Source organism: Suncus etruscus, chromosome 3 (genome assembly GCF_024139225.1).
Source record: "Suncus etruscus isolate mSunEtr1 chromosome 3, mSunEtr1.pri.cur, whole genome shotgun sequence".
Classification (NCBI taxonomy): Eukaryota; Metazoa; Chordata; class Mammalia; order Eulipotyphla; family Soricidae; genus Suncus; species Suncus etruscus.
Genome location: NC_064850.1, coordinates 13,099,439 through 13,221,334, shown reverse-complemented (window position 1 = coordinate 13,221,334; position 121,896 = coordinate 13,099,439). Strand labels below are relative to the sequence as shown.

Sequence of the window (121,896 nt, the reverse complement as noted above, 5' to 3'; positions counted from 1 at the left end):
GTCCGCCCCGTTCCAGCCCCGGTGCGCACCGCCCGGGCGCGCTGACGGATGCCAGGAATTCCCAATGAGCGGCGCCGGGGGCGAAGTTTGGGCAGCTGGGCCCGGCCAATGGGGAGGGCACCTCGGGAGGAGCTCTGCCTCCTCGCCCGCCTCTGCCTCGGCGCCCGCAGCGCGCGCGCGTGTGTGCGCCTGGCTCAGTGTGCTTGGAGACGGGGTTCGGGGCGGCCGCGCACAGCCGAACCGAGCCGGGGAGGAACCGGGGCGCAGCGGAGCCAGGGAGCCAGCTTTCCCCGCTAGGTCGGGGCGACCCTCTCCGCCTGCCGATCGCCGCTGCCACTGCCACAGCCACCTCAACTGCAACTGCAACTGCAGCCAGCCCGGGGAGAGAAGGTGGAGGGAGGACGGCGTCCAGCTCCATCATGGACCATTATGACTCCTCGCAAACCAACGACTACATGCAGCCCGAAGAGGACTGGGACCGGGACCTGCTGCTGGACCCGGCGTGGGAGAAGCAGCAGAGAAAGGTTAGCGGCCACTTGCAAGTCCCCAGCAGCTAAACCCTTTTGGGGCCCTCTCCAGGGCTTCCCCCCATTTCCCCGATCCCCGGTTCCAGGCGCTCCAGGAGCGGGGGCGGGGATGCGCGGCCCCTGGGAGACGGGGTGTTGGGTTACAAGCGCCCGGTGGAAAGGAGGGGAGCGCCCCTGCTCTCCCCCCAAGCCCAGCCCTGGAGCTTGGGGAGGTGAGGTAGGGCGCACGGTGGGCAGGCAGGTTTGTCCCTGGGATTTGGGATTCCTCCCCAGGGGTTGCAGGGCGCGAGGGTGGTTTGCTTTGGGAGCTGGAGATGAACCCCCTTTTGCTCCCCCACATTTATTTTTTTTTTCTTCCCTTCGCCTTCCCCGCTTTCCAGATGGCGAGAGGTAGGTAGCCACCGGCTTCCAGAGCTGGGCGGCTCCGGGTTTGGCCCCTGGATGGGGTGCGCGTCTGTCCATCTGTCCGTCCGTGCGTCCGGGGACACTGCGCCCTAGCAGGGTTGTTGGGGGGAAAGCGGGTTGGAAGCTACCTCGGGGTCTGTCTGGACGGGAGACCTGCCGGGTTTGGTCTCTAGGGGTCGGGGGGCAGAGGATCGCCTCCCATTTCCCGGGTACCGACTTCGGGGGGGCGTCCCCCAGTGAACCTTGTGGAGATGGGGTCGTGCCGGCGAACAGTTTTCCTTGCCTCTCCGGGTGTCATTGGAGCAGGGCTGAAGGGCCACATTCTTATCCTGCCCCTTCGACCCTCTTCTATTTCTGGAGGGGCTGCATTTGGGCCACTTGATCCGAGTTTGGGGGTGCTCTCCGGGATATCTAGGGACAGTTTCTTGGAATCCCGCTGCTCCTCCGGATTGATTGCATCCCCGGAGAGTGCTCAGGGGTGAGCGTTGGTTTCACCCCGAGGCTGAGACCCGACACCCCTATACAGACACAGGCGCAGGCACAACGGCCAGTGGCTAGAAGAGGTCAGGAAGCATTCTTGGGGTTGGGGTTGTGGGGAGAACTCCCCAAACTCTGCCTCCCCGCTTCCTGCCAGAAGCAAGTGAGCTCTGGCCCCAGGCGGCCACGTACCCTGGACGCCCCCTTCCCCCCTCTCCCGAGCTGCCCGCGTCCATCCGGTCCCTCCCCACCGTGCCCCCTTCCCCCCCAGCGCCCCGCTGATCTGGGAATGGGGGGGACAGGATGGCGCGTCCCTCTGGATAGTGTGGTTAGGGCTGGGCTTGAGGGAGAATGCTCATGTCCAAAAATGGTAACGTTCATTCCCGTTTTTAAACTTAAAAGTGGGGGGAGTTTAGGGAGCTGACTGAAGTTTTTTTTTTTCTTCAGCCAAAGGCATCCTGTATTAGCTCACTCAGGAATCCTCAGGCCTGAATCGGAGGCCTTTTACTCACTTCATCAGTCCACCGCGGGGGGAATTTAAAACAGCTCACAAAAGGTTTCAGTAGCTCCAGGCGACTTAAGGCGGCAGGCCTTCTGCCGGGCCCAGCCCTGTGGGTCCCTCTGTGCAGTTAGATCCTTTCCCCCCTCTTCCTGTCAGCCCCCTCTGGGACTGGTAAGAGAGGTGACAGCCCCCCTCTGAGTATTCAGCTCCCTGGGACAACTGGGCAGTGTAGCTGAGTACATACTTAAGCTATGGGGGGATTGGGCTGCAAAACTCAGGGACCTCTGTGGCTGCCAGGGATCCAGGCCTGGGCAGAGGCACACCTCCAAGGCTGGTGGTGCCTCACTCACCCCTCCTTGTGCTCTCTCTCCCACCCCTCTGAGCTGAGTGCTTAGCAGGCAACCATGGCAGCACTGCTGTGCGCTGTTATTTTATTTCCAGGTGTAATCTTTTTCTTCTCTCTCTCTCTCTCTTTCTTTTTTTTTTTTTTTTGGTTTTTGGGCCATACCCAGTGATGCTTAGGGGTTACTCCTGGCTATGCGCTCAGAAATCGCTCCTGGCTTGGGGGACCATATGGGACGCCCGGGGATTGAATTCTGGTCCTTCCTAGGTCAGCCGCGTGCAAGGCAAATGCCCTACTGCTTGCGCCAAAGCGCTGTTCCCTCCAGGTGAAATCTTAATTCCACCGGAGAGGTGTGATGAAGGTGTTGGATGTCCTGGGAAAGTCCTTGGGCAGAAGAGGAACCACCTTAGTTTCCTGAGCCCGGAGCCTGAGCTGGCAGGAGCAGGAGTGGCAGAGCTGCTCAAGCATGAGTAATCACATCCTTTTAAGGACTTCGGGGCTTGCTTGGTTACCTGGAGCAGAGGCTCCCTCTCCCCAACACTGAACCAACTCAGGGCACTCGGTGTTACCTGCCGGCTACATGAATGACCAGATTGAGTGTCCATGGATAGAACATATACACAGTCTCTGCCCGTCCTCTGGACATTGGCCTGCTTGTGCATCCGTACAGGCCAGTGGGCAGGCAGCAAGAGGAGCAGTTTGGTGGGAAGTTTGGTTACCTAGGGGGGCAACCTCAACTCGGCCAAGACCTGGCATTGGCTGATGTATGCCAGGCACTGTTTTGAATCTATTTGGAGTCAGTATCTTTGTTTAGGAAATATGGGGGTGGGAGAGAAGTAGAAGGAATAAAACATTCCCTCCAACGGGGATGCGGGCAACTCTAGTATGGAGTGTACCCCAAGCCCTGATGTTGTTTTTATGTCAGGAAATCTATCTGAAATGATTTAAATTGTAGCGCTGTCCGGGAACACTGTTAGCCAGACACAATGGGGAAGAGGGGTAGAGGTGTAGAGTTGTTCCAGTAACCAGGGAGGGAGAGAGAGAGGGAGGGAGGGAGAGAGAGAGGGAGGGAGGGAGAGGAGGAGAGAGAGAGAGAGAGAGGAGGGAGAGAGAGAGGAGAGGGAGAGAGGAGAGGAGAGAGAGAGAAGAGAGAGAGAGAGAGAGAGAGAGAGAGGAGAGAGAGAGAGAGAGAGAGAGAGAGAGACTGCTAAGCATCTCAAGTGGACTTCAACCCACTATGGTTCTGGGTACCATTGAGAGAATGAATTCTGTGCTGAATTCTACTGTGCATTTTCTGTGTCTGCTGTGGCTTGCCCTGGTCTTGGTTTCCTCTTGCTCTAGAGGAGCAAGTCCTCCACTTGCAGGGATCAGACAAAGTCACTTTCTGCTGCTGCTGCTGCTGCCACTACCTCCCTGCTGACAGATAATTGAGGTCCTGAGCCTACAAAGCATCAGGAGGTCCCCACTTCTAGAAAGGCAAAGCGAAGGAGAGGTGGAGGTAGTGGTTGTAATGTCCCCGGTTTGGAGGCCGATGAGTTTAGCTCTGGGACAGCTGTGGTTCTTGGTAAACTTTGGGCAAGTTCTATCACTTCTCAGAGCATTTATTCAACAATAAAAGATTTATTTTTCCAGTGCTAGAGATTGAACTCAGGTCTCCTGCACTTCATCAATGGGTCGTAGCCTTAGTCCTTTCTTTTTTTTGTCTTCTTGGTTCTTGGGCTACACCTGGTGGTATTGAGAGCTCATTCCTGGTTTTGTGCTTAGGGATCACTTCTAGCGGGGCTCTGGGGGGCTGGTGATTAAACATGGATTAGTTGCATACAAGACAAACACTATAAACACTGTTCTGTTGCTGCAGCCTTGGTCCTAAGTTTGTGGTTTCTTTTTTTTTTTTTTAGGTGGGGAAGTGGTGTTTGGGCCACACTTCACAGTCATCAGGGGTTATTTATAGCTCTTTGCTCAGAGACCCTTCAGGTGGGCTTGGGGAACCAGATGGGATTGAACCCAGTTTATTGTTGGTGTTGTGCATGACAAATACCCTAACCACTGTACTGTTGCTCTGGACCCCTGGTAGTGTTTGGGTTTTTTGTTTGTTTGTTTGTTTGTTTGGGGGCCACACCTGGTGATGCTTAATGAAGGGCTGACTCCTTCCTGACTTTTGTACTCAGGAATCAGTCTTGGCAGTGCTCAGGCTATCATATGGGATACCAGGGATTGAACCTGTTGAAGTTGGCCGTGTGCAAGGCAAGCTCCCTCCCTCTCCTCTGTACTATATTTCAGCCCTGGTCCTAAGTTTTTGAGGCCTCACCAGTACCATGCCATCATTGCAGGTCCTGAGGGGCAGCATGGGAAGAGGTTCAGGCACTGGTTTTGTGTTTCTAGAACTTTCCTCTCTCAGTAGACCCAGCCTTGCACTCACAGGCCCAGGTTAAAGAAACGGGTCAGAGCACTTCATTAGTGAGTGGAAGGCAAGTAGGAGGCAGGGCTCAGCGCCTGCATCAAGCTGGCCAATCTCGTTCCTTCCAAGAATGCTTTGGCAGAGTGAGTGCATTAAGCCTGGCCCTATTCCCGACATAGGGTAGAAGAGAGAGGAGTTTCCTGGGCCCCGCATCTCCCTGACCTGTAATACTGAGCTCTAAAGTCATTTCTTGGAGGTGGGGGTTAAGTGTGAGGCTTTTAAAAAATGTTTCTCTTTTTTTTTTTTGGGGGGGGGAGGAGTTACACTCGGCAGCAGTCAGGGGTTACTCCTGGCTCCATGCTCAGAAATCGTTCCTGGCAGGTTCGGGGGACCATATGGGATGCCGGGATTCTAACTAATGACCTTCTGCATGAAAGGCAAACGCCTTACCTCCATGCTATCTCTCTGGCCCCTAAAATGTTTCTCATTTTAGAGCCATGCCTTGTTATGCTGCTGAGCTGGTCCTGGATGTGTTCTAGGGGGGTGCTGGGCATGGAACCTACATATGCAAGGCATGGAGTCTGCCACTGAATCCCATTTAAGGATCTTTTTTTTTTGTCTGTTTGGGACCACACTCAACAATGCTTAAGCGTCATTTCTGGTGGTACTTGGAAGACATGGGGTGTTGGGGATTGAAACCATGAGGTGTCAGGCATTGAAACTGCGCCTACATGCAAAGTTCCAGCCCTTTGAGTTATCTCACCAGTCCCCACAAAACCCATTTTCCTGGATTTTCTATTGTCCCCCATGTTATTTCCAGTGGCTCTTTTCCACACTTGTGTATGTATCTGGCTCTCAGGCAGGCTGGAAACTTCTTAAGACTTTGAGTTGCATCTTGGCTCTTTGCTTTCAGCCTTGTCACCCTTCTTCATCCTTCCAGTGCCTTATTTATAAACCCCAATCCCTGCCCTCCCCTGCAGGGGGGAGAAGGAAGATAAATAAACACTCAACGTCTGTGGGTACGTTTTTATTCTCTCTGTCTCCGGGTGTATCTCTGCAGGCACAGGTGCCAGCCTCCCTCCCCCCAACCTTCCCCCACAAAGGAGCTTATCAATATTTGTTGAGCGCATACATGTTGAAACAGAGGCAGTGCTGGGAGAGGAGGGACATAGGTTATGAGGAGGCCCAACCTCACCTCAAGCCAGAAGGGTGGAAAACAGGCCTCCCTCCTCTTTAACATAAAATTTGGGGGCACACCTAGCAGTGCTCAAAAAACCCAGGCTTACTCCTGGTTCTGTGCTTGGGGATCACTTATGTCAAGGCTTAGGGACCATTAGTGGTATTGTGGATTGAATCTAGGATCAACTGTGTATAAGGCAAGAACCTTACCCTCTACAGTATCTCTTGGATGCTGGGTCCCCTGTTTAGAATTGCTGCTTCTACAAGACTCTCAGGAGTCAAAATAGGCTAATGTCAGCATACAGGACAGTCCTGTTGGGGTTTGGTTCAAAGGGCTATAGCTTTATATGACATGCACGGATTCATCCTTGGCTCCACTGGCTGTATGTAGCCCTGACTTTCAGCACTGCGAGGAGGCCTGCAGACAAAACAAACCAGACAGGACTGCAAAGTGGGGTAGACAAAAGTAGGAGGGTTTACCTGGTGAGGGAATTAATTGTTCTGTCTGCCCAGGGTTCTGGCCTCCTGAAACTAGAGATGCCTGATGGAACTTTCCCTGATATAGGACATATCACTCCCTTTCACTTTTCTTCCCCCTTACTGTTAACCTTCCTGCCTGCTTCGTCCCATGCAGAGTCCTTGGGCCCAGCCCAAGCCCAGCTTCACCTGCTCTGTGCTGAATCTCTTGTGCCTGTGGCAGGTGTTCAGAAATGATGCTGAATAGTTGGGTAACTGGCATCACTGAGAGGTGCTTAGAAGCCCTTTCAGTGTTAGGGCCTTTCAGTTAGGGCCTTGCATCAGCTATGAGTGGCCAGTATCTCCCACCAGCCCACTTTCTCCCATGTGCACTATTAGGAGGAACACAATGTTTCTGCAATTAGCTTTGAGATAAGTTCTCGTGTATGAACCCACCTTCCATTGAAGGTGGTAAGAATCCAGCTTCATGGGGCCGGAGAGATAGCATGGAGGTAAGGCGTTTGCCTTTCATGCAGGAGGTCATCGGTTCGAATCCCGGCGCCCCATATGGTCCCCTGTGCCTGCCAGGAGCAATTTCTGAGCCTGGAGCCAGGAATAACCCCTGAGCACTGCCAGGTGTGACCCAAAAACCAAAAAAAAAAAAAAAAAAAAAAAAAAAAAAAAAAAAAAAAAAAAAAAAAGAATCCAGCTTCATAAACATGTCTCACATGGGTCCGGAGAGATAGCATGGAGGCAATGCATTTGCCTTTCATGTAGAAAGTCATTGGTTCAAATCCTGGCATTCCATATGGTGCCCGAGCCTTCCAGGAGCGATATCTGAGCATGGAGCCAGGAGTGACCCCTGAGTGCTGCTGGGTGTGACCCCCCAAAAAAAGACAAACAACAACAACAACAACAAAAGTGGCTCATATAACTCATTGTGGGGGTTCACAAAAGCTTTGCAATAGTGAAAGATTTTTGAATGCCCAAAGACCCCAACATTAATTTAGAATCAATGGTGTGATGGCCACACAGTGTTTCTGGCGGTGTTTGCCCACTGAAGAGTTCCAGAGTAGAAAAGTCGAAGAAGCCCTGGGCTTGAAAATGGCAATTTTATAGTCCCTGACCATTGGCTCCTTCAGATGGCCCTGGACCTTTCTCCTCCTCCTCCTCCTCCTCTTCTCCTTCTCCTTCTCCTTCTCCTTCTCCTTCTCCTTCTCCTTCTCCTTCTCCTTCTCCTTCTCCTTCTCCTTCTCCTTCTCCTTCTCCTTCTCCTTCTCCTTCTCCTTCTCCTTCTCCTTCTCCTTCTCCTTCTCCTTCTCCTTCTTCTTCTTCTTCTTCTTCTTCCTTCTTCCTTCTTCTTCTTCCTTCTTCTTCTTCTTCTTCTTCTTCTTCTTCTTCTTCTTTTTCTTCTTCTTCTTCTTCTTCTTCTTCTTCTTCTTCTTCTTCTTCTTCTTCTTCTTCTTCTTCTTCTTCTTCTTCTTCTTCTACTTCTTCTTCTTCTTCTTCCTTCTTCCTTCTTCTTCTTCCTTCTTCTTCTTCTTCTTCTTCTTCTTCTTCTTCTTCTTCTTCTTCTTCTTCTTCTTCTTCTTCTTCTTCTTCTTCTTCTTCTTCTTCTTCTTCTTCTTCTTCTCCTCCTCCTCCTTCTTCTCCTCCTCCTTCTTCTTCTTCCTCCTCCTCTTCCTCTTCCTCTTCTTTTTTTTTTGTTATTTTTTGGGCCATACCCGGTGATGCTCAGGGGTTACTCCTGGCTTGGGGTACCATATGAGAGATCGAGCCGCAGTCCATTCTAGATCAATGCGTGCAAACACCCCACAGCTTGCTCCACTGCTCTGACCCTGGCCCTCCTTCACTTTGAGGCTGGGTCTGTCACAGACACTTTCTCTGTTTCTGAGCATTTCAGACTTGCTCAGAACCTTAGTTCTGTGAGACCGGCTGGCGGGCCTGCAGCCCCCTATGAACTGACTGATGGTTACTCCCTGTGTATCTCCCATCCTGCTTCCTCTCCCAGTCCTGCCCATGTAGAGCCAAGAACAGGTGTGCTGTGTTGGGGAGGTGTCTGACCACACCCAGGGGAGGGATGGCAGGGTGAAAGCTTTTGGAGGACGCTGCCCCAGCTCAGGCCAGCTGTGCAGGACATGGACCTTCCATGCCTGAGGAACAGTGTGACCTTAGAGTTGAGCCACCGAGATAGGAGTAGGACCAAGCACGCCCTCGAGGTTCTGCCTTCAGGCCTTTTTAAAAGGGAGAGGAGCGAGGCACAGACCTAGGACAGCAGGTAGGGCACTTTGCACATGGCTGACCCAGGTTTTATCCTGACACCACATAAGATATCTTGAACACTCAGGAGTGTTTAGGAGCCAGAACTGAACCTTGAGTAGAGCTGATTGTGTTACCCCTTTCCCACCCCCAAAAAATAGCCCACAAAAATACCTTACACAAACTAAAGGAAGTGGAACAAATTTACTTTCTCCAATCTGCCTTCTTGGGGCCCTTCCTTGTGAAGTGGTCATCAGTGTGACGAGGACAGACCATGGGCATCCTATATGTTTGGGGCTTTTTGGTTCAGGTTGGGGCCTCCTTTTCCATCTCCAGAGGAAAGCCTAGCGCAGGGTACCTAGTCTGGGAACACAGATTATAAACATTTCTGTAAGATTTTTTCATAAGGCCCCATGCTTCTGGGCTGTGGGGCTAGAACTGAAGTATGGCAGCCCATACCTGGTTGGACGTGGGTGATCTGCATGCCTCTGCCCCCCTCCTCACCTGGGTACTATCCATGGAAGAAATGGGGTCCATTTCATGCCAGGAATTCAGGCCATAAATGCTGGCTGCACCCTATCAGTGTGGAACTCCTTGACTCTGATGCGGGAAGTTGTGGAAATCATGGTATATATAAGTGGATAGGGAACGAGGAAAGAACATCATCCCAGGTCTGGCCTAGTGAAGGCCGGAGGCATGACCAAGCCCATGTCATGGTCACTGTGGGCTGGAGCCTGCTTTGTAGCCAGCTTTGTGGTTGGATGGAAAATGGGGCTGGAGCATCTGAGCTGTAGCAGGAAAGAAGGATATGAAGGGTCTACTGTGAAACCTTCTCTTTCACAAATGGGGGTTGGGGGGAGAGGGAAGGGAGAAAGAGCTGAGGGCAGGAATGTTGGGGGGAGAATCTGGCAGTGATGACCCCCACAGGCACACCCACACTGTCCTTTCTCACTTATGACCCTGCTCCCTGCCTCTGCAGCAATACTGTAACCCAGATATCTGAGCCGCCTCCATGCTGTAGTCCAAGATGCGCCTGTGAACTGGGGTACAGCCTTGAGAGGGTCAGCAATAGGGTTTAACTTCCCCCACAGGGCCCACTTCTGTGTCCTCTGAGTGAGGCAGGGCCACACCCCTTTCAGTCCCCTGCACCCCACAGCTCAGAGGCCACCAGCCGTGGTCACCCCCTGAGCCTACTTTCTTCCTTCTGCTCACATTAGGTCAGTCCCCAATGGACTCCTGATTTAGTGCAGGCCGAGGCGCTGGTGTCCTGCTAAGTACCATGGTTAGTCTGTGGCTGGCATGTTGGGGGAGTGGTGAGCACAGGAGCTATTGATCTGTATGGGGCCATGCAGGCCACGACACAGTTACGTGGGCATCAATTATGACCCCATCCTCTTCCTCCCCTGGCCCCATGTCACCTGCCCAGGTGGCAGCATTGGTTGTTAAGAGCTGGGGGACAGCAGCATGGCAAAGCCCAGTCCAGCCAGCCCCTCCTGGATAAAGGAGCAAGAGAACAAAATGGAAAGAAAAATGGACATTTCCATTTCTGGCAGCCAACGTAGGGTCCTCTCCCTGGGCCAGAGTCAGCAGCAGGACAAGATTAGGTTTTTTTTTGGGGGGGTTACTCCTGGCTCTATGCTTAGAAATCGCTCCTGGCAGTCTCGGGGGACCACATGGGATGCCGGGATTTGAACCACCATCCTTCTGCATGCAAGGCAAATGCCCTACCTCCATGTCATCTCTTCTGGCCCCATGGATTAGGTTTTGATGTTGCAAGACCTCACAATCACTCTCGTGGCTTCCCCTTTCTGAACCAGGGGTCTAAGGTTTCTGGCAACCCGATGGCATCACATCCTGTGAGTGATACCCTGTCCTGGCTCACAGGGAAGAAACTAGCTCAGAACATCTGTGTAACTTTTCCAAGATCACACAGCCAGCAAGGAGGGTGTAAGGTGGTATGCGAAGGGTTGTGGTATGCGAAGCTAGCAGCGAGCCTGGACTTTGCACTCCTTCCATTTAGCTCTGCAGCTTAGAGATTGAATGTTTGCATGTCTTAGAAATTTCACCAAAGACCTAACTCAGTGTAGGAGACTTTCTGGCATTAAATCGAGGGGCTGGTTACACAACCCTGTTATCAGCCTGAAAACCCCCAAGTGGTCTGCTTTAGGCTTTATTTCATTTTGTTTTTGTGCCACACCTGGCGGTACTTAGGGCTTACTCCTAGTTCTGCATTCAGGAATTATTTCTGGCGGTGCTTAATGGACCATCTGGGAAGTTGGAGATGGAGCCAGGGTCAGCTGTGTTCAAGGCAAGTGCCTTAGTCACTGTATTATCACTCCAGTCCCTCCACTTTAGAATTTTATGGTCCAAGGATGATGTTTTGTTGAAAAGAAATGACTCAAAGAATAATAAGAAAATGATTCACTTGTCTGTCCCTCACCTTCTAGAAAGAAGCATCCCTGCGGGTGTGCGATGCTCCTGGCTGCCCAGTGTCTGTTGATTCTGGGGTTCAGGGACCCAGGTTCATGGGAGTTTCCAAGGGGAAAAGGATTGAGGTGGCTTATTTTTTGGGAAACTGTCTTGGCAGACATGGCTCTGATAGGGCCAAGGACAGCCCCCCCTCAATTCCCCAAGTCCCCCTCTGACTCCCACTGGCTCTCCATCCCTAAGCCCCAGTGGCTTCTCACCTCCAGGGCCTGTGGCATGGAGAGGGGAGTCTAGGGGGGGGCATGGGCCTCCCCCAGGAGGTGCTGCATACTCTCAGAGGTTGCCTAGCAATAGTAGGAAAGGTGACTTAGCCCACGAAGACAGAGCAGGAGGAGGAAAAAAAAAAGGCAGCGGGATGGAACTGGGGAGTGGATGCAGAGGATGCCGTTACCCTGGAAACTGCCGCGGGGTCCTTGGCTACCATGGGCTACTTCTGGGCTGGGATCTGCGCCTCGTGGAGAGTTTGCTTTGCGGGGTGCTCTGCCTTTCTGGTGGGCGACAGAGAGAAACCCCGCAGGCGCATGCTCTGTGGGGGAGATATGTGCTGGCGGCCTCACTTAACATGCACAGCAGCCTTGGGGAGGTGTGTGGGACGGGGCCATGGAGAGAAGAGAGGAAGAGCCCGAGTGTGGAGATGAAATAGCAGGTTCCCAGTGGCTTGGCAGAAAGGCTGGGCCAGGGCACTGCAGGGCCCTGAGTCTCTGAAGAGAGCCTTGCATTTGGTTTCAGGCATTTTCACAAGCCCCAGAGCTGGGAGGTAACATAAACAGTGTCCCTCTTGGGAAAAGAGAGACTAGGAGAGGAGAAGAGGCTGCAAAGGAACGGTATCTGCTTTTCATCAAATGAGAATGACTTACAAGTTCCCCAGAAAGAAGGCAAATGAGGGGGCCGGAGAGATAGTACAGTGGTAGGGCATTTGCCTTGCACACAGCTGATTTGAACAGAAGGTGGTTCAATTCCGACATCCCATATGCTCCTCTGAGCCTGCCAGGGGTGATTTCTGAGCACAGAGCCTGGAGCAACCCCTGAGCGTTGTCCGGTGTGGTCCCAAATCCAATACGTTAATAAATAAATAAATAAAAAAGTACAAATGAGCTCACACTGATTAAAGGTTGGCATGACTGGCATGACATACCTTAGAATCTTATCCTATTGAGGAAGGTTCTATAATTTTCCTAGACAGTGAAATTGGAGCTCAGAAAGGTTCATGAACTTGCTCAAAATAGACTCACAGAGGGTCTAGACTAGAGCGATAGCACAGCGGTACGGTGTTTGCCTTGCACACGGCAATACAGGATGGACTCCAATTCGAATCCCAGCATCCCAGATGGTCCCTTGAGCCTGCCAGGAGAGACTTCCGAGCAGAGTCAGGAGTAACTCCTGAGCACTGCTAGTGTGACCCAGAAAACAAAACAAACCCCAAGAAATGGACTCACAGATAAGCCAGGTCCTGCATGAACCTGACATCAGGAGCCTCAGAACTTAACTTGCTTTTAGTTTTTTGGGCTCACTGTGCTCAAGGCTCACTCCTGGGGGTGGTCTGGAGCCAGATGGAGTGCGGGAGGTCAAAGCTGGGTCACCTTGTGCAAGGTAAGCAAGCGCCCTACCCACTGGACTATCTCTCCAGCCCCAGATCTTTACTTTTAACCAGTCAGGACATATCCTTTGCTAATATAGATTTATGTTTTAATTGAGACAAGAGTTATATAAATGAAATAATAAGGGACAACTGGCGATAGCGTATAATCAAGCACTCATTATGTGATTCATGATTGTAACATGTATGCATTCACTTGTGGTTTTTCTACCCATTAATCATGGTAAGAGTATGTGGGTGGGCGTGTCCCCATTTTACAGATAGAGGAAAGTGAGGCTTGGGAAAGTGAACTGATTTCATCAAGATCTCCCAGTCAGCGGAAAAGGATAGCTGAGTTTTTGCTTTTAATTTTGGGACCACACTCAGCTGTGCTCAGGGCTTACTCCTGGCTCTGCACTTAGGGTCCACGCCTAGTGGAACTCAGAGGACCATAAGAGGTGCCAGGGATTGAACCTGGATCAGGGTGTGTATGTGTGTAAATGTCCCACCCACTATACTATCCCTTCACCCCTTATATAAGAGGTGCCAGGGAGGACCCGGAGAGATAGCACAGCGGCGTTTGCCTTGCAAGCAGCCAATCCAGGACCAAAAGTGTCTGGTTCGAATCCTGGTGTCCCATATGGTCCCCCGTGCCTGCCAGGAGCTATTTCTGAGCAGACAGCCAGGAGTAACCTCTGAGCATCGCCGGGTGTGGCCCCCCAAAAAATAAAATAAAATAAGAGGTGCCAGGGATTGAACCTGGATTAGCTGTGTGTATGTGTATGTATGTGTGTGTGTGTGTGTGTGTGTGTGTGTGTGTGTGTGTGTGTGTGTGTGTGTGTGTGAATGCCCCATTCACTATACTATCTCTCCACCCCCTAGAGGTGATTTTGAATCCAGGTATTTGCTTGGAAGGTTTGGCTAGGCCAAGGGGGATGGGCCTAGCCATGTTCCTAAAGTTTTTTACTTGGTGGCAAAGAGTGCAGATTTTTTGTTGTAGTTCTTTATGTTGGGGGCCACACCTAGCAGTACTGAGGGACTGCTCCTCACTCTGCTCAGGCATTGCTCCCAGTGGCTCATGCAGCCGGGGGTGGAACCCTGGCCTCCCACATGCCAAGCACATGCTCTGCATTTTGAATCATCTTTCTGACCCTGAATTGTATTTCTGTATCCTCTCAGTAGGAGAAACTGTGTGGCCTAGAAGTAGATCCCAGGAATCTGGCAAGCACTACCTACCTGCCTCCCTCCCTTTCTCTACCCCCAGTCTCTCCGGAGCCATTCTGGCCCTGAGTTTCTAGAAACCCATGTGCCCGCTCGAAGACTGCCCTGTCCTCCCCTCCCTCCCCTCTCTGCCCATTGTTTGGTAACCTGAGGAACCTCCTGGGCTTTGCTCCAGGTAGCTGACCCTCCATGTTTATTTTCATTCTGAAAGCCTTTGCAGGGGTCAGAGTGATAGCACTGCTGGTAAGACTGCTACTTTGCACGTGGCCAACCGGGTTATGCCCCCAGCACCCCATGTGGTCCCCTGAGCCCCATCAGGAGGGAAGCCTTAGCACACACAGCCAGGAGTAAGATCCAAGCCGGTTGTGGGTGTATGGTGCCACCCTCTTCCCTAAACAAATCCAGAAAGCCTGAGCTGTTTGAGCCTGTTAAAAAGTTGAGAAGGGAAACTTTGGGGGAGACTGAATTTGAAGTTAGGGGAAGCAGTTCTAGCTTCTAGCCTGTGACCCCGGGACAGCAGAGGGTTGTGGGTGGGGGAGGAAATGCCCTTTCTGACCCAAAGCTTTGAACCTCTCTGGCCCAGGGTTAGAATCAAAGGCTCCACATGGCTCAGCTGAGGGCAGAGAATGATTGGGGGGTGGGGAGGGCTCCTCCCTGCCTTGTCTTTCCTGTTTTGCAGTGCTTGTAGCAGGCCTCTGGTCACAGGCCTGCGATTTGAGGCCAGGCCAGGGCTTGCAGGGACGTATTTTTATGGGTCTGAGGATTTATTGTTGAAAAGCCATCTGTGAACGATTCTAGCCCATGGAGTGAAGTCCAGTGAGCCTGGCCCAGCCCCACTCCCAGCTCTCCATGTGGGTGCTGTTCCAGGCGGGCTGCAAGGTGGGTGGGCCCCTTCCAGTGCGCCCCCTAATGGAACTCACTGTCCTTTTAGAAAGGGGCTGGCCGGCCTGTGGGAGGGAAGGGCTTGTTCCTGGGAAGTGCCTGCCCTGCCCCTCCTCACCTCACCCCTGTTCCCCATAGCCTGTGGTGGGGGCTGGTTGCTGGAGAGAGGGGTGCAGAGAGTTGGTACAGAGAGTCCTGCGTGGGTGTGGGTGAGTGTCTGAGTGTGCAGGGGTGCATTAATGTGCACGGGGTGTCTTGTTAGCATGCAGCATATGTGTATACTTGTGTTCTGTGAGCATGCATGGGATATGTGTGTATGTGTCTATGAGTGTTGCAGGGGGGTATGTCTCTGAATATGTGGGATGTGTTTGTGCTGTGTGGGTTTGTGTGTTTTGTCTTGAGTGTGCAGTGTGTGTTAGTGTGTGGTATATATGTGGGTCTGGATATGTCTGTGTTGTGTGCGGTGTGTGGGTGTGTGTGTCTCCCAGAACCCCCTCTGTTGTTGTTGGCCGGGGGCCTTGTTTGCTGCCCAGGAGTGACTCCTTTCAAAGGCCACAGACATCCTCCAGATAAGACATAATGGCACTTTCCAAAGAAGTTCCCGATACCTCGGAAGGGACTTTCTTTCCAGGAACCAGTAGTGCTTTTCCAGATGTGGCCCTGGGTTTCTGGGACAGGAGGAGGCGGTGGTTCTGGCACCCAGCTTTCCCGGAGCAGGGGAAGTGGGGCTGGGCCAGACCCCTGGTTTCCTCCTTGTGTCCTGGTGACTGGCTGGAACTGCTGGGGGGTGGGGAGGGGAGGTCTCAGCAGGCAAAAAAACATGCACCCTCTTTTATGAACTAGGAATGATTTTAAAAACCTTGGCCCCAGTAAGCATCACCCTTTCTTTGTTTTGTTTTGTTTTGGGGTCATATCCGGCAGTGCTCAGGGGTTACTCCTGGCTTTGCGCTCAGAAATTGCTCCTGGTAGGCTCGGGGAACTATATGGGATGCTGGGATTTGAAGTACCATCCATCCTAGGTCTGCTGCATGCAAGGCAAATGCCTTACTGCTGTGCTAGCACTCAGCTAATATCACCCTTTTTTTTTTTTTTTTTTTTTTTTTTGGTTTTTGGGCCATACCCGGCAGTGCTCAGGGGTTATTCCTGGCTGTGTGCTCAAAAATAGCTCCTGGCAGGCACGGGGGACCATATGGGACACCTGGATTCGAACCAACCGCCTTTGGTCCTGGATCGGCTGCTTGCAAGGCAAACACCACTGTACTATCTCTCCAGGCCCAGCTAATATCACCTTTAAAAAAGAAACAAAACAATAGTAAACAAGGAGGTTCACGGTCTATCATTAACTTTCAGGAGGGCCAATTGTAGCCTGTGTGAGACAGCCGATGTTCAGCTGAGGGCTGAGGGCTGCCATGGAGCAGCACGGTCTATGGAGCAGCAGTTATGACCAAGGAGGCAGACAGTGGTTTCAGCCCTTCTGCACTCACAGCCTGGCATCAGGTTGAAGAACTTACTGTGGAGGAGAATTTCCTGGCACAGCGAGTCAGCACCCGAGGCCCCAAGTGTCCCGATGGGGGATCTGCCCTTAAGTCCCTCTTAGTGGCATGAGCTGTGGGTGCCTGGAGCCTAGAGCCCTCCATTCTGAGTCTGCCTGACTCATGAAACAGAAATGTGTTTCTCCATTTCTCAGCTCACACATGAATTCATTGGTACATGATCAGAACATTCGGAAGTTCCTTCAAAGGCATAGGTAGTCACTGTCATTATTTCTAGAATTCCTGTGTGCAAAGGCCATGTACATTCCAGAGAGGGGACGTCAGGCCTTCTCCCCAGTTACTGGTGGGAAGTCCAGAGTCTGGCATTTGGGGGGTGGGGTAGGAGAAGTCAGTCTCAAGTTCTTTTCTTCCCATAAGTGAGCGTGAGCACAAACATGCATGTTCCTCCTGCCTCCCACTTCCCAGGCCTCTGACAAACCACGTGCCCTTTGACCCCTCATGCACAGTGTCTTCTGGGTACTTCTTTTTTTTTTTTTTTTTTGTGGTTTTTGGGTCACACCCGGCAGTGCTCAGGGGTTACTCCTGGCTCCATGCTCAGAAATTGCTCCTGGCAGGCACGGGGGACCATATGGGACGCTGGGATTCGAACCGATGACCTCTTGCATGAAAGGCAAACGCCTTACCTCCATGCTATCTCTCCAGCCCCTTCTGGGTACTTCTTATGAAGCTGAGATGTAAGGAGAATGATCAGTACTTCTGAAGGAGTTTGTGTTTTCTTTTTCTTTTTTCAGTTCTTGGTTTTTGGGCCACACCCGGTGAAGCTCAGTGGTTACTTATTCCCGGCTATGCGCTCAAAAATTGCTCCTGGCTTGTGGGACCATATGGGATGCCAGGGGATTGAACCAGGATTTGTCCTAGGTCAGCATGTGCAAGGCAAATGCTCTACTGCTGCGCCACCACTTCAGTTTGTGCTTTCTGAAGAAGTTTGTGTTGAGTATGGCGGCTGCTTGGAAATTGATTCCTGCTTTGCAAGATAGGCTTGGGCTGCGTGTAACATGGAAGAGGCCAGAAGTGAGGCACCCTGGCCCGAATCCTACTTGGCTGGGTCCTCAGAAGAATGAGTGGTGGGGGACTTGTTTCTCTGGGCCCTCTGCCTACTCCCCTGAGCTTCCATCCTTCGGCTCATTCAGCCATGGCCTTGTTCTCTTGGCTCCTGGGGAGAGTCGGATCTGGATAGCTGGAAGGGATAGACGTGTTGGCAGCCTCTTGGCAGTCCTTGTCCCACTTGCTTTGGGTGCTGTTGTGAAATTGTTGGCACCAAGGACATTTGAAGGGTTCTTGGAAGATGGCACTGGTCTCTGAGGACTCACATGAGGCTCCTTTGGGGAGGGGTTGTGGGGTCTCCCGGGGATCCTGAGTGAGTGCTCCATTACCTGAAGGCTGTGCTGATGATGCCCAGACACTCTCAGGTCCTCTTTTCCAAGAACATGGACACCACAGAGAGGTAGGCATGGGCTCCACAGTAGGGCAGTAGGGCAGTAGTTCTGGAACTCAAGCATTCATCGGAATCAGTGGACACTGATTGTGGGACCTGGCTCATGTGTCCTTCCCCCCTTTCCCTTTGCAGTGGTTGATGAAGATGTTGCTGGACCTGGAGTCACACTAGTTCATTGTGATTGGTAGGAGGGAGATGGATGCCAAGGTAGCACCTTCACTTGGCAAGTAGGTGGCCTCGTCCTGCTCCTAGGACCCAGGAATGTACATTTTTTTTTAGGGAGCAGAAGTTGTGTGTGTGTGTGTGTGTGTGTAGTTGTGGACTCCTGGAAATTGTGTGTGTGTGTGTGTGTGTGTGTAGTTGTGGACTCCTGGAAATTGTGTGTGTGCGTGTGTGTGTGTGTGTAGTTGTGGACTCCTGGAAGTTGTGTGTGTGTGTGTGTGTGTGTGTGTGTGTGTGTAGTTGTGGACTCCTGGGATCTGTTGTAGCACTCTGGAGCTCAACTGACTTTGCTGGGGCTCCCTATGCAGTGCTTCCTCTTTCTGTCGTCTCCCCCCCTCCCCCTGCAGTCAAAGCTTGATTTTTCTCCAGTGGGAGGCCCAGGATTGGGAAATGGGTGTTATACCTCTGCTCTCCTAGAGTTTGGGGTCTCCTCAGGAACTCCTGCTGGCACAAAGCCAACACTCATTAAGCATTGGGTGAAAGGAAGCTAAGGGAGTCTCTAGAAGGGTCCTCCCAGTCCAGTGGGAAATGTCTGACAGATGTTGCTCTGGCTGGCCGCTCCAAAGAAGTGTCCACTGGAGTCAGAAGGGGGCCAGAGGCTAGGATGTGGGCCCTGCCATATCACCTAGCACTCCAGGCCCTGCTCAGCAGTCCCACTGCAGTTTTCCCTTCTAGCCATTGACCCACTTCATATTTCCCCTCTGGGGCACTGACTGGCTCTCCCAACCCCCTAATCCTGCCCTGTTACTTTTGGCTGGGTCTTCCCAGAAAATCTTAGGGAGTTTCTGGTCCTTGTGTGTGGGTTGGGAGGGCCTGGGAGGAAGTAAGCCCAGTGTCTTGGTTTTCCTTCTCCTTTACCCCCACATGTGAATTCTGTCCCTATCACATTCCAGGGCTGCTCTTGTCAGTCATACACCCCAGGATGCAGAACCAGCAGCATCTCTCAGGCCGCTGAACTGCTGGAGCAGCCTTGGTTCCCTGCCACCTGCCCCTTGTGCTGGATTTTGGTGACACTGGGGAGAGAGGGTGTAGGGTGGTGGTTTGACAGAGACAATTAGAGCTGTGTGGGAGTAGCTGGTTCTGTCGATCACAGCCATGGTGATGGGGACGACCTCCTGCTGGTGTCCTCTGAGGGCCCCTTACTCGGATTCCACCTGTCACACCTGGCCTTCACCTACAAAATAGAAGGCGGGTCACTGGGTGGTGGTGCTATGCTGGGTATCTCTGTGGATGGGGACAGGGAGGTTGGTCTCCAGGCCTGATCCACATGTTTCTGTCCCCTAGAGGTGGGGGCAATTACTTGACAAAGTTCAGCATTTTCGGACGAAGGCCTTAGCCTACTGCTGGCTACTTTGCTCAGGGATCATACCTCATGGGGCTTGGGGACTGACTGTATGGGGTTCCAGAGATTAAATCTGATTATGTGAAGGCAAGTCCCTTAACCCCTGACCCCACACCTGGCAGTGCTCAGGGGTTACTCCTGGCTCTGTGCTCAGAAATCACTCCTGGTAGCCTTGGGGACCATATGGGATGTCAAGATTGAATTTGGTGCAAAGCAAATGCAAATGCCCTACCCATTGTTCTATCACTCTGCCCCCCAATCTCAGCATTCTTTTTTGTTTTATTTTGTTTTGTTTTGGTTTTTGGGCCACACCTGCCGGTGCTCAGGGGTTACTCCTGGCTGTCTGCTCAGAAATAGCTCCTGGCAGGCATGGGGGACCATATGGGACAATGGGATTCGAACCAACCACCTTTGGTCCTGGATCGGCTGCTTGCAAGGCAAATGCCGCTGTGCTATTTCTCCGGGCCCAATCTCAGCATTCTTGAGGTGACCTCATGGTTGTAAACTTCCCCAGCTTTCTCTTCTGACCAGGAAGCTTATTATCCTACCATCACACAAGCTTTGTTAGTTTGGGGGCCACACTCAGCAGGGATGGAAGTGAGTTTCTACTCCCTGCTCTGAGCATGGGGTGATTCCCAGGGTTACCCTCAGGGCTCAGGGTGGAGCTCAGGTCTCCTACATGCAGAGCACACTGTGACTAGCTCTGGGGCCCTGACCACACACTCTCCTATCACAGGGAGTCCTGGTGTCTTCAGCTTGTAGGAATTTGTTTTCATCCTCCTGTTAGGGTTGGGGTGGGCCAGGTGAGGCTTTCCCCTCAGGAACCCAGAGAGTTACGTGTCCCGGCACCCTTCACACACTCACATTCACTCTGGAAATGCCTGCCTGGGTGTGACCATGGGGAAGCTGGGGCTTTTAGAGGGAAGAGGACACTTTGTTTGGAGGTGGTGCCGCCTTCACTCTGCCTTCTCACCTGGATCCTGCAGGTGTGAGCCGGGGGTGGGGATGCCTGGGGTGATTCTGGGGGAGGGGGTGTGTACTGCTGGCCTGCCTGTCCTCAGGGGTCTGTCACCTGTGGGCCTAGTGGAGCCAGGATTTCAAGCAGGAATGTCCCAGGGGGCTGGTAGGAGGCAACTTACCTTTCACTTTATTCCCTCCCCAAGGTGGGAAATCCAACTGTGCTGGGATGTGGCCCCATGGAAGAGGGCAGATTGGGTTCAGTTTCTGGCACTGTTCTCCTGTCAGCCCCAGCCTGTGTGTCTCGGTGCCCTGCAGTTCCACCAGATGTGGCTCCCTTAATAGTAACAATCCCCACAAAGAAAAAATATCAGATCCTGAGAGATCCAGCTGCCTGAGCCCCTCCTTTAGATGAAATGGGGTACCCTCCTTGACTGCTGTCATCTCGGACTGGTCCTGTCTGTAGGGGCCTACCTAGGACTGTCCCCCACAAAGGGGCTATAGTCACAATCCCCCTCTGAGATGTGGCCTGTGCCTCTGGACTGATTTTATCTTCCAGCAGGTGAGGAGGCCTTTGTTCTAATCAAAGGCAAACAGAATGGGGCCGGAGAGATCGCTTCTTGGAGGTAAGGCATTTGCCTTGCATACAGAAGGACGGTGGTGGTTCGAATCCCGGCATCCTATATGGTCCCCTGTGCCTGCCAGGAGCAATTTCTGAGCATAGAGCCAGGAGTAACCCCTGAGCACTCCGGGTGTGACCCAAAAATAAAAAATAAAAGGCAAACAGAATCAAAACCCTGAGAGGTCAAAAGGATATGTCAAGGCTCCAGTCCAGTTCCCAGGATTCCTCTGGATGTGTGTGGGCATCAGTATCTGTACCAGTTAATGCCCAGAAGGTGCAGAGTAGGGAGGCTGTTGAGACAGGGTTAGAAACAAGCTATAGGGACTGGAGTGATAGCACAGAGATAGGGCGTTTGCCTTGCATGAGGCCAACCCTGAATGAACCCTGATTCAATTCCCGGCAACCCATATGGTCCCCTGAGCTGGCCAGTAGTGATTTCTGAGCACAGAACCAGGAGTAACTCCTGAGTGTCACTGGGTGTGGCTCAAAAACAACAACAAAAAAACCCCCAAAGAAACACAAACAAGAATAGAGAAAGATTTATCAGAGGGCATTATGTACTTGAGAACCAGCCTAGAGGCTGGAGAGTGGCACAGTTTCTGAGGAAGGTGCTTGTTACTAAATCAGAGTCCACACTCCGGATGCCAGTTCTGGTAGGTCCATGTTTCCCATGAAAGGTGTTTTTGGGGGCATTGGAACCATTCAGGGAGGCAGTAGTTATCCAGGTGTAACCAGGGAGTATTTTTTGTTTGTTTGTTTGGGTTTTTTTTGTTTGGTTTTTGGGCCACACCCTGCGGTGCTCAGGGGTTACTCCTGGCTGTCTGCTCAGAAATAGCTCCTGGCAGGCATGGGGGACCATATGGGACACCAGGATTTGAACCAACCACCTTTGGTCCTGGATCGGCTGCTTGCAAGGCGAACACCCTGTGCTATCTCTCTGGGCCAACCAGGGGGTATTTTAAGTTAGTTTGCTAAAGACGATAAATGTCCTGGGAGCACTGAGTAGTTTGTTTCTGAAAAAGGGACAGTAGGCCAAATCGCTTTAGGAACTTCTGTGCTACATAAAACATAGCCCAGTGGTCCTGTCACTTGGACCTGTAAGTTGTGGGAACCTGGAAAATCAGAACTCACCTTCAGCATCTGCTGAGTTACGTCAGCCCTCAGCCACTCTTCCAACGCTGTGTGTTTGCACGTAGAAACTCTAAGGCTCCTTACCACAGCCCTGTGAGGCCAGCCCAAGTTGTCCCCATTTGCCAGATGAAAATACTGAGGCCCAGAAAGGTCTGGGCTCAAGATTCTTTAAGTGTCAGAGCTAGGATTAAAACTTAAGGGTTTCCAGCTAAGAGAACCACAGTTCCCCTGAAATCAGCCTCCAGAAGACTTTTTCTTTCTGTCTTCAGAGCTGCCCTAGAGTGCTCGTGACAGAAGTCTGGATGGAATGCAGACATTTGGCCCCTACACCGGAATGGAGTGTGACCTTTAGGCTACCAGGATCCTGATGAGGTTTCCAGTGGGTGTGTGAGATTGGTGGCAGCAGCCCAGCACCCTATCCTTGGCTTCCTGCAGTTTCTCACTAGATGTGGGGAGACCAGACTAGGTATGGGGAGAAACCAGGAGGAGATGTAGCTGACAGGCCTGGGAGATGCTGTGCGGAAAGCCCCTCATGACTATTAATTCTTTTGGTCAGGTCATGTTCCCACTAGGGAGAGATGACAGAGCAAATCATTTGGAATTTAATGGAGATGAATTCACAGTGGGAGTCTGCAGGCTTCTCATTTCTCTCTAAAAACACTGGCATGCAGTCAACCCTTAAGGACTGATACTTGCTTAGTAAATCCACTAAAAAAAAAACAAAAAACGCACATAATGAAAATGCAGGCGCAGGAGTGGGCATTGATAGAATGACCCCTCCTTACCTGTTAACCCAGCCTCAACCATTAGCAGTGGAAACTTTCCTCTCATGTTTAACCGCGAGGGCTATTGAATTGGGAGATCAGTATGCTCATTTGAACTGCTGGAAACTTCTCCTGTGAAAAAGGATGATTGGTCAGATTTGGTTTGGGAGGAGGGGCACACCCGGCAGCACTCAGGGGTTCCTCCTGGCTCTGTGCTCAGAAATCGCTCCTGGCAAACTCAGGGGACCATCTGGGATGCTGGGGATCGAACCTGGGTCCATCCTGGACCGTCCAGTGCAAGGCAAACGCCCTACCACTGTGCTATCACTCTGGCCTCGATTGGTCAGATTTGTGACGATGTAGACACAGAAGTGGCGAGGAAATGGTGCTATAGCACTGATCAAAAGGCACCTCATATTGCCACTGTGCAGGCTGTTCTCATGCTTCATGGGACTTTTGAACTGACCTCACCTGACACCAAACCCCGGGTGACGTTGAGCTTCTTCATTCCCAGTGTCTGAAGGGGAGACCAGCTGGATACCTGAGAAGGCGGAGCCAGCAGTAACTTTCACTTCATTCACATTTCCTCTGGATCGTTTTTTTTTCCTTCTAATTGACAATTCAGTTATTTTAATGATTAGTGTCCTTTGGTTTGGGGGGCACATACTTGGTGGTGTGTGTGTTGTGTGTAGGCTGGAGGCTACTCTTGGTATTGTGCATAAGGGATCTTCATGGCAGTGCCCTGGTGATTTGCAGTGCTCAAGAAAGAATTTGAACCTTGTGCTTGCAGAACATGTGCTCCTCGACTGCTCTCTCCTGCCCCTCAACTCTTTTTATTTTTTGTTTTATTGGGGGGGGGCACACCAATGGTGCTAGGGGTGCTCAGGGAATCATGTGCTGCTAGTGGTTGAATGGGGGTTCCCTCAACATGCAAAACATACATGCACTTCAGCCCATTGAACCATCTTGCTGCATTTCAGATCATTGCATATGAAATACACATCTTATATGCATATGACACCAGAGACATTTGATGTATATAGATTCCATATGCATGTACAAATTGTTTAGATAGAGTGTTTGTCATACATTGGATTCTTCAGATCGGTGAAAAAGTAGAGATTAGTACAACCTTTGCCCGTGTGCTGATACTCAGAGTTAATAGATATGAAATCCTTTGTCTTTCCATATTCCTGGCCATCCCCTGGCACATTCAAAGGGGCCATATGATGGCCAGTGATGAGGGAACCCTGAGAAAGCTGCCACCTCCTGGGAGGGGAGATAAATCTTTCTGGAAGACATGAGAGCTAAAGAGCGAAATCTGGATTCTCCCAGTGAGTTCGGCAGGGGGAGCTGGAGAAGGGAGGTTACGGCCAGATGTAATCACAGGCTTGAAGAGTGTTGGTGCCAGGAAGGGATGCCCGCAGGTGTGAAGGATGGGCAGGGAGCAGCTGGAGTGCGGGGGCTGGGGTGGGTGGCTGAGGATAGGTGAAGTCAGCTTAGGGTTAGCTGGACCACCTCTAGGCAAGTAGCAGATTCCCAACTTGTCCTGGGAATTCCAACCTTGGCTACTACATGTTGAGGGCTGGAGACCAAAGCTGTCTTTGGAGAAGGAAGTGAAGGCTTTGGGCTGTCTCTGGAGCTGCTTGTCTTGCTCCAATGGGGGTAAGGTGTCAAATTTAGGGAAGAAGGTAAGACTTGGGGAGTTGTAGCAGCTGGAGCCTAGCTGAGGATTTCTAGCAACTCAACAGAAGGGGTGAATATTGGGTGGAGAGTTTTCCAGCCTGTAACTCATTTTGGTAGCCTGGATGTATTATAAAGCTGGATAGAGGACCGAAGAGATAGCAGGTGAAGGGCGGGTGGGGGCTGTGGGCACAGCAAGTGGCACTCCCAGGAAGGTGCCATGGAGGAGGTGCTGGCCCGTTGCCATGGGAACACTTCTGCAGTGGGTCTCCTCTTCATTCTGAGGCTGCACCGGCAAGAAATGAGCTCACTTGCTCTATCTTCAAGGTGATGAGTCAGCTCCTCCCCTTGAGTTCTTACTACTGGTCAGGGTGAGGCAGAAAGAGGCAGCCACAGCTCCTGGCCCTGTCCCTTCAAGGATGACCCTGGATGTTTGGCATCACATGGGGTGTTATCTTTAGAGGCAGGAGAGGAAGTTACTGGCTCTTCTGGCATCTTTGGGGTCTTTATGCCCATGGAAGCCTTTAGATCAGTGACCTAGACCTTGGCCCTCCATGGAGACCTGCCAGCTGGTAGCTGTGACGGCTGTGCCTGTGCTGGGACTCACAATCCAGGCCAGGTAGTTGTTGACAGAAGGATTTGGGTTGTGTTGGAATTTTAGAATATGTTCAGGAACAATACTGCATTCCGCTACATAATCATCAAAGATTTTAAACCAAATTTGTGGGCCTGAAATCATGATGCAAAGCTTCCCTGCTGTGTGCCGTATGTGGTTACTGTTTTAAAAACAGGATGTGACTGGCAGTGACGTGATGATAGTTAACTCGGTGGAATACGGTACAGTCGGATGTGCTGGTAGGTTCCTGGGTGGATGGGAGAAATATTTGCTGAATGAATCGGCCTTTGAGCTGATGCTTAAAGGATTCAGGGTTGCTAGACCTGAATTTGGACATCGAGGGTCATGACTTCTGGCCCCCTTGTCCTGGTGTCTGGTTTGTCCTTGTGCCATCAGAAGGTGCTCAGAGGGCCTGAGTGATAGCACAGTGGTAGGGCATTTTTGCCTTGCATGAGGCCAACCCAGGATGAACCAGGGTTTGATCTCTGGCATCCCATACGGTGCCCTGAGCCTGCCAGGAGTGATTTCTGAGCGCAGAGCCAGGAGTAACCCCTGAGTGCTGTTGGTTGTGGCCCAAAAACATAAAAACTAAAAAGCAAAAAACAAAATAAAAAAGAAGGTCAAATAAAAGGTGGGGGGCAGCATGGTGGCGCTAGAGGTAAGGTATCTTGCCAGCGCTAGCCTAGGACGGACCGCAGTTCAACCCCCCGGTGTCCCATATGGTCCCCCAAGCCAGGAGCGACTTCTGAGTGCATAGCTAGGAGTAACCCTGAGCGTCACCGGGTGTGGGCCCCCCCCAAAAAAAAAAATAAAAAAGAAGGTGCTCAGAACATGACCACTTACAGGGGATGAAGAACTTGTGCTGTGATCTTAGGTCACCCACCCATGCCCCCAAGACAATGGGAAATCCAGACCCTTACTCACTGGGTTCTAGTCTCTAAGGATCCTGTAGGTTGCGCCCCCCCCCCCCCGCACCATGGTACAGTGAACACTTCTCAGCTCTTCTTTGGGGGACATCCCTTTGGGGACCTTGACAGTCAGCCCTCTTTCACCTCAGTGCAACTATTTATATTTCTAAAACCTATTTTTGTCTTTATCCCCCTGAGTGTGTTTGTTATTCTGCTAGTGGTAATCACAGTGTATATGCACATTAGCTTGGCTGTGTTTTTAATTCCCTGCTTGACATTGTATCAAAGGTTGTTTTTTTTATTTTTTCTTTTGGCTTCATGTTTGCCACAGAGCTTTCTCTAATTTCCTGGGCAACAGGGCCACACTAGTGGAGAGGTTGCTTCAAATATATATTTATCTCTGCCTCAGAGCAGCTTTGTAAAAGGCATTTGAGGAAGGCATATCCAAAGACTCCATTGAACAGGATTTTATTTTATTTTATTTTTGGTTTTTGGGCCACACCCAGTAGCGCTCAGGGGTTACTCCCGGCTCTTCGCTCAGAAATCTCTCCTGGCAGGCTCAGGGGACATATGGGATGCTGGGAATCAAACCTGGATCTGTCCCGGATTGGCCATGTGCAAGGTAAACGCCCTACTGCTATGTTATTGCTCTGGCCCCCTGAATAGAATTTTTTTTTAAACTTTATTGATTGGTTGATTAATTGATTGATTGGTTGCTGGGCCACACCCAACAGTGCTCAGGGGTTTCTCCTGGCTGTGCATTCAGAAATTACACCTGGCAGGCTGGGGGACCATATGGATGCCGGGAATCAAACCGGGTCCCTCCCGGGTCAGCCACATGCAAGGCAAACGCCCTACCACTGTGCTATCTCTCCTGTCCCTGAAAAGGATTTTAAATTTGAGTTAGGAAGATGGAAGAGCTTTTTGTCTGTGTGGGATGAGGTAGGTCATCAAAGTGAGTTTTGCTGACCTGTGTTTTGAGCTTTCTTGAAGTCCAGACCAGAGGTGGTATCTGAAACGACCACAGATTTATCTTCTAATAAAAGGAAGGTCAGCTCTGAACATCTTTTCTCTCAGAGAACCAGTGTTTGGATGTATGTCTGCAGTGGTTATTTAGTTCAGGGAACACAGATCTTTTTGTGTTTGAGTCCTGAAATCAACTCCTGAGGCTAAAACGGGCATTAAATCACACTTGGTTTTTTTTAAATTTGTTTGTTTGTTTTGTTTTTGAGCCACACCCAGTGATGCTCAGGGGTTACTTCTGGCTATGTGCCCAGAAATCTCTCCTGGCTTGGGGGGGACACATGGGATGAGGGAGGATCGAACCACGGTCCATCCTAGGTTAGTGTGTGCAAGACAAATACCCTACTGCTTGCGCCACCACTCTGGCCCCTAAATCATACTTGTTGAAAGCATTACTTTGGGGAGCTGAAGAACGAAGCCTCAGCTCACTTGTTTCTGGAACTCAGCCCCTGGTGGCTGCATCCTGACCCACATGAGGCCCGGCAGCTTTTCCCGGGCATTCTCTGGTGTCCCTGGCTCTGTGTTCAAAGGTTTTCTGAGGACTTTACCAGGAAGAAAATTATTTGCTTTTACTGCTAGGCACACGAGAGCCAATGCAGCTATTTTGTTAGAAAAACAAGAGGTTGGCTCACCTTTGCAGGCCCTCTGCTCTTTGCCAGAGTGTGGCTGTTCAGGAAGAAGCATCGGCCAATCGAACCAGGGCCTGGATCTCATTGCTTCCATTAGTAGCTGGGCAACATGCTCTCGCCTTAATTCTCCCAGGATCTGACATTTCATGGTTCCCTGCATGCTGGGGTAATAGTCATAGCCAAGTTCATAGATCAAAGGTAGTATAGCACAGTGGGAAGGGTATTTGCCATGCATACGGCAGATCCAGATTTGATTCCTGGCATCTAATATGATCCCCTGTAGAATCAAATAATAATCAAATAATTAAAGATGGGGCTTTTAATTATTTAATTCAACAATCCCCCAGGCCTGCCAGGAGTCATTTCTGAGTGCAGAGCCAGGAGTAACCCCTTAACGCTTCTGTGTATGGTCCCAAAACAAAATGAAACAAAAATTTAAAAAGATGGGTGACTATTTCTCTGAGTTCTCTGGGATAGGGAAATATGTGTCACACCAAATGGTATTCAGGACTGTGCACTTCCTGGGGGGTGAAGTGAGGTTGGCTCCAGGCAAGGAAGTCACTTTAACCCCTGTCCTTTTTCTCCAGCTCCCTACTCATGTTTTGATATAGCTGTAGAGGGAGAAAATGGTTCCTCATAGAAAACCACTAGGATTTAAATATCTTGGAGGAAAAGGCAAAATATTACCATCCACCAGCAGATGTATTGGGTTCTTCAATGGCTTTCATATCCCACATATATGCCAGGCAGGACTTCAGTGAGGTAGAACTTGGCTTGCTGGGGGTGTTGGGAGGAAGAAATGAATCAGGAAGTAGCATCTGGAGATAGATGGCTAGGTACAGTGGACAAGGTACGTGCCTTGCACACAGCTGACCCAGATTTAATCTCTAACATATAGGTTTCTCCAAGGACTGCTAGGAGTGATCCCTGAGCACAGACACAGGAGTATGCCCTGAACATCAGATGTCACTCCCAAACAAAAAAATAAAATCAATAAAAAGAAGTGGAATTTAGTCCTGATACTACAGTACTCAGACCTTGCTCTGACCGTATCGATACCCCAAGTTCCTGTCTGTGTATGAGGACACATTGGGAGAGCAAGGCTGTGGTCACCTTGAAGGGAAGTGGGAGAAGTTATGAGAACTTAAACCTGTTTTCTCTGCAGCTTGCTCTCGCTTTCTCTGCATGCAAATCTGGGTGTTCTTGGGACACGTTCCTGAAGCCTCCATTGTCAGTCAGGAGGAAGCTCAGATGGAAGAGCTGTTTCCTGCATTGGCCACTCCCTTTCCAAACTCCGGACTCAGGCTCTGGGCCTGAGTTAGGGGTTGCTGGGCCCCCACTCTCCATCCATTTAGGGGTCACCACTCTGACCAAATGTTTCAGCTGTTGGACAAAATTAAGATCTGTTCATGAAATGACTTGACCTCATAGGGCCTTTAGTTCTTAAAATTTTTATTTTTTGGAAGGAGGTTGTTTAGACCACATGCGGAAATGCTCAGGGCTTACTTTTGACTCTCCGCTCAAGGGTTACTCCTGGCCAAGTTTGGGGACAGTCTGTACTCCTAGGGATTGAACCCAGGTTGGCCAGGTGCAAGGTAAGCTCCTTAACTGCTATATCATCTCGGCAGCCCCTAGGAACTATCTTTTATAGTTGGCAGGACTATTGCCATGAGGGCTACATCTAGGGGGCTACTAAGACTGTACCTGGGCATGCTAGCGATCAAACCTCCACATATGGAAGGCAAGTGCTTTATCATAGAACTACACCTCTAATCCCTGTAGGAACTCCAAGAGCTTCCAAAGTTTTCTTTGATGACTTCAAATACCAGATGGATGACTTTGATCAAAACATGCACTTTGGGATATGCCTTATGGTCATATCATTTCAGTATGTCGGTGGAGACACCAGGAAGATACTTTTCTCTGGTCACTCTGGCCCTCCCTTTGAGTTGGAAGGAATTTAGAAACCATAGCTAAAGGTTCATTAGTGTCTCTTGGAAAGAGAAGGAGCTTTAACGGTGGCATGTGGAGTGATCCAAAGCTCTGCTCAGTCTCTCGTGGAGGTACACTGAGAAGGTGCTGATAGCCCTAGTGTTGAATATCCCATGGCCAGCCTTCTGGGCACAGCTGGGAACACTGTGGGGGCTCAGGTCTTTGGATCTGTGATACTTAGCAGAGAGAATTGTGCTGTTGGATTATTTCCAGGAGGGTGATGAAGAGGGACATTATCAAATGGTCTCAGCTGCTGTTCTGGTTGTTTGGGTAAAGGGCTCCCTAGGGGGCCCTCATGTCATTCCACCTTGTGGCCATGTGGATGGTCTGCTGTGTTGGACACACTCTCCTTTCTGTCTCCTGCCAGAAAACCACAGTGGAAGATCTGTTTGATTCAAAGGTTTGCTCTCTGTGGGAGGAGAGTTAACTCCCCTAAAATCTTGACTTGACTGTGAAGCCAAGGGGTGTGTATGTGTCCTTTTATTGCGAGGACTGTAGTAAGTGAAGGGTCTCCTTCCTTCTCTCATGAAATTCTCTCATTCCCAGGAGCCTCAACTTCCTCTTAAGTGTTCTGGTTCCTTTAGACATGGCCAATCTCTGCCACCCAAATAGAGACTCACACTGAGACCATATTCCATGGACCATCCCTGGTTCCTGGGAAAAAGATGGCCTCCTGGCATGGCTCACACCTGCAGAATCCAGTGCTCTAGATAAAGCTATAGAAGCTTCTGGAGGAAGCCCCTGCAGCCTTCCCCTATCTCTTGTGTCTGCTCGAAGGCCCTCCTCTGCCACCCCGCACAAACATCTGTGTCCTGCAGTGACCTGCGTGGTTGTTTGGTTTCCTGAAGGGAGAGGGCTCTCTGCATCTGGCGCCCTGCCTTCGCTGCTTCCCTCCCCGGCCCACTTTCTGAATCTCTGATCTTCTGGCAGCTGCCAAGCCAGATTCTGCCTGTGGGCTGCCCTCTGGGTTCTGCGTGACAGCCAGGGTTTGCGTTGGCTCCAGATTTGTCAACGCCCCTCCATGGTCAGGATACCAGATTGTCCCAGCCTGGGAACTGGCCAGCGGCAGCAAGTTATGTTGGCCAGCCCCACACACCGCCCTTGAGAGATGGGACAGGCAGCAGGAAGCTCAGTCTGGCCTCCAGCCTGGAAGCTTCATCTTAGAGGCAGTTAATTCCCTTTTAGTGCTACACCCCGAATTAGTCTCTGTGTGTCAATACCTTTTAGTTGCCTCTGTCTAATTGAAGTTTTACAAGTAGGATGTGGCTGCAGGGGAGAAGAGATGGGGGGGGGGGGAGGGTGAGTTTGGAAGGGATGGCTTCAGAGAGACTGCACACACCAACTGCCACCATAGCAGACACCATTGCAGTTCCCAGCAGCCTTTGCGGGGGCGCGACAGGTAGAACTTGGAGCTAAGATGGAAGGAGGCATCTTAGCACAACATCTTAGTTCAGCATTTCTAGGATGTTGAACCTAGAGGCTCAGAGAAGATGAAACTTCTAGCTAAGATAATGAACCCAGAAGTAATTTAATTTTAGTTATTAGTTGATGGTTTGAGTCACATCTGATGGTGCTCAAAGGTTCTCTCAGCATGGTGCTCTGGAGACCAGGGTTAGAACATGAGGTTCCTGCCTGCAAAAAATATGATCCAGCCCTCGCTAGAGAAGCAATTTTTAAAAAGGAGGAAAAAAAAAAAAAGGGCTGCGGTGATAGCCCAGTGGTAGAGCATTTGCTTTGCATGCAGCCGACCTGAGACGGCCCTGAATTTGATTCCCTGCACCCCACTTGATCCCCTGAGCTTGCCAGGAGCGATTTCTGGGCACAGAGTTAGGAGTAACCACTGGACACCACAGGGTAGGACCCAAAAACCTAAATAAAAAGGAGAAAGAAAGGAAGAAATTCATCAGGGCAAGATTAGAGATTCCATTGGATCAGTGGAGCTACTAATTTCTGAAGGTGTGAGAATTGAATAAACACTAGGTTCCTATCATGATTCATGGAACTTTAAAAGCTTGAAAATTATTACATAGTTTGTCCTGATAATTCCACAAACACACCTGCACCCCATCCCTCATATCCTAGGAAAACTGTCTAACTGAAACAAAGAAATGGCTTAAGAGCATTTCCCTGCTTAGATATAAGAGCGTGTGCTGTGCATAAGGGGAGCGATGTTTCTTCTCTAACCAGCATTAGAAGAGGGACCAAAGACCCTGATGCATATTAGTGGTGGGACATAGTTTCAGTCTTTAACATGATAATTAGGAAGACTGTTTAGTAATCAGCCATTTGTGCATGGCAGGAGGACATTTAATAATGTAGCATGCACATTATTATTCATTGATGGAGTAAGCTGCTGTAAAGGGGAAATGAACCACAAAAAAGAAAGTATCTATCGGGGCTGAGAGACAGCACATTGGTAGAGCATTTGCTTTGCATGCAGCTGACCCGATTCAGATCTGGGTTCGATCCCGGCATCCCATATGGTCCCCCAAGCCTGCCAGGAATGATTTCGGAGCACAGTCAGGAGTAACCCCTCAATACTGCCAGGTATGCCAACCCAAAAAAGGAGAAAAGGGACCGGAGAGATAGCATGGAGGTAAGGCGTTTGCCTTTCATGCAAAAGGATGGTGGTTTGAATTCCAGTGTTCCATATGGTCCCTCATGCCTGCCAGGGCGATTTTCTGAGCATGGAGCCATGAGCACTGCCGGGTGTGACCCAAAAACAAAACAAAACAAAACAAAGAAGGAGAAAAAAATATCTATTTCCCCTGGAGCAGCACACAACCAGGTTTTTTCTGCCATTGCCTGTCTCTTCTTTTTGTTTTTTGTTTGTTTTGTTTTGTTTTTGGATCACACAAGCAGCACTCAGGGGTTACTCCTGGCTCTATGCTCAGAAATTGTCCCTGGCAGTCACGGGGGACCATATGGGATGCTGGGATTTGAACCACCATCCTTCAGCATGAAAGGCAAAAGCTTTACCTCCATGCTATCTCTCTGGCCCGTGCCTGTCTCTTCTTGAGAATCGGCAACTTATGAGATAGAGTCAAATGTTCGGAGCAGGTCCAATGCTCAGTATGTGCTGTGCATGGTACGACCCTACGCAGTACCTAATGGGGTAGTGCTTGCACCCCTGGACTCAGGGTGGAGGAGTTTTTCTCTCTCTGAGGAAAGAAGCGTCACTGCTGGGCATGCTGAGGAGTTGTGTTCTGCCAGGTCCTAACAGAGAAGTGACAACAATATATAGCGAAGGTGCATAGTCTGGGCCTTCGGCCAAGCTTGGAAGGATCATTAGGAGCAGGAGCTCTTTCCCTGCCAGAGACACTTGGCCTGGCAGCCAGGAAGTCCCCGTGAGCCCAGTGAGTGTCGCTCTCTCGTCATGGCTGTGTCCAGATCATCTGGCTTTGAAGGGTTTAAGCAAGATCCTTGTGATCAGCCCATTTTCTAGGCCCAGCTCAGGATCAGCAGAGACTGTTGCAGAAGGGACAGAGCAGGCATATACCTGCACCCTTTGGGCTGGCCCTTCTCCTTTTGCAATTTCCTCCCCACTCCCAGACCTTCCCTTCAAATGTCCCAAGCCTCTGGTACAGGCACCACCCCACAAAGACTGCCCTTTGGTTTCTTCTGGAATGGTGGCGGAGGCCTGGCATTTCTAATCCAGTGCCTTCTCCTTTTTATTTTGGATTTTTTGGGGGAGGCAGTGGGCACACTAGTGCTCAGGGATCTTCCTGGTGTAGGACCTGGGGCTCTCTTATGCCAAATATATGTTCCAACCATTTGAACCATTACTTTGCTCCATGGCCTCACCTTCTATTTTGGGCAGGGGGGGGGGGCACTTGGAGCTTTAATACCTGGTGTTTGCTCGGGGGGGGGGGGTACTCCCTGCTAGGGCCTTTCTGAGGGCTCATATAATGATGAGGATTGCATCTGGGGCTCCTGCATGCAGAGCACATTGCTCATTGCTCACATGTAGTGCCTTGAGCCCTTCCTTTGACCCCTGACCTCGCCTGCCTGGTGAGTGGGGGAGGCTATTTCTGCCCACACCTGCCATTTGGGGCTTTTGACATTTTGTTTAAGCAAAGAAGTGACTGAGAGCCTTTGGGGGGCCAGCCTGAGGGTACTGGCCCTTTAAGGCTTGGCCTTCCTGTGGCTTTTGACAATGGAGACACTGCAGGTTTCATTTTAGGGGCTGGGGAGGGGGTGGGGGAATGTCCCTTCGACATCTGGTTTGTGTTAAGCATCCCTTCAGCAAAGCACTGTTTATGGTTTGGATCCTGAAGGGTGGGAGGGAAGGGGCAGTGCTTGCCCTCCCCCCCACTATAGGGTGGCATGGGAGGTGAAGGGGACACGGGGGAATGAGAGAGAGAGAGAAAGGCACAGACAGACAGATAGACATACTAAAATTTTCTTTCTTCTAGTCCTCAAATGTTGACCTGAGCTCGGGCTTGAACGTGGAAATACCTGTAACACCTAGGTCATTCTTTTTGTTTGTTTGGTTTTGGTTTTGTTTTTGGGCCAACCTGGCAGGCTTGGGGGACCATATAGGATGGCCGGGATTGAACCTGCATTCATCCTGAGTCGGCTGCATGCAGTGCAAAAGGCCTACTGCTGTGCTATTGCTCTGGCCGCAGATCATTCTTTTTTTTTTTTTTTTTTTTTTTGGTTTTTGGGCCACACCCGTTTGACGCTCAGGGTTACTCCTGGCTATGCGCTCAGAAGTCGCTCCTGGCTTGGGGGACCATATGGGACACCGGGGGATCGAACCGCGGTCCGTCCTAGGCTAGTGCTGGCAAGGCAGACACCTTACCTTTAGCGCCACCGCCCAGCCCCCGCAGATCATTCTTGAAGTTCAAGCAGACACTTCCCTTCCACCAGCCTGCAGGATGTAGCTGTCCTAAGCTGGTCCAGGGTGAGCCATCAAAAGGGCCATTCTGGGGCCCGGAGAGATAGCACAGCGGCGTTTGCCTTGCAAGCAGCCGATCCAGGACCAAAGGTGGTTGGTTCGAATTCCGGTGTCCCATATGGTCCCCTGTGCCTGCCAGGAGGAATCTCTGAGCACCGCCGGGTGTGGCCCAAAAACCAAAAAAAAAAAAAAAAAAAAAAAGGGCCATTCTGGAGTCTGCAGTCCTAATGACCAGCAGACCCACCAACCCGCTCCTCTATCCCTATCCTCCCCAACCCCTGCCTTGATCCTAAGAGGGGTAGCTTATTCCAGACATGCCCTGACCATGAATGCTGCAGACACAGACGTGGTCCCTTCAGGACAGATGAAAGTAAGGGCAGATAAAGATAAAAAGAAACTGAGGCCAAAACAGTCCATTCAGGGGCTGACTTGGGCTTCTAACCTACGTTCTTGATCCTTTGATGCTTTCTGGTTCTTATCGTTTTGAGGGTGATACTTGGCAGTGACTCTGTAGGTGTCGGGATCTGATCCAGGCCAGCTGCATGCAGAGTCTGCACGCCAATGCATGGAGATTTCTCTACAGCATTACAGCTCTTCTGGCGGCACCACATAGCTTCCCTCTGCCTGCCGCTCCAGTTTCTTTGCAAGCACCGCAGGCCTTCCTTGGGGAGGGAGAGGCGTGAGCATCAGTAGTCTAGAGGCCACAAGTACCTTGACAGCTGGCCAAACTCCCTGCTGTTTTTTGGCAATGGCACGGGCCCTGGCATGGATTAGGAACTTAGGCAACTCTAGATGACTGCCTGGGTGGCTTGGCCCCAAAGTGTGGCCAGTGGAAGCAGCCTAGGAAGTAAGTAGCACAGCTTATGGGAAGGACACCAGACACGTGAGGGGTCTCCTCATAGCTGTTTCATTGCAAGGACCTTTTGACCTTTCCTGGGCTGGACATGTATGTGGCTTCAGTGGTAAAATATGTGGTTGACCCTGGGTTTGACCCCTGGCAGCAGCCAGGAGCAGGACCTGGGCACTACTGGGTGCGGCTGTGTGTGTGTGTGTGTGTGTGTGTGTGTGTGTGTGTGTGTGTGTGTGTGTGTGTTTTCTCTTCAAGGCTTCATTCTGTTTCTCTTGCCCTTTCTCATTTCTGTTTTTTGGGATTTGTTGTTGTTTGGTTTGGGGCCACACTTGGCAGTACTAAGGGATTACTCCTGGCTCAAGGGTTCAGCAATCACTTCGGGTGGTGTTCAAGGGACCATATCCAATGACAGGGATCAAATCTAGGTTGACCGCATGCAAGACGGATGCTTTATCCATTGTCCTATCTCACCAGCCCCCCTTCTCACTTCTGGCATATCACTCACCACTTGGGGAATCCTAGATTTTCAGAGCTGAAAGATGCCATCTGTGGCCAGTGATCCACCCTTTGAGTCAACAGAGGCAGGGCCTACTCCTGCATCCCTCGGGATGTACCTGTGGTGCACTGGACCTCAGGAGAGGCCTCGTTGTCCTTGGTGCCTCCCTCCTGGCCCCCTCTGTTTCCCTCCCCCTGCAGCAGAGGATGGGGGGCTGGAGGGAAAGACTGGGCAAGTAGGGATTGGTTGACTCATTCCCTTGTGGCCCTTGAGAGGAAGTCAAGTAGGCTGGCTCATTCGATGCTGGGGAAACCAAAGTCAGTCATCCTGGACTCAGAGCCTGTCGCCTATGGGGGCCCCTCTGGTCTGTGGTTTTTTTTTTTTTTTTTTTTGTAGTTTTTGGGTCACACCCAGCAGTGCTCAGGGGTTATTCCTGGCTCCAGGCTCAGAAATTGCTCCTGGCAGGCACGGGGGACCATATGGGGTGCCGGGATTCGAACCGATGACCTCCTGCATGAAAGGCAAATGCCTTACCTCCATGCTATCTCTCCGGCCCCTGGTCTGTGGTTTTGATGAAGGAGGGCCCTGCCTGAGTCTACTTCTCTAGACTGTTTATCATCCTTTTCTGCAGGGCAGCCAGTGCTTTATAACTTTATACCCTTCTGTGGTGTGGGCTGTTCTGGTGGGAGTGGTGGTTGCAAGCCATTGAGGTTGTCAATCTTTAGTCCTTTTTTTGTTTTATTGTGAAAGTGTGACATGACACCAGGTCAGCCCCCTGCAGGCTCCACAGTCCCTCCTCTGTGCCACACATAATGTAGCATGCACTTAACATAGGTTCTCCGCTGACCCTTGACCAGCAGGGGTTTGCACTGATGAGTCCAGCTACATACAGGATTGTTTCTCTGCCCGTGGGTTCATCAATCACAGATGAACCCTCTGACCAGCCTCTTGTTGGCTCAGGCCCCTGGATGTAGGCCACCCTCCAACCCCCGCCATCTGAAGGGCTGGCATCAAGTTACACTAAGGTTTTCCTTTGTTCATGGGCAGTACCACTAATCCTCATGTCTATATTTGTGTATACGTATTCACATCTGTGATAAAATATAACAAAATAATGAAACTGACCATTTTATCACCCTGCAGATAGGGACCCACTGTCTTTCATGTATGTATTGAGCTCTGAGATAGTTTATAGATCAGCCCAGAGGGTCCTGGACCTGCTCCCTCCTTCTTCCTTCCCCAGCCACAGTTGCTGGGTATAGAAGTGAATGAACTGCAGCAGAGATCGGGGAAGTCCAGGGCCACCGATCTAAGGAGACACTTCTAGTGAAGGGTCTTTGTAGGGTGATGCTCCTGAAGTCCTGGTGGCTGGCTAGGTGAAGAATTCTGGGGTGAAGACTTCCAGGCAAGGATTTCTGTGTAGGAGTTGAAGTTGGGACTATCCCTTGCCTTGGGCATAATCTTTTCACCTAGGCCAAGCCTAAGCCCAAGCCTTGGAGAGGGGGATAAAGGAAGGGGCAAATGAGAAGAGGAAGGTGTGTGATGCTGGCAGGCTGGCGGCCACTTCCTCTGCATGAAGAAATTTCTCCTTTCCAGGGAGGTTGGGACTTGCTGAACTCTTCTGAACTCTGAAGAACTTACCCTGTGAGAGTTGGGTGTAGGAAATAGGGTTTCACTACTCAGGGTAGCTTGCCTTCACTCAGAGGCACTGAATTCTCTGATCTCAGCCAGATCCTGTGGGGTAGGTCTGTGCTGGGTCACAGCTCTCCCTTATCTAGGTTTGTCTTTCAGCTGTTTCTGAAGTGAGTCCTACATACCTTCTTGATGATTGCAACCTTCTGCATGCCTTTCTCCCTGTATCAGGGGCAGGAAACAGTGACTTTTGTGCCCTGGAGGCATCCTATCTCTTCTCCTGCTGGAGAGGATGATGGCAGGGACCCAGCACCATGTCCATCCATGGGGAAGGACTGGGAGAGCCCAGCTGGAAGCCGCCCTTTCTAGGAAGTTATCTGCCTGCAGGTGAGGAAGAGCCCCGCATTGGGGCAGGAGGTCACCTCTGCCATCTCCTTAGATGTGTGTAATCTTGAACACAAGAAGTGAGTTTCTTCATCCATAACAGGAGATCAGTGTCTCAGAGGGTCCTCGGCAGGGCCAAATGGTCATTGTGAATCATAAGGAAGCAGGGGATTGCTCACTCCCAGGCTCCTTAAGCAGGGACAGGCATTGTTAGATTGTGTACGCAGAAGACCATGTTGCTCTGGACAGGTCCTTCTTTTCCCTAATTTCACCCGGATGTGAAGGGTCTGAGGTTCGCTTACTTCACACATCAGAGCCCAGAATTGTCCAAACTTGTCTGATAGAGTTCTGCTTGGGTGCTAGTTAAAGCATCCATTCTCAGGTCTCAGGCCAGAACTCCTTAGCCTGGACAGCTTGGGGGCACAACGCTGGGGGGGGATCTGTGATGTTGGGAAGATAACCAGGGGCTGCCCCTGCAAAACCAATGCTCAGCCTAGGGGCGACTAGCTCAGCCCTTTCCTAGTCAGGTCCATCTGAGAAGTGTTATTTGCTTGGGGTTGTTTTCCCAGTGATAAATATTTGTTCTTCCAGAGTCCAGAGGTAGACAAGTGTGGAAAAGTCTAAGCCCACTGAAAGGGGGTGACTTTCCAGAGGACTCTGTGAGGCTTGAAGAAACAGAACAGAGCTTGAAGCTTCCTGGTTGTAGTGGAACCAGAATTAGAACTCAGTCAGTGCGCTGTGTCCATTGTGTCTGTGTACATTCTACTAGCCCAGAGTCTCTCAGACATATTAGGCCTAACCCTGTCCCTGCTCTCCAGAAATCAGAATTCCTCAGCACCCTTGGAAATCTACCTTCTTTGAGTGAACAAACAGGAAACAGTTCCTTCCATTCCACCATTATTCCAGTACCTTCCCTTGGGGACAAGATCTCCACTTCCAAGTTTTGGGAACACCGGACTAGACCATGGGAAAGGTAGAGGTTGGAGAGACAGGGATCGAGAGGAAGGAGGTAAGGATGGTGGCCTCAATGAGGCTGAGAACTGGGAGACCAGAGGAAGGGATCTGGGGTGTGAGTGTGGCAGAGAGGAATTGTGGGGTTTGAGCCCAGCCCCACTCCAGGTGATTTTTCCTGAGAAAACCTTATGAAAAAGTGCCCAGATAAACCTGCTGTGACCTGGGTTTCTTCCCAGAGTCCTGGGGCACTGCAGGGGTTGAATCCAGGGTTGGGTGATGGGGCCTGAACACCTTCCCTGGAAGTCCTATGAGTCAGCAACACCCATTTTCTCCCAATCTCCCTTTCTGCTCAAGTGTAGGAGTCTCCTAGCAGCTCAGATAGGCTGGCTTCCCGCTCTGTTCCGGAAACTGAGGCAAGGGTATTTGCAGGGATCCGCCCTGCTGCCCACAGTGCCCAGAGCCTCTGCCATTCTTGCTCCCTGGAGGGTGGCCTATCTGAGTCTTACAGATGACACCCCTTCCTGTGTCTCTGTCAGAGCCTCAGGAAAGCTGGCCCCAGCCTGCTTTACTCAGCGCTGGGTGGAAAGGATAGAGTCATGGGCTGTGAGAGAAGAGTCTACCCTGTGCAGGGTAGGACTGCAGGAGGCTTCAGGAGCTGCCTCTGTAGGATCTAGTCCTGAGGGCTGAGTGTCAGGGCTGGAGAGTATGAGTGGACAAGCCTTGGCAAGTACAGCAGCCCCCCACCAATCCTCAGGAAAGTGGGGGCTCGGAGGCCGATCTGCCTATATCTTCCTGACTCTGCAGTCCCTGGCTGATTCCTCCCTGCACTGACTCAGCCTGGAGTGACTGAGCTAGTCCGGGTCTCAGTCTTCACTTCTGTAAATGGGTTTTCTGCTGATAGCTGCCCATCTTGGGGTAGTTGGGAAATTTTTACAAGCTCATAATACTGAGAGCTTCTGGGACCCTGGGCTGGGAGCACATCTGGGTCTCTGAAGTTCTTCCTTTCTAGTCTTTAGATGAAATGGTGAGGGCCGGAGCAACAGCCCTGCTTTTGCCTTGCACACGTCTGACCCAGTATGGACCTGAGTTCTATTCCTGGCATCCCATATTGTCCCCTGAGCCTGCCAGGAGTGATTTCTGAGCGCAGAGCCAGGAATAACCCCTGAGCACCAGCGGGTGTGACCCAAAAGCCAAACCAAACAAACTAAAATAAAATAGATGAAATGGTGAGGCTCGGACAGGGTGATAGAGGTCTTTAGACACTTGCTTGGGGACCGGAATGATAGCACAGCATGTGTTGTATTTACTTTGCACACAGCTGTCCCAGGTTTGATCCTGGGCATTCCATATGATCCTCCCAAGTCATGTCTGGTATAAGCCCTGAGCACCACTGGATGTGACCTAAAAAGAAACAAAAGGCAAAGTTACTTGGTTGTTACGTAACTGACCCTGATCCTTCTCAGCACTGACCAGTGGGACCCTAAAACCTAAAAATCTAAAAATAGGTGGTCAGGACTATGTTCTTGCTGTGAGCTCCCTGTGCTGTGTTGATGCCAGTGTGCAGAGAAAATGTGTTTCAGTGCAGACACCTCCATCCCTTTGCTCCTCAGCTGGCTCCTGTGTGTGCTGTAGGTCTGACCCCTGATGCCCTGGGCCCACCCTCTTATCCATTGCTGTGCTGGTCTAAGGCTTCTGTCTGAGGTACCTGACCCTGTGGTCTCCACTGCCATTTGCCCACTGCCACTTGCTAGGTCTCTTCCATGGCCAGCTTCGGGCTGTAGGCATCATTGTAACCCATCAACAATCTCTTAGCCCGAAGCAAACAAGATTTCTCAGGAGAAACCATCTAAATATCCTCAGTGCCCATTGCCTTTTGGCCTTCTGACCATTAGAGTAGGCACCCCTTTTCCAATCCTGCACTAACCTCATGGTCAGCCTTTATATTTGGAGCAGACCTTAGCTATTGGTGGTCTCTACTAGAAACATCACCCCCTGACCACCTCTCCAAGCCCCATGCTCGACACCCCACCCTGTTTGCTCCCTTGTCACGATGCCTTTTTTAGTGACACTTTCTTTTATTTTCAAAGGCCTGGTTGGGGATAATAAATTATGTGGTCCCTCATTGCTGTCACAGTTAATGAAAATTTCTCAGCTTTGAAGAGTCATCGACTTCCTGGGGCATCAGTAAGACACACACACACACACACACACACACTCACACACACACACACACACACTCACAAACACACACACACACTCACACACACTCACACACTCACACACACACACACACACACACACACACACACACACACACACACACACACACACACACACACTAGAGTTCCGCATTAGCCTCATGTCTTCCATGACTTTTCCAGTACAAATTCAATACCAGTTTGCAAATTATATGGCTGCTTCTATGAACTCCAGATTAGCATGTTTCCCATGTTGGACCAGCAGCTTCTTAATGTAATAGGTGCCATGTCTATCATGATAAGAATTTACTGAGTGAATGAATGAATAGATCTGGCTGCAGCCCACTAGCAGGTGGGGAGAACTTGCAGTGACCTGCAGAAGGAGGCTGCTGACACGAGGCCGAGCCAGGCCCCAACAAGCCAGCCACCCACACTTTGGCAAACACACCCCCTGACTTGACCGCTCCTTTAATTATTCATGACCTGTCTCAATGGGCTTTGTGTTCTGAAAGCCAAGACAGGCAAGAGCGCAAACCCTCTTTCTACCACCCCCAAAACTGAGACTTAGAAGAAAAACCTGCCCAGCTTACTCTCTATCCCCAAGGGAGTCCCAAGGTCCAGATCCTTCTCTCGTTGCTGGATATGAGAACACCGGGAGGTTCTTGGTCCAGTGTCCTGGGCTGCCCTTTAGGCACCCTGCTCGGTTCTGGGTGCGGTGTCTATTGGGGATTTGCTGCCCCAGACCCCTTGTGGTTCTCATGTGGCCTGGAATGGAATCATGCAGTGGACTGAGCATGATGCTGGTGATTGGGCATTATTATTGCTTGACCCCAGTTTAGTCAGTTAGAGCCCAGGAGAGGGCTCAGGCCTTGAACCTTGCCGATTCCTGTCTCAGTCTCCATTTTTGCTGTTGTTGAACAGCATTTTCTTTATATGATAGCCTGTGGAATTTTATTTTTCCCCCAGGGATATTTATTGAGACAACATGATGTAGAGTTGTTCATAATGAGTTGTTTCAGACATATAATATTCCAGCACCCATTCCACCACCAATGTCCCTTTTTCTCTCCACCATTATCCCCAGGTTCCTTCCCACCTCCTAGCCTGCCTCTTCGTAGGCATATAATAAATGTATATCCTATTACTAGGTACAATAAAAGTAAGAGATATAGAAAGAATTATCAGAAAATAAATCAATAAGATAATTTTTCTCTTCCTTTCTCCTTCCTTCCTTCCTTTTCTCCTTTCTTCCTTCCTTTTCTCCTTCCTCCCTCCTTCCTTCCCTCCCTCCTTCCTTCCCTCCCTTCTTTCCTCCCTCCCTCCCTCCTTCCCTCCCTCCCTCCTTCCCTCCTTCCCTCCCTCCCTCCCTCCCTCCCTCCTTCCTCCTTCCTTCCTTCCTTCCTTCCTTCCTTCCTTCCTTCCTTCCTTCCTTCCTTCCTTCCTTCCTTCCTTCCTTCCTTCCTTCCTTCCTTCCTTCCTTCCTTCCTTCTTTCCTCCCTCCTCCCTCCCTCCCTACCTCCCTTCCTGCCTCCCTCCCTCCCTCCCTCCCTCCCTCCCTCCCTCCCTCCCTCCCTTCCTTCCTTCCTTTCTTTCTTTGCCACACCAAGCAGTGCTCGGGTTATTCCTGGTTCTGCACTCAGAAGTCATTCTTGGTATGCTATTGACTATATATATATTGGTTTTTGGGCCACACCCGGTGACGCTCAGAAGTTACTCCTGGCTATGCGCTCAGAAATTGATCGATCCTGGCTTGGGGGACCATATGGGACGCCAGGGGATCGAATCGAGGTCTGTCCTAGGCTAGCGCTGGCAAGGCAGACTCCTTACCTCTAGCGCCACCGCTTATGTTCATGTTTATCACTTCCATCATCTCTGACTTGTAATATTTTTCTTCTGATTCATACTTTCCTGTGCTTTGCTGACTACCTGTTTGTTTCTTTGAACTCATTGAACATCCTCATCATAGTGCCGCTAAGAATCTGAGGATTTACTGGTGTTGTTTATGCCTTTGGCGATATTATTGTCACTCACTGAACTTGGTGGGCTTCTCCATATCTTCCCCATTGGTTTTCTAGTGTTTTTGCTGGGCTGGTGGTGAGTCATACTTGTTAGATTCCCCTGGAAGATGCTTAGGAATTAGGCTGGAGGTTGCTCTCTGTCTTCTCTGCCTAGCTGGGCTGATGGAATAGTAAGTCAGGAAGAAGCTGTGGTGTGTGCCCTTTAGATGGCGCAGGTTGGGTATGGAAATTGTTGGGACCCACCTGCCAGGGAAGGGCTCTGCTTCTCAGTCTGGAATAGGCCCAGTGAAGTCAGCCAGAGGCAAACCTCACCTAGGTTTGTGGAATAGCAAGCAGAAGGTTAGACCAGCCACTTTCTGCACTATGTCTGACTGGGCAATTAGTCTAATATCTTAGCCTCTAATATCTCAATCTAATATTTCAGTCTAATACCTCAATCCTCCTGACAGGATTGTTGAGGAATTCCCTAAGAATTATCCAGCACCAATATTCATAGCCAACATTTGATTGATTCGAGATCTTTTTTTTTTTTTTTTTTTTTTTGGTTTTTGGGGCACACCCGGCATTGCTCAGGGGTTACTCCTGGCTGTCTGCTCAGAAATAGCTCCTGGCAGGCACGGGGGACCATATGGGACACCGGGATTCGAACCAGCCACCTTTGGTCCTGGATCGGCTGCTTGCAAGGCAAACGCTGCTGTGCTATCTCTCTGGGCCCTGATTCGGGATCTTAGTCCCTCAGGATTCCCATATGTCCATTTCTCCCCTTGCCCCACGATCCCTTTCTTTTTGTGTGTGAGAGTGAGAGAGAGAGGGTAAGAAGGGTGTGAGATGGGCAGGGATAGACATGTTGGGCCATTGTAGTCAAGGGTTATTCCTGGCTTTGGGACTTGGGGGTTCATATGGGGTGTTAGGGATCAAGCCCAGTCTTGACTGTGCAAGACAAGCACTCTATATGCTGTATTTTCTCTCTAGCCCATCACTTTTTTAATCTTTTTCTCCCAGACTCCCCACAAGTAGCTCTCTCCTGCTTTTGTTCCTGCCAGCCAACACACATCAGCTCTCTATGATCTCTAGGATTCACCAGTGAACATGACTTAAGTTTTCCCAGCAAGAACTTGCTGGAAGCTGGGACACGGCATGATTTCGTTTCACCATGCCATGGAGGAGTCTCTCCAGAGTGATCCTCTGGCTTTGATTCCTCAACCCCATGGCAAAGCCTTTCTAATTATTTGTCAGTCTATTAAGGGTAAAGGGAAAGAGACCATGTTAATGTGCAATGGAAGAGAAAGTCTTAAAATGCCAAGCTGCTTTATCCTTCTTCTGTCAAGCAGTCTTTCATCTAGAACCTTCCTCTGAGGCTTAGGAAAATTACCAGGTAATAAAGAACTGGAGTCCCTGAGCTCTAGAGAACAGCAGTTTGTAGATAAATGTGTTTATGCTCCTGTGGGGGTTTCTGCTTCACCACCACCACCACCACCACCACCACCACCACCACCACCACCACCACCACCACCACCACCACCACCACCACCACCACCACCTCCCACCTCCCCCCTGCAAAGCACTGGAATGCTTCCTTGTGGCCTGTGGAGCTTCCACCATTTCTGTACTCTGGGTTTGTGCTAGTACCTGCTCTATTTGTTGGGGCTCTGACTTCTGGGGCTTGGGGGAAACAGAGATTACTGGCTTGGGATGCTTCAGTAAATATCCCAAGCATGTCCTTCTTTTCTGAATAACCAAGATAGTGACCCCTCAGGACGTCTCAGTTCTTCCTATGGCCAAAGATGGGGAGTGTCCTCCTCCTTGGAGCCAGCTGAGGTCCTTAACCAGTTTTCTGGGAACCTGGAGAGGGTTAGTGGGTCTGGGGTCTGCCTTTAAAACTGCTTTCTTGCTGTTGGGCCTCATGGGTATTTAAAAAAAAAACAAACCTGACAAAAGGTGTAGTGTGTGTGGATGGGATGTGGGTCGTGGTCCTGGGACATTTTAATTAATATTTTTTAATACTAGTTTTGTTGAGGTAGAATCCATGTAACTAACAGTTCACCCACTGAAAGTGTAGGTTTGACTTTTAGTATATATGAAGCTATGTATAACCATCGCTGTGGGTGATTTGATATAGTCTCTTAAAGAAAATGCCACCATAGGCATTCCCCATTTCCCCCTCATCCCTTAACCTTCCATGGTTATTGTTCTCTTTTCTTTATTTGTGCTACATATTTTATTTTATTGATTACTTTTTTCTTTTTGGGGTCACACTTGGCAATGCTCAGGGGTTATTTCTGGTTCTGCACTGAGGAATTACTGAGAAACTACATGGGATGTTGGGAATTGAACCTAACCTGAGTCCGCTGCATTTAAGGCAGGCATCCTACTAGTAGTACTATTATTGCTTTGATTCTTCGTTGATCACTTTGATAGTCCCCTAGAGACCATAAGATACTGGGGGTTGGACCCATAGTTGTTGCATGCAAACTACCCATTTGGCCCCCACTTTTGCCTTTTGTTTTGTTTTGTTTTGGTTTTGGTTTGATGCTCAGGTTACTCCTGGCTAAGCGCTCAGAAATTGCCCCTGGCTTGGGGGACCATATGGGATGCAAGGGGATTGAACCGCGGTCGGTCCTTGGCTAGCGCTTGCAAGACAGACACCTTACCTCTAGTGCCTTCACCGGCTCTACTTTTGCTTTTTTAACAGTGAGTGGGCACCTGACCTGTGTCCATTACTGGCCAACATGCTTTGGAGCTAGCTCTCACACTCTACCCTCATAGTCTCCTCAGAGCTCTCCCCATAGACCTCATCACTGCTCTCCTCTATGTCTTCCCTACAGCCCTCTTCACAACCTTCTCTTAGCTCTCCTGACAACCCGCCCCCATAGTCCTCCCCAAAGTGCTCCTTGGAGTCCTCCCTCAGAACCCCCTGAGGATACATGCTTGCACCTGCTTTCTCTTCCTAAGGTAGACACTAAATCCCCATGAGGCCACTGTTGGTAGAACTGGGGCTGAAGAGATAGTACATCGGTAGGGCATTTGCCTTGTATGTGGCCAACCCGGACAGACCCATGTTCGATTCCTGGCATCCCATATGGTCCCCCAAGCCTGCCAGGAGTGATTTCTGAGAGCAGAGCCAGGAGTAACCCAGGAGTGCCACCGAGTGTGGCCCCAAAACAAACAATAAAATAACCTGCTGGACTGTGACAGGACTGTGGTTCCTAGGTGAAACAAGATTGAAGGGACAAAGTCATGGGGGCTAACTCGTGGGTAGGAGCTGAGGCTATTTTTGTGTCGCTCCATTGGCATTGAGTACCACCCAACTTTTAAAATGGTTCTAAGTTCATTCAACAGCCCACACATTCTTCTTGTACCAGCAGGAAGGACCTGAGCTCTGCTGACATCCATCTGCCATGGCAGGATGGGGCTGCCTGATGTGCATCTTGGACCAGGGGTGTTCATTAGGTCAGCCCTCTTTCCCAGATGAATCACTGGATCACTTGCTTTTAAGTCTTGGCCACCTGGGTGTCTAGTGTCATGTGCCCTCACCAGGGCCTCACTTGGGCATAAAATAGGAAACACAGACATATGCACCTCTCCTCCTCTGGGTCCTGCCCCTGACCTAGAGACTGGGGTCCTCCAATGGGGAACTTCAAACACCTCTTTTTTTCTAACCTGCTGAGCTCTGTGAATGATTAACTCAATTTAATACAGAGGGATGGGAAGTGAAGACTTTATTAGCTCCTGGCTGTCTCTCAGGTGGTGGCTTGCTGAATGCTTTGTCCCATGCCCCTCAGCTTGACACAAATAAGAATTCTGCAAAATAGAGTGTGTTTTTGGCCACACCATATGATGATCAGGGATTGATCACTCCTGGTGGGCTTGGGGAGATTATATGGGGTGCTGGGGATTAAATCTGGGTTGGCTACATGCAAGGCAAGCATCCTACTAGCAGTACTATCACTTGGGCCCAGGTGTGTATGTGTGTGTATGATGTGTACCAGAGATCGAACTCAGGGCCTCATATTTGCAAAGCACAGGCTTTACTACTGACTACTAGGTTACATCCCTGACCTCAAATGTAATTCTTCCCTCACATACATACACCTGATAGATGAGGCCTATGATTGACCATGGTCGGCTGGAGTATAATTTGGGGGAGGGGGTACATCCAGTGATGCTCAGGGGTTACTCCTGGCTCTGCACTCAGAAATTGTTCCTGGCTTGGGGAACCATATGGGACACCGGGGATCGAACTGAGGTCCATCCTGGGTCATTTGCATACAAGGCAAATGCCCTACAGTTGTTCTATCGCTCCAACCCCTGGAGTGCCATTTTTTAAGCATCTACCGGGGACGCGGTGCCATACTGTCTTGAAGTGCTTGGGCTCTGTTGTGGTTCTTCTTGACCCTGTCTTCATAGTTCTCATTAATCCTGCATAACATCAGCATTTGATGGAAGGACATCCCGAGACTGGCAAGAATCTTATAGAAAAGAACTAGTGAGAAATGTAGGCTGGGGCTCTGGCTACTTATGTCCAGTCTGTCCTGTTCCCAAATCCAGTTCCTGTTCTGGTTTCAGGAGGACCCCAGCACACAGGGTTTAGGGACAAACTGATAGGCAGTTGCCTTCTCTGAGCAGAGGAAACTGCCTGGTGCTTTCAACTTTCTCAGCAGCCACTCCCAGGTGGGTGGAAAGTAAATAGATCTGGGTGGAGATGTTCTGGGGCCTCTGCTTTTCATCTGGGAGGGAACCAACTCACAGCTTGCTTGGAAACAGAAAGGCTGGCAGCCAGCCCCCGGTAGGTTAACCAGATACTCTCGTTACGGTCCCAGAACACCGGGCATCTCAGATCACTCTGGGTAGCTCTTTGTTTCGACCAACCACTCCACTTCCACACCCTGGCCGCCTGTGGGGTTCAGAGGGACACTAGGGCAGCCTCAGCAACATGCTCTCCAGCTGCTCCATAGTGACCTCCACTGTAGACTCACCTCTGCTCAAGGTGACTGGGTCATTCTTCCCCAGAGCCCTGGCCTGAGGTACATGCTGGCACTGACTCAACTGGCAGCTATGGCGAGGGACCACCTGGAAATAAGGGACTGCTGAGCTAATTTAAATATGAATTACGTTTTTTGTTTGCTTACTTTTGGGTTTTGGGCACACAGAGCAATGCTCAGGGCTTATTCTTGGTTCTATGCTTAGGGATCACTCCTGGCTGAATTCAGGACCACAAGGGGTGCCAGGGATTAAAGCTGTGTCTACACATATATATATATATACCCTTGCTATCTGTCTAGTCCTATTAAAAGTTTTCCAATTTTTTTTTTTTTTTTGGACCACACTCAGTGGTGTTTCAGGGCTATCCTGGCTCAGTAGTCTAGTGCTAGGGTTGAACTTAGGGCTTCTATATACTGAAAAAACACTCCAGTCTTCAGAGTTCTCTCCCAAGCCCCATAAGTAGTTTTTCATATGTATTTGGACCAAGACTCTTTTTCCTGAGGGGAAGGGGGGAACCACTCCAAGAAGCCAGTTGATCATAAAAAGAACACTCCTCTTCACCAGTGCAACATTCCTAACTACAATCATGTTTGTAATCACGGTGTTTAAATAAAGATATTATTAAAAAAATAAAAAATAAAAAGAGAAGCCATTTTATAAGGGATGCTTAGAAGAAGCTTGTTTGGGATTTTTCTAGGGTTTCTTGGCCTGGGGGGTGGTGGGGCATTCTATCTCTCATCTCCCCCTGTAGTTGACTGTTTAAATCTACAGATGTAAATTTATCTTCTTGTTTTGATCCCTAGCAATAGTATTTTTTTTGTACTAGTCTACCCTGTATGGCACTTAAGAGATTTCCTCCTTAGAGAATGCCTTTCTCTACATAAAACCTTACTACTTCCACTTTTAAATAGATATGGTAATTTTTCCCATTATTTTTATTTCTTTTTTTCATCTCCTTTTTTCCTCCATTGATAATGAATGCATGAACACTGACTTCTACCCCATCCTGGTCCCATCAAGTCCATGCTCTTGGGGCCGGAGAGGTGGCGCTAGAGGTAAGGTGTCTACCTTGCAAGCGCTAGCCAAGGAAGGACCACGGTTGATTCCCCAGCGTCCCATATGGTCCCCCCAAGCCAGGGGCAATTTCTGAGCGCTTAGCCAGGAGTAACCCCTGAGCATCAAATGGGTGTGGCCAAAAACAAACAAACAAACAAAAATTTAAAAGTCCATGCTCTCCCATCCCACAGGTATGACCTAAGTATGAGATAAGAGGACACACTCTTGTGGACTCTATATGTATTTGAATAGCTTTCTCATTTATTTATTTATTTATTTATTTATTTATTTATTTATTTATTGTTAGTTTTCTTTTGGGGCCATACTCACAGGCATTGGGGTTAGGGTCTTGGCCATGCTGGGGAATCTTATGGAATGCCTGAGATTGAACCCAGGTCAGCCAGGTGGAAGGCAAACTCCCTACCCACTGTGCTACCACTCACTTTCCTCATTGTAAGAGGTAGGGCAACTTGGGGCACAGTTATACTGTTGAAAAGAAACAAAAGAGTAATCTGAGGAAGGCCACTTTCCTTCCTGCCCTGAGGATGCCCTCAGCCCCCTCCCAGAAGCAACCAGATGTTCATGTCCTTGTATGCTCTGTTCAGGACTGCCCCAGCACAAAGCATTTGTCCAGTAAACTGAAAGGCCTCTATCTTATCAGGAGGGTTGGGCACTGGCAGGCTCAAGAAGTCTTTGAGTCCATGGAGATGAAGCTGTCCCTTGGGGTTTAGTGGCCTCCTTTGATACTAAACAGAGCCCACCAGTTGGAACTCAAGCTTCTCCTGGGTTGCTCTATCTGCAAGCTGTGTTAGGACAGGAAAGGTGCCAGGTGTGACCTAACTGGAAAGGGGGTCGAGGTGAATTCTCTGAGGCCCAGGTTTCCTGTCCCTGCCCTCTGAACAATAACTGACCAGGAGTGAGCAGTGACCTGCTGAGGGAGGCAGCTGAGCTCAGTGAGGGGTGTGGTTACGGCCCTTGCAGGGCCGGGACTGCTGGCCTCTCTCTTTTGACTGCAGGTGCCTTATCTTGTTTACTCCGCCCTACTGACAAATAGCACCTTTGTCTGGGGAAGCTTCTCTGGTGAGATTAGCTCTGAGCAGCTGGCCTGGATGGGCCGGGATGCAACCTCAACCTCATTCTGCTCGTAGGCCAGTAAACATGAGAAAGGAGAACATAGCAGGGAGACAGGAGAGTGCAGCAATAGCAGGGAGGTGGTTAGTGCATTAGCGGGCCACCAGGGCTAGGAAAGCTGGCGAATCACCCTCCATTCATTGATCAGAGCCCAGGCTCCATTTGGATTCACATGTTTTGTTTCAGGTACTTTGTCATGTTTGCACAATCACTTAGTTTGCAACCTGTAATGCATTACAGTCGCTTCCTACATTTTATTTATTTTATTTTATTTTTGCTCTTTGGGCCACACCCTGTAATGCTCAGGTTACTCCTGGCTACGCGCTCAGAAAGCACTCTTGGCTTGGGGGACCGTATGAGACACTGGAGGATTGAATCAAGGTCTGTCCTAGATTGGCCTCATGCAAGGCAAATGCCCTACTGCTGTGCTATGGCTCTGGCCTGCTTCCTGCATTTTAAAATGGATTATATTTAAGATGTTTCCGTGATAATATAAAGTGGCAGAACTGATCCTCTTGTAATATTCTAGCATAACTTGACGTTTATATTTGGATTTTGTATGCTCAGGGTTCTGTGCTGAGGGATCACTCCTGGCTGTGCCAGGGATTGAACAGGAGCTGGCCATGTGCAAGAAGGCAAGTGTCTTACATGGTTCTTTCTCTCTCTCTCTCTCTCTCTCTCTCTCTCTCTCTCTCTCTCTCTGCCTCTCTCTCTCTTTTTCTCTCTCTTTCTCTCTCTTGTCATTGACTCCTATTTAGTGTTTTGGTGAGGCTATTTTTCATGTGCTCCATGCTGCAATGTTCTCAAATCTGTGGCTTTCTTTTATTTTGCATGCTTGACCTGGAAGAACATGCCAGCTTTGGAGCCAAGGTTCCTATTCATTTTCCTTCCCCGGCATTGTCCCCCAAATCAGCCTGTTTTCTGTAGTGTGTTGAGTTTCAGCAGTTTCTCCACAGTGGAAAGGAGCTGAAGCTTCTTTCTGCCCGTGTCATCCTTCATCAGGATGGTGATATGTAAGTGCCAGTGGGTGAGCTCACCTTGATGTCCCGTGGCACAGTTCAGTGTTGATGGAGTCCAGGTAAGGGGAGCCCCTCTCTGAATCGTAGGGTGTCCTTGTTTTCAATTCCCAGGTCTGTTGGGATATAGACTGCTGACCTTGCTGAGCTTGTTTTAACCATGTGCCTAAGCTTTTGATAGGAGTCTGAGAAATACTTCTTACTTTCCCATTATAGGCCCTAAGACTCTAGAAATGTTGTTTTGCTTTGGAGCTATACCCCAGGGGGTTGGTTGTTCAGGGCTTGCTCCTGCCTCTGTGCTCAGGGATCACTCCTGGTGGGCTCAGATGACTATCTAAATGGGATGCCAGGGATTGAGCCCAGATTGGTGGCATGCAAGGCAAGTGCCACTGTACTATCTCTCTGGCCTCATCCCTATGAATTTTTTTAAATTATTTTATTTTCTTCTTTCCTTTTATTGGGGGGGAAGGATCACACCTGGCAGTGCTCAGGGGTTCCTCCTGACTCTGCCCTCAGAAATCGCTCCTGGCAGGCTCGGGCAACCATATGGGATGCCGGGAATTGGACCACCATCCACCCTGGGTTGGCTGCATGCAAGGCAAATGCCCTGCCGCTGTGCTCTCTCTCCAGCTCCATCCCTATGAGTCTTAACTCAGATTTACCCATTTGCCATGTTTTTTCTTTGTGTGTGTGAGAAGAGGGTTTATGGAATGTCTTATTTATTTGGGGGTGCTTCCTCAGCAGTGCTCAGAGGCCCTCACGTTCACTTTTGGAAACACTTGGTCCAGTTGGGTAAAGTCTAAGAATGCTCATATCTGAGGATGTGGTTCTCATCCTCTGCTACTGAGCCCTGCCCTGCTTGGACTTGACCATTTAAGACTCTCAGTGTAATTGGATCCATAAATACGCCTCCAAACTGACATCCCTAAGTGCTCCATTGGTCTTTTCAAGAATCAAAATTAAGGGGCCGGGCGGTGGCGCTCGAGGTAAGGTGCCTGCCTTGCCTGCGCTAGCCTAGGACGGACCGCGGTTCGATCCCCCCGGCGTCCCATATGGTCCCCCAAGAAGCCAGGAGCGACTTCTGAGCGCATAGCCAGGAGTAACCCCTGAGCGTCACCGGGTGTGGCCCAAAAACCAAAAAAAAAAAAAAAAAGAATCAAAATTAAGGGGCTGGACCGATAGGACATTTGTCTTGCATGCAGCTGACCTAGGACGAACCTGTTTGATCCCTGGCATCCTGTATGGTTCCCCCAAGCCAGGAGCGATTTCTGAGCGCAGAGCCAGAAGTAACCCCTGAGCATCACCGGTGTGGCCCCCAAACAAACAAACAAGCAAACAAGAATCAGAATTAAAAGGTACCACCTTGAGCTCAGCCCTGGAGTGCCAGTTAGTGTTCTCTCTCTCTCTCTCTCTCTCTCTCTCTCTCTCTCTCTCTCTCTCTCTCTGTCTGTCTGTCTGTCTGTCTCTCTCTCTGTCTGTCTGTCTGTCTGTCTGTCTCTCTCTCTCTCTCTCTCTCTCTCTCTCTCTCTCTCTCTCTCTCTCTCTCTCTCGCCATACCCTCATTACGCATGCGGCTATGGCAGGTAACAGGGACCCGGCTTTTCTTTTCTTTTTTTGTTTTTTGGGTCACACCCAGCAGTGCTCAGGGGTTCCTCCTGGCTCTATGCTCAGAAATCGCTCCTGGCAGGGTCAGGGGACCATATGGGATGCTGGAATTTGAACCACCGTCCTTCTGCATGCAAGGCAAACACCCTACCTCCATGCTATTTCTCCGGCCCAGATCCAGCTTTTCACTTTGGGCCTTTCTGTATTCCATTGAAGTCGTGTCTTCCCTGCGACTTCCACCCCTTCATCCTAATAAGAATCGCTGCCCTTTACAGTCCCTCCCGTGTGAGTGATTGTGCTGAATACTTGCCGCCTTGGTCCTCACCATCCCAGGAAGTGGGTGTCTGGCAGCCATTTCACAGATTAGGAGGCAGGTTTGGAGGAGGCTGGGCCATAACCCTGCAGGAATCTGGCCATCCTTTCCATCACAATTTTAATTCCTCTCAAAGGTCAGCACCAGTTCAGGAAGAGGCACCTTCAAAGTGCAGCTTGACACTCGACTGATGGGGGACCTAGGGCTGAATTTGGTGACAAGGTGGGGAGGAGGTGCGAGCATAGAGAAGTGTGGTCTTCAAGGCCTGTCCACGACAAGGTTTTAGGAGAACTGACGCTTCTCCTCCTTCCCCTTTGGCCACATTCTCAGAGGTTTGAGAGAGCTTAACAGGCTGAGCACAGGATCTGCGTGCAGGATGTTCCCCTGAGCATCACAGGGAGCAAACCCCCAACCACAGAGCTGAAAGTAGCCCCTGAGTACTGTTGGGTTTGGCCTCCAGACCAAAGTAGATAAATGAATAAATAGATGTCAGGTGTTATACCTGGGTTCTTGTTTTTGTTTTTATTTTGTTTTAGTTTGGTTTTGGTTTTTGGGTCAGACCCGCCAGCGCTCAGGGGTTCCTCCTAGCTCTACGCTCAGAAATCGCTCCTGGCAGGCTCAGGGGACCGTACGGGATGCCGGGATTTGAACCACTGTCCTTCTGTATGTAAGGCAAACTCCCTACCTCCATGCTATCTCTCCGGCCTCACCTGGGTTCTTGTTACTCCTGCTTGGTGACAAGCACTCTCTTATATTTGTCCTCAGGAACTGAGGGTGAGAAAGGTTAATCTGAAGATTCAACAGTGGCAAAGGAGTGGAGTTGAGGATTGGATCGAGGCTTGGCTCAGCCCAAGTGCCTGTCATTAATCTCAGCATCCCTCCCACTGTCTCCTTTTAGGCATCAGGGAGGCACTCAGTGCCTGTGGGGGCCGGGATGGGGCCTGCCCTAAGCCCCAGCAGCAGCCTTTGTCTGGGGGAGCCGAGCAAATACAGGTGTGCTTGTTTATGGGCCTCTGAACCTGGTTTCCCCAGGAAATGGGTTTTTCAACAGTGCTTTTCTCTTACACAAGCGTTTCTTTTCACAGAAGCCGCCTCTTCCTCCTGCTTCTCAAGCCCCCATCCCCTGTAACCTTGTGGTAAATGGGGTGGGGTGGGGTTACTTGCATGGTTGGTTCACCAGGACTCTTCAGAAATAAGGAGGTGGTAGATAGTAAGTGAATCTCATTCCCCAGTGCAAAGGATGGCACATGCTTTGAGAACTCAGAAATACAATGGATGCTGCCTTCTCTCAAACCATCTTTACTATTTGGGGATGGGGCATACCCAGCAGTGCTCAGGGGTTCTTCCTGGCTCTGTGCTCAGAAATCACTCCTGGCAGGCTCGGGGATTATATGGTATGCCGGGGATCAAACGCAGGTCTGTCCTGGTTGACCACATGCAAGGCTAATGCCATACCACTGTGCTATTGCTCCAGCCCTCTTTACTAGTTTTTTTTTCCCCCACACCCGGTGACGCTCAGGAGTTACTCCTGACTATGCACTCAGAAATTGCTCCTGACTTGGAGGACCATATAAGCGTCAGGATTCAAACTACCGTCCATCCTGGATCGGCTGCGTGCAAGGCAAACGCCCTAATGCTGTGCTATTGCTCGTGCCCCCACTTCCTAGTTTTTATAGCTGCATAAGGTTCCACCAATATACACACAAGAGCTACGTGCCTACATCTCTTGCCTGGTGCACAGAGCAAGCCTGGAGGGAGGCTGGGGCCTACAAAATTCTCCTTCCTGCTTTGTATCTCCTTCCTGCTCAGATGTCTGGGGCTTCTGGGAGAAATCTGACCCGTTACCCTCTGAAGTATCAGTCGGGTGCAGGAGGGGTTCCCAAGACCCTCCGCTTGGCATCTTTCACTCCCTCGTTCCAATTGATGGTCACTAGGACACCCACAAATGTTCATTGGTTTGTTTTTTGTTTGGGGGTCATACCCAACAGTGCTCAGGGCTTACTCCTAGGTCTGTGCTCAGGGATCTTTTTGTTTGTTTGTTTTTTGTTTTTGTTTTCGGGCCACACCTGGTGACGCTCAGGGGTTTACTCCTGGCTCTGCGCTCCTGACTCAGGAAACCATATGGGACACCAGGGAATCGAACTGTGGTCCATCCTAGGTCAGCTGCGTGCAAGGCAAATGCCCTACGGCTGCGTCACCTCTTTGGCACCTCAGGGGTCATTTTTGACAAGGCTTGGGACCATATGGGGTGCCAGGGATCAAACTAAGGTTGGCTCTATGCTAGGTTGTATTATCTCTCCAGCTCAGGACAGGCATTTCTGCAGGTTTGCTTATTACTGACTAACTGGTTTATTCATCCTTGACTACCCCAGATGCGAGGCAAATAATGACACCCTCTTTTCCACAGCTCCCATTCTGAGAGGTGAAACTGACATGTGTTAGGTGAGGGACCTATGTTGGGAATGACAGGGACGTTCTATGGGGTGGTCTTTGTGCCCTAAACTAAGGCTGGCAGGTGGCTCTCAGGAGAGCTTCTCGGAAGAGGTTCTTGGAAGAGCATTAGTGGGTCAATTGACACAGGGGACATTCTAGGCTGAACAGTCAGTATATATCTTCTTCTTTTTTTTTTTTTTTTGGTTTTTGAGCCACACCCGGCGGTGCTCAGGGGTTACTCCTGGCTGGCTGCTCAGAAATAGCTCCTGGCAGGCACGGGGGACCATATGGGACACCGGGATTCGAACCAACCACCTTTGGTCCTGGATCGGCTGCTTGCAAGGCAAACGCCGCTGTGCTATCTCTCCGGGCCCAGTATATATCTTCTGACCACCACACTTCAATCTGTGTCTGTCTTTCCAAAGCTTTACCACAGCTCAGGGACCCCAATCCCTCTCATCTCACCCATGAAACATCCCACACATCAACACACACACACACATGAAAGTGTGTTGGCCTCCGGAGTAGGGATGTGTGTCTGAGAAGAGAGAAGTGTTCTGTGTTGGTGAATTCCTAGCAATGGGATCAGAGAGACAACAGAAAGATTAAGGCGCTTGCTTTGCATACAGCTAACTCAGGCTGTGTGCAGATCCATTCCCAACTCCACATGTAGTTCCCTGCGCACCACTAGAAGTGATCTCTGGCCCCAATACCTATCTCTCCCCCAAAGTTCCTACCTAGCTACTTACTTTGAGGTCCAAAGTTGGGGAGGGGCATCTTAATGCTGCTTCTCCTTCCCACCGGTGTCAACTGCTTGTGCAAGGCTCTTTGCATGTCTGTAACTAAGCTGATATTTCTGTGCCCTCCTAGCCTGGTGTTTTTTGTTTTTTTTTTCTGCCCCTGAACATTCATGGTCACTTCCTTGAAGTTCCCCGGGGCAAGAGGAAGTGGGTAAAGAGTCTGAAGTGAGTGAGGGTCTTTGGAGTCTGGGGTGAAGAGTTTCTAGAAAGTGTGGCTGCCACTGTTGGGATGAATAACACACTGCTTATCCCATAGCAGTGTTGAGCGCAGGTGAGAGGTGAGTTGACTGGTCCTGCTGTAGGAGCACTGGGGCACAGAGCACTAGAAGCCTGCAGTGGCTGAGGAATGGGCTGTAAATGAAACTCCGTTGTTTCCCGTGAAGCAAGACAGTGGTGAAGAGCTTGCCCAAGTTTCAGGCCATGTGAAATGGAAGGGAAACAGTGCCCACACTTTGGTTCTTTTTTTTTTGGGGGGGGGTTACACCCAGCGGTGCTCAGAACTTGCTCCTGGCAGGCTCGGGGGACCCTATGGGACGCCGGGATTTGAACCACCGTCCTTCTGCATGCAAGGCAAATGTCCTACCTCCATGCTATCTCTCCGGCCCCCACACTTTGGTTCTTAAGTTTCTTGAGTTGCCCTTGAGTTCCTCATTTGGACCCACAGGAGGCGCTGTTGGCCTGTTACAGCTTGGTTGAGACCTGTCTGGTCAGGGTCTTCCAGGAGAAGCTGTGACTTAACTGCTCTCCCCCTATCTGCTAAAGATCTCCGAATTTGGGGACCGCTCAAACAATCTCCACATTGTCACTTTCTTTTTTTTTTGCCAATGCCTATTATATTTCAAGTCGTCACAGCGGGGTATTGGGAAAAGTTTTCAATTAGCAATAATCGCGCCTCGGATAAACCTCATTGGCTACGATACTGCCACTGTGCAAAGCTTCATATTGTCACTTTCTTTCCCAGACCCTTGTAGCTTAAAATGTCTTAACCTGCCTCAACAAACACAGACACTTTAGATTACTTGTTTTTTCCCTATCTCCTAGCATATTGCCTTTCACTTAGGTCCCCTACCAAGCTGATGAAGCTTCTTTTTCCTGAAATAGTGAGCAAGGGTTTACTAGAATTCATTTGACCTGCAGTGCTACTAAAATTTAATGTGTTTCTTCTGGAGTCTTTGGCTTTAAAATGGAGAACCGAAACGAAATCTTATAACCTGAGGTCAGTTGTAGTGTGTGGGGGCTGGTGCCTTTAGAAGGAAAAAGGTCAGTAGGGAGAGGGTGGCGTGAGAGGAGGCCACTGCTCTGTGAGTCTTGCTGGTGCCAATCCAAAAAACCACCATGGTCCTGGGGAACTGGAAAGGTCCCTGTGAGGGCCCATTCACCATGTGCCTGGTGAGAAACCTGACCGCCTGCTCTTTTTTTCCCTTTGCACAGACATTTACAGCCTGGTGCAACTCCCACCTCCGCAAAGCTGGGACGCAGATTGAGAACATTGAGGAGGACTTCCGGGATGGCCTGAAGCTCATGTTGCTGCTGGAGGTCATCTCAGGTGAGTGGGTGTGGGGGACAGAGGTGCTGACCTGAGCACTCTGCTGCTGCTCTGCCCTCATCCTGGTGAGCTCTAGGTCTCTTGAGAAGTCGGGGTGACAAGAGTGAAGATCCTCAATCTTGGTTCAGCCGCTGGCCAGCCATGTTCTCAGACAGGACACTGCCAGTCTGCCTTGGACCCCTTTGTATAAAGCAGGCCTTGAAAGAGCATCTCAGGGCTCCCTTCTCCTCTGACTGCTAGATTTTGTGGTACTGAAAGTCTCCTTGATGCTTTCTCTAAATGGTGGCCTCACTGCCATAGCCTCATGCCTTCATTCATGACCCTTTTTTTCCAGATGCCCCCGGCTTGGTATTGGATTTCCAAATATCAGGAGTTTCTGCTTCCTTAGAAACTTTTTTCCTGGGCCCAAGCAATAGCACAGAGGTAGGGCATTTGCCTTGCACAGTCGACCCAGCATGAATCTGGGTTTGATTCCTGGTATCCCATATGGTCCCCTGAGCTTGCCAGGAGCAATTTCTGAGTGCAGAGCCAGGAGTAACCCCAAGCATGCTGGATTGTGCCCCCCCCCCAAAAGAAAAAGATAAAGAAAAAGAAACATCTTTCTCCCACTATTCTTTGAATAAGCACCAAAGCACAAGATTGAGCCTTGGAGAATAAACTAAGCTAACTTGGCCCTCCAGCACCTGAATGCCAGTGGGTTGCTGAATGCCAGTCTTGTTTACCATCAGAGCTGCTCTTCCATTCTGCCTCACTGGACCTGTCAAGCTAGATGTCCCCAGATGTCCCATATTTGCTCACCTCTCTCAGCCCTTGCCAGGAAGTAACTGCTGTTTTTTCCTACCGTCTTAAGCTGCTCTCATGCCTGACCGTCTGACGGCCAATGGCTCCACTCTGCTCCTCTCCAACCTGCCCTTTACCTTTGACTCCTTCCTCTTTCTTCTTCCATGAGTCCTCCTGACTGCCATCCAAGTGTGGCGCCACATCAATGCTGCCTCCATTCCTGCCCCCATCCTTGCCCAGCTCTTCCCTGCCCCAGAGTGTCCATCCAGCAGAGCAGCCCATATACAGTGACACTGCTCTCTGCCACCTCCCTCCAGAACCTCCCCAGGACACAAGCTACAGCACACATTCTTGAGTAGGGCTCACAAGATTCTTGGGAGCTGGCATCCGCAGGCTTGCCAACTCTCTCTCTGCCACCAGCACTCATAAACCCTTCCTGGGCCCTGGGTTCTCTGCTATCACTTGGTTGCTGCCTTTTTTAGTGTTGTTAAACCAATGCCTTTTAGGGGCAAGACGGTGCCAGAGAACAAGCTTGAGCTTCCTATATGTGAGATAAGCCGTGTTCCAACACACATCGCCTGCCCTTCAGTCAATACTTGAAAATATATTTTCTTGTAGATGAAATATCTGGGTTTGTGTGCACGAAAAATGGTACAGAAAATAAAACTACCTGGGGTTGGGATGAGAGCTAAAGGGGTCAGTCTATGTGAGGCTCTAAGTCTGAGTCCCAGCACTGCGTGTCCCCCCAATCCACATACACATAGAGATAGTGGTCCCTGAACCCCACTAGATAGATGCTCCAACCCCCATCTCCACCCCACCATCCCACCTGTGGCCAGCCTGGGTTGGGAGAGAGCCTACCTGTCCCCTGGAACCCCTCTCTGTGGCTCCTGTTACAAATTACAAACACCAGGGCCAGAGAGATAGCATGGAGGTAAGGCGTCCTTGCATACAGAAGGAAGGTGGTTTGAATCCCGGCATCCCATATGATCCCCCAAGCCTGCCAGGAGCGATTTCTGAGCATAGAGCCAGAAGTAACCCCTTAGCACTGCCGGGTGTGACCCAAAATCCAAAATAATAATAATAATAATAAATTACAAACATCAGGGGCCAGAGCTACAACAGATAGGACATTTGCCTGGCATGTGGCTGACCCAGGTTCAATCCCATATTGTTGATTAAAATATAAAATATAGGGGCCGGAGAGATAGCCGGCGGTTCAAATCCCGGCATCTCATATGGTCCCCTGAGCCTGCCAGGAGCGATTTCTGAGCATACAACCAGGAGTAACCCCTTAGTGTTTCCGGGTGTGACCCAAAAACCAATATATATAATGTATAAGGTTCATGTGTTGGGTGAGGCCACTCCAGGCACCATGTTTCTAACACCTTAAATGGATGGGTCTGATGAAAGGTAGTGCAGAGAAATAATTCACAAGCAGTCAGTTAAAATTTCATTGGAGCCAAGCTCACTTTATTTAATGGCTTTTCTCTGTCATGTGTATTTCCTCACATGTGCTTCTCTGCTAAGCTTTCTACTGCTTCTCTCCTGGTTCTCAGCCTTTTGCTGCTCCTTCCTCTTTCCCCCAGGTAGACTTTTATTTTTTTTATTTTTTATTTTTGGTTTGGGCCACACACAGTGGTGCTCAGGAGTTATTCCTGGCTCTGTCCTCAGGAGTCACTCTAGGCAGGCTCGGGACCATATGGGATGCTGGAAATCGAACCCAGGTCTGTTCCAGATTGGCCTCGTGCAAGGCGAACACCCTACCACTGTTCTATCTCTTCGTCCCACCTGCCCCATCCCAGATGAAGGAGGGTCTGATTTTCCAGGTGGGATTAACATCTCAAAAGAAGAGATTAGGGAAATAGGAAGTTGGATGCAGGGTTACACCATATGGTCCCCCAGGTAGCACCAGGAATGATTCCTGAGTGCAAAGCCATGAGTAAGCCCTAAGCACCTCCAGGCATGGTCCCAACGTCCTCCCTTCCAAAATAAAAACATCAAGTTAAAGAGATAATGCATTTGGGTAGGGCATTTGCCTCAAATGCAGCCGATCCAGGTTCAATCCCCAGCATCCCATATAGGAATGTTCCCTGCATGTAAAGCCAGGAGTAAACTCTGAGCACAGCCTAGTGTGGCCCAAAAGTGAAAAGCAGAACAAACAGAACAACAAAAAAATCAAATGAACCATTTTGACCCCCTTAGGTACATAATTCAGGGGCATTAAGGACATTGTTTACTTTGTGCAGTCTTTATCCCATCCCTCTTCAGAACCTTTTCACCTTTGCATGCTGAAGCTCTCTCTAGTCAAAGATCAGCTCCCCACTCCCCTTCCTGCCAGCCCTCAGAGCTCCTGTTCTCTTTTCTTTTCTTCTTTTTGGGAGTGGTTGCTCAGGGGTTACTCCTGGCTCTGTGCTCAGAAATTGCTCCTGGCTTGGGGAACCATATGGGACACTGAGGGATCGAACCTTGGTCTGTCCTAGGTCAGTGAGTCCTAGGTCAGTTGAATACAAGGCAAACGCCCTCCTGCTAGGCCACCACTCCAGCCCCTCCTGTTCTCTTTTCTGTCTCTTTTCCATGACACCGAGTCTGTGGAGGAACCATTGTTTTTACTCCCTCTGTGACCATCTACTTTCCTTGAGTGAGATGTCTTCAGAATCACCCCTGTGCTTGGAGGTGTCAGAACCCACTTCCCTATCAAGCCTCAGGGTCCCCCATATCTTGTGTATTTACCCCCACGCCCACAGAGAGACTCTTCAGCTGAGCCCCCCTTCAGCTGTGTGGCCAGAGCTGCTGGGAATATCCATGAAGAAATGCACCCAGTGCTGGGCTGCAGGCCCCTGCAATGGAGAGCCACTCAGGAATGTGGGTGTCCCAGCTTGAAGACAAGCAGTTCCTGCAGGCTTTCATGGTGGATCTGTTCTCTGGGCCATTACAGGTGTCTGCGCAAATGTGCCTGCAGACAGAAAGTGGGTGTACCCTGCATGCCTGTCCATGGCTTGTTAGGAATAAAGCTCATTCTCCAGATGTGTTCACTCAGGATGCAGTAAAGGGAGCTGTGCCTTGTGGGTTCGAATTTCTGCTGTTAGTTCTTTAAGGCCCCACCTAAAGGTGACATTTCTTGGTTGAGGTTTTTCAGAACTGCCTTCTTGCTTTCCTCTAACTACTGGAGAGTGCCCTTCCCCTCCCCAGCAGCATGTCTGAGTTTAAGCTCAGGCCAAGCTCCTACATATGACTTCAGTCTTGCAGATGCACTGTGGTTCCCTTGGTTGGCCCTGCATCCTCTGGTCGTGCCCCATTCATTACTCTTCCTTCAGTCAACCATAGCTACCTGTAAATCACAAAGTGTATCCTTGCTTCCTCCCCATGCTGAGCTGAGTTCCTTTGGGGCCCAAGACTTTTCCCATCTCCACCCCCCATGCTCAAAATTGTCCACACACAGGTGACACAGTTCAGTGGGACTTGCCAGTGCCAGCCACACACTTTTTTGGGTCAAACCCACCTGTGCTCTGGGGATTACTGTGGTGCCAGGGATTGAACCCAGGTTGGCCATGTGCAAGACAATCACCCTACTCACTTTCCTCCTCTCCTTCCCAAAGCTGAGGGACACAGGTCACAGCACATTGTCCTGGTCTCCCCAAGGCTTTGGCTTGGTGGGAGAGGGAAGGAAGGGTCCCTGTAGTATGACAAGGACCACCTCCCACACACCCTTGGCTGGAACCATTGAGCACATGCCCCTCTATACCTTCCCCCCAAAGCCCTCCAAAGTGAGAAGCATACAGGTGCATTCTCATTGGCATCCTGCACTGGTCAGGCCTTCAGCCAGTAGGGTGTCATGCATGTGCTCTATACTGTGTATATGTACTGTCCGTGTGCTATACATGTTCTCTGTGTGTGCTATGTGTATGCTATATGTGTGGTCTCTTTGTGCTATGCTGTATGTGTGTGCTGCATCTGTGTCTATGCTCTGTGTGTGTTGTGTGTCTTCTTCTGTCCTGTAGAGAAGGGCATCTGGGGTGCATCATCCCTCAGGCATGTAAGGGTTTGCTGGAGTCAGAGCGAGTGAAATTCCAGCTGTGCTCCCCTGGACTAATCACAGCACGGATGGGGAAAGCTGTTCTTTCTAGAAACTCAGGGTGCAGGGTGCCCCACATGTGCTGCTCTGAGATCACCACTTCCTGTTCCCCTCTCACCCAAACGTGGGGAGAGAGGGTGTTGAGTGACTCTGCAGAGGGATTTTTTTTTGGGGGGGGTCACACCCAGCAGCTCTCAGGTGTTACTCCTGGCTCTATACTCAGAAATCGCTTCTGGCAGGCATGGGGGACCATATGGGATGCCAGGATTCGAACCACCGTCTACCCTAGGTTGGCTTCGTGCAAGGAAAACACTACCACTGTGCTATCAATCCAGCCATGTGCAGAGGGATTGACTATCCTGAGTGTCTGTGCCACACATAGGAAGTGAGAGAACTTCCTTCAGTTTTGAGCAGGTCCCAGGATGGGCCCCTTTTCTGGGAAATGGATCGTTTTTGTTTGTTGTTTTTGGACCACACCCGATGACAGGGGTTACTTCTTTGCACTCAGAAGTCGCTTCTGGCAGGCTCACGGGACCATATGGGATGCCAGGATTGAACCCGGGTCCATTCTGGGTCAACCATGTGCAAGGCAAACGCCTTACCGCTGTGCTATCTCTTGAGCCCCCACTTGTGTATGTTTAGAGGTATCTTTCTTTCTCGAGGATCCTTCTCTCTTCTTATCTATGTGTCCCCATACCTTCCCCCAACACATCTGCAGGGTTACATATAGCCTGGAGTGCCAACTCTGAGAGGGGGGAAAGGGCAGAGAGGAGGAAAATTCAGGGGATACACCCAGCATGTGGTTCTCATCAGGTGGGCCTGCATATGGGTATGGATGAGCCACCAACACCCCCAGATAATAAGCAGCTACTCCCTTTGCTGACCCCCTTTCCTCTGTGCTTAGGTGAGCGCTTGGCCAAGCCAGAGAGAGGCAAAATGCGGGTGCACAAGATCTCCAACGTCAACAAGGCCCTGGACTTCATCGCCAGCAAGGGCGTCAAGCTGGTGTCCATTGGAGCGGAGGGTGAGTGGAACCCCTCTTGTGTCTGGATTGTGGGGTTCTGGTTCTTTATCTCAACTTCCATGCTCATATGTGATGCAACACTTGGCCATCATGCCACTTGGTGCAGAAAATAGAACCCGGGTTGCTGCCATCTCTGTAGACATGCAACTATCAGGCCTTCCCTCCTCTGCTCTTTCCCATCTCGGGGACCTAGGACGGGAGCCCTTTGGGGCTGAGAATTCCTGGGCCCTACAATGAAAAAGTTACCTGTGAGATAGGGTTCTGTGTAATGAGACATTCTTTGGGTATTGGGTTGAGGTTTGGTTATCCCACAGTCCCCAGAAGGGAAAAGGATATCCCATAACCCCTATCCTGGAAGGACAGAAGTTGGTTCGGTAGCAGTTCCCCACATTAAGTAATCCACACAGATATGAAGGATATAGCAGACAAGAAAACTCACACTGTAAGCTTTTCACCCACAAGCCAGTCACTCCAACACACAGGACTACAAGCCTAGATGACAGCCCCTGTAAGCCTTCCTGCCTTCCATTTCTTTTCTTTTTTTTTTTTTTTGGTTTTGGTTTTTGGGTCACACCCGGCGGTGCTCAGGGGTTACTCCTGGCTGTCTGCTCAGAAATAGCTCCTGGCAGGCACGGGGGACCATATGGAACACCGGGATTCGAACCAACCACCTTTGGTCCTGGATCGGCTGCTTGCAAGGCAAACGCCGCTGTGCTATCTCTCCGGGCCCGCCTGCCTTCCATTTATTGAAATCCAATTCAAGCCCCTTCCCAAAAAGAGGAGAAAAAAAAAAAAAAGATGAAAGGCAATGGGAGGGGCCGGAGAGATAGCATGGAGGTAAGGCGTTTGCCTTTCATGCAGGAAGTCATCGGTTCGAATCCTGGCGTCCCATATGGTCCCCCGTGCCTGCCAGGAGCAATTTCTGAGCCTGGAGCCAGGAATAACCCCTGAGCACTGCCAGGTGTGACCCAAAAACTACACACACACACACACACACACACACACACACACATACACACACACACACACACACACACACACACACACACACACACACACACACACACACACACACACACACACACAAAGGTAATGGGAAAACAAGACCACAGAAAATAATTAAGATACAATGAGAAATATTTGATACAAATAAGAACTATTTCTAAGGCCTCAAATTACCTCATCTTTCCCCCCTTTCTAATGCTCTAACAATGAAAACAAATTAGAAAATAAGTAATAGGCCCTGAAAAGACAAGGGAAAAACTAAACTAAACGAATAGCACACACACACACACACACACACACACACACACACACACACACACACACACACACACACACACACAAAGGTAATGGGAAAACAAGACCACAGAAAATAATTAAGATACAATGAGAAGGGGCTGGAGAGATAGCATGGAGGTAAGGCGTTTGCCTTTCATGCAAGAGGTCATCGGTTCGAATCCCAGCGTCCCATATGGTCCCCCGTGCCTGCCAGGAGCAATTTCTGAGCATGGAGCCAGGAGTAACCCCTGAGCACTGCCGGGTGTGGCCCAAAAACCACAAAAAAAAAAAAAAAAAAAAAAAAAAAAGATACAATGAGAAATATTTGATACAAATAAGAACTATTTCTAAGGCCTCAAATTACCTCATCTTTCCCCCCTTTCTAATGCTCTAACAATGAAAACAAATTAGAAAATAAGTAATAGGCCCTGAAAAGACAAGGGAAAAACTAAACTAAACGAATAGCAATAATTTGCATAGGTGCATCAAAAATAAAAATGTAAAAACAAAACCAAAACTGGGAAAGATGAAGTCAGAATGGGGTGAGGGGTGTGTGGGTATTCCCTAAGTTCAGTGAGCACCGGGGCTGTCTTGGCCAATGGGAAGCTCACTGACACCCATTCTTCACTTGAATTGGACTCCTGGAGAACTGAGCATGAGTGAGAATTTAGTCATTAAAAATTCCCGGGGCATTGAGGGGAAGGAAGGAAGGACTGAACAGGCCGCCCCCGCCCTGGAAGAAGCTGCTTGCCCGCCTCCACATGTGTGTTGGGCCCTGAGGTCAAGATCAGTGGGAGGCTGGAGATATTAGGTCACACAGTCTGTCCCCTTCCTGACACATGGGTGTGGGGGCAGCTTCCCCATCCAGAGCTGTTGCTATAGTGCAGGTACATTTGGTGCCGCCATTTCCATTTTAATCTAGTTAACATTTGGAGGTGGGAGGATGGGGGAAGGTTTGGGGCCACACTCAAGGGCTAAGTCCTGGCTCTGCTCAAGAGTGACCCCTGGTGGTGCTGGGGTGGGGCTGCTCTGCAGTGCCAGAGATTAAACTGGGATCAGCTGCATGCAAGGCAAGTGGTGTAACACCTGTACTATCTCTCAGGCCCTCCCCTTTATTCTAAGCTTTTACTGTGTCCTTATAAGTGACGAATGTAGTCTTCACTGGTGGTGCTAATAGTCTTTCTGTTGATCACTATTTTCTAGTATTGGGGTGCTGCCCTGTAGGGCTGAGTGTTGTGTTCAGGCAGACAGGCCTTGTCCCCTTCCTTCCCTCCCTTCTTTCACCTCCTTTCTTTCCCTCCCTATTCTCCCTTAGCATGCTGGGGAGAAACTTGCTCTGAACTGGCAGGTGTCATTTGTATGTTGCAGAAAGGGCACATGCTGCACATCTGTTACAAGGCAGAAGTAATGCAAGGAGCAACGTGGGTGGTTGAGGAGGGTCTGATGGGGAAGGGGAGGGAAAGTAGAGAAGGACAGGAAGGACAAGCCAGATGGCACACAGGAAGGGAAGAGCTTAGGGGAGGCCCCATTCATTGGGGCTTGAGGCTCTGACTGACAGAGCTATAGAGAGTTTTATTTGTTTTCTTTCTGCCCCCCACCCCAAGCATTGTTCAGTGGTCCCTGTTTTGGTTCAGTGTGTGGGACTTGTGGTGTAGCCCTGGGGACCACTAGAGCTACCCCAATGCTGCTTGGGAGTTTCCAGGGCTGTGTCCAGTGATGCTCAGAAATTCTTGGGTGCCCAAGAGTAAACTCATCACCTTTGACTCTTTTTTTTTTGTTGTTTTTTGGGTCACATCCAGCAGCACCCAGGGGTTACTACTGGCTCTACGCTCAGAAATCGCTCCTGGCAGGCTCTGGGGACCATATAGGATGCCAGGATTCTTTTTGTTTGTTTGTTTTTTGGGTCACACCCGGCGGTGCTCAGGGGTTACTCCTGGCTGTCTGCTCAGAAATAGCTCTTGGCAGGCACGGGGGACCATATGGGACACCGAGATTCGAACCAACCACCTTAGGTTCTGGATCGGCTGTTTGCAAGGCGAACACCGCTGTGCTATCTCTCTGGGCCCGGATGCCAGGATTCAAACCACCGACCTTCTGCATGTAAGGCAAATGCCCTACCTCCATGCTATCTCTCCGGCCCCACCTTTGATTCTTAATTACCTCCCAAATCCCAACCATGGAGGTTTTGAGCAGGATTGATGGATCTGGAGACTAACTGAGCCATTCTCCCCTTGTTCTCGGTAAAACTCACACCACCCCCAGTTTGAGGATTCAGAACAAGAAGCACCTTATTGTGTTTCAGGATTTGGGCTGCAGGAATCTTGGAGGCGAAACGTCTCTTTCAGACAGGCACAGCTTCAAACTCCCTATGGAGTTTGAATGATTTTCCAGAAGCATTTTCGCTTGGTTTGGTTTTTTTCAGCCAGTTCACACTTCCAGCTGCCTTGCTACCATCACACATTTTTTAACTTGGCTCATTGAAAAGCTGGAAAAGTGATCTCTTAATTCTGTAACTACAAATAGGAGATATTTTTTTTTGGGGTGGGGGAGATGATTACAACTGCCTGTGCTCAGGGGTTATTTCTGGTTCTGTGCTTAGGAAATCACTTCTAGCAGGCTTAGGGGGAACATGAGATGCTGGGGATCGAACCTGGGTCAGTGTGCAAGGCCAGTGCATCATTGTACTCTTTGTCCAACCCCAAGACATTATTTTATACCGGTTATTTGTCTAGGAACCATTTCAGTACTAACAGATGTTGATCCATTGTAGACTGTGCCAAATGCTGGCTGGATATTTTACTTGGTTTTGTTTGTTTTGGGGGGCCACTTCTGGTAATGCTCAGGGGTTACTCCTGGCTATGTGCTCAGAAATCGCTCCTGGCTTGGGGGACCGTATTAGATGCTGGGGGATCGAACCACAGTTTGTCTTAGGTTAGCGCATGCAAGGCAAACGCCCACTGCTTGTGCCACCACTCCGGCCCCGTGAATATTTTACTTGTTAAGGGTTGTGTGTGCTGGTACAGTTCCTGTCTGCATCCAGGCTGAGGTTTATGGGGCTCTAAGGAAGCCTTGTACCCCTGTTATAAGAAAAAGATGCATCTATTAAGTGTCCAAAGTGAATATTTCTCCTCTACTCAGTGCCCCCAATCATGTCCACAGAGGGTCATGACATACAGTAACAGGAAGCCCCCCCCCCACTTTTGCAGAAGGAGATGAGATCTTTTTTTTTTTCTTTTGGTTTTTGGGTCACACCCGGCAGCACTCAGGGGTTCCTTCTGGCTCTACGCTCAGAAATCGCTCCTGGCAGGCTCAGGGGACCTTATGGGATGCCGGGATTCGAATCACTGTCCTTCTGCATGCAAGGCAAACGCCTTACCTCCATGCTATCTCTCCGGCCCCAGGAGATGAGATCTTAAGTTCTAGCTTTAGTTAGTACAATCTGCTTTTTTTTGTTTCTTTGATTGGTTTGGGGGGGGGGTTCTGGGCCACACCTGGCAATGTTCAGGGGTTACTCCTGGCTCTGCCCTCAAGAATCATTCTTGGTGGTGTTCAGAGAATGATATGGGATGTTGGGGATTAAATCCAGGTCAGTCATATGCAAGGCAAATGCCTTACCCACTGTACTGTCACTCCAGCTCCTTCCACTCGTCTCTAGTGGGATAAAGACCTAGCAGGCATGGGCTGGGAGTTGAGAATCCCCAGGAGTTGATTCTGGCAGGTTATTCTTAAACATCTGTGGAGAATGCTTTGTACCACAGTAGTGTAATAAGCATTCTTGCTCGTCTATCTTTTTAAGTTAGTATTTTTGCTTTGGATGAATATTTAAGAGTTGGATGGTTGGATCATGTATGTGGTAGCATTGTTTTTTGTTGTTTTTATTTTATTTTTCCTTTTTTATTATTGTTTAGCATTTTATATATATAAAAAAAAAGACCCTTCACCAGTGCAACATTCCCATCACCAATGTCCCAAGTGTCCCTCCTCCCCACCCCATACCAGCCTGTACTCTAGACAGGCTTTCTACTTCTCTCATTCAGTCACATTTTGTTATGATAGTTCTCAGTGTAATTATTTCTTTGACTACACCCATCACTCTCAGTGGTGAGTTTCATGTCATGAGCTGGACCTTCCAGTCCTCCCCTATTTTGTCTCTGAGAATCATTACACAAACGTCCTTTATTTTTCTTAAAACCCTTAGATGAGTGAGACTGTTCTGCATCTATCTCTCTCCCTCTGACTTATTTCACTCAGCATAATAGATTTCATGTACATCCATGTATAGGAAAATTTCATGACTTCATCTCTCCTGACGGCTGCATAATATTTCACTGATTATATGTACCACAGTTTCTTTAGCCATTCATTTATTGAGGGACATCTAGGCTGTTTTCAGAGTCTGGCTATTGTAAACAGCGCTGCAATTAATATGAAGTATGAAGAAGGGATTTTTGTATTGTATTTTTGTGTTCCTAGGGTATATCCTTAGGAGTAGTATAGCTGGATCATATGGGAGCTCAATTTCCAGCTTTTGGAATAATCTCCATATCGCTTTCCATAAAGGTTGGACTAGACGGCATTCCCACCAGCAGTGGATAAGAGTTCCTTTCTCTCCACATCCCCGCCAGCACTGCTTATTCTCATTCTTTGTGATGTGCGCCAGTCTCTGTGGCGTGAGATGGTACCTCATAGTTGTTTTCATTTGTATCTCCCTGATGATTAGTGATGTGGAGCATTTTTTCATGTGCCTTTTGGCCATTTGTATTTCTTCTTTGTCAAAGTATCTGTCCATTTCTTCTCCCCATTTTTTGATGGGATTAGATGTTTTTTTTCTTGTAAAGTTCTGCCAGTGCCTTGTATATTTTGGATATTAGCCCCTTATCTGATGGGTATTGGGTGAATAGTTTCTCCCACTCAGTGGGTGGCTCTTGTGTCCTGGGCACTATTTCCTTTGAGGTGCAGAAGCTTCTCAGCTTAATATAGTCCCATCTGTTTATTTCTGCATTCACTTGTTTGAAGAGCTGTTTCCTCCTTAAAGATGCCTTTAGTCTCAATGTCATGGAGCATTTCACCTACATGTTGTTCTATATATTTTATGGTTTCAGGTCTGATATCTAGGTCTTTAATCCATTTGGATTTTACCTTTATACATAGTGTTAGCTGGAGGTCTAAGTTCACTTTTTTACAAGTGGCTATCCAGTTGTGCCAACACCACTTACTGAAGAGGCCTTCCCTGTTCCATTTAGGATTTCTTGCTCCTTTATGAAAAATTAAGTGATGATATGCCTGGGGAACATTCTCCGAGTACTCAAGCCAATTTCACTGATCTGAGGATCTATCTTTATTCCAATACCATGCTGTTTTGATAACTATTGATTGCTTTGAAATACAGTTTAAAGTTGGGGAACGTAATACCTCCCATATTTCTTTTCCCAAGTATTGCTTTAGCTATTCATGGGTGTTTATTGTTCCAAATGAATTTCAGAAGTGTTTGATTCACTTCTTTGAAAAATGTCATGGATATCTTTAGAGGGATCGCATTAAATCTGTACAATGCTTTGGGGAGTATTGCCATTTTAATTATGTTAATCCTGCCAATCCAAGAGCAGGGTATGGATTTCCATTTCCATGTATCTTCTCTTATTTCTGGTAGCAGAGTTTTAGTTTTCTTTGTATAGGTCCTTCACATCTTTAGTCAAGTTTATTTTATGGAGATAAGGTTTTTTTGTTTTGTTTTGTTTTGGTTTTTGGGTCACACCCGGCAATGCTCAGGGGTTACTCCTGGCTCTACACTCAGAAATTGCTCCTGACAGGCTCGGGGACCATATGGGATGCCGAATTCAAACCACTGACCTTCTGCATGCAAGGCAAATGCTTTATCTCCATGCTATCTCTCCGCCCCCGCCTTTTCATTTCTAATATGGATTATCAAGTTTTGCTCTCTCTTTGTGAGTTTTGCCAATGTTCTATCAATCTTGTTTTTTTTGTTTTTTGTTTTTTGTTTTTGTTTTCCAAAGAACCAACTCCTGCTTTCATTGATCTTTTGAATTGTTTTTTGGGTTTCCACTTCATTGATTTCTGCTCTTAGCTTTGTTAATTTCTTCTGTCTCCCTATTTTTGGTTTCTTTTGTTGATCATTTTCTAATTCTATAAGCTGTGTCATTAAGCTATTCAGGTATGCCCCTTCTTCCTGATGTGTGCTTGCAAAGCTATAAATTTTCCTCTCAGTACTGCTTTTGCTGTGTCCCATAGATTCTGATAGTTTGTATCTTCATTGTCATTTGTTTTCAGGACAATTTTGATTTCCTTTTTGTTTTCACCTCGGACCCACTGGTTGTTCAGTAGCAGGCTATTTAATTTCCAGTTGTTAAAGTTTTTCTTCTGTGTGCCTTTGTAGTTTACATCTAATTTCAGAGCTTTATGGTCAGCAAAGTTAGCCTGCAAAATTTCTATCCTCCTAATTTTATGGAGATAAGGTTTTTTTGTTTTGTTTTGTTTTGGTTTTTGGGTCACACCCGGAATCACTCAGGGACCACTCCTGGCTCCACACTCAGAAATCGCCCCTGGCAGGTACAGGGGACCATGTGGGATGCTGAGATTCAAACCACCGACTTTCTGCATGAAAGGCAAATGCCTTACCTATATGGAGATAAGTTTTATGTACCAGCATGTGGTCTATCCTGGAGAATGAGCCATGTGCACTGGAGAAGAAAGTGTATCCAGGTTTCTGAGGATGGAGTGTACTACATATATCTACTAGGCCTCGTTCTTCCATTCATCTACTCAGGTCTAGTATATTTTTGTTGGGTTTCAGTCTGGTTGACCTATCAAGTGTTGACAGGGCCATGTTGAGGTCTCCCACAATTATTGTGTTTTTATTGATGTCCTTTCAAATATGTCAATAGTTGTATTAGATATCTTGCTGATCTCTCATTAGGTGCGTATATATTTAATATTGCGATTTTTTTCCTGTTGTACATATCCCTTGATTAGTACATAGTGTCCATCTTTGTCCCTTACAACTTTTCTGAATCTAAAATTTGCATTGTCAGATATTAATATGGCCACCCCAGCTTTTTTAAGGGTGTTCTTTGCTTGGATGATTTTCCTCCAGCCTTTGATTTTTTTTTTTTTTTTTGGTTTTTGGGTCACACCTGGCAGTGCTCAGGGGTTATTCCTGGCTCCAGGCTCAGAAATTGCTCCTGGCAGGCACAGGGGACCATATGGGGCGCCGGGATTCGAACCGATGACCTCCTGCATGAAAGGCAAACGCCTTACCTCCATGCTATCTCTCCGGCCCCCAGCCTTTGATTTTGAGTCTATGTTTGTTCTGACTATTCAGGTGTGTTTCTTGTAGGCAGCAGAAGGTTAGATTCATCTTTTTTATCCATTTCGCCACTCTGTGTCTCTTAATTGGTCCATTGACATTGAGATAGATGATTGTCATGTGAGTTAATGCCATACTTATTTATAACATTGGTGTATCTGGGGCCCGGAGAGATAGCACAGCAGCATTTGCCTTGCAAGCAGCCGATCCAGGACCAAAGGTGGTTGGTTCGAATCCCGGTGTCCCATATGGTTCCCTGTGCCTGCCAAGAGCTATTTCTGAGTAGATAGCCAGGAGTAATCCCTGAGCACTGCTGGGTGTGGCCCCCCAAAACAAAACAAAATAAAAAAGATTGGTGTGTCTGTTGGTCTATCTTGTCTTAAAGTAGGCCTTTCAGTTTCTCCTTTAAGGCTGGTTTTGTATCTGTAAAGTTTCTGAGCTGTTGTTTATCCGTGAAGCTATGTATACTTTCTTCAAACCTGTGAGTCGGACTGGGTACAGTATTGTAGGTGAAGCATTCATTTCATTCAGTCTTGTCACAATATCACACCACTGTCTTCTGGCCTTGAGAGTTTCTTGTGACACGTCTGTGTAAATCTTAAGGATGCTCCTTTAAATGTAATTTCCCTTTTGGATCTTGCTGCTTCCAGTATCCTATCCTTATCTGTGGGATTTGTCATTGTGACTCAAATGTGTCTTGGGGTGCTTTTCTTTGGATCTCTTTTAGCTGGTACTCTTCGGGCATGCAGGATTTGGTTGCATGCAGTCATTCTCCCTGAGAGTTTCTCTGTAATGATGTTCTTGATGATAAATTCTTCCTGGAGATTCTCCTCCTGTGTTTCTGGGACTCTAATGATTCTTATGTTGCTTCTGTTGAATTTATCAAGCATTTCTATTTTCATCTGTTTAAAATCTTTGAGTATTTTTTCCCATTGTCTGTTCATTGTCTGTCTCTTCTGTTGTATGGAGTTATTGTGCCTCTCCTCTTCCAGCAGACTAATTCTGTCTTCAGCTGCTGTTACTCTACTGGAGAGGCTTTCCATAGAGTTTTTCATTAATTCTACGGCATTTTTCAGTCCCATTATTTCAGTTTGGAGTTTTCTGATTTCCATATTTGTGGTCTATTCAGATCGATCTATGCTCCATTTGAGTTCTGTGAACATCCTCCATATCTCCACTCTGAATGCCCTTTCTGAGAGTTCAACCAGGTGGTTGGCATTTTTTGGCTCATCACAGCTGCCATCCTCACACTCCACTCATGCAGTTGTCTTTCGTTGTTTCCTCATTGTCACCCTTTAAGTGAGATTCTGTATATTGTGATGGGGTTTGTATTATAGAAGAAGTGCGTGGCCACAGAGCAGCCGCGCTTTTTAAATTTTTTCCCCCAGTGTTCTCCTTGGATTGACACTGGGATCAAGAAGTAGCTTCAGGTGTGGTCCTTTAAAGAGTCTGCAGGACCAAGGTCAGGTAGGGCTGAAAGAGTTGTTTTGAGCTGATCCACTCCTACCTGCAGTCAGAAGCCCTCTGGCTCAGTTGCCCGTGTTCTTCTGGATCAGTAAATAGCTCCAGATAGGGCGTCAATAGTTGTGGGCTGACCCACTCCTACCTGCAGTCAGAAGTGGGAGAGCTCAGTTGCCCGTATTCTTCTGGATCAGCAACTAGCTCCAGGTGTGGCCCTCAAAAGTGTCTGCTGTAGCAAATGCCACGTAGGGCGTCAATAGTTGTGGGTTGATCCACTCCTACCTGCAGTCAGAAGCCGGAGAGCTCAGTTGCCGGTGTTTTTCTGGACCAGCAAGTAGCTCCAGGTGTGGCCCTCAAATGAGTCTGCAGTAGTCAGCATTGGTCTTTAAAACCTTTTTTTTAAAGGGATATGAGAAGCTGGACAACATACTTGATGATGTTCCAGGACTGTCTCTGCTTCTATGCTGTTAGTGAGTACTGGTACTCAGCACGCCATATATTATACCAGGGATAGAAGCAGATCAGTCACAATGCAGGCAAGTGCCTGTTTGCTTCCCATTCCGTTTTTCTTTATTCCCTTCTTTGTGGTTGTGGAAACCCAGTAGGCATCCTACACTTGTTTGCAGCCCTGGCCCCAATTTGTTTTTGATTTGTATTTTTTGGTGGGCCACACCCAGCAACGCGCAGGGGTTATTCCTGGCTCTTCGCTCAGAAATTTCTCCTGGCAGACTCGGGACCATGTGGGATGCCAGGAATTGAACCTGGGTCTGTTCAGGGTTTGGCCGCATGCAAGGCACTCGCCTTACCGCTGTGCTATTACTCTGGCCCTATTTGTTTGTTTTAAAGAGACAACACTGTGGGCCAAAGGGGTAGCATGGAGGTAGGGCATTTGCGTTGCATGCAGAAGGATGGTGGTTTGAATCCTGGCATCCAATATGGTCCCCCGAGCCTGCCAGAGCGATTTCTGAGCATAGAGCCAGGAGTAACCCTGAGCACTACCAGGTTGACACAAAATCAAAAAAAAAAAAAAAGAAAAGAAAAGAGAGAGAGAGACAACACTGTTTCCCAAGGATACACTAACTTTAAGGAACATGAAGTAGCTGTTGTGCACAAGTCTTTGATTTCCTAAATAAGGTCTCAAAACTTATGAATGTAAGAAATGTCAACTCTGTCTTGCTGAGATCATCCTAATGAAGCCTGCCGCTGTCTCTGCAGAAATTGTGGATGGAAACGTCAAAATGACCCTGGGCATGATCTGGACCATCATCCTTCGATTTGCCATTCAGGACATCTCTGTGGAAGGTGGGTGTTAGAAGGGGCCGCTCGGAGGCCCTGTGCTGTGCTCTCATGGCGCCCACTGCTGACCACTTTGTAGATCTGCAAACAGTCCCCATGATCTAGGGCTATAATTTCTAAATTTGATGAGATAGAAATAATTTTCAACAGGCTTCTCTGTGGTACTCACGAATCATTATAGTAGGACACTAGGGACAGTTTTATGGGATTCTGGAGATTAAAACATGGGTCAGCCACATGCAAGATAAGCACTGTATTATCTCTCTAGTCTACAAATTTTTTTTTTTAAAAAGATATAAAACTTCCCCTGGATGTGGGCTAGAAATAATAAAGATATTAAAACTCTTGGTTTGAAATTTGGTGATCTAACTACATGAGGATATCTATGGTTTACAAGTAGCTGCTATTTACGACTAAACTAGTTAAAAAGGTGATGTGATAGTCACTTAGGAGAGGAGAAGAAATCTAAGTCTTTTCCCAGTAATCTATTAGATGAATTTGATTCTTTTGGACTGACTTCTTGTCACTTCTAATTAAAAAAAAAATTTTTTTTTTTGCTTTTGGATCATACTTGGCAGTGCTCAGGGGTTACTCCTTGTTCTGCATGTAGAAATTACTCCTGGAAAGCTTGGGGGACTACATAGAATGCCAGGGAATGAATCTGGGTCACCTACATACAAGGCAATATACCCTACCCACTGTACTGTCATCCTGGCCCTTTTAATATATAATTATATATAATTAAATTGTTTATATAAATTAATTATATAGTTATAATTAATTCTTTTAATTTTAATTAATTTTTAATTATAATAATGTAAGTAATGAAGAGCTTGAAATAAAGAAACTGCTTGACGTAGACTATTTTCTTTGCAAGAATTGTTTGTCGTTTCAAAGTCCATTTTATGAATTAAAAGTAACAGAGATTGGGGGCCGGGCGGTGGCGCTGGAGGTAAGGTGCCTGCCTTGCCTGCGCTAGCCTAGGACGGACCGCGGTTCGATCCCCCGGCGTCCCATATGGTCCCCCCAGAAGCCAGGAGCAACTTCTGAGCGCATAGTCAGGAGTAACCCCTGAGCGTCACAGGGTGTGGCCCAAAAACCAAAAAAAAAAAAAAAAAAAAAAAGTAACAGAGATTGGGGTCATCATTGTCTATGACCTATTTATTTTGAAACCAATATTTTAGAACATAACAAGTATTTAAAGAAAATAGAGAGCTGGGAGATGGTGATGGCTCCAAGGACTAGGGTCAGGCTTTGCATGAGAGAGCGTTGGGTTTGATCCCTTTGGGGAGTGACCCCCCCACACTTGCCTTTTGATGTCAAAATAGGTTTGTTTTGTTTTATTTGAGCACCACATTCAGCTGTGCTCAGAGCTTACTCCTGCTCTGCACTCAGGGATCCCTTGGTGGTGCTCACTCAGAGACCCATATGGAGTGCTGGGGGTTAATCCCAGGTGAGCTGCATACAAGACAATGTGACTTACTCTCTGTACTATTGCTCTGGCCCCATAAAATGATCTTTTTGAGGATCATGAAGAAAAAACGTAGGGAAAAGATGCTTAACTGGTTTCTCTTAAAAAAGAAAAAACCGGGGCCCGAAGAGATAGCACAGCGGTGTTTGCCTTGCAAGCAGCCGATCCAGGACCAAAGGTGGTTGGTTCGAATCCCGGTGTCCCATAGGGTCCCCCGTGCCTGCCAGGAACTATTTCTGAGCAGACAGCTAGGAGTAACCCCTGAGCATAGCCGGGTGTGGCCCAAAAACCAAAAAAAAAAAAAAAAAAAAAAGAAAAAAGAAAAAACCAGGGGCCAGAGTGAGAGCACAGTAGGTAGAGCATTTGCCTTGCATGTGTCCCTCCTGGGTTCTATCCCCAGCATCTCATATGTTTCCCTGAGCCTGCCAGGAGTGATGTCTGAGTGCAGAGCCAGGAGTAACTACTGGGCACCACCAGGTGTGGCTCAAGAAATACAAATATGTTCAGCATACAGGCAAGTTCCATTTCAATATTTTTATATAAAACTAATTACATACATAAAAGCTCTTCTACAAACTTCTTCAGTGGGCTGGAAGAACCTGCGATTCATAAGCATGCCCACCTGGGTCATGAGCCCCTCGACCTCTGCTAGAGAGCCTTGGATTTTCCTCCCTAGGGTCATCTGCCGTAAACTTGTGCTTTGTATCAGTTTGGGTTTTGCTTGTTTGTTTTTGGGTTTTGGATCCCACCCGGCAGTGCTCAGTCAGGGTTTACTCCTGGCTCTACGCTCAGAAATGGCTCCTGGCAGGCTCAGGGGACCCTATGGGATGCCGAGATTCGAACCACCATCCTTCTGCATGCAAGGCAAATGCATTGCCTCCATGCTATCTCTCTGGCCCCCAGTTTGGGTTTTTTGAAAGGTTTTATTTCTATTTGGGGGGGGGGGGGGCTACCCCTAGCTTATTCCTGGCTCTGTGTTCAAGTATCATACCTGGGTCAGCTCAACATATTAAATGTAGTGCTGGGATAGAATCTGGGTTGGCCGCATGCAAGGCAAGTGCCTTACCTGCTATATACTATCTCTCTGGCCCCTCAGTTTTGAGTAAAAGTGAGTGGTAGGGTGACAGTCTGGGAGTCTGAAAGACTATTGTCTTGGCATGTAAATGTGTCTTTCTCTGAAGTGCCTAGATTGCTTGCATCTGTGTTTCTCGGATAACTACTCAAACTGGGCTTAGGAATAACTCAATGGCCTTATAGCAGCAGGTTTAGAATCTAGGAGGGGGCTTGTGGGACAACACAGGCCCCATAATCATGGTGGGGCTCTCAGGAGTCAGCGACCTCTCTGCACCAAGCAAACCCTCTGCCCTCTGTGCTCACGTCCCTTTCCTTGCAGAGACGTCTGCAAAGGAAGGGCTGCTACTATGGTGTCAGAGGAAGACAGCCCCATACAAGAACGTCAACATTCAGAACTTCCACATAAGGTGGGTGAGTGGCCTGAGCTCAGGCCTCTGTACTGGGAACCATTCAAGCCGGGGTCTCAAACTCAATTTATCTGGGGGCCGCAGGAGGCAAAGTCGGGGTGATCCTTGAGTGCAAAGTCAGTCGTAAGCCTTGAACATTGGGGGGTGTGACCCAAACAACTAAAACAAAACAAAAAAAGATTCCTCTAGGGCAGGGCCACAAAATGTTGTACGGAGGGTCGCAAACGGCCCTGAAAGGTGTTGCGGATCTAACCTAAGTCTGCCCTGCGTTAGGCAAGCACTGTACCCACTATCCTGTCTCTTCAGTCTAGAAGTTTCTTTTTTCAGAGAGAGAGAGCTCATTTCATTGATGATGACCTTCACTTTGACACAATTTGGTGCAAGTTTTCCTGGGCAGATCCCAAGGATAGTGTCTGGGGCTCTGGAGAATGACCTTGGTGTGGCGGGAGGGTTGGCATGGCAATTGTATCTCAATGTCCCCAGTGTCCTACCAAGTCTTGCCCCCAGTGCCTGGCACTGTTGTGGAAAGAAATGGTCCCTCCCAGCCTCCAAAGCCTCTATGAAGCATTGCAAGCCTTTACTTCTGACAAGCAAGGAGAAAACCCCACCCTAATTTTGTACTCCTCCCCTTGATTGCTCTCACCCACTTCTCTCTCCCCTGGCAGCTGGAAGGATGGCCTCGGCTTCTGTGCCTTGATCCACCGACACCGGCCTGAGCTCATAGACTATGGAAAGCTGAGGAAGGTACGTGGAACCCCCTAACCCTTGCGTGTTAGCTCCCAATCAGCGTCTAGTGGACAGGTGAGCGAGAGAAGGACAGCAGTGGGGCTTCTGTTCTCAGAGCCCAACCTTAGGGATCTCATTCTCTTGGGGATCTCTTTTGGGGGTGGGATGTTATCACAACTGGAGGTGCTCAGGTCTACTCCCAGCTCAGTGCTTGAAAGACCTTGACTGTGATACTAGAAGAACCTTATTGCTGGAGGTAAGAGTCCTGGCCCCCGCATATGCTCAGCCTCTTGAACCTTCTTGGCCCCCGTGGCATCAGTCTTTGACTCCTCCAGGAGAGAGCTGGGTTGGGAGGGTGATAGGGAAACCCCCTCAGTGTGTTCGAGCCCCCTGTGGTTGCATCCATAGACCTACACAGCCCCCAGAAAACTCCCATTCCCACTGCAGTAATCTCCGCAGGGCTGCACCTTCCCTTTCTGTTTCTTGGGGGTTTGTCCTTGGGTATCATCCCCCCCCAAATGCCACCTAGTCCTACTCTCATTGCTTCTGGGTGTCCCAGGCCTGATTCCCATTGTAGACTTGGTTTCTTGTGGCGGTTCACATCCATATGGGGAACCCCTATTTCTCCCACATGCTTTATTTCATGCTTTGCTATGAAGCAGCCTGGGAGATCTCTTGAGTGTGTGTGATGGGGTGAGTACTGCTGCTCTGAGTATTTCCATTCATTGGGATATGTACCCAAATGCAGTCACAGTTGTACTGATTCATGCTTTGTTTTTGAAGGCTCCTCTGCCCTGTGTTCCCCCATAGCCACCCTTTCATAGTCCCATTGGCAGGAGATAAGGCTATGATGGCTCCATCTCCTCGCTAGGGCCTAGTGAAATTCTCTTGAGAAGGTGGTGGTTTTTCTTCTTTTCTTTCTTTTTTTTTTTTTTTTTTTTTCTTTTGGTTTTTGGGCCACACCCGGTGGTGCTCAGGGGTTACTCCTGGCTGTCTGCTCAGAAATAGCTCCTGGCAGGCACGGGGGACCATATGGGACACCGGGATTCGAACCAACCACCTTTGGTCCTGGATCGGCTGCTTGCAAGGCAAACGCCACTGTACTATCTCTCCGGGCCTGGTTTTTCTTTTTTTCTTTTCTCTCTTTCTCTCTCTCTTTTTTTTGATTTTGGGTCACACCTGGTAATGCTCAGGGATTGCTCCTGACTTGGGGGACCATATGGGATGCTGGGGGGGATCAAACCACAGTCCTCCTGGATCAGCTGTATGTAAGGCAAACACTCTATCACTGCTTCAGCCCCAGGTGGTGGTTTTTCTTGGAAGAAGCCCCAAACTTTTGTGGTATGTGAGCATGAAAGTGACTTGGATCTTCTGTGTAAAATCACCCCATGCACCATAACCCCAGGTGAACAAGTCTGAAGCAGGATTGCATGTGAAATAATCCAAGCCAAGCTGAGGGCGAAACGTGGTGTAGACTGGCAATATTCTATCTTGTATCAAGCAAGTTGCCTGCCAGAATTGTGGTTTTTATTGAGTATATAGGGGCCACTCCCAGATAGGGGAGTAAGGACAAAGAATGGACAGATAGGGGCCGGAGAGATAGCATGGGGGTAAAGCGTTTGCCTTTCATGCAGGAGGTCATCGGTTCGAATCCCGGCGTCCCATATGGTCCCCCGTGCCTGCCAGGAGCAATTTCTGAGCCTGGAGCCAGGAATAACCCCTGAGCACTGCCGGGTGTGACCCAAAAACCACAAAAAAAAAAAAAAAAAAAAAAAAAGAATGGACAGATAGCTCAGGCTATCCTGAACCAGTCCCACCCAGGTTTTGAATGTAAGACAATCTCTGTTTTGGGGTAAAATAAGTTGTAAACAAACAGATGCAAAGAAACCAGGGATGGTTTTTGTTTTGCATAAAGCAAGGTGTAATCTAACACTCCTGGTCCAGCCCTTGAATGCAGCTGGAGAAATGGAGGTCATGAGTCCCATTGACAGGAGGCATTGCTGAAACCAAGACAGATGGTGTGGAGACTGGGCCCAGCTCTTAACACAAGGTCCTTCCTTGGGCATAGGCCAAAATTCCTCACTCCATTTCTCAGAGGCTTGAAGATAGATGACTGTTATATGCCTCCAGCCTTTCACAGTCTGAACTAACCAAGCCAGTCCCTTTTGACACCTCCCACCCTAGATGCAGTGGTCACCAGAGGGGAGTAGCCAGATACTTGCCTCTCGTTGAACCCCACTTCTTCCTCTCCCTCTAGGACGATCCTCTCACAAACCTCAACACAGCTTTTGATGTGGCTGAGAAGTACCTGGACATCCCCAAGATGTTGGATGCAGAAGGTAAAGGCAACTTTTCTTCCAGACCTTCTGTCCCTTTCCATCTGCATGTTATTGACCCAGGGGTTGGGGGACACCTTCTTCCCTGGTTTCTACTTCCCTGAGATTTGAAAGAGGAGGTGAGAGCTGATCCTGAAAGGGGCAGGGGTAGTGTCTTTGGGATGAGTTTGTCTTGAATGTCTGCTGTATTCTTGTCTTGGGGTTGAGGCAGTGTGGGCTGGACTGCAGGGAATCAAACCTGAGTCAACTGTGTGCAAGGCAAACACCTGACCCACTGTACTATCAGTTCAGCCCTCTTATCTGACTGGCCCCTTTATTCTCTTGAGGTACCTGATTACAGACATTGGTCCAACTGTTCTGTTAAATGTTCCTAATTCTTTTTTTTGGGGGGGGGGAAATATTGCCATTTTATGATGTTAATCTTCTCGATCCATAAGGGGATGTGTTTCCATTTTCTTTTTCTTTTAATTATCTTTATTTAAATACCGTGATTACAAATATAATTGTACTTGTATGATTACAGTCATATAAAGAACAACCCCCTTCACCAGTGCAGGATTCCCACCACCAATTTCCCAGATCTACCCACTCCCCACCACCCACACCTGTACTCGAGACAGGCTTTCTTTTTCCCTCATTCATTCACATTGTTATGATAGTTTTTAGTGTAGTTATATGGCATTTCCTCAAGGTTCTGTCTCACTCCCTCTTCTAGATTTTCTTTCCTTTTTTTTTTTTTTTGTTTTTTGTTTTTTGTTGTTTTCTTTTGGGGGGGGTGGAAGGACATGTCCCATGATGCTTTGAGCTTTACTTCTGGCTCTGTGTTCAGGGAACAACACTCCTGGCACTGCTCAGGAGAACATATGGGGTGTCAGGGATTGACCCTGGTCAGATGCATGTGAGGTAGGCAACCCTACTTGCTGCACTATCTCTGCAGACATCCTCTATCTTTTTTTTTGTTTTTTTTTTGGGGCCATACCCATATGACACTCAGGGGTTACTCCTGGTTATGCTTTCAGAAATCGCCTGTGGCTTGGGGGGACCATATGGGTCGCTGGGAGATCGAACCGTGGTCCATCCTAGGCTAGCTCTTGCAAGGCAGATGCCTTACCTCTAGCGCCACTTCTCTGGCCCCCCATCCTCTATCCTTTTTTTTTTTTTTTTTTAGCTTTTGTGTAACACCCAGCAGCGCTCAGGGGTTACTCCTGGCTCTATGCTCAGAAATCACTCCTGGCAGGCTCAGGGGACCATATGGGATGCTGGGATTCAAACCACCATCCTTCAGCATGCAAGGCAATGCCCCACCTCCATGCTATCTCTCCAATCCCAGCCCATCCTCTAGCTTATCTGTGACCAAAAGTCAAGATGAGTGGTAGAAGCTGTTCGGATCCAGGTGTCCCAGATTTTGGCCAGAAGTGGGGTCCAACTCTCTGGGAAGCTCTGTGGTTCCTTTCCTAGGGACTTCAATGGGGTGCTACCCTTACCACCTCTCACTCCAGCTTTGTCTTGGCAGACATCGTGGGAACCGCCCGTCCGGATGAGAAGGCCATCATGACTTACGTGTCCAGCTTCTACCACGCCTTCTCGGGAGCCCAGAAGGTACCCACCCCTCTCCTTCCCTCCTTCCTTCCTTTCTTCCTTCCCAGCACGCTCCATGCTAGACCCTAGGTCATGTCCTCTGCCCTCTCCTCTCCCCACCTCTCCCAGAGACCAATGGGCTGATCTCTCTTCACTAGAGTGAGCCCCGGTGTGAGTTAAAGAATTGCTCTCCCACCTTCATACCCTCCTCTTCCTCAGCACGGGCCTGAGCGTCTCTTCTGGGACCCAGATGACTGATTTCTCCCTCAGGAAGGGCTGGTGTGTAAAGTCAGCCAAGGAGGAGTTCCGGCCCCAAGGGAGGCAGATCTGGGGAGGGAGTTGTCTCTCTTCATGAACCTGGTTTGAAATGGCATCTGGAAACCCCTTTCTCCTGTTTGTGGGGATGATTCAGCAGATCTCTCTGCACCCCAAACCCCCTTTGGGCCCCGGACTTCTATATCCCTCTCCTTCACTCATAGAAGACTTCAGGGTTTCCCTGGGTATTAGCACAGCCTGGGGCAGGAAGGAAATAGGTGGGCAGATGAGTAGATGTCCCTTCATTCCTTCCAGCCCCTTTGGTTGAGGGCAGCCCAGAGATAAAGCCCGGAAGCTTGCATTGCTCAGGGAGCACAACGCAGACACAATTCATCCCTAGGTGTAGCCCGTGCCACACAATAAATAACTGCCTCCTCTTGGGCCTCCCTCTTGCAGGCAGGACCCCAGAGGCACAATATCTGTCCTCCACAGAACCCTGGGCTGGCCTGATCTGCTCCGAAGGCTCTGGGCCAAGGGTCTGTGGGTGCTCAGACAAACCCTCACTGCATGCATGAGTGACTTGTGTTGATATGCATGCTCTCTGCCCAACCTCCCATGCCCTGTCTCAGATCATGCACACTACCACCTCCTTTCCTCCCTGTCCCCTCAGTTCCTTGTCTCTCTCTTTCTCCTCCCACTCCCGCCTATTCCATCCGTGTCGTGTTCTCTCCAGCCACTCCAGCTGTTTGGGTTGATTCTGTGCTGCCGCCGCCTACTTTCTCCTCTCAACCTCTTCTCCTTCTCTGTGCAGATGTGGAGGGGAGGTCAGGTGACCTAATGTCTCAGGTCACTGCCACGCCTTCTTGGGTGCGCAGAAGGTGAGCTTTCCCGCCGCCTCCCTTTCTCCTTGCCTCCCCGTGCCACTCTCTGCCATCTTGCCCTGAGTCTCCCCCTGCAACCCTGGAATGAAGGAAGCCCCCCTTTTCTCATAGGAGAGCTGGATGCTCTCTGGACCTTGGCCAGGACCCTTGAAGACACCAGAGCAAGCCCAGCCCCTCATCCTCTGGATGGCCTTGGGCGTCCCTGAATAGACACACACACACACACACACACACACACACACACACACACACACACACACACACACACACACACACACACACTGCTTCTTTCCCGCCCCTGCATAGATGAGACCACTGACAGGAAGGACACCAGAGCAAGCCCAGCCCCTCATCCTCTGGATGGCCTTGGGCGTCCCTGAATAGACACACACACACACACACACACACACACACACACACACACACACACACACACACACACACCCCTTGGGCGTCCCTGAATAGACACACACACACACACACACACACACACACACACACACACACACACACACACACACACACACTGCTTCTTTCCCGCCCCTGCATAGATGAGACCACTGACAGGAAGGACATTTGTGGTCCCAGCCTCTTCCTTGGACTCCAAATTGACAGCCTTATCCCAGGCAACCCTGCTTCCTGCCTCTTCTCTTAACCATCCGGGTCCCCTGCATGCCATTCTCTGGCTCCCATCCCTTCCTGCTCAGGCAGGTCCATCCTCACAAATGCCTCAGCAGTTAGAGCAAGGAGACATCTTCCTGACATTTTTTAGGTGCCCAGGCCAAAGGCTCAAAGCTCTACTTGCTCCTGCCCACTTTTGGGCATGGCCAAAGTGCAGGGTTCTGAGCATGTGGGCACGTATCACCCATCCTGAAGATTTGAATATTTATTACCTAATCAGCCCTGCAGGGGACAGTGAACATGGCTTCTGCCTCATTACCAGACCTGCCATGGCACTACCCTCCTTCCAGGCTAGAGGAAAAAGGAATCCCTGCTAGCTCCCATTCTAGGTGCCCGCCCTGGTCCAAGTTGCTTGCAGGTCAAAGAGGCCTCTTCTCCTTCAGCCTCTTCCTCTTTCCTTCCACCTCTACTGCTGTCAATTTCTTGCCTTTCTTCCCCCAGTTTGCTCCCCAGGATCTATCTGAGCTGTAGCCATCTTCCTGTCCAGGGGCTCCCAGTCCTGCTCATCCCAGAGCCCGTGTCCCTGTTTGCAAGGCCGAACTTGCAGCTATGCTGTCCTCCTTCCCAACTCCTCCTCTGCCTCTTCCACACCTTGAGGGGTTTGCCCTGGGCTTTATGCTCCAATCTCTGAAGCCTTCCTCCTTCCCTGTGTCCCAGCTGATAGTCATGCTTAAAAGGGCCTGTGTGTGCAGATGTGCCTATGTGTGCACGTACTGTGTAGCCTGCTTTTCTGCTTCCCAAATCTCATGCCCTCTCTCCCCCATACCTCCCTGCCTATCCCTCATCCTTTTGACAACTCATTTCATGCTCTTTTTGTCCACACTGAGATGTGAGTGGGTGGGAAGGTTCTACCTAGAATGGTAAACATTAGAAAATAAAAAAAATAGAAAGGTAAACTGAAAACACAGCTGAATATGTAGCAGGCCATGGCCTGAGCATGCCATTATGCATGGTTGGTTTCCTTGGTGACAAGAACCTACTTCCATTTAGTTAGTTTGAGTTCCCATTCTTTCATAGTTCTCTCCCTCCTTGCCCCATAATTGTTCAAAGTGGGTAGAGTGACTAAATTTTATTCCTGTAGTTTGTGCTTTGAGTTCATGATCTGGGGGCTGGAATGATAGTAAGGGGGTAAAGTAAGGGTAAGGATTGGTGTATGTATCTAACCCCATTTAACAGTCCCTAGTACTACTTATGGTCTCCCTAAGCACTGCCAGGAGTGACCCATTGAGTACCACTGGGTATGGCTTCAAACTCCCCAAAAATACATTAAAATAATAAAGTTCATGGTCTAGGACTGGAAACTTTAGTTTACAGTTAGCTGGAGGTCAGGCGTAGCATGCCTAGCACACAAGTTCTGATCTCCAACATCTCCTGCCCTCCCTAACACTGCTAGTGCAGTTCCAATACTGCTGGGGAAGTCTCCAAGCAAAACTAAAAAGGGAAAGGAAAATTCATGATCTGCTGGAAATTGTCTAAGAATTAATCTTTTCCACATGATCATTATCTTAGAAGGTGTGTCTATTTGCTTTTGGGGCCCACAGGCTTTTATGTCTTTTGTCCTTTCAGACCCACCCTTGTGACTCTTCTGGTTTTTTTTTTTTTTTTTTTTTTTTTTTTGTGGTTTTTGGGTCACACCCGGCAGTGCTCAGCGGTTACTCCTGGCTCCATGCTCAGAAATTGTTCCTGGCAGGCACAGGGGACCATATGGGACGCTGGGATTCGAACCGATGACCTTCTGCATGAAAGGCAAACACCTTACCTCCATGCTATCTCTCCGGCCCCCCTTGTGACTCTTCTAAGGGAAAAGCAAGTGCCTGCCTCATTCCTGCCCCAAGAAAGCTTGTGCTCCAGGCAGGGAAGCCCTGGGTCCCTCCAACAGGCTACCTGGGCAGCTATGCTCTAGTCAGTCAGGTCCTACTGTGCCTGGACTTAACACAGGGAGCTGGCAGGTTTGCAGCTACAGAACACGGCTTGCTTAAGTAGAAGACACTTGAACTTGAGGGGCCAAAGGGCTTGGTGGAGGTTCATAGGCAAAAGTCCGGAGAGAGTTGAGGACCGAAGGATTCCTGGTGTGATGCAGGAGGAGTAGAGCAAGGTCCTGCCTGACCAGGCCTCTCCTGCTGCCTGAACAGAAAGAAGAGGAGAGGACATGGCGCCCATCTTTGACTGGTCTAGTCCAGGCCTTGATACTGGGTTACTTGTCTGACAGAAACAGCAAAGCTGGATTAGTCTCGGAGAAGAAGGATCTGTTCTAGTAGCTAGATTTAAGAAATGTTTTATGAACTTGGCATTGGAGAGAGTTTAGTGGTATTTTATAATGAGATTTTGGATTTTCATGGGTGGTAGAGTCATATGGCATCATCTGATGTCACCTTACCAATGACTTCTAGATGCCACCTGCCTCTTCTTGGTCCTGTAAAGACTCCAATGGCAGATTGGGAAGAGTCAAAGGTTTTGTTTAGGATGACTAAGTCCTTTTTGGGGAAAAAAATCTTCCAAAACGTTGGGAGTGAAAAACAACCACTAGTCTCGCATGGAACTAAGCAAGGTGTTTTGGAGACCAGGTTCCATACTGGTCAGCCTTGAAGCAGGCTCTTCCTTATAGACCCAGGCAAGATACACACGCATTTGGCCTTCATTTTGTCTTTTTTTCTGTGAGGCATTTTTGCAGTCTCCAGGCCTTGGGGTGATGTCCTTTGTTTCCTGCAAACTCTACTTTCTCACAGAGCTCAGGGCTTTCTGCCCCAGCCTCATCAGTACCTTTCACTCCTTCAGAAACATTTTGGAGCTGGGGACCTACTCCCTGGTTTTCTCCTAGTTGTTCCATTTCCAGAATTTCCAAAATATGCTTTATTCACTCAAGAAACAGGTCTTTGCTCCTCCCTGAAACACAGCCCTGCTCTGAGCAGTTTCTGTGTTGAGGTGATGGTACCCCTCTCCCATATTCATCAGATGTGTGAGGCTCTTGCTGCTATTAGAGACCTAGAATAATAGGGGTGAAGAAATCTATCCATCTCTGTAGAGATCATGTTCTAGAGGCCAAGTATATGCTTCCTGAGCTGGCCTCTCTCACCTAAGTGCTCAGAACATAGGGGCCTGGCCCTTTCCTTTCTATGGGGACTCACATGGAAGCTGGTTGCAGGCCTCCTGGGAGAGGGAGCCCAGCATGAGGGCCAGGGGAAGGGCCAGGCTCTGAGCCTTCTCATTGCTTATTTTCTCCCAAAAAAATCAAACCTAGCTTCCAGGAACTTTCTTCCTAAAGGGAACCAACATAAGAGCTGGGTGGTCATATCAGAGCCAGGCATGGCCTTTTCTGAGCATAGCTTTTGGTCTGTAATGTCCAGACTTCCCAGCCTGCCCTGCCTGGTTTTCACCTGCCCTTTCCCCCATCACCCTCTCCTGTAGAGACTGGCCTAGGAAGACATACAGGAGGAGACTTGGGTTGAGAAAGAGCTTGGATCTTGGTGAAAAGTCCCCAAAATGCCTGAGCAGGAACTCCCCTCATTCTTGAAGTCCCCCAGGGGAGTCCCCTCAACCCTGGGGTTGGTCAGCAGGCTCTGAGGGCTGAGCAAGGCTCCTAAAATCTGATGTCCACATGCCTTGCTCTGTCTACCCTCTTAACAGATCGACACACACACATCCAAGTGGATGACCTTGAGCCTGGGCTTCCAGACCAGTCAGGAGAAGGAGGAGACCCCAGAGGGCCTTATCCATGAATCATGGTGGTAGCAGAGGCCTCATTTTGTGAGCAGCCACCTCTGGCTCTTACTTGCCACGGTGCTTTGTGGCTGCTCTGCATGTCACATAACTGTTGGCAAGCGGGTGGGGAGATGACTCAAAGGACTGGAGCATAGGTTGTATGTACAGGATCCTAGGGTTCCATCCCTGACAGTGTATGGTCCCCAGACAACGCAGGAAGTGACTCCTAGCACTGAGGCAAGAGTAGTAGCCTCTAGAACTGTGGGGTAGGGACCCCAAACAAAAATAAGCATGATAATACTTGGGCCAGAGCAATAGTATAGTGGGTAAAGTGTTTGTCTTGCATGTGGCAAGGCAAGGCTTGATCCTCCACACCCATTATTGTCCCCTGAGCCTGAGCACTGCCAGGAGTAATCTCTCAGCACAGAGTCAAGAGTAAGTTCTCAGTACTTCTGGGTAAGGCCCCAAAACAAACAAAAATAAGGGGAAGCTGAAGCAATACAAGTAGAGTAGGTGGGACATTTGCTTTTCATGTAGCTGGCCCAGGCTTGATGCCCAACATCCCAGATGGTCCCCACCCTAAGCACCACTTGGAGTAGTTCCTGAGCACAGAGTAGGAATAATTTATGAACATCAAAGGGGGTGACCCCAAACAAACAAAATGGACAGAGCCCTGATTTCCCTGGGCTCTCTGTACCCGCAGGTATTTTCTGCCAACCTCATGGGTGGCACATGTCAACTTGATTCCCATAATCCCCTTTCCTGTCTGGGATCTCCCAACTGGTTCCTCTTCCTTGCCACTTGGGGTTCCTGTGGCTCCTTGAGCCTTCAAAGGAACAAAAAAAATGAGTCAGGCTCCAAAGCAGAGCAGTGGAGCATCTCCTGTGTTGAGCCAAAGCTGGAGAGGACCTTAGACAGGCCTTGCAGTCAGTCTCTTTTCCAAAGCCCCTATCTCTGAGGAGTGAGTCTCAGCTTTCTGGCCCTTCTTATCATACTGAGGGACTTTTTCTCTCTGAATCATTGCCCAGGAGTACAGTATACAGTGTCCTGAGCTAAAAATGCCCTTTCTGAGCCACACACACATTTTCCCACTATTAGCACAAACCTCAGGGCTTGGTGCTGTGAACCTGATTTGAAAAGCTCTGCAGGCAGCAACCAGCCCACCTCTTAGTCACTCCTTCCCCTTCAAGCCCCTCATTTTCAGCTTTTCCCTTCTCACGCCTCACTGCAGCGTGTCTTGCTGCATCTCAAACCCATTTAGTCTTATTCAGCATCTTTCTACCACAGGCCACCAGGAGGACACCTTCTCCAGGGCCCCAGGGACATATGCCTGCCTTCTTGGAGTGGCATCTGCTCTTCCCCAGACTGTTCCTTTCTATCCTGGGACCTCCAAAGGCTTAGCTTGACACAGGAACATAGTTGTATTTATTCATTTGATCATTCATTAATTTTATGCTGCTGGGATAGAATCTAGGGTTTCACACATGCCCCAGAGCTACAGCTAAAAGTCTTCTGAGGTGGGGCCGAAGAGGTAGCACAGCAGTGGGGTGTTTGCCTTGCATGTGGCTGACCCCAGAGGGACTGGGTTCAATTCCCAGCATCCCATATAGGCCCCCAGCCTGCCAGGGGCAATTTCTGAGTGCAGAGTCAGGAGTAACCCCTGAGTGCTATTGGGTATGGCTCAAAAACCAATCAATCAATCAATAAAGTTTTAAAAAAAGTCATCTGAGGGGCCAGAGTGATAGTACACTTACCTTGCAAGCAGCTTACCCAAATTCTATCCCTGGCATCCCATATGATCTCCTAAGACTTGTCATGAGAGATCCTTGAGCACAGAGCCAGGAGTAAGCCCTGAGCACCACTGGGTGTGGACCCCCCCCTCAATTAAAAAAAAAAAGTTATCCAAGCAAAATAGATTTAACCAGACTGGGTTCATGATGGGGGGGAGAGTGTACATAAGGTCTTCAGCTGGAGAATGTGGGGTGTCCAGGATGCTGGACATTTGTGCCTGAGGACCACTGAGCTTCCTTTGGTCTTTTCACTAGCACAACTACCTCCATGGTTGCTTGCCCAATTCTTGAGCCAGATGTGAGCTGGCTTCCTGCCATGCGTGATGCAGTAGAAACCCTGTGTCTTCTCTAATGCATTTTGGGCCCTGGGCCAGAAACACTGTGGACGTCTTTCTGCATGTCCAAATTCCAGGCACCTATAGCCTGAAAGCTTGAGCCTGGGGATGACAGGACCATTTGGAGCCCCCAAATAGGCTTGAACTTTCTCTCCTTTCCACCCAAGCTGAGCATTTGGATAATATCAGCCGTGGGGTGGGTTTCTTACCAGCTTGACTACTCTGCCCTTGCAAATGTGTGCACTCCCCTGGGGTCCCATTTCAGCAACTCTCTGGGCCTTCCCAGGGGGATCCCAGCATGAGTTGGCAGTGTAGATGCTGAGGAGGGGTGAGGAAGAGGTTAATTCAATCTCGGAGCTACTGGCTGCTGGTGTCACTCCTGCTGAACCTCACTGTGTCTTTTTGCAGGCGGAGACAGCAGCCAACCGTATCTGCAAGGTGTTGGCCGTAAACCAGGAGAACGAGCAGCTCATGGAAGACTATGAGAAACTGGCCAGCGATGTGGGTACCCCTGGGGTTATTCTGATCTGGCCCCAGCAAGGCGTTTCCATTCCCCTCCTAAGCAAAAGGGAGCCCCAAGTCTACCCTTTAAGTTTCACTCTATCCAAGCTAGGTGTGGTTCATGAGTCCAGAAAAGCCAGAACTGCTTTCTCTCCCAGAAAGCAGGAGAGGTGGATCAGGTCAGCGTAGTGCTCCAGGCCTTTTCTGTCACCCAGGAATTGCCAACCTGGGAAATCCCTTCACCTCCCTGGTCTGACCTCTTACTCCATAGGTGAAAACCTACGTAGGTGAAACCTTTCTGGCTAGGTGCTATTGGGTTCCAGGCTCCCACTAGTACAGAAGGTGTTGAGAGGGAATGAGCCTGACATATGTTCCGACATCCATCAGTGCTGGCTTAGCTACCCTGGGGACAGGCAGGACATCCTTCCCTTGCTGCTTCCTTAAGAGAATCAGCTCTGGAGCAGGAACGATAGCACAGTGGGTAGGGCACTTGCCTTGCACAAGGCTGACCTGGGTTTGATCTCCAGCTCCCAATGGTTCCCCGAGTCCACCAAGAGCGATTCCCGAGTGTAGAGCCAGGAGTAACCCTTGAGCACCACCAGGTGTGGCCCAAAATTAAAAAAAATAATAATAGCCCTTTGAACCTCTCAGTCCAGTCTTCCGGCAGACGCTACGCACCGTAGTAAGAAGCCTCGTGCTTGTGTTTAAAGTCCAGCTCTGCCCTTCTGCCCAGCTCTCATGGGACATTCCCAACCCTCCGCTGCAACTTTACGTAGTGCCCTGGGATGGGGGAGGCGCCCAGCACCTCATCATTGACATGGGTTCACCTGCTTGGTGCCTAGTGTCACTGTGTTCCATAGCATCACTTCACCTGTTCAGTCTTCTCCACCTGCCCTTTCCTATTTCTCTGCTGAGGAATCAGCTGCTCCCCTTTGAGTCAGGGCCCCAAATTCTAGAATCCTAAAGGGTTCCTGCGTTCTAGAATCCTGAAGGGATCCCACATTCTAGAACCCTGACGGTCCCTGAACCCTGAAGGGTCTCTGCATTCTGACCTGGCCCTAGCAAGAAGCTTCCATCCCCCTCCTAAGCTAAAGGGAGCCCCAAGTCTACCCTTTAAGTTTCACACTATCCAAGCTAGGTGTGGTCCATGAGTCCAGAAAAGCCAGAACTGCTTTCTCTCCCAGAAAGCAGGAGAGGTGGAGCAGGCCAGACTAGTTCTAACTAGGGGCTGAAGGGCCCCTCCGTTCTAGAACCCTGAAGTGCCCCCATATTCTAGAACCCTGAAGAGTCCCTGCATTCTAAAACCCCGAAGGGTCCCACATTCTAGAATCCTAAAGGGTCTCTGTATTCTAGAACCCTGAAGTGTCTCTGCATTCTAGAACCCGGAAGGGTCCCCACATTCTAGAGCCCTGAAGGGTACCTGCATTCTAAAACCCTGAAGGGTCCCACATTCTAGAATCCTCAAGGCTCCACACATTCTAGAATCCTAAAGGGTCTCTGCGTTCTAGAACCCTGAAGTGTCTCTGCATTCTAGAACCCTGAAGTGTCTCTGCATTCTAGAACCCGGAAGGGTCCCCACATTCTAGAGCCCTGAAGGGTCCCCGCAATCTAGAATGCTGAAGGGTCCCCGCATTCTAGAACCCCAAGGGTCCCCACATTCTAGAATCCTAAAGGGTCAGGTGGCAGGAGCTCGGAGCATCTGCGCCCCTTCGGGATAGGCCCAGCCAGGTGAGAGGTTGAAGATGGGCTCCTGCCTCTTAGACAAGTCTTCACCAGGCAGCTCATTCATCATCCCAGACACAGAGCTGGATGGGGAGAGATGTCAGCTGGAAGTTATCCCACCCTGCTGACCTAAGTGTGGGAGCTTGTACCTCTCCGAGGCCTCACCCAGTGTCCCCAGAATGGTTCCCATGCTGGCTGTCCCCTGTGTAGAAGGGCCCCAGGAGAGGGGACACCTACCGTGTGCGTCCCTCAGCACCCTACCCATCCCTGCAGCTGTTGGAGTGGATCCGCCGCACCATCCCCTGGCTGGAGAACCGGGTGCCCGAGAACACCATGCACGCCATGCAGCAGAAGCTGGAGGACTTCCGCGACTACCGGCGCCTGCACAAGCCGCCCAAGGTGCAGGAGAAGTGCCAGCTGGAGATCAACTTCAACACGCTGCAGACCAAGCTGCGCCTCAGCAACCGGCCCGCCTTCATGCCCTCCGAGGGCAGGATGGTCTCGGTAAGTCCATCCTGGTGCTACTGTTCTTGGTTAAGAACAAAGAGAGGGCAGGGCCTGGCAAGGTCTGGGGTGCACTGGGCTGGGAGTCAGTTATTTTAATGGTTTTGTTTGTTTGTTTGTTTGTTTGATTTTGGGTCACACCCAGCATTGCTCAGGGGTTCTGCGATGGCGAATTTATGGCATGTGGCCAGCTGTGACACGCAAAGGCCTTGCAGCTGGCATGCAGGAAGGTTCGCAATTAAGATATTCGGCACGTGCTGCATAGTTTCTAGATACTACAATCTTGTTATTAAGGTTTAATTGACATGCTGGCACTTTTGAGGAAATTCTTTGGTTTTGTGCAGCAGTTTGGGCACGCGGGCTCAAAAAGGTTAGCCATCACTGGTCGAGTCTAGGTTCTGTACTCAGAAATTGCTCCTGACAGGCTCTGGGGACCATATGGGATGCTGCGGATCAAACACGGATCTATCCCAGGTCGGCCGCGTGCAAGGCAAACACCCTACCACTGTGCTATCTCTCCGGCCCCCAGTTGTGTTACTGTTAATGTGCTGCCAACCATGTCTCCGGGGCTGGGAGTCTAGCTCAGCAATAGACCACATGCCTTCCTTCTGTGAGACCCTGGGTTTTATCCCAGCATAAGACACACACACAGAGTAATTTGTCCCTTCCAGGTCACAGTCAAACTTGAAGGCCACACTGAGTGAAGTGGTTCATCTCCCTTCCAAAGGAAGAGCCCCCTCCTTCCTGATCATATGGGATCATACTTGCCCTTCCAGACCCTCGGCCCCCCTCACATTTCTAGCTTTTCCCTAGCTCTCAAAGCGAGAATCAGTGTGGGCAGTGAGCGCTTACCTTACTTATGTACAGCCAGTCTGCATCATATAAGGACCCTGAATACAGAGCCAGAAGTAAATCTTGAGTGATGCTGTGTGGCTCAAAGCCTACCCCCTTATCCCCCAACAAATAAAAGTAAAGGGGCTGTAGAAATAGCATGGAGGTAGGGTGTTTGCCTTGCATGCAGAAGGACAGTGCTTCGAGTCCTGACATCCCATGTGGTCCCCCGAGCCTGTCAGGAGCGATTTCTGAACGCAGAGCCAGGAGGAACCCCTGAGCACTGCCGGATGTGACCCAAAAATTAAAAATTAAAATAAATAAATAAACAAACAAAAGTAAAGTAACCCTTTATTTTAATTGATAAGGCACTTGCCTTGCATGTGGCTGTCTGGGTTCAGTTCCTGGCACCATATGTTGTCATCCTCTGGGCCCCACCAAAAGTGATCCTTGAGTGTAGTAGAGCCAGGAGTCCAGAATATACCAGGTGTGGCCCCCAAAACATTTTAATTTGGAGGGGGCGCCATACCCAGCGGCGGCGCTCAGGGATTACTCCTGGCTCTGTGCTCAGAAATTGCTCCTGGCAGGCTCTGGAGACCATATGGGATACCAGGATTCAAACCACCATCCGTCCCAGGTTCACTGAATGCAAGGCAAACACCCTTCCGCTGTGTATTGCTCTGTCCCCCTTATAACATTTTTTAGGGAGTGAAGTGGTGGCACAAGCAGTAAGGCATCTACCTTGCCGTCACTAGCCTAGGACGGACCGAGGTTCAATTCCCGGAGGTCCCATATGGTTCCCCCAGCCAGGAGCAATTTCTGAGCACATAGCCAGGAATAACCCCTGAGCATCACCGGGTGTGGCAAAAAAAATTTTTTTTTTAAGTGAAAGAATCATCTTTGCAAACTAAATGCCTCTTGACAATATGTCTCAAAATGATATATTGAACCCACCAGGGCATTAGTTGGTTGTAATTAAGGAAATTTTTATTACAATGGAACTTAAAAAAATTTTCTTTCAATGTATTACCTTAGTGAATAGGGTATTTTGTACAAATAGATTCTTTTGAGGAGGGCACTGAGGAATGAAACAAAGATTCACACATTCAAGACAAGTGCTCTAGCACTGTTGAGCATCCCTAGATGTATTTAAGAATACAAATACGAAAGATACAGAAAATAAAAATTACTATATTCTTACTCTTGAGGATCAGCTTAAAAGATATTTTGTGGGGCCGGAGAGATAGCATGGAGGTAAGGCGTTTGCCTTGCATTCAGAAGGACGGTGGTTCAAATCCCAGCATCCCATAAGGTCTCCTGAGCCTGCCAGTAGTAACCCCTGAGCGCTGCCGGGTATGACCAAAAATAAAAAAACAACAACAACAACATCAAAAAAGATATTTTGAGGGCCCGGAGAGATAGCACAGCGGCGTTTGCCTTGCAAACAGCCGATCCAGGACCAAAGGTGGTTAGTTCGAATCCCGGTGTCCCATATGGTCCCCCGTGCCTGCCAGGAGCTATTTCTGAGCAGACAGCCAGGAGTAACCCCTGAGCACCACCGAATGTGACCCAAAAACCAAAAAAAAAAAAAAAAGATATTTTGAAAAGTTTCTTTTTGTCTTCATTATGGCTAAATAAAAATTAAAGCATTTTTATTTAAAAGGTGACTTTTAGGGGCCGGAGAGATAGCACCGCGGTAAGGCATTTGCCTTAGACGCAGAAGGACGGTAGATCGAATCCTAGCATCCCATATGGTCCCCCGAGCCTACCAGGAGTGATTTCTGTGCATGGAGTCAGAAGTGACCCCTGAGCACTGCCGGGTGTGACCCAAAAATCAATCAATCAATCAATCAATAAATAAATAAATAAATAAATAGTGACTTTTAGAAAACTTTGCCTTGGGACCAGAGCAATAGCACAGTGGGGAGGGCATTTGCCTTATACACAACAGACCTGGATTCAATCCCCAGCACCCCATACGGTTCCCCTGAGCACTGCCGCCAAAGCTTACTTAGCTTTCTTTCCATGTCATCAAATATTTCTCACGTATGTCACAGTTTATTTTGTTATTCTTCCTTATTTTTCTTTTGGGCCACACCTGTTTGTGCTGAGGAGCTTCTCCTGGCTTTGTGCTCAGGGGCCACTCTTGACAGTGCTCGGAGGGACCTATGGTACCAGGTATCAAATTTGGGGTTCTTTCAGGCAGACCATTTGCTCTTTTTAGTCCTTTGAGTCACCTCCCTGGCTTCTAGTCTCTTCCTGGGGACTTGGGAGAACTTTCATGAGGAGGAAAATTATACCAAAGAAAATGTCCCAATTGGGGCCAGAGCAATGGCACAGTGGTAGGGCATTTGTCTTGCATGTGGCCAACACAGAATGGACTTTGGTTCGAATCCCAGCCACCTATAGAGTCCCCCATGCCTGCCACGAGCGACTTCTGAGCACAGAGCCAGGAGTAACCCCTGAGTGCTGCAGGATGTGACCCAAAGACAAAACAAAACAAAACAAAAAAAAAGAAAATGTCCCAGTTCACCAAGCTAGTGCCTAAGGCAAATCTTTTAGTGTGAAACACAGCTGGGAGGAAAGATGGGGGAAACCCTGGAGGGAACGTGTGAAAAGAACAAACCTCTGTGAAATGACATTTTCACACACTTGGGAAATCTGGAGGAGACAAAAAAAGGCCTTGTGTGCCTTTTGGAAAATAAGCTCCTTTTATGATTCCCAGCAGCACTTTACCTCTCTGAAGGAATATGGGTGGTTGGGGTCTATGTGTCCAGAGTCTCTCATTGTGCTTGGACCTTTCACAACTCATTTCAGGTCAAGGTCCCTGCAGTCCTGTATGTAACCTCAGAAGTGCAGCAGGGAATAATCCAACATGCTTGTGGATTATTTAAATCACTGCTCTTATTCCTACCCCAGCCGTGACCTCTGGGACTGGTCAGAATCTCATCAGAAGTCAGTCTGCAGGGAACAAGGGCTCTGGGCCCTTGCTACCCAAGTCCCAGAGCAATGTAGCCCTGACTTACTCTTATTTCATCTAAGTCATCACTTACTTACTCCATCTATGTCACCAGGACATCAACAACGCCTGGGGCTGCCTGGAGCAGGCTGAGAAGGGCTACGAGGAATGGCTGCTGAATGAGATCCGGAGGCTGGAGCGGCTCGACCACCTGGCGGAGAAGTTCCGGCAGAAGGCGTCCATCCATGAGGCCTGGACAGAAGGTAGGGCCCGCTTGGCCTCGCTTTTTGCCTTCCCCAGACTTCTGGTTCTCATCCCTCCCCTCCTCACATAACTCTTTCTCATTTACTTTTTTTTGGGGGGGAGCCACACCCTATGATGCTCAGGGGTTAGTTACTCCTGGCTAGGCGCTCAGAAATCGCTTCTGGCTTGTGGGGGGGACCATATGGGACACTGGGGGATTGAACCGAGGTCAGCTGCGTGCAAGGCAAACACCCTACTGCCTGCGCCACCGCTCCAGCCCCTACTTACTTTTTCTTTCTCTCACCGGTTCTCTTATTGGTTCCTGGATGTATGACAAGTTCTGGGGTCCTTTCAGTGGCCTGTTACCTCATCTGTAAAGGCCCCAAGCTGTGAGGTTTACGAGAGTGAAAGGCATGGATGCACCAAGGTGCTGGGAGTAATCACAAGCTTTAGTCATCCCTGCCAGGGTGTCTTCTTCCCTGAGTCATAAGTGTGAGGTTCAAATCCCAACCCTGACCCTAGATTTCTCCTCTCCTAAGAACTGCAGGCAATGAAGTTCCTTCCTCCATTTGTGTCCTTCTGTGACAGATCCCCTAGATCTGGGCCCTCACCCAGAAAACACACGTTTGCTCTTAGTCTAGGGGGCACCAAGACGCCCTCGGAGCTGCTAGGAAGGGGGCTTCTGAGAGGAAACCTTATCAGCATCTGGTGATGGCAGGCCTGGATAATCTTTGTGACTGATCTCTCTCAGAGACTGCAACTCCTTTAACCCCAATATCTTTGCTGGTACTCAGAAATTGCTCCTGACAGGCTAGGGGGAGGGGGCCATATGGGATGCTGGGAATCGAACCAAAGTCCGTCGGGGTTGGCTGCTTGCAAGGCAAATGCCCTTAACGCTGTGCAATCACTCCAGCCCTTTGTTGTTTGTTAGTTTTTAAGTTTTAGGGCCACACTTAATGGTACTCAGGGCTATTTCTGACTGAGCTCAGGAGTGACACCTAGTGGTGTTCTGGGAACCATATGCAGTCTCAGGGCTAGAACTGGGGCCAGAGTAGACAAGGCAAGCGCTACCCTGTACTCTCTCTCTCTCTGGACTCCATCTCAACCTTGTTGTGCTGCTCAGACTTGCAGCTGGAAATGAGCAGAGACAGTCACACATCAGGGCACTGGACACTGCCTTACTGTTAGTGGATAGAAGTGTTAGTCAAACAGGCTTGAACAGAGCTCATACGTATGAATGTTGCATGGGGCAGGCAATGACCTGGGCCAACTGCCTTTCTTCCACTGTCCTGCATGGTGCTGTTTATTAGCCTCGGTAGAAGTAGGGGTGGATAGTGGTGATCCATAAGCTCCTATTGCATCATTTCCAGGCCCCACAGAGTAGCTCAGAGCCTGGCACAGGGCAAGGTGACTATCCAGCTGCCAACCACCAGTAAGGGCATGAGAAGCATTGGTGTGCTTCTAGGGAGTGCCCTGTGCAAATTTATGCATTTGCACCTTGGTGTTGTCACTTACACCTCGATGTTCTCACTTGCCAGCCTGGGAGTTTCATTTCCTGACACCTCTAAAGAATTCACCCTAATTCTGGGCTGTTTGCCAGGAAACTATCTACAGGAGTACAAGATGACTCAGGGGTATGTCATGTAGCTGCCAGATCTCACAGCCTTCAGATGTCTGCCATGTCACCGCCTTCACTTATGGAGACTGCAGAATCAAAGTAGAAGTTGACAGTTGGTTGCTGAGTAGTTGAAGCAGGAAGGAGGATTTCTTTCGAGCCCAGGGAGCTAGCGGATAACAGTGGTTGGGAAACACTGGGAGCCTGCAAATCTGCAATTTTTACCCTCTTAGTCTTGTTATGCAATTATTCTGACTTAAAGGCAAGAAGAGCAGAAGCAAGGAAAGAAATGTTCCTGGGTGTTGTTTAATATATAAACTAATGAGTCCTAGTGTTGGCAGGGGGTGATGAGATCTTTCTCGGCTTGGCCCAGCTCCTGTAGCCCCTACGGCCTGGTAGGTCTGAAGGTTTCAGGGTGACAGTGGAAAAATTCACAAAGTAATCAGATGACGTTTCAGGAGAAATCCAGCTTAATTACAAAACCCTAACTGCCATGTGCCACATGGCTTCTAAGCTAAGCAGCCTCTTTTCTGCTGCTGTATGATCCTTCCTGTCTCTGCTCTCTTTTAGCTGCTCTCCAGGCTTTTTTACTGCCTCTCTCTTCTCTCTCTCTCTAACTCTCCTTCTTATCCACTTTCTCCTCCCAGGCAGACTCCTCTACCTGCCCAGGTGTGGGCAGTTCTAATCATTCAGGTGGGATAAATAAGTTGAGGGAGGGGATACCCACACCTGGGCACAGCTCAGTGTGTGATGGAGATAGTTGTGGCCTCTCTAGGTGACGACATACAAGGACAAAATCCAGAGCCTCGCCCTGCAAAGAATATGCCCCACCAGTGAACTAACAGGGTGGGTATTCCAGAAGCCAGGTGCTGCACAAGGAAGCTAGAGGTTTTCCTTTAGCCACCACCCTGGGAAACAAATTCAAGAACTAGTCACAGTTCCTGGCCTAGCTGACTGCCTGGCAGGGAGCACATCACCATCCATGGATAGACCCTGTGCAGAACAAGTTGGACGTGTGACCATGCAACCATCTTCGAGACTGCTAGGGGCTGTGACCAGTGACAGGAGAGACTGGAGTGATTGATGGGTTTCTCCTAGCAAGAAGCTGGTTTCTTCTGTGAGCCAGCCCAGGGTTAAGCCCCTGTTGCCAGGACAGCCTTTTTTGGCCCATTTTCTTGGAGATGGTCAACTTAAAGCCCATTCCTCCACCACCACACTCAGCTGCTCTGCTGCCTGTCTTCTTCCTCCTGTTACTCATGATCTGATTGGTGGCTGGCAGCCATCTTCCAGCTCCCTGGAAAGTGGAGCTCCAGGGGCCATCCCTTCAGGTAGAGATAGTCTGGGTTGAGACATAACACTTCCTCCCCTTCTTCATGCACTTAGGCAAGGAAGCGATGCTGCGACAGAAGGACTATGAGACGGCCACCCTGTCGGAGATCAAGGCCCTCCTCAAGAAGCATGAGGCCTTTGAGAGTGACCTGGCTGCCCACCAGGACCGCGTGGAGCAGATTGCGGCCATTGCTCAAGAACTCAAGTATGACGGGGGTTGGCAAGAGGTGTGGGCTGTGGTGAGCACAGAGTGGGGAGAGCTGGTACCACTCCTGGCATGCCATAATCCGGGTGCTGGGGACCATGAAGGGCATCCTTGGTGGTGCTTGGTGGCCTCCAGGACTATACCTGGCCATGCCCAGTAAGGTCTCCCTGGCCCAGGGAAAGGGCCCAGTGCAGAGGACTGAGGGGTTTGTCCCATGAGCAGTCAGTGCTGGGACCAGTCTTGTCCTTGAGCTTGAAGAAGGCTCTCTGTCTCCTGCCTGTCTGTGGGCGTCTTGGAGACTGAAAGCCTTCTAGGGCTCTGGGAGAGGAGGACTGGCCTGACACACCTGTCACCTCTTCCTCCCCAGACCCCCAAGAGTATATTGAGGAGGTGGGGTCGGGAAAAGCTTGATGAAAGGAGCAGAGTGGCCATGGCTTACCCATCTCTCCCCATCTCTTCCCTCCCAGTGAGCTGGACTATTACGACTCACCCAGTGTCAACGCCCGGTGCCAAAAGATCTGTGACCAGTGGGACAATCTGGGGGCCCTCACCCAGAAGCGGAGGGAAGCTCTGGAGGTGAGGGTCCCCAGAGGAGGTGGCAGCCACCGCCGGTTGCTCTGTACCCCTTCCTGCTGCTTTGCTCAGAACCTTTCACGGGCTGGGTTCCCAACCTCCTGAAGGTCCCGGCCTGAATAAGGGGCTTCCTCTCATGCCCTGATCATCTGAGCTTCCTGATGCATGCACCTCACCTCCCTGTTCCTCGCTGATGTCTGACCCCTTTGTTTTCTATGAGCCAAACTCTGGGGGACCAGGCTCCATCTTTCTCTGGGGTCAGCCCGACCCTCTCCGGAAGACCCAGGGGCCCCCCCAAGGATTCTCTCTTTTCTCTCTGAGTGGTCAGGTGCTTTTGCACGGGGATCCTTGGGGCTCACCAGGAGGACCTTAGTGCTCTTTTGAAGGGGGACGGGTTGGCATTCTGGAATTGCACTTTGCATTGTACCTTCCTCTCTCCATCTGCCACTCTCAGCGGACAGAGAAACTGCTGGAGACCATTGATCAGCTGTACTTGGAGTATGCCAAGCGGGCCGCACCCTTCAACAACTGGATGGAGGGGGCCATGGAGGACCTGCAGGACACCTTCATCGTCCACACCATCGAGGAGATCCAGGTGACCCGACCTTGGGTAGTGACCTTCTCTGGGAAATGCAGTGTGTCTTCAGGGTTTTAGGGAGTGGGTTCTTCCAAGCAATGCTCAGAGCGTCCACTCCACAGTGATTCTTGCAAGATCCAATGCTTTGACCTTCAGATCCAAGGGTGTGATATATTGTTCAGCCCATTGGACTTTCCCACAGGCTGGTGCTAGCCTCTCTCTCTCTCTCTCTCTCTCTCTCTCTCTCTCTCTCTCTCTCTCTCTCTCTCTCTCTCTCTCTCTCTCTCTCCCTCCCTCTCCCTCTCTCTCTCTCTCTCTCCCTCCCTCTCCCTCTCTCTCTCTCTCTCTCTCTCCATCCCTCCCTCCCTCCCTCCCTCCCTCCCTCTCCCTCCCTCCCTCCCTCCCCTCTCTGACACACACACACACACCTCTGCCCTGGGACACCCATCACTGTGTTTCTCCTGTCTGTCCAGGGACTGACCACAGCCCATGAGCAGTTCAAAGCCACCCTCCCTGATGCTGACAAGGAGCGCCTGGCCATCCTGGGCATTCACAACGAGGTGACCAAGATTGTGCAGACCTACCACGTCAACATGGCGGGCACCAACCCCTATACAACCATCACACCTCTGGAGATCAATGGCAAATGGGACCATGTGAGTTTAAGGGATGTTGTGAGGGTTGAGGCAGGGATTGGATGAGCCACTATGAGTTTCATTAAGGACAGGGATTGGGATCGGGTGTCATCCAGCTATGCTCAAGCGTCTCTCCCACTGGTGCTGAGGGACTGTGTGGTATTAGGGATCCAACACAGACCTCCCGCATGAAGGATAAGTGAGCTCTAGCCCTTTGAGCTTTCTCCCCAGTCCAAATGTAGGTATATGTGTCTGCCATTGTTTTTGCTTATATTTGGATATTATTTTATTGTTTCTTGCATTAGGGAGTAGGTGCTATCTCAATCTGTGGAACTGGATTTCAGACACCATCAGTCCTGCTCACTGACTGACCAGCCCTTTTCCTTCACTAGAGCTCCATGTCTTCATCTGGAATTGGGGCTGATGACTGGCCTGCTCATGCGATGTCCCATGTCTCTTTCCATCCCAGGTGCGGCAGCTGGTGCCACGGAGGGACCAGGCACTGACAGAGGAACACACCCGCCAGCAACACAACGAGAGGCTACGCAAGCAGTTCGGGGCCCAGGCCAATGTCATTGGACCCTGGATCCAGACCAAGATGGAGGTGGGTGCTGTCTCAGGAAGCAGGGAATATCCTGCCCATCCATCAGGCCCTCTCTCCTCCACAGGCCAAGGGTTTGATTTGTTCGCTCCCTTCAGGGTGGGTGGATCCTGTGTAGACCCTGTGTTGACCCCAATGTCTGCTTAAGGAACGGTGAACCATGTGGACAGCACTAGGAAGGTTTCCAGAAGGGACAGTCTGAGGTGACAGGCTTGGCTCATCCCTTTGGCTTAATGGGTTGAGCAGGCCCCTCTTCCTCCTGAGTGAGTAATGAGTAAGTCAATGAGGCTGATCTACCCAGGGAGAGAACAGAACCTCTGTCAGGCATGCAAAGTCTTGCTGAATGTTGCAATGCCAGAGATAAGGGAAAAGCTGACTTGGGTAGGCCTTTGTGGTTTCCTAAGTATTTTTTGTTGTTGTTGATTTTTATTTTATTTTATTTTATTTATTTATTTTGTGGTAAAGCAATGCTCAGGATACCTTAGAGGAACCTCCTGTCATTTTTAGCAGCCAACAGTGCTGCTTAGACCAGGATGTGTTGAAGGCCAACAGAGCCACATCTGGGGGTTGTTGGGGTACGGGTTGGAGGCTTGTGATGCCGGAGTTTGAACTTAGGTATTAGTGTGTATAAGCATGCACTCCAGGTGTTCAATCTTTCTATCTCTCTCTGACATTCTCTGAGCATCTGGAGGACAGAGATTAAGCAGGGTTGCCCCTACTTGTCCCCTCTCCTTAACCTGTTGCACATGGCATGTCCTGGGAGTATGATCATTTGAACAGAGCTTTCACAGACAATATGGCATATGTGATTGGAGGACAGAAACAGGGAGGACAAGGCCTGACTGACAGGCCTGACCCATGGGACTGAGGTGGGGCAAGGCAGGCATCCTTGAGGCACCATGGGACCAGCATGGAGAGGATGTGGGAACCTGGCTTCATGTCACAGAGGGCCATGGGCAGGCTGTGGGTGGAAACAAGGCATGGGAAGGGCCAAATGACAGAGGAGCAGGCATTTAGCTTAGTGAGTAAACAGGAGACAGTCCATGCAGTGGTGCCCCATGGGGCATCTGAAGATGCCAGGTTCATTGCTAATGAACTTCTGAAGTCCTGGTGGGAGCTGGGAATCATCTGAGGACTTACTTGGGTTGAGTTCTTTGGGCCCTAGTCCTTAGCAGCCTGAGGGCTGACCTGGGCCTTCTGTCCGGCGAGCAGGAGATTGGCAGGATCTCCATTGAGATGCACGGCACACTGGAGGATCAGCTCAGCCATCTGCGGCAGTACGAGAAGAGCATCGTCAACTACAAGCCAAAGATTGACCAGCTGGAGGGCGACCACCAGCTCATCCAGGAGGCACTTATTTTCGACAACAAGCACACTAACTACACCATGGAGGTAGGTGGGAAGATGCCCAGGAACCCTGAGCCGGGCAGGGAGGAAGTCAGCATGTTCCACCAGCTTGACAATTGATAAGCTCCGGCCCTGCAGCAAGGGGTGCTCATCTCCCATGGGGCTCTGTGCCTCCATCTTAGTTATCTCCTGAACTTCCCAGGAGTCTCTGCAGGGAACGAAGTTTTCTCTTCCAGAGTTTGATCTCTTGAGTGGGGCCCAGCATTTAGATTGTTGGTGACAATGGCAGTGTTTGGGCTATACCCAGCATTGCCTGGGCTACTCTGGCTCAGCTCTCAGGAATTGTTTTCAGCAGTGATCAGGAGACCATGTGACATTGAGATTAAACCTGGGTCTTCTGCATGCCAAGCCTATGTTCCTCCTATTGAACCATTTCTATTTTTTTTAACTTTATTGATTGATTGATTGATTGATTGGTTTTTGGGCCACATCAGTGGTGCTCAGGGGTCACTCCTGGCTCTGCACTCAGAAATCACCCCTGGCAAGCAGGGAGCCTATATGGAATGCCAGGAATCAAACCCAGTCCCTCCCGGGGTCCATTCTGATCTCAGCTTTCCCAAGCAGGGGCCACCACCCAAGTTGCCCCTCCTGGTGCCCTAACCACCTCTGAACATGAACAGAAGGCGAAGTTTGGTAGATCTGACATTTCCAAAGTTGGGACAGGAATGGGCAGGCGTGGAGACCCTGGCCCAAGTGTCCCCTTGGCTGACCTGTCCTCCCGTCTTCAGCACATCCGTGTGGGCTGGGAACAGCTCCTCACCACCATCGCCAGGACCATCAATGAGGTGGAGAACCAGATTCTGACCCGGGATGCCAAGGGCATCAGCCAGGAACAGATGAATGAGTTCCGGGCCTCCTTCAACCACTTTGACCGGGTGAGCCCCCAACCCTGGCACTGGCTTAGAGAGGCCCCCAAGCCCCTGCCCCTGGATCCTGGAGGGCTCGGCCCTAGGCCTGGGCAGCCACACTGGGCCCCGGTGCCAGGCACATAAAGAGAAAGCAGAGTTTGCCATGAGCCTGCATGGGAAATGAACTTTGACCCTTGACCTTTGCCTTCCTGCCCTCAGGAACCAGGGTCCAATAGCCCGGGTTGGGAACTACCCTGACTATCCTCCCCCATGACACATGGGGGCCCTGTCAGAATTTCTGCCCTAGTTCCCAACCCCACTCTGATTGGAGTTTGGATATCTGACCCACCAATGCCCTGGGGTTTGGGGTAGACGTGGGTGTAGGGGAGCGTGGGGTCAGGTGTTGCCCACCCCTGCTGCTTCACTGCCCTCCAGGCACCTGGTGGGCCAAGCACTCCGAGAGACCAGGGTCAGGGCATCGGGGCTGGAGGTGGGGCTGGGGCACTTGGGGGGGGCTTCTCACTCCCATGGTTCACTGTGCTCCCCGGAGCCAGGCTCTACATGCCAGGGAGAGGGTACCCGGGCGGCGCGTGTGTCTAACCGTGTGCACTTTTATTCCCTCCTCCCACCCTCCCGTCCGCATGCCTCTCCCCATGTCTCCTCACATTCACCACCACCCACCCCTGGGGCATGGCCCACCCACCCCCTCACGGCCTCCACCTCCCTGGCATCGCATGGCTCGCTGCCTGGCACGGCGGCCCCAGGATCACTCCGGCACGCTGGGTCCCGAGGAGTTCAAAGCCTGCCTCATCAGCTTGGGTTATGATATTGGCAACGACCCCCAGGTACTTGCCGCCTGCATGGAGCACTTTCTGGGGTGGCATCTGGGCCGAGGAATAACCGTGTTTCTCCTCTTTCTCTTCCCTCTCTGTCTGGATCTCCCATCTCCTCTTTCCCATGGGCCATGGGCTCATCTCCTCCTGCTGCTCCTGCCTGGCCTTTGTCTGGCTCCTCCAACCTCTGACCTCTGCCCTCTGCCCTCAATGGTCTTTCCTGGAAACTGTTGATCCGCCTTCCACTCTCCTCCTGGACGGATGTTTGCATCTCCCTGCTTTCTTCCTCCTTTTTCCCGTGGGATTTCCTCCCCTTTCCTGACCTCCCCTTCCTCTCTGGCCATCTGTGCCTTGTCTTTCTCCTGCTGCCTCTGCTTCGCCTCCTGTATGGGTGCCTCCATTGGCCCCACAGAAGAAGACAGGCATGATGGATACGGATGATTTCCGGGCCTGCCTTATCTCCATGGGTTACAACATGGTAAAGTAAACTCCCTGTCTATGTCTCAGAGAGCCCTGTGGTGACCGTGGCTGGCTGGAGGCCCCCAGATTTGGGGCAGCCCTTCCAAAAGGGGCCTCAGAATTTAGATCTTGGGAAGATGATTCCCTACATGTGCCTTGGAGGCCTGGCCATCTCATTTCCATCTCTGGCCAGTTTATAAGTTTATGGTTTGCTGCATACCATGGAAAAGGGCATTTTCATACCTGCCATCGTCACCAGATCCCCAAAGCAGCTGGAAAGGAAACTGTTGGATGTTTTGGGTTGGAGTTAGTGTTGCTCCATCTTACATGAATACAGATATTTCTTCTTGACCTGTTCCTGGTTCCAGCCAGGCTTGCCACCTCTCTGATATGGCTTAGACCCATTGCCCAAGGCAATGCCCAAAGAGGCTCTAAAAACTGAACATGGGAGTAATTCCCAGCTCAGCCATCTTGAGGGGGCTGAATGAAAGCGTTGTACACAGAAGGACTTGGTAGAGATCAGAAAAGAAGTGTGTCAGCACTAAGCTCTCTGAGAAAGCTGGGCCAGACAGAAGCCCAAGTTTAAATCTCAGCCTCCCCACTTATTGTCTGTGACACGTGTGTTCAGTTGGTGGCCCTGTCTGGCCCCAAACATGGAAATGTGGCACAGTAATAGCCCAAGAGGGTGTAAGTGATGTGGGGATGGACTTACATACACACAACACTGAGGAGGGTTTCTGGCAGAGAGTAGATGGTGTGTGAGTGGCCCTCAGTGTTGTGAGCATCAATAGCATTTGCTCCAGAGACGGGACATCGTGTCCTTGTCACACAATCCAAATGAGACTGGGGCCTACGTTGTGCTCCACTAACAGTCACTGGGACCTCAGCTCTGTGTCAGAGGGGTCAGTGGTTGAGGTGCAGAGGCCGATGGACCCATGTTGACTCTTCCTCCAGGGAGAGGCCGAATTTGCCCGTATCATGAGCATCGTGGACCCCAACCGCCTAGGGGTGGTGACGTTCCAAGCCTTCATCGACTTTATGTCCCGTGAGACGGCTGACACAGACACGGCCGACCAAGTCATGGCTTCCTTCAAGATCCTGGCTGGAGACAAGGTGGGTGTTCCGGGCGGAGCGGTCCTGCAGAGAAGCAAGCTGGTCACCCCCACCCTTGCTCTATGGCTCTTCTTCCTTCAGTAACTCCTCAGGCTCCTCAGGTGTATGGACCCAAAGGGTCCTCCCTCTGGAACTCACAGTTTAGCTCTGCAAAAGAATCCATAGAATGAGATGTGAGGGATAGTTTGAGAACAGGATTCACTCCTCACATCAGGCCTGGATGTGTGTGTGTGTGTGTGTGTGTTTTGGTTTTTGTTTTTGGGCATTGTGTGTGTGTGTTTTGTGGTTGTTTTGGTTTTTGTTTTTGGACCATACCCAGCAGCACTCGGGTTACTTCTGGCTCTATGCTCAGAAATCTCTCCTGGCAGGCTCAGATGCTGGGGATCAAACCCAGGTCTGTCCTGAGTCAGTCAGGAGCAAGGCAAACGCCCTACCACTGTGCTATCACTCCGGCCACATCACTGTTTTGTCTCAAGCATCTAATGAGGTTTCCAGCCCGCTGAGCTGCACTTCCTGAGGAACTTGCCTGGCATGAGAAAGCTGAAGGAATTGGGGTGGGATGGGGAGGAGCAGGCAGGTTTTCTTCTGTCCCCCACTAGGTCCTTCCTTCCATATCCCATATATATCCCATATACCATATGGGATGGTATAGTTAGGAACGGCAAAGTCAGGAGAGAGTATAATCTCAGGCCTGTCTCTGTGGAGTTCCGAGGTTCCGAAGTTACAGAGGTCACTCAAGTGATTTGAGTATCAGGACAGCCAGATAGACTCAGGGCCCCTGGGGCCGGAGTGATAACACAGTGGTTGGGCCTTTGCCTTACATGCAGTCAACCCAGGACTGACAGTGTTTCAATTCCTGGCATCCCATATGGTCCCTCGTGCCTGCCAGGGTCGGTTTCTGAGTGTAGTTCCAGGAGTAACCTCTGAGCACCACCAGGTGTGAGCCAAAAACCAAAAATAAAAACACAACAAAAAAATAGACTCGGTCCCTGTGGCACGGAGGAGCCTCTGAAACTACCCTGCTGAAGTGACCTGTTGTGTAGATAGACCAGATGGGGACTGGCCCTTCCTCTGGGGAGGCTCAGAGCTGCCTCCTAACTGGCTCCTCAAGGGACAGGGGCAGGGCACCATCCTAAGGATAAGTTCTGACAGAGCCTCTGACAGACCCTGACCCTGCTGCACCCTCACCTCCCATGACATCACCCCCAAAATATCACCTTCCAGGTAGAGCTACTGTGGACAAAACCAAGTCAGGGAAAGCAAAATGGGCAGACTCAGATGCCAGGATTGGCAAAGGTGGGGAAGGCACCTTCTTTACAAACGGGCTGAAGATAATCAGTATGCACTGCCAGACCTCAGCCCACCATTGTTGGTTGAGGTCACATGCGGGTCCCAGAATGCCACAGCCCTGCTTTGTAGAGGGAGCTATGGTGCTCTGTCTCGAACTAGCTAGGGAGGTAGCAGGCTCTTAGGTCTGATTTTATTTATTTGGTTGGTTGTTTTTTGGGGGCCGTTGACGCTCATGGCTCTGCACTCAGAAATCACTCCTGGCAGGCTCGGGGGACCAGATGGGATGCCGGGAATCAAACCTGGGTCCCTACCGCTGTGCTATCTTTCTGGCCCCTCATTTCTGACTTTTAAGCCTGAAGTCCTTGTAGTTTCAGGTTTCTCTCCCTTACAGATCAGCAGAGAGCTGGGAAACAGATGATGTGTTTGGAGAGGAACAGGAAAGAGGGAGACATATCAATGTGTGTGTGTGTTACACGAATACCGTTACACACGTACACGTACAAGCTTCTTGGGGGTTGCACCACAAGCAGGCAGGTGTGGAAAATGTGGCCAGCAGCCATGCCTGGCTCCCTGACACCCTCTCTCTCCTCTCCTCTCCTCATAGAACTATATCACAGTGGACGAGCTACGCCGAGAACTGCCACCTGACCAGGCCGAGTACTGCATCGCACGAATGGCGCCCTACGCTGGCCCCGACGCCGTGCCCGGTGCTCTGGACTATATGTCCTTCTCCACGGCGCTGTACGGAGAGAGTGACCTCTAATCTGCCCCCCTGGGGCCTGGAGCCCCCACCCGGCCTTCTGGCTCCATGCAAGCCCTTGCCCTGTGCCCACCCCACCCACTCCCCTGCTTCCCCTCGCTCCTGCCCCAGCCTGGGTTTGGTGTCTGCGCTCAGCCAAAACAAAACCAGGTGAGCTGAGACCCATGTGGCCTGGAGCCTCCCTGCCCGCAAAAGTGACAGTTTACAAAATTATTTTCTGCAAAAAAGAAAAAAAAAAAGTTATGTTAAAAAAGGTTTAAAAAAAAAAAAAGAAAACTAAACAAAAAAAAAAGCAACCAAAAAAGCCACATATTTTATTATAGAAAAGTATTTTTTTCTCCACCAGACTTCCATGGAAAAAGAGGAAAAGTTGACTCTTTGCACCAAGATGTTTTGTTGTTGTTGTTGTGACATAGGAAAATAACTAAGCACAATGCCATGGTCCATCTGTCCATCCGTCCCCTCCCTCTGTCCCATCGGCTGTGTTCATTTCTCCAGTCTCGGTCCCCCTGTGGGAATGCGGGGAGGGGAGGGGCGACCTTCTCAACAGGCACGTTGGTGCATGTGTGTTTGCTAGTTCACTCTCCATGAAAATATTTTATGATATTAAAGAAAATCTTTTGAAATGGCTGTTTTTTAGGAAGAGAATTTCTGTGGCCTGGCTTCTTCCTTCTAAGTCCAGAGGGGGGGATTGGATTCTTCTATAGCTTCTAGAAAAGTGTGGCCCCACCTCTAGTAGTCCAGATGTGATGGGAGCATGCGGGCTGCTACACCTCCCATGCTCACGGCTCTCGGTGGTGCTCCTCATGCTCCTCACCCCAACAGGGTTTTGGTCCTGATGTATTCCACCTTGCCCTTCAGCATTCTATCTTAAATTAAGGTGGATGTGGGTAGCATAAAGGGCCAGAGTATTTGTGTTGCATCAGGAACCCCAAGTTTGATCCTAACACTACTAGGTATACCCCCCCAAATAAGCCAGTCGAATAGTTTCCTCAAGAGGACCTTGCTTTAAAGATCTGCATGTGGATCTGCATCTGCAGTTTTTTTAAACTTTATTGATTGATTGGTTGGTTTTGGGGCCACACCCAGCGGCACTCAGGGCCTCAGGGTCTGGCTCTGCACTTAGAAATTGCCCCTGGCAGGCTGGCGGACCATATGGGATGCCAGAAATCAAAACAGGTCCCTCCCAGATCAGCTGCATGCCTACCGCTGTGCTATTTCTCCAGCTCCATGATGTGGCTGTTTAAAGACTCCTTGACATATGTCAGGGGTGGCGAACAAGTTTGACACAAAGAGCCAAAATTTTAAACTGTGGGAGTCAGAGAGCCACACCACGCAGTGACCTGCTAAAACAGACCAACACTCACACAAAAGCATCTCATTTTAACAATAATCTATTAAACACACATCACATTTTGCCATTTCGAGTGAGGGTCAAAATCCTGCAGTGATGATGAGGGTGTGCTGCATCCTCCACACTAAGAACTAATGGCCAGATGTGCCACATGGGTCCCCCGATCGCTAGCCTGTGCAGTTGTTTCCGAGGGATAGGAGACATGATGACGCAGCTTGGAGATCTCTCCTCAGAGGTCCCTCCTCAGAAGCAGCATAGCAAAATCCAAACTTGGCAAAGAGCCGCATGCGGCTCGAGAGCCACATGTTCGCCACCCCTGACATATGTCCTTTCCATGGTGCTCACGGAATTACGTGATACTAGTTCCATGAGGTACACGCTCCAGCAGCCTTCCACATACAAGGCATGTGTTCAACCGGTGAACTATCTCTCTGGCTCTCTTGCCTCTGTCCCCTTCCCACACACACAAACCCCAAACAGTCCAGGAACAGCCACGCTCCTCCCTTCCTTTTCTGTTCACAAGGAGTTATTCAGGGGCCATGTCACTCCCCGCGACAACTGGACCCCACCAACAATTTTGTCGCCTCTCCAGGACCCTGCTGAAAAGCACCTCGCCTCCATCCTAACCTTGCAAAACCAGGAGCCATCTTGGACCCTCCCCAAGGGACGAGGAGCCTGAGGGTTTGATGGTGCTTGGGGTCAACCAATGGTGCTTGGGATACCCTTGTGGGATTGCGGGGAGGTGAAGGGGCGACCTTCTTAACAGGTGCTTGGCAACCCCATGTTTTACATCTGCTCTATGCCTTGTGCTGGTTTACTGACCCCAGAAACTCTTGTGTTTTTGGTGTGGCAGATGTGAGGGGAGTTAGGCTGGGAGATAATTCAAGAGACCCCTTTTGGGAATTCTTGGCCAATCAGGCCTGGAGAGAGGTTGCTGCTCGAGTTCTACAGGGGAAGGCTTTATTTACCTAGTGCCACTGCAGTAGTGCTCAAGTCTCCAGAGCTAAACCTGGCAGTTCTTGGGGAGCCTCTAGGGCAGGATCCAGGGACCATGTGTGTTTGGGATCAAACCAGGGTTGACTGCATGTAAAGTAGATGCTTGGGATGAAGTACATGGAGAGAGAGGTAGGCATTGTTTTGAGAAGGTTATTATTTTTTTTTTTGGCCACACCCAGCAGCACTCAGGTGCTCTGTGTTCAGAAATCACTCCTGACAGGTCCAGGGGACCATATGGGATGCCAGAAATCCAACCTGGGCCCGTCCCGGGTTGGCTGTGTGCAAAGCAAGCATCCTACCAATGTGCTATTGCTCCACGCTCCAGCCCCATTGAGAAGTATTTCTTTTTTTGTTTGTTTTGTTTTGTTTCACACCCAGTGACGATCAAGGGTTACTACAGGCTCTGCTCAAAAAATTACTCCTGACTTTGGAGGATCATATGGGATGCCAGGGATCGAACCCAGGTCTGTCCTTGGTCAGCCACCTGCAAGGCAAGCTGTCCTATCACTCCGGCCCCTGAGAAGTATTTCTTTCATTTTTGGTTTTGGTTTTTGTTTTTGGACCCAACCCAGTGATGCTTAAGGATCGCTCCTGGCTCTGTGCTCAGAAATTGCTCCTGACTTGGGGGACCATATGAGACACTGGAGGATCAAACCAGTTTGTTCTAGGTTACCTCGTGCAAGGCAAATGCCATACCGCTTGCACCACCACTCTAGCCTTGAGAAATATTTCTTAAGGGTCTTCCCAGAGGCTGGTCATATGTTCAGTCAGTGTTCTCTGGGGGTCTGCTTTGGCTAAGGCTCTGTGGTGACCTCCAGGGAATGAAGCCACAGCCTATGTTCAGAGGCCACAGATTTTCAATAAGATGAATATACTGGAGCTTCGTTTAGCTGTTTATGTGCAAATTTAACAAAGGCACAGTGATTAAGGGGTTCTTCCTAAACTCGGAGTGCAATAATTTGGTTTATATTTTTTTTATTTGGAGCCATACTGAAATAAGCAAGGGGCTTCCTGGCTCTGTGATCAGGGATCGTTCCTGTGTTTTTTGTTTTGTTTTGTTTTGTTTTTGGGCCACAACCTGGCGGTGCTCAGGGGTTCCTCCTGGCTGTCTGCTCAGAAATAGCTCCTAGCAGGCACGGGGGACTATATGGGACACCGGGATTCGAACCAACCACCTTTGGTCCTGGATCGGCTGCTTGCAAGGCAAATGCCGCTGTGCTATCTCTCCAGGCCCATCGTTCCTGTGTTTAAAACTATCTATGGGTACCCAGGATCAAACTGGAATCAGCCACACGCTAGGTAGTCACTTAGTCTCCTATACTATCTCTCTACTGTGTGTGAGTATTTTTTTTTTTATTTTTTTGGTTTTTGGGTCACACTCGGCAGCGCTCAGAGGTTACACCTGGCTCTACACTCAGAAATTGCTCCTGGCAGGCAGGGGGATCATATGGGACGCCGGGATTCGAACCACCGTCCTGCATGAAAGGCAAACGCCTTACCTCCATGCTATCTCTCCGGACCCTGTGTAGGAGTATTTCAACAAGTCTCTTTCCGTTTCCTAGAAACAAATTTGAGTCACTTATTTATTTTTGGTTTGGGGGCCACACCCAGTGACTCTCAGGAGTTACTCCTAGCTATGCGCTCAGAAATCGCTTCTGGCTTGGGGGACCATATGAGATGCAAGGGGATCGAACTGTGGTCCATCTTAGGTTAGCTCATGCAAGGCAAATGCCCTACCACTCGCCACTACTCTGAACCCTATTTTTATTATTATTATTCTGGTTTTGGAGCCACACCTGGTGGTGCTCAGGGATCTGTGCCCAGGGATCACTCCTGATGGGTTTGGGGGGGCCATATGAGGTAACAAGATTAAATTTGAGGTGACCATAATAAGACAAGTGCTCTATCTGCTATCCTATCACTCTGACCCCTGGCTCATTTTAAATCCTTTTTTTTTTGTTGTTCTTGTTTTTTTGTTTTTTTTTGTTTTTGGGCCACACCCGGCAGTGCTCAGGGGTTACTCCTGGCTGTCTGCTCAGAAATAGCTCCTGCCAGGCACAGGGGACCATATGGGACACCGTGATTTGAACCAATCACCTTTGGTCCTAGAACGGCTGCTTGCAAGGCAAACGCCGCTGTGCTATCTCTCTGGGCCCTTAAATCCATTTCTTAAACCTTTAAAGTTATTGTGCACTGCTTATTATGTTTATATTATAATATCTGTAAAAATAAAAGCACTCTTGGGGCCGGCAAGGTGGCACTAGAGGTAAGGTGTCTGCCTTGCAAGTGCTAGCCAAGGAAGGACCACAGTTCGATCCCCTGGCGTCTCATATGGTCCCCCCAAACCAGGGGCAATTTCTGAGGGTTTAGCCAGGAGTAAACCCTGAGCATCAAACGGGTGTGGCCCAAAAACTAAAAAATAAAAAATAAAAGCACCCTTATTCAATTATTCAGTAGGTTAAATTGTCCAATTAACCTTCCTTGAGATTTTCATTAGATTCCTTTAAATATTTTAAACATATTAGCAAGATTTAATAATGATTCTGAGACATCAGAGTACCAGCTCACAGAGATGCCATTCAAAGGGCAAAGTCTTGCTGAGCAACAAATAAAATCAAGGTAGTATAAATGTAGTTAAAGTGTCTAGGGGCCTGAGAGATAGCATGGAGATAGGGCATTTGCTTTGCATGCAGAAGGACATGTGGTTTGGATCCCGGCATCCCATAAGTTCCCCGAGCCTGCCAGGAGCGATTTCTGAGCGTAGAGCCAGGAGGAATCCCTGAGCGCTGCTGGATATGACCCAAAAACTAAAAACCAAAAAAAAAAAAATAAAAAAGTCTAGGCAGAGGCTGGGGAGATGATGCAAACCCTGGGACACATGTTTTGTGTGTGTGAGGCCCAGGTTCAATCCCCAGCACCTAATGGTACCCCAAATATAAGCCTGGAGTAGCCTCTGAGTACAATGGGCAAACAACAGTACGTTGCCTGGGGGAGTGGGGGAGTGCAAACTGTTTACTAACAATTTTCTTACACCTCCAAAATTAAACTCATATTCCTCAGGTCAGTCTTGCAATTCACACCTCAAAGCTAAAACATACCACATTCTCGGTATTTTGGGTTTTGTTTGTTTTTTTGTTGTTGTTGTTTGTTTTTGGGGCCACCCCTGGCGGTGCTCAGAGGTTACTCCTGGCTCAGAAATCGCCCCTGACAGGCGAATTGAACCCGGGTCTGTCCTGGATCAGTGTGTGCAAGTCAAACACCCTACCACTGTGCTATCACTCAGGCCACTCTCAGTGTTTTAAGCACCTTCAGTTAATCTGCAGGTTGTCCTGCTGTCTACAGTAGTGCCGAACAAACCCAAATACCAAAACACTTTGGTCTCCATCTGTTTATCTCAACACAGGTGATATCTAAACTCTTTACTGAGTGTGGTTTGTGATGAATTGTCCCAAATTATAACACAGATTATGAATGATCTGTATGCCCTGGTGATTTTAAGTGAGGGCATGGACGAGGGGCTCACGTTTTCAGATTCCACCAACACACCCTGGAGCTCATGGCCTTGATGTCCAGATACTCTTGCTGTGTCCCCAGCGTCCTCACACAAGTCTTTCATCTGGAGTCTGTTGGGCAACCATCGCATGATCCGCCCCGAGGCGTCTTTCAACTCATCTCTCCAGTCTCCTCTCACTTTAAATGACTGGGCAGGGGAGAGCGCAGCAGACTGAAGTTTGAGTAGTCCCCTCAGCACTGTCAGGACTGAGCAGAGACAAAAGTAGCCATTCAGGAGTCCCCATAATCTGGGAGCTTCCCTGTCCCTTCCCTTCCCCTATAGCCTGTGGGCTACATGAGGCCCACAGAGTGTTTTTGCACCACTGCCTGTCCTACTTAGCAGCCAACTCGTCCCAGTACACATATGAGAGATGTGTGCCTCACCAATTCCCCTTCTCTCTCTCTCCTCTTCATTATCTGGGGCCCATAGTTTCCACTGAAATGCTGGTAAGTGTTTTGATTTTCACTTTACTTGTTCTTTTTTTTTGGGGGGGAGTACACCCAACAGCATTTGGGTTACCCCTGGCTCTGCACTCAGAAATCACTCCTGGCAGGCTCACGGGACCATATGGGATACCAGGACTTAACCCGGGCCTGTCCTGGGTTGGCTGTACTGCAAGGCAAATGCCCTATGACTGCTAATCACTCTGGCCCCTTGTTCTTCATTTTTAATATTTTTATAAGCTATGTGCAGTATGCATAGGAAATTGTTCATAATTTTTTTTAAAAAACTTTATTGATTGACGGGCCAGAGTGGTGGCGCAGCAGTAAAGCGTTTGCCTTACATGCACCTGATCTAGGATGGATTATGGTTTGATCCCCCACCTCCCATATGGTCCCCCATACCTGCCAGGAGCAATTTCTAAGCACATAGCCAGGAGTAACCCCTGAGCGTCACAGGGTGTGGCCCAAAAACCAAAAAAAAAAAACTATTGATTGATTGGTTGGTTGATTTTTGGGCCACACCCAGCAGCGCTCAGGGGTTACTCCTGGCTCTGCGCTCAGAAATCACCCCTGGCAGGCTGGGGGCCCATATGGGCTACAAGGAATCGAATCGGGTCTCTCCCATGTCGGCCTCATACAAGGCAAACGCCCTACCGCTGTGCTATTTCTCTGGCTTTCATAATGTTTTTTATAGTTCATAAAATATATTTCATAGTCTGGCTCTGGCCCTCCAATGGTCTGAGGGACAGTGAACTGGCTCTTTAGAAAGTTTGCCTTGGGGCCGGGCGGTGGCGCTGAAGGTAAGGTGCCTGCCTTGCCTGCGCTAGCCTTGGACGGACCGCGGTTCGATCCCCAGTGTCCCATATGGTCCCCCAAGCCAGGAGCAACTTCTGAGCGCATAGCCAGGAGTAACCCCTGAGGGTTACCGGGTGTGGCCCAAAAACCCCCCCCCAAAAAAAAAAAAAGAAAGTTTGCCTTAAACAAAGCCCTGAATTCAGCATTTGGAAAGATGAACAACCAAGAAACAGCTACAAAATCAGCTCTTCTCCATGGCTCCTTTGCTAAATCCTAATGGCCATTCCAATCAGCAGGCCTGGGCTGAAGATGGCTCAGAGGGCTGGAGCCCAGGCTTTGGACACTAGAGTCCTTCAACAGATCTCGTACTAGATGGTCCTTAAATATTAAATTAGACATAGCTCCTGAGCACAAGTTGGTGTGGCCCTTAAAGAGAACAAAAGCCAACCAAGTATCAGGTGTCTCTAATGTGCTTGTGTCCCCTCTCCTGGGACCACCAGTTCAGAATCATCAGAACTCAGTCCCTTAGTAGTTCTCTACATCGATAAAACATGAGCTCTGGGTCCATTTCAGCTCCCCTAAAAGGGCCAAGTCTCGTCTGTGACACCAGAGACTTCCAAGGGCATCAGTGGAACTGAGGAATGACATCCCCACCCGTGGTCTTCCCTGCTTTGCCTGTATCAGGTCGTAGGAGACAGGCAGCCCCAAGCACCGTGTTACATTTTTCAAGCTTTCCTTAGTAATGCTATTTTCAGGCTCTTCACATAAAAACCTGGGATCGGATCATACCACCAAGTTTTCCCTCTTGTGTAGGGGGTTGGATGAAATCCACCCAACATGCCCCCGCATGCTATTCCTGGTGCCTCTGAATACATGAGCTGTATGGGGCACACCCAGCGGCTCTCAAGGGTTACTCCTGGCTCTGCGTTCAGAAATCATTCCTGGCAGGCTTGGGGGACCATATGGGATGCTGAGAATCAAACCTGGGTTCGTCCCTGCCTGCAAGGCAAACGCCCTACCCGCTGTACTATCACTCTGGCCCCAAGTTAAGGTTCTTGAGACGAGGAGAGGATGTGGGATCATCCTAGTGGGCCAGAGGGAATGGGGCTAGCACTGTTTAAGTACAAAGAAATGTGAGGCCTCAGGTCAAGAATCTGAGTGACCTCTGGGCACTGGGAAAGGCAAGGAAGTAAATCCTCTGGCAGGAGAGTGGCCCTGGCTGGCTGTGACCAGAAATCACTCACAGGATTGTGGACTACAGAGATGTCAGATTTGCACTGCCAAGACCAGAGGTCTGAACTTGTGATCGACACTTTGCAAAACTGGTAGATACTTATGCCTTAATCTTCTAAGCCCTATATTTTTGTTTTTTTGAGGGCTCATGTAATAATGGAGCACCTTAGTATTTTCCTGTTTGCTTGGAGTCAATGAAATATGACCCACAGTGAGTTTGCATGTCAACTGTCCCCAAAGTTTCCAAACTTTTGTTTTGTTTTGTTTGGGGGGGGGTCACACCCGGCAGCACTCAGGGGTTGCTCCTGGCTCCATGCTCAGAAATCGCTCCTGGCAGGCTTGGGGGACCATATGGGATGCCAGGATTCAAACCAATGACCTTCTGCATGAAAGGCAAACGCCTCACCTTCATGCTATCTCTCCAGCCCTTTCCAAATTGTTTTTCTGGAAAAGCGAAAGATTTATTCTAAACCTTATCCACATTAGTGGCTTGCTGACATCTGTGTTCCACAGGCAGCATAAAGCATCCTATCTGGTCATAGAAGATGGCAGCATTCTCATTTAATCCCCACACCCACACCCAGGCCCAGCATTCGCCATCCCCAGTACTTAGAAATCTCAGAGGTTGGGACCGGAGAGATACACAGTGGTAGGGCTTTTGCCTTGCGTGCAGCCAACACAGGACCGACGGTGGTTCAAATCCCAGCATCCCATATGGCCCCCTGAGCCTGCCAGGAGCAGTTTCTGAGCGCAGAGCCAGGAGTAACCAGTGAGCACCATCAGGTGTGATCCAAAAACCAAATAAACCAAAAAAATATCTCAGAGTTTTCTTTTCAGAAATTCTGACAGTGCAAGAAAAACTTTGCCGGGCCCGGAGAGATAACACAGCGGCGTTTGCCTTGCAAGCAGCCGATCCAGGACCAAAGGTGGTTGGTTCGAATCCCGGTGTCCCATATGGTCCCCCGTGCCTGCCAGGAGCTATTTCCGTGCAGACAGCCAGGAGTAACCCCTGAGCACCACCAGGTGTGACCCAAAAACAAACAAACAAACAAAAAAAAAACAAAAGAAAAAAAAAAGAAAAGAAAAGAAAAGAAAAGAAAAACTTTGCCAACTATACCATCTTGGACAGCTGGTTTCCTGGGATGAAGTTTTGTAATATGTGTAAAAGGACACCATGACAAGTTCCAAGGAGCAAGTTCTGCTTAACTAGTATTGTATAGGAGGGGATTAAGACTGACTCTGACCTGTGTTCTAAAACAAAAAAGGGGGCTGGAGAGATAGCATGAAGGTGAGGCGTTTACCTTCCAAGCAGAAGGATGATGGTTCAAATCCCGGCATCCCATATGGTCCCCTGAGCCTGCCAGGAGCGATTTCTGAGCGTAGAGCCAGGAGTAACCCCTGAGCGTTGCCGGGTGTGACCCCCCAAAAAAAAAACCCCAAAGACTTTAGTCTTGGGATGTGTCAGAAAGTCTGGCTGCAAAAATAGCTGCTTTGCAAGTGTGAGGCCCTGAGTTGAATCCTCGAGCTTCTTACATGCTCTGAGCTATAACATGGGTCCTGGTAGACTGCTGTCTGAAATTTCCTGTGCTACAATAGAGTGTGATCTCTGCTGCACAGCCAAGTGTGTGCGAGCACTTCAACAAAGGGTGAGGGAGCACCTCTCCAGGAGTGTGATTCCTGTCCCCTCCACAAGTCCTGTAACCAAAATGTGCCCCAGCACCACGACTGAATGAGAATACTACCAACCCCCACCAGGGGGTACCCCAGCAAGCACAGTGTGACCCTAGTAAGCATTGGCTTAGCACCATAGCCAAGCATGTAGACCCCAGTCACCTCTGCAACAGCAAGACAGAGAAGGGGAATAAAAACAGCTTTGAGGGGTTGGAGTGCTGGTGCTAGAGGTAAGGCACCTGCCTTGCAAGCGCTAGCCTAGGACGGACAGCGGTTTGATCCTCCAGCGTCCCATATGGTCCCCCCAAGCCAGGAGCGATTTCTGAGCGCATAGCCAGGAGTAACCCCTGAGCATCAATGGGGTGGCCCAAAAACAAAACAGACAAACAAAAAACAGCTTCAAGGACTGCTACAGTTAGGCTATGCCTCCGGCCCCAGCATCCATGCAGAGTCCCACTAGATCCAGGTAGTGGTGCAGGTTTCCTAGTTGGGGCATTTGAGGGAAGTTTCTGGAATGTGCTGGTCCTGGTTTATTCAAGTGCTACTGATTGGGCATATCAACCCACTTATTTTGAAGCTGGGAAGGAAGACTTAAGAACCCGCCTCCCAAAGTGGCTCAAAGGGCAGGAAGGAAAGTTAGTGATCTCACAAAATTGATACGCATGAGTGTCAGCCTCAGAACGGGGGTCCCATCCCACTTATACTCTAGGAAGGAAGTGGGGGAGAAACCCCAGGATGAACCTTAACTTTTTTTTTTGTTTTTTGGGTCACACCCGGCAGCACTCAGGGGTTATTCCTGGCTATGCACTCAGAAATTGCTCCTGGCTTGGGGGACCATATGGGATGCTAGGGGACCAAACCTCGGTCCTTCCTAGGTTAGCACGTACAAGGCAAATGTCCTACTGCTTCCACCACCACTCCAGCCCCCAAGTCTCCAGATTCTTTATTTACAACAGGAGCTGGAGAACTAGGGAGATGGGGGAGCTTCCTGTGTGCCTGTGGGAGGAGGGCGTGTCCTGATGCTCAAGCTTGAGGGGGATCCCAGGTTTAGGTACAAAATGCTCATTGCATACTTCAAGGAGATGTGGGAAGCTGGATTCTTTATCCAGAACTTCTCCTTAAAGGAGTTATTTTAGGTCTCATTATTTATTTATTTTAGGTCTCATCTATTCACGAGGTTCGCATAGAAATGAAATATTAAGGTGACACCACCAACGATTGTCCAGGGAGTACCTGTTAAGGCTCCCTTCCTCTAGTCTAGGCATTACCAAGGCAGGAAATGCCACTGGAGTTGGGAGTGGGTCTTAAAATTGAGCTGGGTGGCGCTGCCCTCCAGTGGCCACGTGTGTCACGACAGCACACCACCCGCTCACATCCTCCCTAGAGCTTCCTCTGGTTATGCCAGAACTGGAATTTGGAGGGGGGGGGGGTTGACCTTTGTCATTTGAGTGACAGCTACCAGAACTACCAAGAGGTAGAGGTATTAGAAAATTATATTGGCGGGGCACGGAGAGATAGCACAGCAGCGTTTGCCTTGCAAGCAGCTGATCCAGGACCAAAGGTGGTTGGTTCGAATCCCGATGTCCCATATGGTCCCCCGTGCCTGCCAGGAGCTATTTCTGAGCAGACAGCCAGGAGTAACCCCTGAGCACCGCCGGGTGTGGCCCAAAAACCAAAAAAAAAAATTATATTGGCTGGCATTTTTAAATCTTTACTTTGTTGCTGCCCAAGTTATAAACTAAGTGGATAAGTGGGTGCTTTCTATTCTTTTTTTTTTTTTTTTTTTTTTTTTTTGGTTTTTGGGTCATACCCGGCAGCGCTCAGGGGTTACTCCTGGCTACACGCTCAGAAATCGCTCCTGGCAGGCTCGGGGACCATATGGGATGCTAGGATTCAAATAACCATCCTTCTGCATGCAAGGCAAATGACCTACCTCCAGACTATCTCTCCATCCCCAATGCTGTTTGTTTGTTTATTTACTTATTTATTATGCATGAAAGGCAAACGCCTTACCTCCATGCTATCTCTCCAGCCTCGATGCTTTCTATCTTCTCCCCACTTCTGACACCAGGATCTAAGACATAAAACTCACAAATGACCGGAAAAGATGGGACTTGAATTCACATCTCTTTGATGCCAATAATTATTCATGCCACTTTGATTCCAGCATGAGTTTCTTTGGTCGATTCTCAACTTTTTTATTTTTATTTTTATTTATTTATCTATTTTGGTTTTTGGGTCACACCCAGCGGCGTTCAGGGGTTACTCCTTGCTCTATGCTCAGAAATCGCCCCCTGGCAGGCACAGGGGACCATATGGGATGCTGGGATTCGAACTACCATCTTTCCTGGATCTGCTGCTTGTAAGGCAAATGCCCTATCACTGTGTTATCTCTCTGGCCCCTCTCAAACTTTCTTTTGTGTTTCCCAGCAAATTGTTCAGAATCTGGAATCTTGTTCCAGAGATTC

General features: G+C 49.6%; 1 protein-coding gene and 1 pseudogene across 3 annotated transcripts; one reads left to right on the top strand and one right to left on the bottom strand.

The window, feature by feature from the left end:
• The first annotated feature begins 336 nt into the window (after positions 1–336).
• On the top strand, positions 337–110,031 carry ACTN1 (actinin alpha 1). 3 transcript variants are annotated; one of them, XM_049770332.1, is made up of 22 exons: positions 337–524; positions 57,790–57,904; positions 63,664–63,783; positions 75,065–75,151; positions 78,010–78,097; positions 78,763–78,841; positions 81,081–81,162; positions 82,673–82,758; positions 90,787–90,879; positions 92,875–93,105; positions 97,011–97,158; positions 100,137–100,287; positions 100,755–100,863; positions 101,315–101,455; positions 101,911–102,093; positions 102,542–102,676; positions 103,886–104,065; positions 104,809–104,955; positions 105,693–105,773; positions 106,174–106,239; positions 107,175–107,333; positions 109,228–110,031. In XM_049770332.1, exons 1-22 carry the CDS (start codon positions 420–422, stop codon positions 109,384–109,386), a joined length of 2,745 nt encoding a protein of 914 aa, XP_049626289.1. In that variant the 5' UTR covers positions 337–419; the 3' UTR covers positions 109,387–110,031. The 3 variants fall into 3 exon arrangements, with proteins under 3 accessions (XP_049626289.1, XP_049626291.1, XP_049626290.1); XM_049770334.1 differs by lacking the exon at positions 105,693–105,773; XM_049770333.1 differs by lacking the exon at positions 106,174–106,239.
• On the bottom strand, positions 57,165–57,295 carry LOC126005488 (uncharacterized; annotated as a pseudogene).
• Positions 110,032–121,896: the final 11,865 nt, after the last annotated feature.

Excerpts from the sequence above, each read along its gene's own strand:
- ACTN1 (XM_049770332.1), top strand. The coding sequence starts at position 420 with ATGGACCATTATGACTCCTCGCAAACCAACGACTACATGCAGCCCGAA. Across the intron at positions 82,759-90,786 it reads CCTTCTCGGGAGCCCAGAAG|GCGGAGACAGCAGCCAACCG; the intron begins GTACCCACCCCT and ends GTCTTTTTGCAG. Across the intron at positions 102,677-103,885 it reads GGATCCAGACCAAGATGGAG|GAGATTGGCAGGATCTCCAT; the intron begins GTGGGTGCTGTC and ends TCCGGCGAGCAG.